Source organism: Tachypleus tridentatus, chromosome 1 (genome assembly GCF_004210375.1).
Source record: "Tachypleus tridentatus isolate NWPU-2018 chromosome 1, ASM421037v1, whole genome shotgun sequence".
In the NCBI taxonomy this organism is placed as follows: Eukaryota; Metazoa; Arthropoda; class Merostomata; order Xiphosura; family Limulidae; genus Tachypleus; species Tachypleus tridentatus.
Window position 1 is genome coordinate 117,894,659 of NC_134825.1, and position 144,179 is coordinate 118,038,837.

The 144,179-nt window shown below is 35.0% G+C and overlaps 1 protein-coding gene and 2 long non-coding RNA genes across 6 annotated transcripts; 2 read left to right on the plus strand and 1 right to left on the minus strand.

The window, feature by feature from the left end:
• Positions 1–8,589: 8,589 nt before the first annotated feature.
• Positions 8,590–83,417, minus strand: LOC143222384 (irregular chiasm C-roughest protein-like). The gene is made up of 14 exons (XM_076448843.1): positions 82,808–83,417; positions 62,486–62,611; positions 51,972–52,163; positions 49,714–49,836; positions 47,585–47,691; positions 46,072–46,279; positions 45,432–45,546; positions 44,202–44,344; positions 39,528–39,782; positions 27,725–27,846; positions 14,252–14,426; positions 12,699–12,809; positions 11,745–11,950; positions 8,590–10,603 (listed from the first exon to the last, which is right to left on the minus strand). Exons 2-14 carry the CDS (start codon positions 62,583–62,585, stop codon positions 10,292–10,294), a joined length of 2,169 nt encoding a protein of 722 aa, XP_076304958.1. The 5' UTR covers positions 62,586–62,611; positions 82,808–83,417; the 3' UTR covers positions 8,590–10,291.
• LOC143222389 (uncharacterized) lies at positions 34,827–49,689 on the plus strand. 3 transcript variants are annotated; one of them, XR_013012223.1, is made up of 2 exons: positions 34,827–34,964; positions 39,535–39,675. It is a non-coding gene; the product is annotated as an uncharacterized LOC143222389 (long non-coding RNA). The 3 variants fall into 3 exon arrangements; XR_013012221.1 differs by lacking the exon at positions 39,535–39,675 and adding an exon at positions 49,349–49,689 and having other exon boundaries at positions 34,839–34,964; XR_013012225.1 differs by lacking the exon at positions 39,535–39,675 and adding an exon at positions 38,991–39,496 and having other exon boundaries at positions 34,839–34,964.
• LOC143222398 (uncharacterized) lies at positions 61,697–112,532 on the plus strand. Of its 2 annotated transcripts, XR_013012227.1 has the most exons (5): positions 61,717–61,819; positions 81,208–81,347; positions 102,003–102,068; positions 102,305–102,423; positions 111,428–112,532. It is a non-coding gene; the product is annotated as an uncharacterized LOC143222398 (long non-coding RNA). The 2 variants fall into 2 exon arrangements; XR_013012229.1 differs by lacking the exons at positions 81,208–81,347; positions 102,003–102,068 and having other exon boundaries at positions 61,697–61,819.
• The last annotated feature ends 31,647 nt before the right edge of the window (positions 112,533–144,179 follow it).

Sequence of the window (144,179 nt, forward strand, 5' to 3'; positions counted from 1 at the left end):
GTCACTGCAGTTCGACAGCTGCAGCTCGCACAGGGCACCCTGTTTAGTTTGATAATGACCTGCTTCTAGCAACACTTGTGCTGTAACTGTTGAAGAATTAGTCCAGAAACTCAATTCATCTCTTTCCGCTATCTGTCGACATTTGCAACAACTTGGTAGAGTTTGAAAGTTGGACTAAAGGGCACCACATGAGTTGTCAGTGGTAATCTGAGAGAACAAGTGGACATTTGCCACCTCTTCATTATCCTGAACTTTAATCTTCGTTTTAAACCATCTAGTGACTGGAGATGATAAATGAGTACTCCCTCAAAATGTTAATCTTCGTTTTAAACCATCTAGTGACTGGAGATGATAAATGAGTACTCCCTCAAAATGTTAATCTTCGTTTTAAACCATCTAGTGACTGGAGATGATAAATGAGTACTCCCTCAAAATGTTAATCTTCGTTTTAAACCATCTAGTGACTGGAGATGATAAATGAGTACTCCCTCAAAATGTTAATCTTCGTTTTAAACCATCTAGTGACTGGAGATGATAAATGAGTACTCCCTCAAAATGTTAATCTTCGTTTTAAACCATCTAGTGACTGGAGATGATAAATGAGTACTCCCTCAAAATGTTAATCTTCGTTTTAAACCATCTAGTGACTGGAGATGATAAATGAGTACTCCTCAAAATGTTAATCTTCGTTTTAAACCATCTAGTGACTGGAGATGATAAATGAGTACTCCCTCAAAATGTTAATCTTCGTTTTAAACCATCTAGTGACTGGAGATGATAAATGAGTACTCCCTCAAAATGTTAATCTTCGTTTTAAACCATCTAGTGACTGGAGATGATAAATGAGTACTCCCTCAAAATGTTAATCTTCGTTTTAAACCATCTAGTGACTGGAGATGATAAATGAGTACTCCCTCAAAATGTTAAGCGCTGCCAACAGTGGGTTAGCGCAGGAGAACCAGTTATACCACAGCCAAAAGCGAAATTTTACACTGGAGATTCTGACAGCAACTGGATCGACTGAACACTGCATTAAAATACAGAGAAATCTGCTTTGACGAGTTATTTCCACCATGACAACGCACGTCCTCACACTGCTAGGATCACTTCTAGAAATATTGAAAAGCTCAGCTAGGAGAAACTTCCCCATCCTTCTTATTCTCCTAATTTTACTCCTAGAGATCACCGTCTTTTCAGAATAATGCAACATTATCTGTATGAAGAACAGTTTACTTCTACGGATAAGTTACAAATAGCCTTGGTATCCTTTTTGCTTCAAGACCACCTGATTTTTATGAGAGTAGTAATGAAAATCTTTTGAGACTGTTATTGTAAGTGATGGAAAAATACATAAGTGATGAAAGTTGAGTTCTTTTTTCTCCTTATAGATTTTAGTGTTACAAACGACATTACTTATGGGATGACCTGACATGAAAGTTTTTGTTTGTTTGATTTGAATTTCGCGCAAAGCTTGCACGAGGATTATCCCCGCTAGCCGCCCTTAATGAGCAGTGTAATGCTAGGCAGTTAGTCATCCACCACCCACCGCCAACTCTTGAGCTACTCTTTTACCAAATAATAATAGGATTGATCGTAGCATTATAAAGCCCCCAACTAAAAGGGGCGAACATGTTTGGTGTGACAAGAATTTGAACTTGTGACTCTTACTTTACGAGTCAGGCACTCTAATGATGTGGCCGTGTTGAGCCTATGTATGGAAGTAGGCGCTCTAATCACGTGGCCGTGCCGGGCCTATGTATGGAAGTAGGTGCTCTAATCACGTGGCCGTGCCGGGCCTATGTATGGAAGTAGGTGCTCTAATCACGTGGCCGTGCCGGGCCTATGTATGGAAGTAGGCGCTCTAATCACGTGACCGTGCCGGGCCTATGTATGGAAGTAGGCGCTCTAATCACGTGGCCGTGCCGGGCCTATGTATGGAAGTAGGCGCTCTAATCACGTGGCCGTGCTGGGCCTATGTATGGAAGTAGGCGCTCTAATCACGTGGCCGTGCTGGGTCTATGTATGGAAGTAGGATCTTTATTTTAATTCATTTCCTTAGTATCATTCTCAATTGCCTTTAGATAACAAAATGTTTTAATTCGCCCAAGATGTTATCCTTTAACACAACTATAATTCTCACCTCGATCTCAGTTTGAAATCATTTAAATTTAGAATTTATCTCATGGACTTAGATCGCAAGGCTTTCAAACTGCGAAACTTTCTTTATGGACTTTGAAGCAGTTTAAGTATTAAATATATCAGCCACTTACTATTATTTTTGTGCATCCTTAAATAGTGGGCAGGTACCAGAGGATTGGATGTCATCTGATGTTGCTTCTCTTTTCAATAGATGTGATAAAAATTGTCCAAGTAATTATAAACCCATTAGTCTTGCATCTGTTATGGGAAGAGTTTCGGAATGTCTGTTAAAATATCTTTGTAAAGTCATTTAAGAAAATTTATAATTTTATTTGACAGTCAAATGGTTTGAATAAAGAAAAATCTTGCATTCCCAATTTTTGGACCAAGGTAAGAGTGAGGATTTTTTGTGTTTGGAGTTTTAGATTAATTATATAAAGAAGTGACCCCGCATGGCCAGCTGGGTTGAGGCGTTTGACTCGTAATCTGAGGGTTGCGGGTTCGAATCCCTGTCGCACCAAACGTGCTCGCCCTTTCAGCCGTGGGGGCGTTATTATGTGACGGTCAATCTCACTATTCGTTGGTAAAAGAGTAGCCCAAGAGTTGGCGGTGGGTGGTGAGGTCTAGCTGCCTTCCCTCTAGCGTTACTCTGCTAAATTATGGACGGATACCGCAGATAGCCCTCGAGTAGCTTTATGCGAAATTCAAACAAAACCAATCCTCTCAGTGTTCGTAATTGCATAGAAAATGTTTAAGAGAAAACAAAGGTTAAATATTGCATCACAAAGTTTTGAGTGTTGCGTTGGAAATAATTTTACAAAATGGGGATTAAAACGTTTTTATATTCTACTTGAGATGAATGTTTTTAGTTAAGTTTAAATATTAACATGAACCTTTTACAAAATTTGTAACTTTATTACCGTATGACGTAGCAGTTCTATATCAAGAAATAAGTGCATGCAACTTTAATATATGTATAATGAATTAGTTGTTTAAAAAAAAAAAAAGAATGAAGATGGACTAATACATCATAGGTCACAGCCAAATTACACAGTGAACTAAACAAACTAATAAAAAAAGTAATTTGTCATTAGGAGATATTAGAGGGCGCTTTTGACCCAGGTTTTGTAATTATTATTTTTTAAATTCGGGACTGATATACGAAAAGGCTTTTATTTTATGAAATTTCAACGTTCATTAAAGAACTGTCAGCTCGAATGTAATAAAATAACCGTGTTTCAAGGATGTATAATATATTGGAACCTGAATATAGACCCTCACTCTTTAGAAAACTTTAAGAGAATTCATTAAGATTCGTCTTGATTTATGAACATAAGATCATTAAGACATGATTATGATTTTTTGTTCGTTTGAGGAACTAAAGAAACTAAGTACATATTTTTAATATTTCTTGGCAAACTATTAGACTAAGAAGCGGATTAACTTTTATTAGTTTTTAGTAAATTAGAAAGAGTTAAGGCTTTTAATGATTGTTCAAGTCCACTGTTTTTAAAAATTAACCTATTTTAATCATGGCGATGGCTTTAGATAAGCTTTCCTTTGAACATCGAATCTCAGATTACAATAGAAATACTTTAAGTTATTCATTAAAATGAATTAAATCTAGAAGAAGTCATTTTAGAACATTGTTTTTACTTGTTGTATACTTCGGAAGAAGTGATGATGAATTATTGCAAATATATAACAAGTAATTTTTTAAAACTATTCGTTCAACAAACGTTTTCAATTTTCAGTTTTTATAGTAAGTGTTCAGATTTTTCTCCAGAGCAAAAACTATTCATTGAAAAGCAAATTTAATATAACCAGTTAATAACTTCCGGAAAAATGAAGAAATCGTTTCACCTTTTGAATTTAAATTTATGTTTTAATTCTAGATTGGGTGTTTCGTCGTCATAAACAAAATATAATAATAGATATAGTTAGGTAACTTGAGAAACTCTTAAATAACAAACTGTACGGCGTAAACTGTGAGAAATAGAAAGTAAGTAAATACATTATATTTCACTAGATTGTCCTGACACCTTCAGGCGACTGACGTACAACGGTTTGAAAGATGACAAATGTGAGCTGATGTTTAAACTGAAAAGTAAAACGGAACAATGAGTTTAAAACGTTAACGCGTTAAAAACTTTGAAAATCATAAAAGTAACATGTATTTGGTATCCTAGAACGGCGGGTATGGGTATTAACACTTTTATTGATAAAGTTTAGTTTATTTTAAATTTCGCGCAAAGCTACACGAGAGCTATCTACGCTATCCGTCCCTAATTTAGTAGTGTAAGACTAGAGGGAAGGCAGCTAGTCACCACCATCTACCGCCAACTCTTGGGCTACTTTTTTTTTACCAAAGAATAGCGGGATTGAACGTCATATTATAACACCCCCACGGCTGAAAGGGCAAGCATGTTTAGGGTTCGGGGATTTGAACCCCCAACCCTCAGAATACGAGTCGAGTGCCTTAATCACCTGGCCATGCCGGGCCTTATTGATAAGGAGAGAACAACGTTTCAACCTTCCTAGGTCATCTTTAGGTTAACAAAGGTTTCTCGTCACCAAGAAATATAAATTTTGTTATTCAAAGTATGTTTATTTGTCGGTATTGCAATCAAATAAAAATATATATAAATATATTTTTTGAACACGGAAGTCAATAGTACGGATCAAATGAAATATTGGAAGCAACTGATTCTATTGATTATTTTATTGGGCTAAACACGCTTTTTTAAAAGATACAGAAATATGCACGGTTATTGGTTGATTTATGGATCATATTAAATTCTCCCTGGTTTATCTGATGATAGTATTACTATCATGACTCAAGTTTCTCTGAGCTTTTTTTCCAGGTTTATACCGGTTTCTGTTACGTACAAATTATTATAGGAGTGATAATCTATTCGATAAATTACATTGCTTGTCCAGTTGTTGTTACATTTGTTATTAAATAAATTAGATAGTTTTATTATAAGCTTTATGTTAACATTTACGTTATAGTTCTATGGGTTGGGAGATTTTATTAGACATTATTATTAAATTGCAATGTTTGGATAGTGAGGTATGGTACAGGATATAATAGTCCTACGGTGAGGTTTATATTTTATCTCGTTATTCACTCTGTTAAGGATATGTTTAACCATATCGTGTTGGTAGTTGGTGTGTTTGTTTTTTGAATTTCGCCCAAAACTACACGAAGGCTATCTGCGCTAGCAGTTCCTAATTTTGGAGTATAAAAATAGAAGGAAGGCAGCTAGTCATCACCACCCACCGCCAACTCTTGGGCTACTCTTTCACCAAGGCATAGTGGGATTGATCATAATTTATAAGCCCCCACGGCTGAAAGGGCGAGCATGTTTGTTATGACGGGGATTTGAACCCGCGACCCTCGGATTACGAGTCAAGTGTCTTAACCACCTGGTCATGCCGGGCCTTTCAGTAATAAATGAATATTAGTTTTGGGTTACTAAAACATTAAGAACTTAAAGTGAATTACCTTCTTCTCTTTAGTAGTGAGTTTAATAGCAGAACAGCTCGTTAAAATTATTTGGAAAGGTTTTACATTGCTAGAGCCTATAAATCCAACAAATATGTCACCGACACAGCTCAACCGAAATGACGGTGTATGCTGTGCTGTATTGAACGGTTTTTGCTCCAATTAACAGGAACAGAAGAAACGCACTTACTTATACTAATGCCTTCAGTCTGATTGAAAATCCTTATGAATGATGTCCTTAGTTCGAGACTGACTAAAGTGACACAAGTGAATGAACGTTTTCACAAACTTCCTGTTTGAAATGATTCTCGCGCGACTTTTGTCACTCCTGCACAAGTACAGCTATAAATAAAGAATGCGTCTGATTCCTGCACAAGTACTGCCATTAATAAAGAATGTGCATGATTCCTGCCCTTGTAATGGTATATATATATAAGTAATCTACATTATTCCTGCACTGGCATAGCTTCAAATAAAAACGTAATTGATTCCTGCATAGGTTATCTTGCAAATAAAGAATCGACATGATTCCTGCACGGGCACAGCTTCAAATAAAAATGTACTTGATTCCTGCACGGGCACAGCTTCAAATAAAAATGTACTTGATTCCTGCACAGGTTATCTTATGAATAAATATTCGACATGATTCCTGTACGGGTGTACATTGGGACTGAGAATTATGTATAAATCTACTAAAAGTACAGTTTTCAGAAAGTTAGGGTACTGTTGATGAGGTATTGGGAAAGTCTTACTCACTGCACTTTTTAAAAAGTGAATCTAACATAAACAAACAAACAATATTAGAAATAATTGTTCTAGGCCTTTTATTCAGTTTAATCAAAGTTACGTAATGTTAACATCTCTATTAATACTGTATCCATAGCTCTTTTCCTTCAATACGTTTTATGCAACAACTCACTCACTCTCTCTGGTATTTGGGTATATTTATGTGTATACCCAGGAGGGTCAGGTACTTTTCCAGAACGCTAATAGTTTGTATGTTTTTGAATTTCGCGCTAAGCTACACGAGGGTTATCTGCGCTAGCCGTCCCTAATTTGGCAGTGTGAGACTAGAGGGAAAGTAGCTAGTTATAACCACCCACCGCCACCTCTTAGAGTATTCTTTTACCAGCGAAAAGTGGGATTGACCGTGACATTATAACGCCCATACGGTTGAAAAGGAAGCATGTTCGGTGTGAGGCGGATTCGAAACCGTGACCCTCAGATTACGAATCAGGTGCCCTAACCATCTGGTCATGCCGGGCTCACCCAAATCATCGAATCAAATTTAGTGTAAAGGTAAGATTTGTTTTATGAGTTATTTACCAATTTTTCTAAGCGCGTTTTTTTCCAACATGTTCCCGAGCGTCAATTGTGGTACTCAAGCTATGCTGTTGGTTTAAATTTAAACTCATATTTGTACTTTGAATCATTATGTGGCTGTGACGTGAAGATGCCAAGTCAACAGAGTAAAAATAGTGTATATATATTTTACGTTCATCAAACCCGAACTTATGTCATATAAGCTGTTATTCAAAATATAACGACACTTTGAAGTCTTCGCATTAATTAAAGGCGTTTGATTTCTGTTGCTTATTATTCATTTGATTCAGTTTCCTATGGTATGTGTATTTTATGTAAATAATATAAATACTTACTGTGAAACGTACAAGACCTTTCATACTTTAATTTCACTTTTATTATTAACTATCCGACTACCCGTGGCGCCAGCGCATTAGATCACCGTGTGACGTATTCATGACATCATATCTACACCCTGAGAATGGAGAAAAACAAAGTTCTCCGTGACGGGAAACGCAGATGAAACGGGAAAATCGTGAACCAATTGCAAATCTGTATGCACGCATGATACGAAAAATTTGCGAAGTTTGCGTCGCACATCGCGTAGTAAAACGTTTTTCCAATATCATATAAGCAAGATTTCCATTGTAGTATGATATATATCTGTCAGTATGGATGCCAGAGTGTATGATGTTTTTATGTGTGTGTGTGTGTTACGCGTTATTACTGTGATATATGGAATATTCATTATATGTTACTCAACTTGTGATAACATTTGAGCAGTCTATAAAATTATATTTGATAATGTAGTAGATAGTCAACTTAAGAGATACCGTATTTAATAAAATTAAAGCAAAATTATATGGATTAATTCTAGATGTCACTGTTACATCTAAACACAGAAAGTGTATAAATTGTTTGACAAATTTTTTATGCTAAATTTAAGTTTGGTTTCCTACCTCTCTCGAGAATTTGTTGTGTGTATATCGAAATACTTCCCTGAACCTTCAGTAAAATATTAAAATTCGCTGTGTAATTGAGAAGTGGATAATTAAGATTTTTATGTAACGCTTGGGTGACTTTCTAAACGTCCTAAATTGTGCTTTTGTCGATATATCATGAGATTTTGTCTATTGTTGGTTTAAAACGAAAGCAATTTCACACTTTAATTAGTTTTAATAAGAAGATCTAAGAATTATACATAATCTAAACGAACCGAAAAATTAGCTGTAATGTTTCATTCAGTGGAATCTCCAAATTATTGTGCATGCTATGGAAATAACCGAATGCCATCTGACAACTTAAACGCGTAATCCACAACACCATTGTTATTAAAGTTCATTAACGTTTTAAATAAAATTCAACGTATGACCTGAGTGGTCATTAGATGGGCCAACGGTGAATTTACAAACTTTCAAACAGCGGCAAATGTGAAGGCTTATAATGCTAAAATCCAGGTTTTGATACCTATGACTGATACAGTACAAATAGCCAATTGTACGCTTAACTAGAAACAGGTAAATCTAAAATTTGAGATTCGATTCTCCGCGCTAGACAGAGCGCAAATAAATTATTACGTAGCTTCGTGCTGAAACAGTAGCAACATTACCTATATGATAACTGAAAACTACACTATTCTAAGTGGAAACATTCCAGTTTTAATGAAACATAAAGCCATGCATCTACAAAGTATTTTCATTAAAATATAAATACACTTCATAGAAACATTTCACAAATGTCATTTAGGCAACTTCATAGAGTATATAACAACAGATGTACGTTCATTTGTATTATTTATAACTCCATCTTCACTGAGTTTAAAGGTTTGATACTGTTTCTCGCAAAAGTAAAATAAAAACAAAACAAAACACGTGGTTTCGGTTATATTAAACTGTTTTTTTTCTTCAATATTTAAAAATCACGTTTTACAGCATAATATTGATTAAGGAACTGAATATTAAAGCACAGTTGTTGTTTTTTTTTAACATAGTTACTAAGATATAGCTCATCCGTCACTTTACATAAGTGTCATCAGACGTATCTAGCATACACAGAAACGTTTAAATGCAACATCCATTGATCTGCTAAGTTGGATTGTCACGTGCATGAGGTTCACATCTTAAATCAAATAGATAATCGTGTCATCAGATTCTTATGCTGGAGTAAAAATCCTTTTCAGTCAAAGGGACACCTGCTTGGTTCACAGATACACACAAATGATTTAAATAACAGTAAACGTTACCCTACATATACTAAAGGGTGAAATTTAAGGATAAGAAACACCCTTCTCACGTAGAATATAATTTATGTAAGTACAGCAGTCTTAAGACTTTGTCTTCCTGGAACAGAGTTTACGCTTTGTAGGACGTAAACGTAATCCACGAGTACATTCGCGTATATCTATGAAAGATAAAAGTAAGAAATAAACAAGTAGTGTTAGAGATAGAATTTGCAGTCTCTTCCATAAAAGAACACTTATATCTACCTCTCTTAACTGTGATTCATGAAATGCCACGTTCAATTAGTTAACATATGTTTCACCGAACAACCGATTTTACGCTGAGTTTTGAATGAAACTGACAGTTCTGTTTATTACAACAGATTAATTCATACCTTACGATCCTCTCAGGTCGGAATCTATTCTTGAACGACTTACTTTGTTTCTGATGTATAAATAGTTTTCATCCCATTGTATTTTACTCTACAGAGGCTTACAAAAATTTAATTGAGTTCCCTGAGGATCTAGTTCTTATCTGAACAGTTTGGAATAATTTCTCTAGGAAATGATAAGAAAACGTTTCGCTTATGTCTCGTGACTTGAATTAATAACCTTCCAATTACTGTATCAAAGTCACAGTCTAGTATTTGATATTATAAAGCAAACAACAAATATTCTATTTTAAATAACAAGGTATATTTGATAATTACTCGAGGAAACCTACTATAATAATTTATTAATAATTACTTTGTTATTAAATCACGTACCATAAGTTGTAGAAATATACTGTCAACCATATCTTTCACCAAATGTTTGATATCCATTGGCGTTTATATCAATAATATACAGTTAAAAAACATATTATAATGTATTTATCGATTTTGTTTTATCTAAGCGTTATCTTATTGTAACTTCATATCCAAAACAGTTTTTTTTTTGTTTCACAAGTCGTTTATCATGAACATCCTTCAAACACAGGGGAGACTTATTTTAAAGGTGTTTTCGCATTTCAGAGGAAAAGACGCTCTATATGCGCTTCGAGGCCGACTAATCACCAAGACGTCCGAGATGCAAAACACTTTGAAGTTTGTGGTTCAAACTTGTAAGGAAATATTTTCCTTTCGTCACACATGTGTCGCCACCGTCGAGGACTTGACTTGAGCCGAATTAGGATTTGCTGTGACATAATGCTTCTGTGGAAAGGTGTTACTAAAAAGGTGACCTCTGTTATTTAAATAAACACCATGAGGAGGAGGGAGGGTCGAATGAGGATTTCGAAGGTAAGGGTTCGCATAACCTGCATGGAAATGAGGATCCATTTCTTCCAGGTACTGCGAAGAGCGTTGAAATCTGGCTAGCTGTTGTAGAGAAGAAGGTGGCGTGTATTCTTTAGTGTAGTCGACATAAGGGACGTAACCGTTACTAGCTGGGGTTTCCTGTATCAATATAAAGATCACAAAGTAAAACATCTTATTTAATTCGATATTTTTTAAAGAAAGCAGTTTGCTTTTTAAGTATGTCGTATTATAAAAACGTCTTCTATGTAAGTACTTAATACTAAACGTGTCAAATGTTGAATTAAGCCTAGTTATTAAACTCATGAAAGTCATACTGAGTGAAACCCTCAATAACAAAAAGTGCTAGCCGAATCTGTATTATCGAACGAAGAACTACTAATCTCAAGTAAACAGAGCGTGAAGAATCTATCTTTATTATTTATTGGTGGAAAAACAACTTATTGTTGCTACAATTAAATTCTTTGTGGTTGTGTGGAAGTCACAGAATTACTTAAACAAAGAACAAATTAACGAAACGTTACAGACTATTCTCCACAGAAAGGGCATCATAATACTGACTAATTAATTTGTTCAGTTTTCGATCATTGTAACACATTTCGGTTAAGAAAAAAACAAAGTAAAATCCAGCTTTTCATATTGTTATTCACTGTTGGCTTCCAATAACATTAGAAAAACGTAATTGGCTTACAAACAGCAAGAAAGTAATTAAATTGGTTTATTTTCTTTGAGATTTTAGCATTCTTCATCTGTAAATTTATGTCTAACAAGTTTGTTTACGATATCTGCCACCTATTGATAAATTCAAGCATTTATGCTTTATTTATCTTTGGTTTGTTTAAATGTTAATTCTCTGTTTATTGTTTCAAAAAATACTTGCTAGTTGAAATACAATAACAGTTAAGAGTTTATTAGTTGACGTCATATAAAACAAAGCCGCACGTAATAATCTATACGAAAAAACCGATTGGAAAATATTTATATCTTTAACAAGTATCAAGAGTACAAAACTTTAGTGTTAATACACATACTTTTTCCACAAAATATTGTTTTTACGAACCATCAGAACAAAATATCCAAAAGACGTCGCTAATCATTGTCTTCTAATGTACTTTAAATGATTAAATATTTTATTAAATGTTAATGGTGTTAACATTTCTGTCCTTTAAAATATCTCTGGAAAACTAAAACAAATCTAGTTTAAAAATATTGATTTCAATAAGTAGAAACGACTAGTGTAAAATGTATATATTTTATATTATTTAATAAATTTGACTTTCACCAAAACAGGAATAAAGACTGAATCCGAGTTTTCAGCTGGAAATGTGTACAAGTCGTTTGCTTCTGCTCTGCTGACGTCACTGGTGACGTCCCATCCAAGATCGTTCTCATTGGGTAATGACGACGTATTGCGGATCTGAAGTTTGAGCTCGTAATCTCTAGACGTATTGGACTCTTTTTCGTTATTTCTTGTTTGAAATTTTCCAACTTTTGAATAAAAAATAAAGAAAGAATTAGTTTCATTAAAGATCAACAATTTTTTATTTTAACTTGAACAATTTGTATTTGCCACATTGCTACGAGGACCATCTACTGATATTCCTAGATTTGAGCTAGTGACCATCAGGAGCGTTTACCGCTCATGTTAAGAAAGAACTTAACACATTCACACAGCTTAAAGTGCGGGGAATATTTCTTGATGTTTCACAAATTCGAAACTAATCCGCCAGCTCCAAAATCGAGTTCTACCACAGGGCTAATCTGCATCTTGTAACCTCGTTATAAGTAATGTTTCTGAAACTAAAAAAACTCCTTACATATTTAATAAATGAAAGTTTCTGAAACTAAAATAATTCTTTATTCACTGAATGAATGAAAAATTTTGAAATTAGAAGAGCTCATTATACGTAGAATACATGAAAATGTCTGAAACTTGTGTAACTCCTTATAAAATGAATAAATGAAAAATTTTAAAACTATAATAACTCTTTACACACTGAATAAATGAAAACTTCAAAACGTAGAATAATTCTTTAGATATTGAATAAATGGAAGAAAACAATTCTGAAAGTCTGACTTTTCTATAGATACAAACAAGTTACTACTTGTAAATTAATTACGGTGTATTTAGGAACACAGAAAATTCTTACCCATGGGGATTAAAAATATGCAAGACTGAACCCAAATATATTTCCTTTTTTGCTACGTCAAAATATGAGGCAAGGAAAGAACTTACTTTTAGTAGCTGATCGTTTCCTGACACAAAGAATTGTTACAGCTGTGACTGATGCTACAAAAACGATTCCTCCAATCGATCCAGCAATTATGATTAGAATTGGCATACTTTCTGAAAATATTTTTATCAAAGTATATGCTAGATAAAACGTGTCAGATTTTGCAAATTAATTAAGATTACTGTCACTGAGAGTCATTTACTTATTTTTAATTTAAATTATGCTTCTTTGTTTCAAAAATCTGATAAAATTTGTGGATCGCAATTAACCTGTTCACTGCCGTGGACGAGATAACTCGTCCAAGCCGATTGTTAACATAGTGCCACAGACGAGTTAATTCGTTCTCATACATACCTAACTTCAACGCTAGATGTCAAAACCATACATGACCGACTTACAAATTGTTTCACTTTCGATCCAAAATGGTTTCACGAAAAAGTTACAAAATGAAGACGCATTAGAGTTGTATTGTAGCAGCTGAAATACTTGGCAGTCAACAGGTTAATTTGATTTCTTAATTGTTGTTATTATAATCCTAAATTATCGAATTAATCAAAGCTGACGATCCTTCTGAAAATACATTCGGTAACACAGATATATATCAGTTATTTTACAATGTTCAGAAGCAAGCTACCATGACAAATACATGGATGCTGAAATAAAATCCAAATGACGTTTCTAAAGGTCAACTACTTAGTTGAAAATAGGAACAGTGCATCTTTAACAAAAGCCAAAATTAAAAACAATTTCATCTTCAGAACTATATATTTCAACATAAATCATGTGTAAAGTTGCTTTCAAGACCAAACTCTATTGGGCCCAGTACATCGTGCAATATAACAATTGCTTTTGTTAAATTAAAAATACTTTACTCAGTTCCATAAAGCCCCGGCTTGGCCAGGTGGGTTAAGGCGTTCGATTCGTAATCCGAGGGTCGCGGGTTCGAATCCCCGTCGTACCAAACATACTCGCCCTGTCAGCTGTGGGGGTGTTATAATGTGACGGTTAATTCTACTATTCGTTGGTGAAAAAGTAGCCCAAGAGTTGGCGGTGGGTGGTGATGACTAACTCTGCCTTCCCTCTAGTCTTAAACTGCTAAATTATGGACGACTAGCGCAGATAGCCCTCGTGCAGCTTTGCGCGAAATTCGAAAAAAATTAACAGTTCCACAGTTTGAGATTTTTACTCTGCAGAAATGTTTGTTACAAGATGTAAGCTATAGAAATAATTTTGAGTTATAACAGAATATCTTTGATTATAACATTTTGTAATGCATATTAGTTTCCAATAGTTACAAATGTTCAAGTTACCCCGCTGGTACAAAGTTAAGTCTACGGATTTGCAGCGCTAAAATTAGGGGCTCGATTCTCCTCGGTGGATTCAGCAGATAGCCTGAAGTGGCTTTGCTATAAGAAAACACACACACATAAATGTTCAAACAAAGTATTCTATAAACAAGCGTCAGCGAAAAATGTGATTCATAGTTTTCACCACGACTTTTATGTGTCACTATGTTTTTAATATATATGATGATAAAATACATTAAAAACCTAACCTTGTCTTTTCAAATGAATTAGAACACTGTCATGGCCGTATTCGTTCCACACAGAACAGTTATAGAGACCAAAGTCTTCGCTCTGAGCTTTGTGGATCATCAAAAGGTTTCTCATTCCATTTTCCATGTGCTGTTCAATTATTTCGTAACCACGAGAGTTGTCAATATCTAAAACCTGTAAAAGAGAATTAAAAAACATTGCCGTTGAATAAAAACGTTAATCTATAAAAAAATTAATTTTGTAATTTCACACTTTATATTCAAAAATATATTACCGCCATGTTTATATTAAAATAACTGATTTCTGTTTTATTGTGTAACCCTTTACATAAATTACTATTTACTGCTGTAGACAAGAATAATCAGTCACAATGCTCAACAGTAATTACTGACAGATTTAGGCCCGTCATGACCGGGTGGTTAAGGCACTCGACTCGTAATCTTAGAGTCGCTGGTTCGAGTCCCCTTCACAACAAACATGTTCGCCCTGTCAGCCATGGGGGCGTTATAATGTAGCGGTCAGTCCCATTATTCGTTGGTAAAAGAGTATTCCAAGAGTTGGCGGTGGGCGGGGATGACTAGCTGTCTTCCGTCTAGTCTTACATAACTAAATTAAGGACGGCTGGCGCAGATAGCCCTCGTTTAGCTTTGCGCAAAATCCAAAACATATAAGCTTATAATTCCTGTTGAAAGAAAGCACGAATCTAAATATGAGTAATATAAGAAGTAATCTAAATAATATATATATATATATATAATTTACAAATTACCTCGAAGTAACTGTCTCAGCTTTTTATCATATTATTTTATCACTTGCTTAGTTCAAGAAGGAAAATTGTTAGATATTAAAGACAATTGTTAGGTGAAAATACTTACAAGGTCGGTATAACGAATATGTATCCTAATGTTGAACTTAGGGAAAAGTTTCTTTCCCTCAGAAAGTAAATAATTTAAGTAATTACACCCGAAAGAGTGTAGGGTAATATCTCGTGCTATCTAAAGAAACAAAACTCATCTTATAATATGAAACCGAACGAGTATTCTAACGCATTTTAAACCATAATAAACCTAATATCATTCAATGACATAACATGTGTTAAATGTTTCTTTTCTATGTGCCTATTTTTAAAATTAGGTTAGACGTAAAGCTGATTGAAAACACCGCTAAAAATGTAATATTAAGTTTAATTTACATAAGTAATAGATTAGAAGTAAAAGACATTTAGAGTAGAGGACACCATTGTTATTATCATTGTTTTTGCATCAAGTGATCAAGCGATGCAAAAATTTTCAAAATTGATATATCTTAATTTTCTTTTTAAAAACTACAATTTTCTTTTATCGCATTTCGTTCAAACAAGCGCAGATAGTCCTCGTGCAACTTTGCGCGAAATTCAAAGCGTACCAAACCAATCGGGCCTGGCATGGCCAAGCGTGTTAAGGCGTTCGACTCGTAATCCGAGGGTCAAGGGTTCGAATCCTGATCGCACTAAACATGCTCGCTCTTTCAGCCGTGGGGGCGTTATAATGCGACATTCAATCCCACTATGCGTTGGTAAAAAATTAGTCCAAGAGTTGACGGTGGGTGGTGATGACTAGCTGCCTTCCCTCTACTTTTACACTGCTAAATCAGGGACGGCTACCACAGATAGCCCTCGTGCAGCTTTGCGCGAAATTCAAAACAAATAAACATGGTTTCCATCACATTTACAACATGAATACATTTTAAAAATATCTGATTTTGGAAAAAATGTTATTTTTGAGTTTTTATTTTAATGCAATTGTGATCCTTTTATATAATCATACCCAAACAATAGGTTAAAATTATTAAACTTTTACCAAAATTATTTGCTCTAGCAGCCCCTAATAAAGCAGTGTAAGACTAGAGGGAAGGCAGCTAATCATCACCACCCACCTCCAACTCTTGGGGTGGGCTATCCTTTTTCCAGCAAAAAGTTGGATTGACCGTCATATTATAACGCCCTCACAACTGAATGGTTAACATGTTTGGAGTTATGGGGATTCGAACCCGCGACCCTCAGATTACAAGTCGCGTGCCTCAGCCTCCTGGCCATGCCGGGCCGACATTATGTGTATTTATCAAGTTTGGATGAACTGAATAAAAATAACCGGGTTTCTGATTATCTGTCAACCGCTCCTTGTAAAAAACAACAACAAAAAACCCGTTTTCTTAGAACATCAAAATATTCATAAACATACCATGGTTTGAATTAAATAAACATATTTTCGATGAGTTTTAATTTGTTCTGTTCTGTAGATAGATTAGGATGTTTTAATATTGGTTTTAATTATTAATTAATTTTAATTATTATTTATTCTTAGTTTGTCATTGTCATTTAATGTTGTTATTGCATTGTCACTATTTTTTGAGCTATTAGAAATTTTATTAATTTCCTATAGAGGATTAATCGTTTTATTATATGTATGTATATAAATATATATACATATTTTACCTATGGTAAATCTTGTAAAGCTACCTATGAACCTTCTTAATTTTAAACTACTGGTTAGAGGGAAGGTAGCCAGTTAGCATCGTCCTCCACCGACTATTAACATCAAGTGGTTAACTGTTGCTCTTATAACGCACCAACAGATTACACGCAAGGAATTATTCATGTTATCGCACAAATTCGAGATCGACTCACCAACTCTGAAATCCAAAGCTTTACCCCAAGGCCAAACCACGCTCTTAAAGGGTTAATCATGACGCTTCGTAAGAAAATTCTGCGCATTCTTATGCAATGATGTGTCACCGAAGACGATAGATGTGGCTCTTCGGAGATATGTTTTAACACTCACATTGTTTGTTCATGATAGTGCCACTAAGAATGGAGTTACAGCCAGAAGATGCTGTCAGTTCTTTTCGACGACACATATTCGTTGAGTGAAGTAGCAAAGCTGAGATCACGCCATCTGACTGCCAACTTTCCAAACCATTATGAATGTAAATCATAAACATTCAAAATTATTTTTTCCTTACAGAACAGAACCGCCAGTATACAAGTTTTTCTCAAAACACATTAATTGCTGAATAGTTGAAATGTGAACAAAAATTACCTTGCTCATCAGGTGTGTAGTTGTTACATTGTGAAGAACTGGTGTATTTGAATGTGTGTGACACACGAAGGGACGATATTCTATATAAGCCATGAGGAACAGTTACTGTAAATAGTGTTTTGCTGGCGGACTTATAAGATGTTAGAAAGTTTGTTTGCAGTTTTGCTCATTTATCAGAACCTTAAACCTTCGCAAAGGGTTCAGAAAATAAAACATGAGCTTGAGTAACTATCAGTCAGTTACTGACATCAATAATGCAAGACGACGTTCCTGTAAGATACAACAAACACACCAATAAGGTACGACAACACCAAGTCACATAAGTAAGCTACAGCTGCGTTTCCAAGAAACAAAAGAATGTTTTTTTTTCATTTTTTTACTTTTGAATTTCGCACAAAGCTACACTAGGACTATCTGTGCTAGCCGTCCCTAATTTAGCAGTGTAAGTCTAGAGGGAAGTCAGCTAGTCATCACCATCCACCGCAAACTCTTGGGCTACCCTTTTACCAACGAATAGTGGGATTGATCGTCACGTTATAACGCCCCCACGGCTGAAAGGGCGAGCATGTTTGGTGCGACCGAGATTCGAACCCGCGGATTTCGAGTCGAACGCTTTAACCCACCTGTCCATGTCGGGCCTCCAAAAGAATAAAGACCATGATGTTGTATCGCTTTGCCCCCTAGTGACTCAGCGGTATGTCTGCGGACTTACAACACTAAAAACCTGGTTTCGATACCCGTGGTGGGCAGAGCACAGATAGCTCATTGTGTAGCTTTGTGCTTAATTCAAAAAACAAAAAAACATGTATCGCTTTTTTTAGCTTATCAACGAATATAACTGGTGCTTAAACATGTACGTCTGTGCACTTGTTTTGTTAGTCATAGAAACATGGAACTGATGTCTACGGACAGTAGATAGTTTATAGAAGTGTTTCAAAATGTTTGATATGAAGCATCTTTCGCTGTTTGACTGAGTAGAAGCAATAATGAAACAACATATTTTTTAGTTTATTTGGAATTTTCTAAAAGGCTACAAGAGAACCACGTGAGCTACCCGTTCGTAATTTAACAGTGAAATAAGAGATGGAAGGCAGCTAGTCTTTACCACCCACCGCCAACTCTTAGTGTAATCTTTGACGAAAGAAAAGTTGGATTTATCATTACATTATACGGCCCCCAATTATGTAAAGAACGAGAATTTTTTTTTTGGAAAGGGATTTGAACCCGACACTCACAAACTGCGAATTAAGACCCATAATCACCTGGACATTTCAGTCTCTCGTTTCTAAAAAAAATATTTATTACGAAACGCGTTGTGCTATTGCATATTAAGAGTAGAAAACACTGATCAAACAGATTATTTTCATCAACAGTTACAATCATCAGGGCTCGTCACAATAAACTGGTAATCCAGTCATCAATCTCTGATGGAGGTAGCTCTGAAACTAGCTATTTCAAGTGACTTATAAATACTTTGCATTTTATTCCACAAAAACAAATAAACATCGGTTTTATTTTTAAATCTTAATACAACGTTTCCATGTAGCTTCAATTGATGCTCAGTACTTTAATTTATCTTGTAACGCATGAATATTCCATGATTTGAAATTTCTACAAATCATTCTGTACGTGGATTTTATGCTAAGAAACCGAAGTCCTCCTATTTTAATATAACCTTCAGAAAGGAGTTAAAATTTGATTATTAACAATAATGAGTTCATAGTGATTTGGTGTTTTAAGGAAATTTAGTATACTTTGAAGAACTAAATACATGTTTGATCTCTAAAGAGTTTCGAATATTTATAACGATATGATGTTTTTCTCTTCTGAGTTTCATATTGATGGAAAACATTTTGTTATATATTAGTCACATAAGCTAGAAAAGATCTATCTTAACATCAAGTAAATAATTGGCTTGTTCTAAATTTCTAGAAAAGCTACACGAGGTCTATCTGCGCTAGCCGTTCCTTATTTAGCAGTGTAAGACTAGAGGGAAGGCAGCTAGTCATCACCACCCACTGTCAACTCTTGGACTACTCTTTTACCAACGAATAGTGAGATTGAATGTCGCATTATAACGCCATCACGGCTGAAAGGGGGAGCATGTTTAATGCGACAAGGATTCGAACCGGCGCCCCTCAGATTATGAGTCGAACGCCTTAACCCACCTGGCCATGCTGGGTCTCCAAAGAAATGCGTCTGATTTGTTATTTTTAAAGTCAACCCATGATTGTTGTGGGGAAGGGGGGGTTGTATGAGGGAAATATGTCAACCAGAGATTTCCGTTCACCAGGACTTCATTAATATAAATATTCACGAGAACCAGAAAGTGCGTACAAGAAGTAAGGATTTATATGTATGAAAAAAAACTTGTTGATTAAAAAAATCAGCGACTAGAGACGCGAATGGATTGTGAAAGATATAATAACCAAAGTAAGTTTTTTAGGGAAAAGAGTATTTTAAGAAAAAAACAAGTCTGGAGTCTTTTTCCACACTAACATCTGCGTTAAATATTGACTAACTGCCTTCTGATTTACTAAGAAATTGATCCATCGGTCACCAGAAAGGAAAGTATGCCCATGAATTAACTTTCCATTTGGAATGAGAAGAACATGGCGGCGTATTTTCAGAAGTCATCAATATTATTTGCATCTTTTCTTGAAGTTTCTTTGGATTCGTACTTGGGGGGTTGGGGGTGTCAGATTGGGACTGATTTTCCTTATGACTTGGTCTTCTTGAGCCAAACATTTCTTTTAGTTTGTCTGCTTTTCACTAATTGTAACTGGGTGTTACTCTTTGATGAATTTGCATCCTGCCTAGAGGCAAAGGGTCACAATTTCTTATCGTTCGTGATACTGGAATAGTCGTTCGAAAGCACCGACCTCATGTGACATGAATAGATACAGCACGGATTTAACTTATAACAAACTAACTAATGTTCAAAATAACTTAAAACCTTGTTACATTGACAAAAATAAATGTTAAGCCTTCTCATTCGAACAAACAAATAAAATACTTTCATTGGCTTGGGTTTTTTTTTTTGAATTTCGCGCAAAACTACACGAGGGCTATTTGCGCTAGCCGTCCCTTATTTAGCAGTGTAAGACTGGAGGGAAGGCAGATAGTCATCACCACCCACCGCCAATTCTTGGACTACTCTTTTAGCAACGAATAGTGGGATTGATCGTTACATTATAACGTACCTACAGCTGAAAGGGCGAGCGCGTTTGGTGTAACAGAGATTTGAACCAGCGATCCTCGGATTACTAGTCGAGTGCCTTAACAACCTGGTCATGCAGGGCCCACATAGTTTGAAAATCTTCAACGACACTAATAATAGGGCCTGGCATGGCCAAGCGCGTAAGGCGTGCGACTCGTAATCCGAGGGTCGCGGGTTCGCGCTAAACATGCTCGCCCTTCCAGCCGTGGGGGCGTATAATGTGACGGTCAATCCCATTATTCGTTGGTAAAAGAGTAGCCCAAGAGTTGGCGGTGGGTGGTGATGACTAGCTGCCTTCCCTCTAGTCTTACACTGCTAAATTAGGGACGGCTAGCACAGATAGCCCTCGAGTAGCTTTGTGCGAAATTCCAAAAACAAACAAACAAACAAACAAACACTAATAATAAGAAAAAACACAGTACCTGTCTTTACATTAAACAACAACGTAGGCTTTCTTTGACTATAGGTAAATTAACTTTAGTTTACATCAAGGTAATATTATTATCAAACAGTACTTAGAATAAATAATTCTTTTAGAGAACAAAATAATGAGTCATTGTAATTTCACGCTTTATAGAAAGCGGAAAATAATTCAAATACTTCACATTTTCTAAGTTTAACAATGAAAAAAATCCAAAGTAATTTTAAGAATAAATTTTGCTTATAAAGTGAGAAATATTGTTAATACTTGTTTAGGTTCATCATAAGATATGTGTATATCATTGCTAGCACCAATTTAGGTTCATCTTGAGATATGTGTATATCATTTTTAACACTGATTTAGGTTCATCATAAAATATGTGTATGAAATTGCGATTATTTGTAATTTCCATTAATTACAATCAAACTTGCATTAGAAATTGCAAACCAATATTGGTAAAAATAATACTTATAATAATAGAGTATTTAACGTTTAGGCAACATTGCCATGACAACTAGTTAACTTTAAATAATAATTTTAAAATTAAACTAATTAAGAATATCTAGTTATTTCGATTCCCGACAGAGGGACGTCGTCTGTGATTGACCCGTCTATTCTATGAACCAAAAGCTCATTGCTCGCGTTCTTTACCGCAAGAAAACTCACTCACTACTTTGAAGCTGTTAGTGCGTTATAATAGTGACAGTCAACTCTCAGTGTTCGGTCTGAATAAAGTAGTACAAAAAGTTCGTGGAGGCTGTTGTTGATTACCTGTCTTTACTCTAGTCTACAAGTTGAAAACTGAAGACGCTATGATCAGACAATCTGTTGCATAGGTTTACAAAATAGTTAGAAAATAAACAAATAGATCAAATCCTGGAATTACACCGTTATTATTAGAGAGAACCAAGGGCCTTAAATGAGTGCGGAGTGCATTTTTCGGCAACATGCCACGATAAAATAATGTAATGATATAGTAATAACTTTTCCATTGCAAATCAATGCTCCAGTTCTTGAAATTAGCTCAGTTTTCGTGTGAATTTCAAGTAATAAAGATAATAGTCTTTCATTTGGAACTATTATACTATTTTCTATTAATATCATACAAAGATTGTATTATATATTGTAATTAATTAAATGAAATTTTTACCATGTTTGACTGAAGTTATAACTTATAATTAGTTGAAGAATTGATGGTTTCATATTACAAGCACTGAAATCGATCAATCAAAATTAATTAATTTATCAAGGTGTTACATGAAAAATTCTTAAAAATCAAGTATATATATACATATAACATTTAAATACGTATGAACACTGTAGTATTGTGCAAAAGTGTTGGGACAAAGTCAACTATTAGATATCAGGCTATTTTCAAAGAGGATAATAAAAGTTAAGTCACAGGTGAAACATTAAATTTTAATTGATATCCATATTTAGTACAATTGAAACTCAGTGAAAGTGCTTGAATTCAGCAAACAGTTAATAATTTGTGTCCCTCTTTTGGTTTAATAACAGCAGACAGTCTTTCAGACATTGTTGGAACATGTTTAATCAAAGCGTCCTTTGAGGTTTTACTCCAAATGTCTCTAACACACTACCATAAAGTTTTATTAGAAGTAATGTTTGATTTGTCAAGTATTTTCATCTATGAAATGCCAGATCTGCTTAATTGGGTTGAGGTTAGGGGTCTGTGGGGGCCATTACATCAGTTCAATGATTCCAGCAACTAGCATCTTAATTAATTAATGTCTGCGTAAGTTGGATGAATGTTTGGAGTCATTATCTTCTTGGAAGTAGATTCCTTCGCCAAAATACGCAAACCACTGGACATTGTGGATCAATATTTGATAGTACTTGTACTGGTCCATTATTCCATCAATTTTGCAAATACCTCATCTCCTGTTGCCTCAGGAGAAAAACACCCTCAAGCTGTTACCTTCTCTCACCCATGCTTCGTGGTAGGTGCTATGCATTAAGGTAGGTAGTTACAACAGAAAGTGTTCATACCCCTTCTTCCCGAGTGGTTTTTTGCTCATAACTTAAAAAGTATGACGATTAGGCTAATAGAAGTATAGTGTATTATAAATATTATACTAACACACATCTACATAAGTTTTATGTAAATTAAACGACAAATAAACTGTTTATAAACAAATAACCAAAAATAGGAGGAGCAGAAAGTGTTCGTACAGTTCAGAACGTGTGAAAAAACTAATATTCCCGTAAAAATTTTGTTTAGTTTGGTGAATAAACTACATTATACCATTCCAAAACTAGACACTGGGTTCATAATTATTGGAATTTAGCCAACAAAAAATGTACTTCCGGCAATTTAGCGCCGTCTCCGTCATTATCTGCTTGGTCATCATGGCGAACAAAAACCAACTGTCCAGTGATTTAAACAACCGAATTATTGTAAAATAAAGTCTCGCGTGTCTCTTTCCGGTATTGCTACACAACTTAATGTGCCGAAATCTACTGTTCAAAGCATAATTGCCAAGTTTAAGCTCACAGGATCAATTGCTAACCTCCCTCGTTCCGAACGCCCCACCAAAATTCCAGAGAGAACCAAGAGGAAGGTTCTTGGAGAAGTTAGTATGAACCCTCGTTTAACACGTAATGACATACATAAACTGGTAAGGGAAACTATGGTTGAAGTTAGCACTTCTACAGTTACAAACATGTTACGCTCTTCTGGGTTCAAAGCATGCCGTCCTCGCATAGCTCCATATTTAAAGCCTGTTCATTTAGAAGCACGATTGAGGTATGCAAGAAAGCATGTAGATAAACCATTTACCTATTGGAAGAGTATTCTTTGGTCAGACGAGACTAAAATCGAGCTTTTCAGCCATAATGATGTTCGCTATATTTTCCGTAAGAAGGGGAAACAAAATCTTCCAAAGAACACCGTCCCTACACTTAAACACGGAGGTGGCTCGATCATGCTATGGGGTTCCTTTAGCTCTTCTGGTGTAGGCAGCCTTCACCGCGCCAACGGAATCATGAAAAAAGAAGAGTACGTTGATATATTAGGCACTTATATCAAGAATGATGCTCGGAACTTGCGGCTTGGGCGTCGTTGGATCTTCCAGCACGACAATGACCCTAAGCACACATCGAAATATGTGCAATCCTGGTTACAGAGGAACCATATAAGCGTTCTGGAGTGGCCATTGCAGTCACTCGATTTCAACCCAATTGAAAACGTTTGGCATGAGTTGAAGACCAGTGTTCATCAGCGTAATCCGAAAAACTTTCAAGAATTGGAGGCCTTTCGTGAAGAAAAATGAAAGAAAATACCAGTGGAGTACTGTCATATGATCATGGAGGGCTATGAGGAGAGATTGCACCAAGTAATTCACCTGAAAGGCTACACAACTGACCATTAAAGTAGACGCACGAACACTTTCTGCCCTCCTATGTTTGGTTATTTGTTTATAAACAGTTTATTTTTCGTTTAATTTATATAAAAATTTATGTAGATGTGTGTTAGTATAATATTTATAATATAATGTACTTTCATTATCCTAATCGTGATACTTTTTAAGTTATGAGGAAAAAAACTACTCATGACGCAGGGGTATGAACACTTTTTGCGTAACTATATTTTTTACATTTCATCAGCCTGACGCACAACTTGCACTTTGAACGAAAAATTTCGAACTTGGACTCATCCGTCCATAATGCTATTTTCCAATTATCAACAATATTTCTCTTTGCATTTTTTAAGCAAATTTGAGTATGTTGAGAAGATTTGTAGATCACAGTAAAGGTTCATAACTTCCACTTTACAAAACATTACATTCTAGTTGATTTTCTTGATACAGTAGGCCTGGACACTTTTCTATCATTTGGTACACGCAATCACGCTTGAGATCAGTGGTAGTCTTCTTTCTATCTCAAAGGCTTCGTAAACGAAAATACTTAACACAAGTATCATTGGATGTTTGTGTTCTGTCTATTTTGCTATTTTCAAATTTGCATGTCTGGTTTGTTTGTTTTGAATTTCGAACAAAGCTACTCGAGGGTTATCTGTGCTAGCCGCCCCTAATAAAGCAGTGTAAGACTAGAGGGAAGGCAGCTAGTCATCACCACCCACCGCCAACTCTTGAGCTACTCTTTTGCCAACGCATAGTGGGATTGACCATCACATTATAACCGTCACTTAACAGAGTTTAGGAAACGTTTCAGGTCTTTAGCAGTTTGTCCACCCAGCATCTCGTAAAACATTTATGAAACTTTCTGCTGTAGTAATAATTCCATACAAGTTTGGGGCAGTTGCATAAAAACAAAACTTAATATATGGTGTTAAACACTGTTTTTATCAAGGTTTATTTATGGAATGCTATTAAATGGATTTCTTCTTGCATATACCGGTACCATACGCAAGCTCCTTGCTAGCTTCTTTCTATATAGTTAATTAAGAGACTGCATGGAAGACCATAACAGTTATTTTCGACCCTAAATTTGATCAGCATGTTCAGTGAAGCAGAATCCTTATAACATGCTCTTGGTAAAAGTATATGGGAATTATAAGGAATGTTAAATATTTTCATCCTAGTTCATTCAGTTGTCAACAGGGGTCAGTCAAGCATTATAAAGGAGTTGCAATTTATATTCTGTAATGACATGGAATAATTAACCAAATAACATGGAAAGAATAACAAACTATTCTATTGTCCTAATATTTTTGTACAGTACTGTGTGTTTTTAAATTGTAGGTGAAAACCGTTTCAAACAGCAAAATTAATTAACCTAAGTAAACTTAGAATTAATTTAAAATTATAGTTTTGCTATAAACATTAATTTGTCCTGATTTTACAGATGAATAATTTCAAATATTTTTTACACTTTGGGGTTGTTATCTTACTAATAATAATAATAGAGGATTTGTTTTTAATTTCGCATAAAGCTACACGAGGGCTATCTGCGCTAGCCGTCCCTAATTTAGCAGAGGAAAGACAGCTAGTCATTACCACCCACCGCCAACTCTTGGGCTACTCTTTTACCAACGAATAGTGGGATTGACTATTACGTTATAATCCCTCGCACCACTGAAATAGCGAGAATGTTTGGTGTGACGAGATTCGAACCCGCGACCCTAGGATTATGATTCGAGTGCCTTAACCATCTGTCCTAATGATAGAGGGGAATCGATTAGAGAATTACCAAGACAGATGTCACTGTTCCAGTTTAAACGACTGAATGCATTTCCTCTTAACCACCTGCAACAGACAAACGGCAGAATGATATTGATAATTCATCATAATTACCATTAAGGTATGAAAAATAGTAATAAGCCAGGTAATAAGAAGTTATTATCGAATTAAGAAAATAACGTGACATCTTAATGACAATTGAAAACGAAAGTGTGATTTTATTGAGATCTCTGATACAGTAAATATTAGGTGGTTTAATCTAGTTAAAAATATTTTAAAATGATAACTTGTTGTTGTTGTTTTGAATTAAGCACAAAGCTACACAATGAGCTATCTGTGCTCTGCCCACCATGGGTATCGAAACCCGATTTTTAGCGTTGTAAGTCCTCATATGTACCGCTGAGCCACTGGGGTGTTGCTGTATGTGAAATGCGTGACAAGTGGATACTGTTATTACGTCTAAACATCAGCTTCTATTACATTTAATTGTAGTTTTATAATTTTTTTGTATAATATTTGTTTTATAATATGTGGTTAATAGCAGAGTAAAAGATGACTATTTTCCATGTTCTGACTGTAATCAGAACGGACATAAATATATCTAATTTGTTTACAACGTTTTCTTCAAAAATTACAATATTATATTTTTAGGAAAGACAATGTGTGTATATTTTCTCTATTATGAAATACGTAACACTTTTGTTTTCTGTTTCTTCCAAATTAAAATATGCCCGGTATGGCTGGGTGGTTAAGGTACTCGGCTCGTAACCTGAAGATCGCGGGTTTGAATCCCCGTCGCACTAAACATGTTCGCTCTCTCAGCCGTGGGGGCGTTATAATGTTAGGATCAATCCCATTATTCTTTGGTAAAAGAGTAGCCCAAGAGTTGGCGGTTGGTGGTGATGACTAGCTGCCTTCCCACTAGTCCTACACTGCTAAATTATGGACGTCAGCGCATGTAGCCCTCGTGTAGCTTTGCGCGGAATTTAGAACAAACAAACAAAAAAAATTAAAATGTTATGTTCTTTTTCAAATATTTCGTCGTCTTTAAATATTCTTAATGTGTTATTTGCACGAAGCTCTACCTAGGAACAGGAAGGGGAATTTAAATATTATTATAATTTCCCGTCTGTCACCCTGACATATGACATCGATATGCGTTTCTAGTTATAAATTTGTTGTGTTATTATTCTTTTGAAAATACTCTTCTGTAAGATTTATAAAAAATTATATTTACATAAATATCTCACACTAAAATTAAAACATAGATACACGCACACACATGCATATTCATGTATATACTTCGATGAATCTAATCTTTCAAGTAGCGTTGTCGATTTTTAGTAACGACTTAGCTAGCAGCAGTAAAAAGAAAATATTTATATTTTGGAACGTTACAGTAACATGAGCGAAATTAAATTACTTGACGTGGTTTATAATTAACAACATTTTGTTCATCCGAATATCGGTTGTTTATTATCACTTCTATTAGCATTTAATGGACTAATGTACACTTATTCCTACTATTATTAGGTGATAAGAATTATCAGAAAGGCTATTCAGTCTCGTATTTATCAAAGACATATCCGTACCTTTGAATTTCTAGTCCAGACTACGCGAGAAGGCTTGGGCACAGATGTTATAATACACTCTATTTGTACAGTATCACCTTTTTTACCGAACTGGTTTTTTTTTGCTGTAATAACAGGAGGTCCTGTAAAGTAACCAATAATACATCAGTATTTATTGTATGTGAAAAAACAAACAAACAGTATCAGTGTTTTGCAAGTACATACAATATTAATAACAAAATTATCTTACATTAATAATTGTCACAAAATAACTGAACATAAGAAGGAGATAGAAAAACCAAGAAACCGGGCATGCTCTGTATAAATTCATATTGTTCGCTCAGTCATAGCTTGAATGTATTTCACTTTCTTATAACCGGACGACCAACAAAAGTAAGAGCCTGTATCGAACCCGCTATTTCAACAGTCCTTGATACATGCTAGTAGGCTCAGCATGGCCAAGCGTGTTAAGGCGTTTGACTCGTAATCCGAGGGTTGCAGGTTCGAATCCCCCGTACCACCAAACATGCTTGCCCTTTCAGCCGTGTTGGGGCGTTACAATGAGACGGTCAATCCCACTATTCGTTGGTAAAAGAGTAGCCCAAGAGTTGGCGGTGGGTGGTGATGACTAGCTGCCTTCCCTTTAGTCTTACACTGCTAAATTAGAGACGGCTAGCGCAGATAGCCCTCGAGTAATTTTGCGCGAAATTCAAAAACAAACAAACACATGCTAGTGCAGTTCGCAGACGTTTCTGTGAGGGGAAACCGTTTTTAACGTCCTTCTGTGGAAACATCTCAAGAAACGGGAAATAAAATAAAAGTGGTTGAAAAAATTGGCAAACGTACAAACGTACAGTCTGCCTAGAAATAACCGTATTCTGATTTCCTCTCTTCCATTTGGCTGACTTAGTATGGATGTTACGCCGAGAGCAAAGAACCAACAAGTTCAAAGACATGGAATGTCGCCGAGAAAACGAATATATATATAAACACACTCCAGTATGTAGGTTATATAGTATTTTTAGCTTGAAACCACAAGAACGTGCATAATATTTAACTTAATGTATTTGTTTTTGTATATTTTACGTGTAAACAGTGTACAATAAGAGAATAAATAACTTCAAATCTCAAACGACAAACTTTGAGACACGTGTTTATCATACTTACAGATCGATTTCCTAAAGTTATGGGGTGAATCTTCATTATTATTTGTTTCTTTGAAGAAAATCGTTTCGAGAAATTACGCTTTGCTGCTGCTATATATATGTTATGTATATGACGAAACATTTTTTAAAAAATTATCATAAATATATGTTCGATGTTTGTTTGTTTGTTTTGAATTTTACGCTATTTGTGCTAGCCGTCCCTAATTTAGCAGTGTAAGACTAGAGGGAAGGCAGCTAGTCATCACCACCCACCGCCAACTCATGGGTTACTCTTTTACCAACGAATAGTGGGATTGACCGTCACATTATAACGCCCCCACGGCTAGGAGAGCGAACGTGTTTGGTGCGACCGGGATTCGAACCCGCGACCCTCGAATTACGAGTCGAACGCCTTATTAATTATATACGAGTTTTGATATTTATTTCATACTACTACGGACTTCAGGGGAGTCTTGGCAAGGTTTTTTTTTTTTGTGAAAGCAATGGCGAGGATTCAATCCTGGATCTTCATAATAGAAAAGTCGGCGTGTTACTTACTTCTATGAGGCTCCCACATTAAAGTTCACTCAACTATTTGAGCTATCAAGAATAGTAACCAGAATGAGTCAAGTAACTATTTGAATCTTTTTTACGAAAGGTGTCCAGAATGAATCAACTAATTGTTTGAGTCTTTTAAGAAAGGTGTCCAGAATGAGTCAACTAACTATATGAGTCTTTTAAGAAAGGTGTCCAGAATGAGTCAAGTAACTGTTTGATTATTTTATGGAGGGCAACCAAAAATGAGTAAACTAATTATTTGAATCTTTTAAGAAATGTGTCGAGAATGAGTCTGCTAACTATTTGAGTCTTTTAAGAATAGTAACCAGAATGAGTTTATTTCTATGCCATGTTGACTAAGTACATTGTTAAGGTTAGTAAACGTGAACAAACAGTAAATATGAATTTGCGATAATAGTGTAAAAAGACAACAACAAAAACGAATAACTATAAAAAATGTTCTACAATAAAAAAAAACAACAACAAATATTAAATGCGTTGTCTCCATCTTGAGGTTCTTGTAGCCGTCTTCTCTGACACATGATTAGCTCTTTGAATATTTCTACTCTAAGTTCGCGAGGACCCGGATGGAATTTAAACACATTAAAACAACTAATAATAGAATACCAAAATATCGTTCCATTAATTTATGGCTTACCCAACATTTGTCTCATAGATTCTTAAGTACCTAGTGGATATTACCATTTGCAGGTTAAAAGTAATCTTACGTTAACAACAGTTTGTGGACATTATAAAATAAACCGCTATAATCTCTCAAGGTTAAGGCTAAATGTATTCACTAAAGTGCCAACCTTTGAAACGATAAATATGTTCCCAAAGCATTAAAAATATTGAAACTCTTAAAGAATGAATTCAACTGCAATCCTATTAATAATAAAACTCGCAACATCTTGCATCAAAATAATTTACTTTAGGAAGATAAATGCTGACTGTAACAAAAAGGGTTAGATAGTGGCTAACCCTAAACACCATTATTTGGTAACTGTACTGAAACATTTCGGAGTTAACACAGTTAACAGTTAAAACAGTTCTCTACACACCAGAATTAGGCTTGAAAGTGTTGAAGGTACCTTTGTAAGATTATAAAAGAATTTCACAATTAAATAATCACCTGAACTTGTAACATCTTGTAAAATAATTTACAATGTAATAAAAGTAACTGATTCTCAGGCATGATGGTTTACAATACATGTAACTCAAGTAATATAGGTTTACAATACATGTAACTCAAATAATGTAGATTTCTAAGATATGTAACTCAAATAATGTAAGTTTCTAAGACATGTAACTCAAATAATGTAAGTTACTAAGACATGTAACTCAAATAACATAAGTTTACAATACATGTAACTCAAACAATGTAGATTTCTAAGACATATCACTCAAATAACGTAAGTTTCCAATACATGTAACTCAAGTAATATAGGTTTACAATACATGTAACTCAAGTAATATAGGTTTACAATACATGTAACTCAAATAATGTAGATTTCTAAGATATGTAACTTAAATAATGTAATATAAATAACATAAGGTTCAAGTAATATAGGTTTACAATACATGTAACTCAAAATAATTTCTAAGACATAACTCAAATAATGATTTCTAAGATAACTCAAATAACATAAGTTTACAATACTCAAATGTAATATCACTCAAAAAACATAAGTTTCCAATACATGTAACTCAAGTAATATAGGTTTACAATACATGTAACTCAAATAATGTAGATTTCTAAGATATGTAACTCAAATAATGTAAGTTTCTAAGACATGTAACTCAAATAACATAAGTTTACAATACATGTAACTCAAACAATATAGGTTTCTAAGACATATCACTCAAATAACGTAAGTTTCCAATACATGTAACTCAAGTAATATAGGTTTACAATACATGTAACTCAAGTAATATAGGTTTACAATACATGTAACTCAAATAATGTAGATTTCTAAGATATGTAACTCAAATAATGTAAGTTTCTAAGACATATAACTCAAATAACATAAGTTTACAATACATAACATAAGTTTACAATACATGTAACTCAAAAATGTAGATTTCTAAGACATGTAACTCAAATAATGTAAGTTTCTAAGACATGTAACTCAAATAACATAAGTTTACAATACATGTAACTTAAACAATGTAGGTTTCTAAGACATATCACTCAAAAAACATAAGTTTCCAATACATGTAACTCAAGTAATATAGGTTTACAATACATGTAACTCAAATAATGTAGATTTCTAAGATATGTAACTCAAATAATGTAAGTTTCTAAGACATGTAACTCAAATAATGTAAGTTACTAAGACATGTAACTCAAATAACATAAGTTTACAATGCATGTAACTCAAACAATGTAGGTTTCTAAGACATATCACTCAAATAACGTAAGTTTCCAATACATGTAACTCAAGTAATATAGGTTTACAATACATGTAACTCAAGTAATATAGGTTTACAATACATGTAACTCAAATAATGTAGATTTCTAAGATATGTAACTCAAATAATGAAGTTTCTAAGACATGTAACTCAAATAACATAAGTTTACAATACATGTTCAAGTAATCAATACATGAACTCAAATAATGTAGATTTCTAAGACATGTAACTCAAATAACATAAGTTTACAATACATGTAACTCAAACAATGTAGGTTTCTAAGACATATCACTCAAAAAACATAAGTTTCTAATACATGTAACTCAAGTAATATAGGTTTATAATACATGTAACTCAAGTAATATAGGTTTATAATACATGTAACTCAAGTAATATAGGTTTATAATACATGTAACTCAAGTAATATAGGTTTATAATACATGTAACTCAAGTAATATAGAGTTACAGTTCATAGATACTAGTAAATATCTCATCTCTAAATGAAACAATCCTAAAGTGTAAAGGAGGACTTCACAAACAGAATATTTTCTAGAACGAACAAGATTTATTACACAGAAAACAGAAAAAAAAAACATTGATACAACCCTCTTATTCACTGAACAATTAATGAAAAACATAAACACAAAAATTTCAGATACTCAACCATTGGCATAGGTCATAAAGTCAGACAACACAACATGATTGTTATTAGCACGCATCAACCACTTTAAGATACATTATAATATAAATATATAGGTGGTCACTTAGATGGCTAACAATTACAATTATAATTATAATAATTGTTATTCCATTGTCATGGATCCCGGTCGCACCAAACATGCTCGCCCTTTCAGTCGCGGGTGCGTTATAATGTGACGGTCAATCCCATTATTCGTTGGTAAAAGAGTAGCCCAAGAGTTGGCGGTGGGCGGTGATGACTAGCTGCCTTCCCTCTAGTCTTACATTGCTAAATTAGAGATGGCTAGCGCAGATATCCCGCGAGTAGCTTTGCACGAAATTCAAAACAAACAAACACACAATCCATTGTCACGAACGTAACATAAACACTGCATGTGATATGTATAAGTTTAAAAAAACAAACAATGTGATAATTCAAACTGGGGAAAATCTAAAAGAATCAATCGTAACGTTTTTATCTTGAAAAACTAGATGGGTAGAGAAAATATTTTTCTTTTTAAATATAAATCTTACTTATTCACAAAGATGTATGTGCCTATGATAATTTATACGAATATTCTACTGAGATAACAATAGACCATTCACAGTTTAGTGACAACAGCTGGCTGTGACTGCGCTAACTTATGTGTAATTTGTTGCTTTTTTAAATATACAGACGTTCCCTGGAAGGATGTAAATAATCTTCATCCACTTGACAACTACGTGCGTTAATGGCATTTGTGTGTGTATGTGTGTTTTAATTTATCAAAGCCACTTCGGGCTATCTGCTGAGTCCATCGAGAGGAATCGAGCCCCTGATTTTAGCGTTTGTTTGTTTTTGAATTTCGCACAAAACTACTCGAGGGCTATCTGTGCTAGCCGTCCTTAATTTAACAGTGTAAGACTAGAGGGAAGGCAGCTAGTCATCACCACCCACCGCCAACTCTTGGGCTACTCTTTTACCAACGAATAGTGGGATTGATCGTTACATTATAACGCCCTCACGGCTGAAAGGGCGAGCATGTTTGGCGCGACGGGGATGCGAACCCGCGACCCTCAGATTACGAGTCGCACGCCTTAACACGCTTGACCATGCCGGGCCGATTTTAGCGCTGTAAACACGTAGACTTACCGCTGTACTAGCGGGGAATAACGGTATTTGAAACCAGAATAATGTCTTTTATAATGTTGTTTTAAATAGTCAGTTGTTATTAGCTTGCAACTATAAAAACGAAATCCAAAGGAAGTGAAATTCTTGATTGCTTGTTTAAAGTTAAGGACAAAGCTATACAATAGTTTATCTGTGTTCTGCTCACCACGGGCATCGAAATCCGGTTTCTAGTGTTGTAAGCTGTGCCATGAGAAGGAAAGTGCAACAAATGGTGTGCAACATTTTAATGAATTCGTATTTTATAAGTATACATTTTTCTTTGAGACGTTGTTTGGTACAAAACAGAAACTGTGTAACGGAAATATTTGACGAATGTATTACATCAATAAATTTAAATAATAATATGTTTACAACCATCTTTGAAACAGCTCTGCATTGTCAGGTGGTTAAGGTACTCGGCTCGTAATCTGAGGGGCACAGGTTCGAATCCCTGTCGCACCAAACATGCTTGACCTTTCAGCAGTGGGGGTATCTATTTCAACAGTCCTTGACACATGCTAGTAGGCCCAGCATGGCCAAGCGTGTTAAGGCGTTCGACTCGTAATCCGAGGGTCGCGGGTTCGAATTCCGGTAGCACCAATCATGCTTGCCCTTTCAGCCGTGTGGGGGCGCTATAATGTGACGGTCAGTCCCACTATTTGTTGGTAAAAGAGTAGCCCGAGAATTGGTGGTGGATGGTGATGACTAGCGTAGATAACCCTCGTGCAATTTCGCGCATGAAAACACACGAAATTTCTAAAACTTCCTCTTAAATGTGGAAGAAATCTTGTAAGAAAGAATCCAGCGGGTATTATTTTTATATGTGGTTTAGACGATGTCTGTAATCTTGTATAAATCATTAGTAATTTCACATAGTTCCGTTACTAAAACATTCGTAGTCTTATGTGAGCAAACATGGAGAGATATAATTTGTTGATTATATTCTCTGTGATTTAACATGTTTAACTTTTTATCAGCCTAGTAAGAGTGATAACTTTGTTGTAGGATTTTTTTTATACGAATATCCATAAAATTTGGTAATCGAAACATGTTTACTTAGACTTATTGACTGTAAACATGTTTACTTAGACTTAGACTTATTGCCTGTAAAATTCTATGAAAATTTGTTTGAGAAGAGGTTTACCGTAGTTAGTTATCATTTGGTAAAAACCTGATTTCTCAGAAGGTAAGTACTGTTTGAGCTCTCTATGCTAGACGCCAAGACGAGAGTCACAAAGTCGGATGTGGAATTCTTCAATACAACTACCATCAGTATCTAGTGGATGCTATTTTGGAGCATGTGCAGTGACGTTTGGTCGTAAGTTTTTTTTTTTATTTTTGTCCCATGCATAGACAAAACAATAAAAGTTATTGTTATGTCACGTAGTGATACAGAACTAATAGGATTAGGTCAAATGAAAATAATTATTTGAACTTTGTTTTGTAGTTTCAAATTTCAGAAAACATTTGCTCTTTTGACGTCACAACTGACGTACTAATAGTTGCATGTGAGAAACATTCCGTAAAGGTCGAGATACAGTTATTTAATAACATATTAAGCACCAATGTACGTTTAATATACGAAACACATCATACTTATATATTAACAACAACAACAAGAACAATAAAACACATACATTACTTTCTATGAATATATATTACAAAAGTTCCCCGCAAATAACGTTTAAACTTTTAAAAATGTTTAGTTCTATAAAGATTATATATATATATATACACATGCACACATTTATTGTTGTATATCACGTATAAGTAGAAATAAAACAAGGATTTATAATAGCTTAGCGTTTAGCATAATATGTGTAACTACTTTTAACACTATCTGTGCTAGCCGTCCCTAATTTAGCAGTGTAAGACTAGAGGGAAGGCAGCTAGTCATCACCACCCACCGCCAACTCTTGGGTTATTCTTTTACCAACGAATAGTGGGATTTACCGTCACATTATAACGCCCCCACGGCTGAAAGGGCGAGCATGTTTGGTGCGACCGGGATTCGAACCCGCGACCCTCAGATTACGAGTCGAACACCTTAACCCACCTGGCCACGTCGGGCCAAATTAACACGTTCAATGAAATATTGGATGTCCATTTAACTGACCATTTTAGAGATGTTTTTCTTGTGCCAGAAAGAAGACCACATCGGTATACGTATTTAACGTTTAGTAGAATTTGGAAATGGAATTTTCAACGTGAATGGCAGTCTATGTGAGCATGGACCAAACCCCCATAGGATCCAGATACAACAACCCTTCAATTAATGACCAGAGGTAAGACAGTCTTGAAATGGTTACGGGCTTGACTATCACCTTAAACACCGCGCCCACATGTGGATCACATTTAGTGGCATCACATCCCGAACACCGGATCCTTCCATTCATAGTTTGGCATACTAAACATTAGGCTCACCATCAAAGCTACTTTTTTTTCAAATGAATGATTTAATAACAATTTCAAATACACATATTATGATATTTAATAGTATTTTTAACCTAAATAAATCTATTAGAAATAGTTCACTAAGCTTCTATGAAGAAGTTTTATTGAAAATTGAATGAATCTTGGTTTTAATGACGAAAATGGAACACAAACATCGAATTAAGTTATTTTATACTTAAAGTAAGTCGTTTTCAAATAATCTATTTATTATAACAAATAGTTTTTATTCGCTGTATCGTTCTTAAAATGAACTAATGGGAAATATAAGGTAGGCTCAGCGGTATGTCTGCGGCCTTATAACGCTAAAATCCAGGTTTCGATACCCGTGGGGGGCAGAGCACAGATAGCCCATCGTGTAGCTTTGTGCTTAATTCAACAACAACTATGGGAAATATATTAACAGTTTTATTTTTATTTTTATTTTACGATATGGATAAAAAATAAATAACCTATTTATTTATTCAAATACTGTCGTTTACTCCTGAAGGGCTACAGGAGAACTTTCATTTGAATAATTCTCCTTGAAGAGAAAGGCCTCACCTAATCAGTCTCACAAAAGTAAAAAGGTAATTACTTGAGACCAATAGTGAAGAAACAAACGTATCATATAAAGTTCCAAGATTCTAATTTTATAGATTTTTGTAATTCTTAGATGGGTGGATACAGTAAGACAGACTAGGTTAGGTCTATTCGCGTCATTTATTTCTTTATGTTTAGAGGAAAAACGGAATGTGTCTTGTCACAATATGCCAAAGTGTCGGTAGAGTTTTAAGAAACAATTCTGGTTAGAATATCACATTAAACGTAACGTTTCTTTCTGTTGTTCGTGGTTAATAAAAACTATATTTAAATATTATCTAAAATATTAACATCCTGAGGATGCTACATATTCCAGACAATTTCATCAACGGAAATCTTTTGTGAAAAGAAAAATTGTGAAGGATAATAAATGATATACTTCAATTACCGTAATGGAATCAGCTAATGAATATAAAAATACACTCATGTTTGAAAGAGGTTGTGTAATTGAGTGACGGAATGTAATATAGAGGGCTTGCTTAGATGTTTGAATGTATAATTTTATATTATTTATTTTATTAAATTAAATTATCTAAATTAAAGAAGCCCTACTTATACAACAACTTAAACCCAAAATAAACCAATACAAAGGAATACCTTTATACCTATATTAAAAATAATAAAATAAATAATATAAAATTATATATTCAAACATCTAAGCACGCCCTCTATATTCCAACACAACTAAAAATACACTATACATTTTTTTTGTTTTTCACCCGGCATGGCTAAGCGTGTTAAGGTGTGCGACTCGTAATCTAAGGGTCGCGGGTTCGCATCCCGGTCGCGCCAAACATGCTCGTCCTTTCAGCCGTGGGGGCGTTATAATGTGCGGTCAATCCCACTATTCGTTGGTAAAAGAGTAGCCCAAGAGTTGGCGGTGGGTGGTGATGACTAGCTGCCTCCCCTCTAGTCTTACACTACTAAATTAGGGACGGCTAGCACAGATAGCCCTCGAGTAGCTTTGTGCGAAATTCAAAAGACAAACATTTCGTAATATCCTTCAACGCTTACTTTTGTTCTTAGCAGACAACAAGATTATTTTATAATTGCTTAAGGTTGTTTTAATTAATCATAATGCTACCCATCACTTTTATATAGCTTGAGTTTTAATCCAGTAGCTCAGCGGGATGTCTGCAGACTTACAACTCTAAAATCCGGGTTTCGATACCTGTGGTGGGCAGAGCACAGATAGCCCATTGCGTAGTTTTGTGCTTAATTCCAAACAACAACAACAGTTTTAATCAAAGTTAACGATTTTAATAAATTAGGAACGTTTAATTTCTACTTTCTGTAATTTCAACATACAATACAGACAGGTTTTTAATGCATTTTAAAACTATATTAAAAATTATAAACACTGTTTCTCTTATCTTTATGTACAATACAGTTTTTTTAACTTATCAGTTGTAATAGTATTTTTAATTATCAGACAGTTTTCAATCAGATTTTAAGGAGTAATGCGCAGCCATGGGTTAGAGATTATACAGGAGACACGTGCAATTTAACAGCCTACATTTTCACTTTATAACCTCAAGTAATTTTAACTTTTCTTGTTCCTAGGTTCCGCATGATCAGCTCTTTAAAAACTGTTCGATGACAGTTTTCTAGTCCGATGAAAATGTTGTTTTCTTTTAATTAAGTACAGAGTTACAAAGTGGAGTACCTGTGTTATCCGCACCTCGGGTATCGAATCGCGGATTGTAGAGTTGTGCTGTTAGGAAGTGTCTTTGTTTGTTTGTTTTCGAATTTCGCACAAAGCTACTCGAGGGCTATCTGTGCTAGCCATCCCTAATTTAGCAGTGTAAGACTAGAGGGAAGGCAGCTAGTCATCACCACCCACCGCCAACTCTTGGACTACTCTTTTATCAACGAATAGTGGGATTGATCTCACATTATAACGCCCCCACGGCTGAAAGGGCGAGCATGTTTGGCGCGGCCAGGATGCGAACCCGCGACCCTCAGATTACGAGTCGCACGCCTTAACACGCTTGGCCATGTCGGGCGTAAGAAGTGTCACGTCACTGCAATTCAAAAGTGAAGTAATCCTAATCAAAATGTTCGTATACTTTGTGTTTACAGTAAAAAGTTTTCAATTGCAAAGTGGGAGATTTAATTTAAAAAAGAAGCTCAGCTGTCAATGTAATTTAAGACAAGAAAAAGCGCAGATGACCCTCGTGTAGCGTCGTGCGAAATTCAGAAACAAAACAAACAAGAGAGAAAAATATTTTTCAATTATTATCAAAATATTTGAACAGCAATAGTATTTATTTCTTGCTCTTGTACAATAATTATATATTTTTTATTACAGACGTTCCATTCATATCCAAGCCAAATGATGGCCCAGCATGGCCAAGTGTGTTAAGGCGTTCGACTCGTAATCCGAGGGTCGCGGGTTTGAATCCCGGTCGCACCAAACATGCTCGCCTTTTCAGCCGTGGGGACGTTATAATGTTACGGTCAATCCCACTATTCGTTGGTAAAAGAGTAGCCCAAGAGTTGGCGGTGGGCGGTGATGACTAGCTGCCTTCCCTCTAGTCTTACACTGCTAAATCAGGGACGGCTAGCGTTAGACAGCTCTCGTGTATCTTTTTGCAAAATTCGAAACAAACCAAATATAAACAAAAATGTGTATTTTGTATTTCTCTGACAAAAATAGCCGTGTACAGTAAGTTATTGTTTATTGAAACTTGCGTGTTTAACATTATACTATTTTAAATTTTTCTTCATTATATCAATTCTTTAGACACTTTGTTAAATGACAGTTTATCACTATCATGAAAGTGTGCGTTTACAGAAAACACGAAAATTGTGATCTACGGTATTAGCACGAATTCATTTATCATACCTTTCAGAAATATCTTGACCTTCTCAGTTACTTGAGGAAAACCACTGACCGTCGCCCTACATTCGAATACTCCTGAAGTCTCTGGGGTCACTTCTGGGATCACAAGGACAGGCCCAGTTCCTAAAACTGTTGTGGAATGTTCGAATGTCCAAACGATGTTTGATTTAGGGTTACTGTCTACGTCACAAGACAATGTTACTTCATCTCCAAGATCTGCGTCTATATTCTCCACTTTCCTGGTAAACATTGGTCCATCTAATCATTACAATTCAAAGAAAACAACAATAACAAAATACTTGTATTAATTACGCGTTCTATAGACACGAAAATATTATGTTGTAAGTAAATAGAGACAAAAATACCAAAACAAAGTAATCTTTAAATTATTATTCAAAACAGTACTTGTAATACTTACATGTTTAAAACAAAACTTTGTTATTAATTTATTAAACTATTTAGCGCCCTCTGTGGATTGAATTATTTTGCTATTTAAATTCAGACAAAATAGCTCCCACAAGGTGGACTCAGCAGATAGCCCGATATGGCTTTGCTATAAGAAAAACACACACACGCAGTATAGCTCATGAAAATGTTAAGTAACATAGCTTATAAATTTAAATACTGTAAATGTTCATCCATCCGTGTGGTAAATAGCTCAGTAAAAACTGCTCAGGCGGAAAAATATCGTAGAATATCTTTTTACATTTATCGGATAAAATAATTAACATCTATGTTTAAACATGTTCAACCTCTTTTAAAATAAACGTAATTACCCTTAATCAGTTTCAGACGTAAAAGCACATTGAGCGATACACAGCAAAATACTTTTGGTTAAGCGTTTGTAGCTATAAATGATTCATCCTAATTAGGCCCGGCATGGCCTAACGTTCGACTCGTAATCTCAGGTTCGTGGGTTCGCATGCTCGTCGCACCAAAGATGCTCACCTTTCCAGCCGTGGGGGCATTATAATGTTACGGTCAATCCCACTATTTGTTGGTAAAAGAGTAGCCCCAGAATTGGCGGTGGGTGGTGGTGACTAGCTGCCTTCTTTCTAGTCTTACACTGATACATTAGGGACGGCTAGCGCAGATAATCCTCGAGTAGCTTTGTGCGAAATTCAAAACAAATACCCTAATTATATCGTAAAAAATATTTTTTTTATTTTGTTTTCAAAGTCTACGTTATATCTAATGATAGAGATATTAGTTGTTTATGTATTCTATTTATGAGAATATTCTACCATTTTACGCATTCATTTCTATTAATGATTTTGGCAACACAATAGTCGATACAACATTTACGCGTGTTTAATTATAAGGTATTCTAATTTATATGTTTATGTAGTTATTTTTATCTCACTTTTATACTAGAAAACTCACAATTATTTGCTATTTAAATGGAACAGCATTCACCTGCATTAATGTTATGTTTTTATTGAAACAAAAATGTTAAAGACCTCATTAACAATAAGTTTATATTTTCATTTAAATTATATTTGCTGGATATTGTAAGTTTGTTTGTTTGTTTTGAATTTCGCGCAAAGCTACACGAGGGCTATCTGCGCTATCTGTCCCTAATTTAGCAGTGTAAGACTACAGGGAAAGCAACTAGTCATCACCGCCAACGCCAACTCTTGGGCTACTCTTTTACCAACGAATATTGGGATTGACTATCACATTATAATGGCCCCACGGCTGAAAGGGCGAGCATGTTTAGTGTGACGGGGATTCGAACCCGCGATGCACGTATTACGAGTCAAGCGCCTTAACCACCTGGCAATGCCAAGCCGATATTGTGAGATTCAACTATACAATCAGTGCTAATTATTGTATAATTTAACAAAAAATTAAATCACTGTATTTTTATTCACAGTGAATACCTCCTTAACTTGAAATCAACAAACAAACTACATGAGATATAACAGAAACTTATTATATCATTATATCCTTATTTGCAGTCACTAACTTCTCAACTTAATTCACCTGCAAACAGAACTGTTCGCTTTCTTCAAAGAAATATTATATCTGCTACGCTTGATTAATTTTGCATTAGGCCCGCTATGGCCAGGTAGGTAAGGTACTCGAATCGTAATTTGAGGGTTGCGGGTTCGAATCCTCGTCACACCAAACATGCTCGATTTTCCAGCCGTGGGGGCGTTATATGTGACGGTCAATCTCACTATTCGTTGATAAAAGATTACCACAAGAGTTTTGGCGGTGGATGTTGATGACTAGCTGCCTTTCCTGTAGTCTTAAACTGCTAAATTAGGAATGGCTAGGGGAGATAGCCTTCGTATAACGTTGTGCGAAATTAAAAAAACAAACAAATTTTGTAACATTTGCTTACAAAACTTAAAAACGTCTAAAGATACTTAATTTTAGGGGTCAACTCTTTCTCTTTACGATAGTTTTCGGATATATTCTTTTAGAAGTAACAATAATTTCGGAATTTTTTAAAGAAAAAAAATGTGTGTTTTTCGGTCCTTGTCAAATATATATATAATTTTGGGACCATATGGACACCTCTTTTTGTTAGGTAGTGATTTTAAAGGGACATTTCTTAACTTCTCTATTTCAGGGAACCGTAGAGTCTTAAAGAAATTTTGTGCAAGGTATTATTTTTACAGATGTAATACTAACCTTCTTCTTCGCCATAGTTAAACATCATTAATATTGTACATATAACAAAACCTAGACAATAGTTATCTTGAAGGTCTTAAGCCGCATCATTTGATATAGCATTCTCATATATGAATATAATACATTCTTCATTGTTTAATCAGCTACTATATTATTCCAAATATTTCTTCGGTTTATGTATTATTTATACTATCTCATTTGGATTGTGTTTGTTTGTTTGCTTGCTTTTGAATTTCGCGAAAAGCTACATGAGGTCCATGTGCGCTAGCTGTCTCTAATTTACCAGTGTAAGATTAGAGGGAAAGCAGCTTGTCATCACCACCCACGGCCAACTCTTTGACTACTCTCTTACCAACGAATAGTGGGATTAACCGTTACATTATAACGTCCTCACGGCTGAAAGGGTGAGCATGTTTGGTGTAACGGGAATTCGAACCCTTAACTCTCAAATTACGAGTCGAGCGCCTTAGTCATCTGGCCATGTGTGGCCTACTTGGATTAAAAAGCATTACTTAACTATAAAGAACTGTACTGATCGACCGCTATTTTTCAAATAGATTAAATAATTAGATATCTTGCATAATGGTTCTACAAAAAAATAAAAATAAAACGTTTTAAATATAACAATCTGTATAATTTCAGAGCTAAGATCTTAACTTTAGTTGTAAGCATTACCAAATATACAATAGTATTTTTTAACGAAAAACACTTTCATTATATGTTGTTGCTGTTGTTGTGTTTGTTTGTTTGTTTGTTTTTAGAGAAAAGCCATATTGAGATATATACTGTATGGAATTGACCCCCAGATTGTAGCGTGATCAGTCTGTAGACTTACTGCTGTGTCCCCGGGGAAACTTTAGAGAGTGATCTTAAATGTTTAGCCTCAGAAGTTTATTTTTGATTTTCTACTAATAAATGATAAATAAATTGATTGAAACATTGGGGTCACTCTGTCTGTCGACTCACACAGCTCCTGTTTAATGCTGGATGTTGTAAAGAACGGACTTATTCTAAGTACATGTTAAAATTCTTCAGCGAACCCAAATTTTCCTTTAAGACCAAAAAAATAGATAAACGCATGTTAAAATTATTTTTGAAACTCATTTAACACTTTATTACCTACCTTAAGTATTAGATTTATTTATTATAATACAACTTGCTGAGGTTTTTTCCCAGTTTTACTTTCTACAGAAATAAGACTTTAATTCATTGTGTACCTTAATCTTATGAATCCTCGTATGTTTTAAGATCAACATGAATATAAACCAAATCAGTGATCACAAATTATATATATATGTCGTATAACAGTTATGGGTCTTTATACCTTGTTTTATATATAGGTCCTATAACAATTATAGGTCTTTATACCTTGTTTTATGTATATGTCCTATAACAGTTATAGGTCTTTGTACCTTGTTTTATATATAGGTCCTATAGCAGTTATAGGCCTTTATACCTTATTTTATATATAGGTTTTATAACAATGTATTCTCAAGACGAGGTCCTATAACTGTCATTGGTTTTCATACTTTACTGTGTATATCATATCAGAGTAGATCAAACCCTGAAGCACATATACTATCTTCAGATATACTGTCTGTAGACTTATTAGTTTACTTTTACTTTTAGATCAACACAAGACAGACTGACATTCTCTAGTATGTGACCTGACAAGAGGTTAACAACGTGGCCTACTTAGTTGTATTATTTTAACAAACTATTCTCGTACGTAACCTTTTGTCCGGTCAGTCAGTAGTGAATGCCAATGTTCTTGATTTTATATTAATAATATTATATTTATCATAATAAATCAAGGAAATACACATCAGAATATTAGTGTAGTGATGTTTTAAACAATTAACACAACGTACAAAGAAGTGCCTAAACTATCTAGTACATAACCAAAATAAACGTTTGAATGTTATTGTCTGAAATTTGTACCTGGATCGTCTACAGGATGAGCTTTCAATTCGAGTGTAAGTAAATAACTTTGAATCGTCTTAAAATAATCTAAAATATATCCGAGCTTCTTACACTGAACATTCATTGTGTGAGTTGCCTTTGCAGTTCCAATGGCGTTGCTCACTTCGCAACTAATCGTGTCTCTGTTGTTCCTTCTGGTTACTCTATTCAGCACAAACACAGTTCTGTTATTCCCAACAATCTGCTCATGATTCCTGTGAAAGACGAGTTTTTGTTAATCAAACTAAAGAATTCGCTGGACGGAACCTTAATTATAAAAGATTTAATTGTGGTAACCAATCAGAGACAACCGTCCTTTAAGTCTCACGAGATTCCAGAAAAAAACATAACTATCACCAGAAAACAACAAGTTGTTATATCTGTGTGTGGAAATGTGAATTATGAAACTGCTAAGAAAGCGTGAGTACATCTCGAGCTCTTTGTCTGTAAAATAGGCCTAAATTTCGGGAGTCACTTGTCTTTTGGTTCCCAGTCAAGATTAATTGTTAGGAACTTTCCAGCCGTTAAGACGTGAAGGAAATATTTCGTAATAAAAAAATAAAGAAAGAGAGACACCACTGTTTGGTGAGATACACTACTGTGATGTGAGAGACACCACTGTGAGGTGAGAGACACCTGCTGTGAGGTGAGAGATACCTGCTGTGAGACGAAAGACACTACTGTGAGTTGAGAGACACCTGCTGTGAGGTGAGAGACACTACTGTGAGATGAGAGACACTACTATGAGGTGAGAGACACCTGCTGTGAGGTGAGAGACACTACTGTGAGATGAGAGACACTACTACGAGGTGAGAGACACTACTGTGAGGTATAAATACCACTATTTCAAGACCAAAGAAACAAAAAAGGAAAAGTGTCATGGGGAAAAAATACAAAATACAACTGAAAATTATATTTAAATCAAAAATATTAAGAAAAAACTCTTAAGCTCCAAAACTCAATGCGCTGATTTCTTCCAACTCTATAAAACCTTCTAAAAACAATAAGGCTGACTGTTGGACAACCAAGAGATATATATAGACTAGTCTACACATCCACCGCTTGTAACACAAACAATAAGGCTGACTGTTGGACAACCAAGAGATATATATAGACTAGTCTACACATCCACCGCTTGTAACACAAATAACTCCTGCTGTAAGCTTCGTCCCGCCAAAAGTGGTGCACATTATTTGTAATATTTATGTTATTTGTTTGTACGAATTTGTCAGTTTTGATCTTTATTTAAATAGCACACAATAGAAACAGTGATTTTAATAAAGCTTAAGTCATTCACCTCACCTGTACCATTTGAAGGAAACCTCCGACGGATTAGCGTCAACTTGGCACGTGAATTGAACATTGCTGTACTCTGTTATCCTGCTACTGTGTACTAAGAGATCTAACTTCGGGGCATCTGGTGAAGTGAAGAGAAAATCGAGCGAACATGAAAATAAAAAAAATATGAACCATTTTGTTTTCGTGTCTTGTAGCTTTATGTGTTCGATACAAATTATGAAAGCCAGACTTAAATAAAAGTAATTATACAAATACAATGAAATACGAATTATAGGAGCAGTTTAAACACACATTTTTAACACAAAATGAACAAGGACTCAATTGACGTCTAGTGAAATACAGCTTACAAATCATTATACAATAAACTATCAAAACTAAAATATATTTGGACACCAATATTATTTTTCTTGCGTTCTTTGTTGTTACACAATGGAATACCTGCCCAATTCGAGTAACGACTTCTGATATTTTGCAGTTCAAGTCCATAGACTTTCCGCTTAGTCGCCTAGAGGCTTTTATTTGTGAGGAATTATTCAGATGAAATCAGTTGCACTTAAATTTTGCTAGTTATGTGTACGAACAACGTGTAAGTGGAAATCGACATTTGCTTAACAACTGTAGTGAAAGAACTAAATATTCGTACATTTTACGTTGACAGTAACTGATGCCAAAGCGGGCTGTTTAAGGGCAGAGTTCTCAGATGTACAAGTGAAGATTTTCAGGTGGTCTTGTCTCGTTGGAGTAAACTTCCATGTTAAGATGGCATTTGACCTCTTGCCGTCGGTCAGTTTGTGGGTTTTATAGTTCGTATTTGTTTCCACCACCTCTCCTTCTCCATTAAGCCAAGCCAGCTGTGACGTAAAATATAATTAAAAAACAAGTGATAATTAGATTAATATACCAAGAGTGTTTAACATTGCATTTCAACTAAATCTAAGTAGTTAGTTTGTTTGAGACACTGTGCGCAAACCTACATGGAGTGTATGCGCATTTCCGTTCCCAGTTAAAATATTATGGACTAAAAAAAATAAAAGCAGTTAGCTGACAGCAAATATCTCCAAGAGTTGTTTATAGTAGGATTTGACCCTCACTCTTATAACGCACTCACGACTTCAAAGTGAAGAGCACGATATTGTGACAACAAACCATGAAACACTTGGATTCACAGTCCGAACACGCTCACTAAGAGGCTACGCATGGTGTAGATTGTATGGATAAGGCCTAGCCACTTTTCTTTTAATCAGTAACGAAATACCAGTTTGCAAACGAATTTCTATTAATAAACTCATGTATCTGATGGACGTTTGCCTTATGTCAATTATAGATACTGATCAAACGTTTAACAGTATTAGTGATATGTAATATTGTAGTGTTTTAAGTTTATAAAGTTTCGACAGCCACAGGGTTAAAAATCTAAAAATAGTTTTTACTAAAGAAACACCTTGTAGTTTTGGTCACCAGAATAACTTTATTAATGTTATGAATCGAAAAATATTATTATTATACAGTCTTATTTGCCATTAACAATTATTATTTGCTGTTAACATTTGCATCCTCTATATTTTAAGATAATGAAAACCGTGAAAAATTAACTCATTGCCAATCAAAATGGTACATATTGTTTAATATCAAAGCTAATTTAGGCTAACTGCTGTGATAACCGCGAATAACAGAAAACTATATTTTAGGGTTGTATTGTTTGTTTGTTGTTGAATTCGCACAAAGCTACTCGAGGGCTATCTGTGCTAGCCGTCCCTAATTTTGCAGTGTAAGACTAGAGGGAAGGCAGCTAGTCATCACCACCCACTGTCAACTCTTGGGCTACTCTTTTATCAACGAACAGTGAGATTGACCATCACTTTATAACGCCCCTCCTGGCTGAAAGGGCGAGCATGTTTGGTGTGACGGGGATTCGAACCCTCGATCCTCATGTCGGGCCGGGAATTGTAATGCTTTTCAAGAATTATTTAATTTAGTTTTAAGAAAACAAAATGTATAATAATTGTTAACCTCAATAAAATAACAACGTTCCAGTATAAAGTCACGTACAGTTATAGCAAAAAACATAGAAAATACACACACACACATATATATATATATTGTTTTCCACGTTGTACGATAACACGATGAATCAGTAGAAATGTTATAAATCTTACCTCTGCTGGTGGTCGACCTCCACGGACTTCACATGTCAACTCCACTGTCATGCCTGAAGTAGTCCACAGGTAATCTCCTTGAACAATGATAGGAGGTTCTGGAGGAACTGTAACAGGAAACCACCGAGTACAAAGTAAAGTAGGTAATTAACCCTCTTGTAAGATTGCAAGAGATAACATAACTCGTATCTCACTCGCACGAACTGTACGATTTCCACGTAACGAATTTATTGGATTTTTTATGGAATTTATATTTATTGTAATAGCACTATTTAAAAAAAAAGAGAGAGAAAAATTACAATAGCTAAGTTTACAATGCACAATGACGATTTTCAAAGACAATTGTCATCTGTACTCGTGTCCATCAAAAATCTAAAATGGGCTAATTAAAATAACTGGTTTTCTATAGCACGAGTTACGTAGCGTACTAAACATACAGGATATTGAGACTTACTATACCTGATAAATATGTTTTTACGTTAGGTCTAGTTCCTTGACCGTAGTATTATCGTATGTTCTACATAAATATAGAGGGACCGTGGAAATACACGCCAATGGACATTTGTAACATGTGATACACACATCAGTGCGGGTCGTACTTTGTACTGTGGTTTTAGCTGAGGATAATTCTTTTACGAGCATTCAAAAGCGATGTTAACTGTGTGTAATACATTGCAGTAAAACAGGAAATACGACCAGGAATTGATAGACTATGGTTAAGTATACTGTGAAACCGAAAGACAAGGTAGCGCTCGTGTAGCTTTGCACAAAATTCAAGGCAAGTAAACAGAACAATATGGAATCCACAACAGTAGTCTTTGAAGAAAACTCAGCTGAAAACACAGAAACGGGCATCGTTAGGTATATAATATTACTTCATTAAGTCAACTTTGACAACGTTGTAGCCAAGTCTTATGTGTTCATATTCAGTATTACGTTTGAATATAACAGTTTTATTCGAAGGAAACATAATACTTTATTAGTAATCTGGAATTTTTGAACCATTGAATAAAAAAAAGTAAAAATAGATTGTTTTATTTATTAACAGTATATTATCAAAAGTAACCTGACTGTTTACAACAGAACTGAAACTGACTAATGAAATTCATCTCACATAACTTACTTTATAATGTATTGAATGATCAGTTAAATACCCTCCCTGTTAAGATCTGTGGTCACGTGACGAAAGTTAAACAGTATTAGTACATCTATACAAAGTCGCCATGATACACTATTTACATTTTTAACACTGCTTTTAGCGATATTCAAACCAAAACAAAGTTCAGAAGAATTGCAAAGCTTATCCAAGTAATCCAAGGACCGAGAATAAACAGGTTACACACGAACACACCATCCAATAGAAATAATAAAAACACATGCATACTTAACAAACAGACATATTTAGAAGAATTCGAGGCTCACCTTGCAATACGAAAGTAACTTGAGATATGAAGAAAAACATTTAGGTAAATAAAAAACAGTAAAAGTTTAACACGTTAACACTGTGTGAAGAATTGTGTTCTTAAGAAGGCTGGTAGGGGTATTAGCGTCTAAGGGTTTTTTTACGTGCGTATTAGATATATTGTTTAATTCACGTTTGCGTATTTAATAAGAATATCTCTTCTGCTGGCGTATTCTTCATTATATCCTACGGATAAACGTCGATTTTCTAAACTTTTTGTATTTTTATTTTCACTCTAAACGTTGAGGGGGAAATCTGAAATATATTGATGAAATTCTAAAATTCTAAAATTTTATTGACAGATGAAAATATTGATTTCCAAAACGAAAGAAAAATTAAACGATACGAGAGAAAGTTCACTTTGATGTTCCTTTCCAACTGCAAGCCTTGCGATGTCAGTGGTGCCAATCTCTTTATCTATCGGCCTTTTGTGAGGAAAAGACATTTTAGGGTAGAAATTAGATGTAAAATGAATTAATATTGTATTCTATATTTCTATTTTTTTATCATTTCAATAATATAGTTATAAATATCCTGTGATGACTTCAAAACTAATGTACACGAACGCAATAAGGCTTAGCAAGAATTTGTAATAAAAAGGAAAAGGTTTATTTTTTATTTCCTTGGCGACTCTTTCTTAGTATCTTATGATAATTGTGTTACTAACCGAGGACTGTAACCACAGCAGTTGTAGATCGAACTCCTCCAATTCCTTCTACAGCACCTACTTGACACTGAAATTCCGCGTCGTCGACAAGCTGGACATTGACAATTTGTAAAGAATAGTCACCTAAACAGGAATATGTGTTTTATTTAAATATAAATCAACCGAAATTACTCTTGAAGAAAACAACAACAACAAACAAACATCATTTTTGTATTTATTTCAATAGATAAACGTTATAGTCAGAATGGTGAAAAACAAAGACCATGGTCATGTGAGTGTCAGTTTACATGTTTCAAAGGAAACAAAGGCCATGGTCATGTGAGTGCCAGTTTACATGTTTCAAAGGAAACAAAGGCCATGGTCATGTGAGTGTCAGTTTACATGTTTCAAAGGAAACAAAGGCCATGGTCATGTGAGTGCCAGTTTACATGTTTCAAAGGAAACAAAGGCCATGGTCATGTGAGTGCCAGTTTACATGTTTCAAAGGAAACAAAGGCCATGGTCATGTGAGTGCCAGTTTACATATTTCAAAGGAAACAAAGGCCATGGTCATGTGAGTGCCAGTTTACATGTTTCAAAGGAAACAAAGGCCATGGTCATGTGAGTGCCAGTTTACATGTTTCAAAGGAAACAAAGGCCATGGTCATGTGAGTGCCAGTTTACATATTTCAAAGGAAACAAAGGCCATGGTCATGTGAGTGCCAGTTTACATGTTTCAAAGGAAACAAAGGCCATGGTCATGTGAGTGCCAGTTTACATATTTCAAAGGAAACAAAGGCCATGGTCATGTGAGTGCCAGTTTACATGTTTCAAAGGAAACAAAGGCCATGGTCATGTGAGTGCCAGTTTACATGTTTCAAAGGAAACAAAGGCCATGGTCATGTGAGTGCCAGTTTACATGTGGTCATGTGAGTGCCAGTTTACATGTTTCAAAGGAAACAAAGGCCATGGTCATGTGAGTGCCAGTTTACATATTTCAAAGAAAACAAAGGCCATGGTCATGTGAGTGCCAGTTTACGTGTTTCAAAGAAAACAAAGGCCATGGTCATGCTAGCCCTTTCAGCCGTGAGAGCGTTATTATGTGACACGTAATTCCCCTATTCTTGATGACGAGAAACCCACTTGAAATAAAAATGTATCTCAGAATGGCTGGTATGGATATTAACACTTTTACTGATAAAGAGAGAACAACGTTTTGACCTTCCTTGGTCATCTTCAGGTTAAGAAAGAGAGAGTTGGAATGTGGCCATTGACGGACACATGTCTTAGGAACGAGAGTATAAACGGGTACGGGATTGTAGGGGGCGTTCTAGGTGGATGTTAGGTTATTAATAATTATAGGTATGAGGGTGTTCCTTTATATTGGTTTAACTTTGGTTTTCGTTGCTTAATAAGTCGGGCTTCTTTGATCTTGCGTCTGTTTGTATTTGTTTCCTTACTTAATCCCCTATTCGTTGGTAAAAATCAGTCCAAGAATTGTCAGTGGATGGTGATGACTAGCTACCCCAGGCCCGAGATAGCTCTACTGTAACTTTGCGCGAAATAAAAAAAACAACAAAATTATATGAGATGAAATTATTTCTACTGAATTTATTTATTTCTATGATTTCTCTAATATTTCTAACCGTTATATTATTCGGCTGAGCTAAAACAAAAATTTTCTTTCCCTCTTGTATGACGACAACGTTTTCACTTTCATTTTAATCATTTTTTAAATAAAAAATATTCTAAATTTTTAAATCTCTTCGAATGTGACCAAGGCTAACATTCAATTTTCAGTATTTTAGTATATTTCTATTATTTACACAAGTTCGCTGAATTTTAAGGAAAGCTCGGCATGGCCAGGTGGTTGAGGCACTCGACTCGTAATCTGAGGGTTGCGGATTCGAATCTCCGTCATATCAAACATGTTCGTCCTTCCAGTCGTGGGGGAGTTATAATGTTACGGTCAATCCCACTATTCGTTGGTAAAAGAGTAGCCCAAGAGTTGGCGGTGGGTGATGATGACCATCTACCTTCCCTCTAGTCTTACACTGCTAAATTAGAAACGGCTGACACAGATGGCGCTCGTGTAGCTTTGTGCGAAATTGAGAAATTGAAAAGAAATCAAACCCTGAATTTCAATAGTTCAGTTTTATGTTATATAAATATGTATAGAAAAGTAAAACAAATCCTTAAACAGATTACGTGTTAATAAAGATGTCAAGCCCTTACTGATGTACATACTTTTTTCATCTGATTGTGACGGTACATCTTACCTTCTTCATCGTTGCCAACCATTGTATACCGAGGAAATCCGATAAGCTCACGATCCGAGCCGAGACCGAATCCATCTCTTGTCCACTGTAGCATTCCTACTTTGTTCTGGACACGACAAGGAAGAAGGATATCTTCTCCTAAAATAACCATCTTATCCTTTGGTTCCCTGATAAATGTCTGTTGAGGTGAGTCTAGTTAAAACGAAGAAGAAAAAAAGAACTCGTATGCTATTAGTTTGTTAATGTACACATGTAATAGCTTTGCACCACTAATTTTCTTAAGAGTTGTTTTTGAGTTATAAATGAGTCATTCCCAAGGGATTGCCGTAAGTGTACGAGATTAATGGGCCCGGCATGGCCAAGTGTGTTAAGGCGTGCGACTCGTAATCTGAGGGTCGCGGGTTCGCATCCCCGTCGCGCCAAAATATGCTCGCCCTTTAAGCCGTAGGGGCGTTATAATGTGACGGTCAATCCCCTATTCGTTGGTAAAAGAGTAGCCCAAGAGTTGGCGGTGGGTGGTGATGACTAGCTGCCTTCCCTCTAGTCTTGCACTGCTAAATTAGGGACGGCTAGCACAGATAGCCCACGAGTAGCTATGTGCGAAATTCAAAAACAACAAAAAATAACAACGAGCATAATTATCCAAACTCAAAATTTCTTGTGACCCATATTTAAGCGAAAAGGGACATTGATAATTAGGGAAATTTTACTCTATTCGAAAATTTAAATAACACTTTTAGCAGAAGCTAATCACTTTATAGAACGTGCCTGTTAATATACGTTTGGTATGGGTCCAAAAAACAGAAAAAGTTATTTCGGAAAGGTTACACGAAATGAGGACGTTTAGCTCTATTTTTGAGATGTAGGTCGCTGGACCAGACTTGTAAATGTGAAGTAAAGCGATGTAGCAATGGAACATGCTTGAAATGATGTAGCAATGGAACATGCTTGAAATGATCCAGATGTGAATACGATGCTTGAAGTCTTGTAATTAAGTCAAACCACGGTTCAACTCAGACGAGAGAAGAACTTATTCGAAAACATCCTAATCGATTTAACATACCAGCTGAATCGCAGATTCGTTATTTGATTACTGGATTGACAGAGAAACGTAAAAAAAACGACAAATAATATTACTACCTTGAAAATGGGAGATTTGAACCATGTACAAGAAATCCATAGTTTCGCTACTGTATAAAACTAACAGCACAGTAAAGTCCAAATATGCTTTGTTTGTTTGTTTTTTGAATTTCGTGGAAAGCTACTCGAGGGCTATCTGCGCTAGTCGTCCCTAATTTACCAGTATAAGACTAGAGGGAAGGCAGTGGGGTAGCTAGTCATCACCACCCACCGCCAACTCTTGGGCTACTCTTTTAGCAACGAATAGTGGGATTGACAGTCACAATATAACTCCACCACGGCTGAAAGGGCGAGCATGTTTTGTTGCGACCGAGATTCGAACCCGCGACCCTCGGATTACGAGGTAAACGCCTTAACACGCTTGGCCATGCTGGGCCCACCAAATATGCAAGCTGAAGTTGAAGCAGATGTGACAATTCTGAAATTAAACTGTCCACTATACTACCTATTACCAATTTGTAGTTTCCGCCCAATGCAATATATACCACATTGTACTTTTATTCACTACACTCATTTAAAATATTTCGGATCGTGTGCTATAGTGAACTCTAGAAATTTGAATTTTACTAGAGGAGTAAAAAAAAACCAAAAATGCACTCGGAAACATGATGTTTTTACATGGGTCTTCGTACCTTATGGAATTGTTTAATATTAACATGCATTATTTTGAATTAAATAATTCAATAGATTATTATTGTATAAGTTCACTGCATGATATCTTTGAAATTGTTATGACCATTAAACAATTGATTCTCCTTTAACAGCTGTATGTTCATAGGGCGTGAAACATCAGTGTAATTTCTTAGAAAGGCAGATATAACACAGTAGGTATTCTCATTCAACCAGTAAGTATATTAATATATAATATAATAAGCAGGCAGTCTTCCACATTCGTAGGTTTCGCGGCCCGGCATGGCCTAGCGCGTTAAGGCGTGCGAATCGTAATCCGAGGGACGCGGGTTCGCATCCCGTCACGCCAAACATGCTCGCCCTTTCAGCCGTGGGGGCGTTATAATGTGACTGTCAATCCCACTATTCGTTGGCAAAAGAGTAGCCCAAAAGTTGGCGGTGGGTGGTGATGACTGGCTGCCTTCCCTCTAGTCTTACACTACTAATTTAGGGACGGCTAGCACAGATAGCCCTCGAGTAGCTTTGTGCGAAATTCAAAAACAAACAAACGTAAATACATTTCTTGGCAAATATATCATTGTAAGTAAAATAAAGAGGTTAAAACGTAATTCAGTTTCATAAAGGTTTTCCAGTTGAGAAATGTGTTTTTTTGAAACTCTGTTTTAAATGACGCTATAGAAAACAAGTTAATATTTCGGCTGCGCATGGTGTAATGGTTAGCGTGCTGGGCTGCGGATCTGATTGCTCAAACTCTCAGCTGTGCGATAGTTATGAATGTATTCCACTATTCAATTAAGAGTATTGTACACGCGGCAAGTGTTGCTGTTGACTGGTTTACCTCTTTGTAGTTAACAGTTATGGGCCAGAAACAGCAATGCGTAACGCCGTACGCCGTAGTCGCTACGCCTGCATGTGGAACAAGGCTCATTAGGCTTAATGTGATACGGTAGCCAGCTTTCATCAACAACAACCTTTATGTTGTTAACTAGATTAAGTAAATGAATTGTAATTATTGTTAATTTTACGCTAGGAAGACAAGAAGTGTAAACATTTAATTTGACATCTGATGCAATGCAATGTACCTAACATTTACAAACTTTGTGTGGGAATGAAACTATCATTTGTTATCAAAAGTATGTGCTATTTCTGAAACTTTGGAACACGTCAACATAAACTAATATTTCACTTCAGTGATCATGTACACAAAAGGTTTGTGCTGCATGATACATTCTTTTCCCACGCTAGAATAGCGATAAGCTTACAATCTTACAACTCTACAATTGGTGGTTCGATTTTCCGCGGTAGACACAGCATATAACTCAATTTGTCTTTCACACAAAGAAACATGGAACTTCTGAAGCCTTGAAAGTGACATAAAGAAACATAGAATTTCTAAAGTATTGAAAGTAAAACAAACTGGTTTACTGTTATCCTTTTGAATAGACATTCTGATGAATATCACTTTTAAACCACTTCATTTAGAGACGTCTTTACATTGCTATTGTAAAGGAAGAGAAATTTCCTGATTAATTATTACATATGCTCTTTATCAACAACACGGAGAAACCCAGTGAGTGAAAAAATGACATATTTGACAAACACAACCTAGACGTCTGCACAGTAGGTTTATCCATCAACATAACGAATGGACAGTCAGTGTTGCTAAATTAATATTGACAGATGATTCATTGCTAAGTTTTCATACGATCACATATCAAAACAAGCTCGTGGAAACCTTGACCTCTATCGTGAGGTGGTCGAGTTTTATTTAGAGAAATGTTACATTGATACTAACAAACTTAATATGACTGAACAGTATATCCCAAGATGCTTTATATCTTGAAGCACTGATTACTAAAAAAGGTTATCTGAAGCTATTTGTTTGTACACTTAAGATTACATGCCTTAAACTTAAGAAACCATAAGTATGGCTGAAAGTTAATTATGTACAAACTGAACACCCTCGTGTTTATGTTTTTTAACTGTAGCGTTAATAAAACAAGGTAAATTTCATGTATATGAAATTATATATATCAAATTATATATATAACGTTATATATCAAAATATCGCTTGAGGAATCGAATTTCTCGAATTTTGTGTAACGTTTTGCTTTCAAGTAGATCGCACTTCAAAGATCACTGCTTATATTCGATAAACATATTCGATTTGAATTAATATTAATTAAACGTTGTTGTTCATTCTTTCATTCAGTTTCTACAGAACGTTTTATTTCACGATGAACCAAATGGATTATAAAACATGTTTATATACTTACAGAGTTCGTTTTGTTTTCACTTTTACTTGATATAAAATGGATAATAAATATACGTTGGTTAATAGAGGAAAAATATAGCACAACAATTATGTTCGAAAACGTATTGACTCGTAAGTGCTACACACTTGTATATTGAACTTGTGTCATTTGCTCGGAATATGCGATGCTATTTACAAAGTGTTTCCTGTTATTGTGTTTCAGAAAATTATGCAGTATGTAAAAATATATTAAATGTAGGATATAAGTTAAAGCAACTTTTCAGGTAATTAGCTACAGTGTGTGCAGGAAATTAACTTTCCTGAAATTGATTGATGGACCTATTTGCGATTCATCTTCAAGGACTCTATTAGCGACAAATTCAATTAAACTTTCTTTGGAAAAGTAACAGTGGTATATCATATCAAAACACTGATGGGTCTGGTTGACGCAGGGTCACATCATACAGTGTGGCCTTTAACAGATTCCAATCATATTCATCATGCCCGATAATGTGCGACAAAATTCAGTATCGGCTGAACCATGGATCCGTGGTAACCTGCAGACTGACAGTGAAAATAACACATCTACCATACTCGAAGCGCTTATGGTGTATTTTGAATTATTCCTCGTAGAAATGCTTTATTTAGCTTGCGTGAGATATCTTCTAGTCTGCTTGGTAGGAAAAAAAATACTAGTGCAGGTGAAAATGTATTGTTCTTTAAAATGTATTGTTCTTTAAATTTACATTATATATTTTTTTATTTCAAATGAAAAAAATTGAAATTGGTTGCTTCTTAAAATTATATATATCGAATTACAGAGAGAAACAAAGTTGCCCATTTAGACGATGTGAAACTTATTATTATTGTATGTGTATATATATCTATTATATGTAACTTACGAACTAGTATAGAAAAAGGCCACTGATAAATAACACATCAACAGGGTCCAAACTGTGGCTTCATAATATTAGTTTTAATTTTTTACTGTTAGCAAATTATCACGTCGAATCATGATTGTTTTCACTTTTACAAACCTCGCTATACATTTACTGTTGTGCATATATTAACATTTTTTATTGTTTAAACTTCTACATACACTGTTTGACTTGAAATTACTTTTTTAGGTTTTGTTTTCGTTTATTTAATGTTATTTCAAGCAATACTGGGACAATTAGGTCCGGCATGGCCACGTGGGTTAAGGCGTTCGATTCGTAATCTGAGGGTCGCAGGTTCGAATCCTCCTAGCAACAAACATGCTCGCCCTTTCAGCCGCGGGTGCGTTGTAACGTTACGGTCAATCCCACTATTCGTTGGTAAAAGAGTAGCCCAAAAATTGGTGGTGGATGGTGATGACAAGCTCTAGTCTTACACTGCTAAATTAGAGACGGCTGGCACAGATGGCGCTCGTGTAGCTTTGCGCGAAATTTAAAACAGACTATTTTAAAATAATTTATTTTATTACTTTTGTAAATACTGCACACATAAAGCAGTAAAACCCAGAATAATGTTATGGTTTACTTTTAACAGATTTCTTCTTGAGCTTCAGCTATTCTAATGACGCTGAAACTACGTTATAAACAGTTGGTAATATTAGGCAAAGAATGTAATGTAGATATTATTATAATGGTCTTTATCAGAAGCAAATTTGGTTCTTTTAAACAAGTGTGCCAGCATATATCACTCAGGAAGTTTAAAACATATGATCAAAGATATAACTTGTTGGAAACATAAAATACAGTGAATTCCATTAACTGTACGATATATTGATGTTTTTTTTTCAAATATTGTGCCACTAATTTTGAATTTATGGATTGAATTTCGCGCAAAGCTACTCGCTCGAGGGCTCTCTGTGCTAGCCGTCCCGAATTTAGCAGTGTAAGACTAGAAGGAAGGCAGATAGTCATCACCATCCACCGCCAACTCTTGAGCTACTTTTTACTAACGAATAGTGGGATTGAACGTCAAATTATAACGCCCCCATGACTGAAAGGGCGAGCATGTTTGGTGTGAAGGAGATTCGAACCCGCAACCCGCGGATTACGAGTCGACCGCCTTAACACGCTTGGCCATACCGGGCTTGAAATTTTGTTTGTTCACAGATTTTGTTTGTTTGTTTTGAGATTCTTGTTTGACACAATAGTATACAGTAGCTGATAAGCACGCCCCCCGCTAGTACAGTGGTATATTTTCAAATTTACTACGCTAAAATCAGGGGTTCGATTCCCCTCGGTGGGCTCAGCAGATAGCCCGATGTGGCTCTGCTATAAGAAAACACACACAAGCTAATAAGAAAGATAATACTCCAAGATACGAAACATAAAAATATTATGCTGGTTGTTTTATGTTTCGATGCTATTATTTGAACACATGCTGTAATGAGTTATTAAGGAAAGTGCACATTATTTGTTCAGGTACATACGTTAATATAACCGCATTAATTACAGAAAGAGACAAATATATTAAAATTATTGACTTCTAACGACGACACTGCTGTGTGACACTGACGTAATTTGGACGCATGCGCAATGAAAATATTAAACCCGTAGATTAACGTAATATGCTTAATCTCAGCAGAGAAGAAATGAAGAAATATTCATATATATCTAAACAGTTATGCTTTTAAACTGTTCGATTCTAAGTAGTAAGGGTGAATCCTATTAGAAAGTCACGTGTTATTTAATAGCAAAACTACTTCATTAAACGTATTGACATCCTTTTACTGAAATATGGTTATATTTTAAATTAGTGGAAAGGCTGTTAACAAACATTATAAGAAGTAACACAGTAAAGCACAATAGTTACAAATAACACAGTAAATCACAATAACTACAAATAACACAGTAAAGCACAATAATTACAAATAACACAGTAAAGCACAATAATTACAAATAACACAGTAAAGCACAATAATTACAAATAACATAGTAAAGCACAATAATTACAAATAACACAGTAAAGCACAATAATTACAAATAACACAGTAAAGCACAATAATTACAAATAATACAGTAAAGCACAATAATTACAAATAACACAGTAAAGCACAATAATTACAAATAACACAGTAAAGCACAATAATTACAAATAACATAGTAAAGCACAATAATTACAAATAACACAGTAAAGCACAATAATTACAAAAACACAGTAAAGCACAATAACTACAAATAACACAGTAAAGCACAAAAAGTACAAATAACACAGTAAAGCACAATAATTACAAATAACACAGTAAAGCACAATAACTACAAATAACACAGTAAAGCACAATAATTACAAAAACACAGTAAAGCACAATAACTACAAATAACACAGTAAAGCACAATAACTACAAATAACACAGTAAAGCACAATAATTACAAATAATACAGTAAAGCACAATAATTACAAATAACACAGTAAAGCACAATAATTACAAATAACACAGTAAAGCACACAATAATTACAAATAACACAGTAAAGCACAATAATTACAAAAACACAGTAAAGCACAATAATACAAAATAACACAGTAAAGCACAAAAAGTTACAAATAACACAGTAAAGCACAATAATTACAAATAATACAGTAAAGCACAATAATTACAAATAACACAGTAAAGCACAATAATTACAAATAATACAGTAAAGCACAATAATTACAAATAACACAGTAAAGCACAATAATTACAAATAACATAGTAAAGCACAATAATTACAAATAACACAGTAAAGCACAATAACTACAAATAACACAGTAAAGCACAATAACTACAAATAACACAGTAAAGCAATAATAATTACAAAAAACACAGTAAAACACAATAACTACAAATAACACAGTAAAGCACAATAATTACAAATAACACAGTAAAGCACAATAATTACAAATAACATAGTAAAGCACAATAACTAGAAATAACACAGTAAAGCACAATAATTACAAAAACACAGTAAAGCACAATAACTACAAATAACACAGTAAAGAACAATAATTAAAAATAACACAGTAAAGCACAATAATTACAAATAACACAGTAAAGCACAATAATTACAAATAACACAGTAAAGCACAATAATAACAAATAACACAGTAAAGCACAATAATTACAAATAACACAGTAAAGCACAATAATTACAAATAACACAGTAAAGCACAATAACTACAAATAACACAGTAAAGCACAATAATTACAAATAACACAGTAAAGCACAATAATTACAAAAACACAGTAAAGCACAATAACTACAAATAACACAGTAAAGCACAATAATTACAAATAACACAGTAAAGCACAATAATTACAAATAATACAGTAAAGCTACAATAATTACAAATAACACAGTAAAGCCACAATAATTACAAATAACATAGTAAAGCACAATAATTACAAATAACACAGTAGCAAAGCACAATAATTACAAATAACATAGTAGCTAGCACAATAATTACAAATAACACAGTAAAGCACAATAATTACAAAAAAACACAGTAAAGCACAATAACTACAAATAACACAGTAAAGCACAAAAAAAAGCAAATAACACAGTAAAGCACAATAATTACAAATAACACAGTGAAGCACAAATAATTACAAATAACACAGTAAAGCTACACAATAATTACAAATAACACAGTAAAAGCACAATAATTACAAATAACACAGTAAAAGCACAATAATTACAAATAACACAGTAAAAGCACAATAATTACAAATAATACAGTAAAGCACAATAATTACAAATAACACAGTAAAGCACAATAATTACAAATAACACAGTAAAGCTACAATAATAATTACAAATAATATAGTAAAAGCACAATAATTACAAATAACACAGTAAAGCACAATAATTACAAATAACATAGTAAAGCCTAATAATTACAAATAACACAGTGAAAGCACAATAACTACAAATAACACAGTAAAGCACAATAATTACAAAAAACACAGTAAAGCACAATAACTTCACAAATAACACAGTAAAGCACAATAATTACAAATAACACAGTAAAGCACAATAATTACAAATAACACAGTAAAGCACAATAATTACAAATAACATAGTAAAGCACAATAATTACAAATAACACAGTAAAGCACAATAATTACAAATAACATAGTAAAGCACAATAACTAGAAATAACACAGTAAAAGCAATAATAATTACAAAACACAGTAAAGCACAATAACTACAAATAACACAGTAAAGAACAATAATTACAAATAACACAGTAAAACACAATAATTACAAATAATACAGTAAAAGCACAATAATTACAAATAACACAGTAAAGCACAATAACTACAAATAACATAGTAAAGCACAATAATTACAAATAACACAGTAAAGCACAATAATTACAAATAACACAGTAAAGCACAATAACTACAAATAACACAGTAAAGCACAATAACTACAAATAACACAGTAAAGCACAATAATTACAAATAATACAGTAAAGCACAATAATTACAAATAACACAGTAAAGCACAATAATTACAAATAACATAGTAAAGCACAATAATTACAAATAACACAGTAAAGCACAATAATTACAAATAACACAGTAAAGCACAATAATTACAAATAACACAGTAAAGCACAATAATTACAAATATCTCATCATTTGTTCTTTACAACTTCTTATGAAGGGTACCGCTGAAACCCAAAACCTAACTCACACTAAAGCTTATGAAACCTCGTAGAACGGACAGTCGCTGACTGGTGTTGAGACTTGCGAAACGTCGTCATCTACACTTGTGTCTCCACAACAGGAAGTCGCCGTCCATTCTACAAAGTTTTATCATGAATCCTCTGCCTAAACAATCTATTACAGTTAAGTTCTTCGATTATATATTCATATATTCTAATTGATTCTACGTCATGTGTTTATTGTTGTATACAGTCAAAGTATCTTTATTTTAGATACGAAACTTTGGTTAGCATAAAGAGCAAGGTCTATTTTCAGAGATATAAACTTTAAGCAGTAAGCTTATTTGTGTCTGATATTCTACGATAACCAAAAAATTCCTAATGAAAATAAATACAATTCCATTTTTTATATTAACCAATTAAAACTTTAATTATTAATGTAGGCCCGGCATGACCAAGCGCGTTAAGGCGAGCGACTCATAATACGAGGGTCGCGGGTTCGAATCCCCGTCGCGCCAAACATGCTCGCTCTTTCAGCTGTACGGAGGGGCGTTATAATGTGACGATCAATCCCACTATGCGTTGGTAAAACAGTAGCTCAAGAGTTGGCGGTGGGTGGTGATGACTAGCTGCCTTCCCTCTAGTCTTATAATGCTAAATTAGGGACGGCTAGCGCAGATAGCACTCCAGTAGCTTTGTACGAAATTAAAAAAAACAAACAAACAATACTTCTGGCTAAAAATACATTTTAGTTGTTCAACGTTGGTAGTTTCACACACTTGCTTAATGTTAATCCTGTGTTTCAAATAATTGAATTGTGAAATGAAAATGTTTTTGTTATGGTCTTACCTTCTTTCCTTTCAGCAAATACTGGAAACAATGACACAATAGTGACAAGTTGTACACCAGCCGTGAGAGCCACTTTAAGGGTTTTAGTATTAGCTACCATTATGCTTGAGTGACAGAAACACTCACCTGAAAAAAACCCACAAAAAACACTGCGTTACATGAATTGTTATGATACACACATTCATATACGAATATATAAATATACACTTAAATTATTTATAATTAAATTAATACGGTTCATTTAAAACGTATTCTCTTGTCAGTTCTGTAAACATAACATGAAATCACTTAAAACCTTCAGAGACGGAAACCGTGCATTACCTACTAAGAATAAAGACAAGTGAAACATCATCGTGAACGAGATTAGGAGACTATGATGTATCCTGTAGTCACGTGCTGAACGTGCTATATATTTCTGTACATTTCTTTGTGTTATGGAGGTATAAAGTGAAAGGGTAGAAAGAGCTACTTGATGCATTCCTTCGGACCCGGCATGGCTAGGTGGGTTAAGGCATTTGACTCGTAATCCGAGGGTCGCGGGTTCGAATCTCCGTCGCACCAAACATGCTCGCCCTTTCAGGCGTGGGGGCGTTATAATGTGACTGTCAATCCCACTCACTATTCCTTGGTAAAAGAGTAGCCCAAGAGTTGGCGGTGGGTGATGATGACTAGCTTCCTTCCCTCTAGTCTTACACTGCTAAATTAGGGACGGCTAGTGCAAATAACCCTCGTGTAGCTTTGCGCGAAATTCAAAACAAAACATTCCTATTAAATGCTAAAAGAACAGAAAGTTCCATGTACTAAACAAGTCAATCATACACCTCACAAGAATTAGTTAAACCTTTTTGTTGTACTGTTATACGTTTTTATTCAAAGACTAGCGAGGTACAAAATAGAACAGCAAAGGAAGTAAACAGGTTTGCAAATTTACGTATATGTGTTTAAAATTATTTGGAGTTATTTCATTCTGGTGTAGATCTTTTATCACAACATTTCTGAAGAGATGTTACAGAACTACGATTCCATAGGAGCATATTCTATAACATAAAATGAATAATCATTCTATGTTTAACACAAATTAACAAATTGGATCTGAGATGCTATTTGCTAAAAATACTTAACTGAATACGTTTCTTTTTAGATGTTGTTAAAATGCGGGACCTTAGGTTCTAACCTTTTACATTAGAATTAAACTTCTGATTTAAGTGTTGCATTTTTTACTAGCATATTGCTCACTTATTATTTACTTACATCGGTGTAAAAAATAATGAAATTGTTAAGCGTAACAATGAGAAAGTCATTTGATAGGTCACCTTTATAGGTCGTACATATTTATACAGCTCTGGACAAAGTTGTTTGATAGGTCACCTTTATAGCTCTTACAGGTTACATATTTATACCGCTCTGGACAAACTTGTTTGATAAGTCACCTTTATAGCTCGTACAGGTTATATATTTATACAGCACTGGACAAAGCTGTTTGATAGGTCACCTTTATAGCTCGTACAGGTTACATATTTATACAGCTCTGGACAAAGTTGTTTGATAGGTCACCTTTATAGCTCGTACAGGTTACATATTTATACAGCTCTGGACAAAGTTGTTTGATAGGTCACCTTTATAGCTCGTACAGGTTACATATTTATACAGCTCTGGACAAAGTTGTTTGATAGGTCACCTTTATAGCTCGTACAGGTTACATATTTATACAGCTCTGGACAAAGTTGTTTGATAGGTCACCTTTATAGCTCGTACAGGTTACATATTTATACAGCTCTGGACAAAGTTGTTTGATAGGTCACCTTTATAGCTCGTACAGGTTACATATTTATACAGCTCTGGACAAAGTTGTTTGATAGGTCACCTTTATAGCTCGTACAGGTTACATTTATACAGCTCTGGATATAGGTCACCTTTATAGCTCGTACAGGTTACATAATACAGCTCTGGACAAAGTTGATAGGTCACCTTTATAGCTCGTACAGGTTACATATTTATACAGCTCTGGACAAAGTCATTTGATAGGTCACCTTTATAGCTCGTACAGGTTACATATTTATACAGCTCTGGATTTTTGATAGGTCACCTTTATAGCTCGTACAGGTTACATATTTATACAGCTCTGGACAAAGTTGTTTGATAGGTCACCTTTATAGCTCGTACAGGTTACATATTTATACAGCTCTGGACAAAGTTGTTTGATAGGTCACCTTTATAGCTCGTACAGGTTACATATTTATACAGCTCTGGACAAAGTCGTTTGATAGGTCACCTTTATAGCTCGTACAGGTTACATATTTATACAGCTCTGGACAAAGTCATTTGATAGGTCACCTTTATAGCTCGTACAGGTTACATATTTATACAGCTCTGGACAAAGTTGTTTGATAGGTCACCTTTATAGCTCGTACAGGTTACATATTTATACAGCTCTGGACAAAGTTGTTTGATAGGTCACCTTTATAGCTCGTACAGGTTACATATTTATACAGCTCTGGACAAAGTTGTTTGATAGGTCACCTTTATAGCTCGTACAGGTTACATATTTATACAGCTCTGGACAAAGTTGTTTGATAGGTCACCTTTATAGCTCGTACAGGTTACATATTTATACAGCTCTGGACAAAGTTGTTTGATAGGTCACCTTTATAGCTCGTACAGGTTACATATTTATACAGCTCTGGACAAAGTTGTTTGATAGGTCACCTTTATAGCTCGTACAGGTTACATATTTATACAGCTCTGGACAAAGTTGTTTGATAGGTCACCTTTATAGCTCGTACAGGTTACATATTTATACAGCTCTGGACAAAGTTGTTTGATAGGTCACCTTTATAGCTCGTACAGGTTACATATTTATACAGCTCTGGACAAAGTTGTTTGATAGGTCACCTTTATAGCTCGTACAGGTTATATATTTATACAGCTCTGGACAAAGTTGTTTGATAGGTCACCTTTATAGCTCGTACAGGTTACATATTTATACAGCTCTGGACAAAGTTGTTTGATAGGTCACCTTTATAGCTCTTACAGGTTACATATTTGGACAAAGTTGTTTGATAGGTCACCTTTATAGCTCGTACAGGTTACATATTTATACAGCTCTGGACAAAGTTGTTTGATAGGTCACCTTTATAGCTCGTACAGGTTACATATTTATACAGCTCTGGACAAAGTTGTTTGATAGGTCACCTTTATAGCTCGTACAGGTTACATATTTATACAGCTCTGGACAAAGTTGTTTGATAGGTCACCTTTATAGCTCGTACAGGTTACATATTTATACAGCTCTGGACAAAGTCATTTGATAGGTCACCTTTATAGCTCGTACAGGTTACATATTTATACAGCTCTGGACAAAGTCATTTGATAGGTCACCTTTATAGCTCGTACAGGTTACATATTTATACAGCTCTGGACAAAGTTGTTTGATAGGTCACCTTTATAGCTCGTACAGGTTACATATTTATACAGCTCTGGACAAAGTTGTTTGATAGGTCACCTTTATAGCTCGTACAGGTTACATATTTATACAGCTCTGGACAAAGTTGTTTGATAGGTCACCTTTATAGCTCGTACAGGTTACATATTTATACAGCTCTGGACAAAGTTGTTTGATAGGTCACCTTTATAGCTCGTACAGGTTACATATTTATACAGCTCTGGACAAAGTTGTTTGATAGGTCACCTTTATAGCTCGTACAGGTTACATATTTATACAGCTCTGGACAAAGTTGTTTGATAGGTCACCTTTATAGCTCGTACAGGTTACATATTTATACAGCTCTGGACAAAGTTGTTTGATAGGTCACCTTTATAGCTCGTACAGGTTACATATTTATACAGCTCTGGACAAAGTTGTTTGATAGGTCACCTTTATAGCTCGTACAGGTTACATATTTATACAGCTCTGGACAAAGTTGTTTGATAGGTCACCTTTATAGCTCGTACAGGTTACATATTTATACAGCTCTGGACAAAGTTGTTTGATAGGTCACCTTTATAGCTCGTACAGGTTACATATTTATACAGCTCTGGACAAAGTCATTTGATAGGTCACCTTTATAGCTCGTACAGGTTACAGCTCTGGACAAAGTTGTTTGATAGGTCACCTTTATAGCTCTGGTTACATATTTATACAGCTCTGGACAAAGTTTTTGATAGGTCACCTTTATAGCTCGTACAGGTTACATATTTATACAGCTCTGGACAAAGTTGTTTGATAGGTCACCTTTATAGCTCGTACAGGTTACATATTTATACAGCTCTGGACAAAGTTGTTTGATAGGTCACCTTTATAGCTCGTACAGGTTACATATTTATACAGCTCTGGACAAAGTTGTTTGATAGGTCACCTTTATAGCTCGTACAGGTTACATATTTATACAGCTCTGGACAAAGTCATTTGATAGGTCACCTTTATAGCTCGTACAGGTTACATATTTATACAGCTCTGGACAAAGTTGTTTGATAGGTCACCTTTATAGCTCGTACAGGTTACATATTTATACAGCTCTGGACAAAGTTGTTTGATAGGTCACCTTTATAGCTCGTACAGGTTACATATTTATACAGCTCTGGACAAAGTTGTTTGATAGGTCACCTTTATAGCTCGTACAGGTTACATATTTATACAGCTCTGGACAAAGTTGTTTGATAGGTCACCTTTATAGCTCGTACAGGTTACATATTTATACAGCTCTGGACAAAGTTGTTTGATAGGTCACCTTTATAGCTCGTACAGGTTACATATTTATACAGCTCTGGACAAAGTTGTTTGATAGGTCACCTTTATAGCTCGTACAGGTTACATATTTATACAGCTCTGGACAAAGTTGTTTGATAGGTCACCTTTATAGCTCGTACAGGTTACATATTTATACAGCTCTGGACAAAGTTGTTTGATAGGTCACCTTTATAGCTCTGTACAGGTTACATATTTATACAGCTCTGGACAAAGTTGTTTGATAGGTCACCTTTATAGCTCGTACAGGTTACATATTTATACAGCTCTGGACAAAGTTGTTTGATAGGTCACCTTTATAGCTCGTACAGGTTACATATTTATACAGCTCTGGACAAAGTTGTTTGATAGGTCACCTTTATAGCTCGTACAGGTTACATATTTATACAGCTCTGGACAAAGTTGTTTGATAGGTCACCTTTATAGCTCGTACAGGTTACATATTTATACAGCTCTGGACAAAGTTGTTTGATAGGTCACCTTTATAGCTCGTACAGGTTACATATTTATACAGCTCTGGACAAAGTTGTTTGATAGGTCACCTTTATAGCTCATTACAGGTTACATATTTATACAGCTCTGGACAAAGTTGTTTGATAGGTCACCTTTATAGCTCGTACAGGTTACATATTTATACAGCTCTGGACAAAGTTGTTTGATAGGTCACCTTTATAGCTCGTACAGGTTACATATTTATACAGCTCTGGACAAAGTTGTTTGATAGGTCACCTTTATAGCTCGTACAGGTTACATATTTATACAGCTCTGGACAAAGTTGTTTGATAGGTCACCTTTATAGCTCGTACAGGTTACATATTTATACAGCTCTGGACAAAGTTGTTTGATAGGTCACCTTTATAGCTCGTACAGGTTACATATTTATACAGCTCTGGACAAAGTTGTTTGATAGGTCACCTTTATAGCTCGTACAGGTTACATATTTATACAGCTCTGGACAAAGTTGTTTGATAGGTCACCTTTATAGCTCGTACAGGTTACATATTTATACAGCTCTGGACAAAGTTGTTTGATAGGTCACCTTTATAGCTCGTACAGGTTACATATTTATACAGCTCTGGACAAAGTTGTTTGATAGGTCACCTTTATAGCTCGTACAGGTTACATATTTATACAGCTCTGGACAAAGTTGTTTGATAGGTCACCTTTATAGCTCGTACAGGTTACATATTTATACAGCTCTGGACAAAGTTGTTTGATAGGTCACCTTTATAGCTCTACAGTTACATATTTATACAGGGACAAAGTTTTGATAGGTCACCATCATTTTACATATTTATACAGCTCTGGACAAAGTTGTTTGATAGGTCACCTTTATAGCTCGTACAGGTTACATATTTATACAGCTCTGGACAAAGTTGTTTGATAGGTCACCTTTATAGCTCGTACAGGTTACATATTTATACAGCTCTGGACAAAGTTGTTTGATAGGTCACCTTTATAGCTCGTACAGGTTACATATTTATACAGCTCTGGACAAAGTTGTTTGATAGGTCACCTTTATAGCTCGTACAGGTTACATATTTATACAGCTCTGGACAAAGTTGTTTGATAGGTCACCTTTATAGCTCGTACAGGTTACATATTTATACAGCTCTGGACAAAGTTGTTTGATAGGTCACCTTTATAGCTCGTACAGGTTACATATTTATACAGCTCTGGACAAAGTTGTTTGATAGGTCACCTTTATAGCTCGTACAGGTTACATATTTATACAGCTCTGGACAAAGTTGTTTGATAGGTCACCTTTATAGCTCGTACAGGTTACATATTTATACAGCTCTGGACAAAGTTGTTTGATAGGTCACCTTTATAGCTCATACAGGTTACATATTTATACAGCTCTGGACAAAGTTGTTTGATAGGTCACCTTTATAGCTCATACAGGTTACATATTTATACAGCTCTGGACAAAGTTGTTTGATAGGTCACCTTTATAGCTCGTACAGGTTACATATTTATACAGCTCTGGACAAAGTCATTTGATAGGTCACCTTTATAGCTCGTACAGGTTACATATTTATACAGCTCTGGACAAAGTTGTTTGATAGGTCACCTTTATAGCTCGTACAGGTTACATATTTATACAGCTCTGGACAAAGTTGTTTGATAGGTCACCTTTATAGCTCGTACAGGTTACATATTTATACAGCTCTGGACAAAGTTGTTTGATAGGTCACCTTTATAGCTCGTACAGGTTACATATTTATACAGCTCTGGACAAAGTCATTTGATAGGTCACCTTTATAGCTCGTACAGGTTACAGCTCTGGATATTTATACAGCTCTGGACAAAGTTGTTTGATAGGTCACCTTTATAGCTACAGGTTACATATTTATACAGCTCGTACAGGTTACATATTTATACAGCTCTGGACAAAGTTGTTTGATAGGTCACCTTTATAGCTCGTACAGGTTACATATTTATACAGCTCTGGACAAAGTTGTTTGATAGGTCACCGTACAGGTTATAGCTCTGGACAAAGTACAGGTTACATATTTATACAGCTCTGGACAAAGTTGTTTGATAGGTCACCTTTATAGCTCGTACAGGTTACATATTTATACAGCTCTGGACAAAGTTGTTTGATAGGTCACCTTTATAGCTCGTACAGGTTACATATTTATACAGCTCTGGACAAAGTTGTTTGATAGGTCACCTTTATAGCTCGTACAGGTTACATATTTATACAGCTCTGGACAAAGTTGTTTGATAGGTCACCTTTATAGCTCGTACAGGTTACATATTTATACAGCTCTGGACAAAGTTGTTTGATAGGTCACCTTTATAGCTCGTACAGGTTACATATTTATACAGCTCTGGACAAAGTTGTTTGATAGGTCACCTTTATAGCTCGTACAGGTTACATATTTATACAGCTCTGGACAAAGTTGTTTGATAGGTCACCTTTATAGCTCGTACAGGTTACATATTTATACAGCTCTGGACAAAGTTGTTTGATAGGTCACCTTTATAGCTCGTACAGGTTACATATTTATACAGCTCTGGACAAAGTTGTTTGATAGGTCACCTTTATAGCTCGTACAGGTTACATATTTATACAGCTCTGGACAAAGTTGTTTGATAGGTCACCTTTATAGCTCGTACAGGTTACATATTTATACAGCTCTGGACAAAGTTGTTTGATAGGTCACCTTTAGAGCTCGTACAGGTTACATATTTATACAGCTCTGGACAAAGTTGTTTGATAGGTCACCTTTATAGCTCGTACAGGTTACATATTTATACAGCTCTGGACAAAGTTGTTTGATAGGTCACCTTTATAGCTCGTACAGGTTACATATTTATACAGCTCTGGACAAAGTTGTTTGATAGGTCACCTTTATAGCTCGTACAGGTTACATATTTATACAGCTCTGGACAAAGTTGTTTGATAGGTCACCTTTATAGCTCATTACAGGTTACATATTTATACAGCTCTGGACAAAGTTGTTTGATAGGTCACCTTTATAGCTCGTACAGGTTACATATTTATACAGCTCTGGACAAAGTTGTTTGATAGGTCACCTTTATAGCTCGTACAGGTTACATATTTATACAGCTCTGGACAAAGTTGTTTGATAGGTCACCTTTATAGCTCGTACAGGTTACATATTTATACAGCTCTGGACAAAGTTGTTTGATAGGTCACCTTTATAGCTCGTACAGGTTACATATTTATACAGCTCTGGACAAAGTTGTTTGATAGGTCACCTTTATAGCTCGTACAGGTTACATATTTATACAGCTCTGGACAAAGTTGTTTGATAGGTCACCTTTATAGCTCGTACAGGTTACATATTTATACAGCTCTGGACAAAGTTGTTTGATAGGTCACCTTTATAGCTCGTACAGGTTACATATTTATACAGCTCTGGACAAAGTTGTTTGATAGGTCACCTTTATAGCTCGTACAGGTTACATATTTATACAGCTCTGGACAAAGTTGTTTGATAGGTCACCTTTATAGCTCGTACAGGTTACATATTTATACAGCTCTGGACAAAGTTGTTTGATAGGTCACCTTTATAGCTCATTACAGGTTACATATTTATACAGTTCTGGACAAAGTTGTTTGATAGGTCACTTTTATAGCTCGTACAGGTTACATATTTATACAGCTCTGGACAAAGTTGTTTGATAGGTCACCTTTATAGCCTCGTACAGGTTACATATTTATACAGCTCTGGACAAAGTTGTTTGATAGGTCACCTTTATAGCTCGTACAGGTTACATATTTATACAGCTTTGGACAAAGTTGTTTGACAGGTCACCTTTATAGCTCGTACAGGTTATATATTTATATAGCTCTGGACAAAGTCTTTGATAGGTCACCTTTATAGCTCGTACAGGTTACATATTTATACAGCTCTGGACAAAGTCATTTGATAGGTCACCTTTATAGCTCGTACAGGTTACATATTTATACAGCTCTGGACAAAGTTGTTTGATAGGTCACCTTTATAGCTCGTACAGGTTACATATTTATACAGCTCTGGACAAAGTTGTTTGATAGGTCACCTTTAGATCTCGTACAGGTTACATATTTATACAGCTCTGGACAAAGTTGTTTGATAGGTCACCTTTAGAGCTCGTACAGGTTACATATTTATACAGCTCTGGACAAAGTCGTTTGATAGGTCACCTTTATAGCTCGTACAGGTTACATATTTATACAGCTCTGGACAAAGTCATTTGATAGGTCACCTTTATAGCTCGTACAGGTTATATATTTATACAGCTCTGGACAAAGTCATTTGATAGGTCACCTTTATAGCTCGTACAGGTTACATATTTATACAGTTCTGGACAAAGTTGTTTGATAGGTCACCTTTATAGCTCTTACAGGTTACATATTTATACAGCTCTGGACAAAGTTGTTTGATAGGTCACCTTTATAGCTCGTACAGGTTACATATTTATACAGCTCTGGACAAAGTTGTTTGATAGGTCACCTTTATAGCTCGTACAGGTTATATATTTATACAGCTCTGGACAAAGTCATTTGATAGGTCACCTTTATAGCTCGTACAGGTTACATATTTATACAGCTCTGGACAAAGTCATTTGATAGGTCACCTTTATAGCTCGTACAAATTACTTATTTATACAACTCTAGACAAAGTTGTTTGATAGGTCACCTTTAGAGCTCGTACAGGTTACATATTTATACAGTTTGGACAAAGTTGTTTGATAGGTCTCTTTTAGAGCTCGTACAGGTTACATATTTATACAGCTCTGGACAAAGTCGTTTGATAGGTCACCTTTAGAGCTCGTACAGGTTACATATTTACACAGCTCTGGACAAAGTTGTTTGATAGGTCACCTTTAGTGCTCGTACAGGTTACATATTTATACAGCTCTGGACAAAGTTGTTTGATAGGTCACCTTTAGAGCTCGTACAGGTTACATATTTATACAGCTCTGGACAAAGTTGTTTGATAGGTCACCGTTATAGCTCGTACAAGTTACATATTTATACAGCTCTGGACAAAGTCATTTGATAGGTCACCTTTATAGCTGGTACAGGTTACTTATTTATACAGCTCTGGACAAAGTTGTTTGATAGGTCACCTTTATAGCTCGTACAGGTTACATATTTATACAGCATTGGTCAAAGTTGTTTGATAGGTCACCTTTAGAGCTCGTACAGGTTACATATTTATACAGCTCTGGTCAAAGTTGTTTGATAGGTCACCTTTAGAGCTCGTACAGGTTACATATTTATACAGCTTGGACAAAGTTGTTTGATAGGTCACTTTTAGAGCTCGTACAGGTTACATATTTATACAGCTTTGGACAAAGTCGTTTGATAGGTCACCTTTATAGCTCGTACAGTTTACATATTTATACAGCTTTGGACAAAGTTATTTGATAGGTCACCTTTATAGCTCGTACAGGATACATATTTATACAGTTCTGGACAAAGTTGTTTGATTGGTCACCTTTATAGCTCGTACAGGTTACATATTTATTTAGCTCTAGACAAAGTCGTTTGATAGGTCACCTTTATAGCTCGTACAGGTTACATATTTATACAGCTCTGGGCAAAGTCATTTGATAGGCTACCTTTATAGCTCGTACAGGTTACATATTTATACAGCTCTGGACAAAGTCATTTGATAGGTCACCTTTATAGCTCGTACAGGTTACATATTTATACAGCTCTGGGCAAAGTCATTTGATAGGTTACCTTTATAGCTCGTACAGGTTACATATTTATACAGCTCTGGTCAAAGTCATTTGATAAGTCATTTTTATAGCTCGTACAGGTTACATATTTGTACAGCTCTGGACAAAGTTGTTTGCACGTGCTAAGTTAAACAGAATGGTGGTTACTGGAACATAGAAACGTTTGTAAATAGGCTAAGCGTTCAGTTTCCCAGCTACGTCATAACTTTGAGAGGGGCTGTAACATACGGTTTACAGTAACAAGTGGTCGACAGCTTCTGTTTAGAGTTTGACTTGGGCTGTAAATCAAAACTGATTATGGCTTAATTAGAAACTAAGGAAATGAGATGGTAAAGACAGCTCGTAATGAAAGATTTCTGCTTTTCTTCCTAGTTTTAATGGTACCAAACATGACAGACGAGGCTTGTGGGATTCAGAAACCATTAGAAAACCAAAACAACTGTTATTCGTTCGTCATTAACTGTACTGATCCCCGTGTCATTTATAAATATTTTGATGTTTCGCTTTTCCTTCATGAAATAATTTCCGTCTATGTACTTCAGTAGTTAATTCATAGTAAAATGGTTTGCTTAGGAATAACGCTTATTTCTAATGTTTTCATTATAATTTCAGATAGACAGTTGTTTTGTAAACAAAATCAAAGCTGTTGAGACTGCAACAATTTATAAAAAAACACACATATCCTTCTCTTTTCTGATATTCTACGATAACCAAAAAATTCCTAATGAAAATAAATACAATTCCATTTTTTATATTAACCAATTAAAACTTTAATTATTAATGTAGGCCCGGCATGACCAAGCGCGTTAAGGCGTGCGACTCGCAATCCGAGGGTCGCGGGTTCGTATTGCTACCACGCCAAACATGCTCGCCCTTTCAGCCGTGGAGGTGTTATAATGTTACGGTCAATCCCACTATTCGTTGGTAAAAGAGTAGCCCAAGAGTTGGCGGTGGGTGGTGATGACTAGCTGCCTTCCCTCTAGTCTTAGACTGCTAAATTAGGGACGGCTAGCACAGATAGCCCTTCGAGTAGCTTTGTGCGAAATTCCAAAACAAACAAACAAACGAAACAATACGTTCGAAAAGTATACGGAAGAGTATTCTTGAAAGACATGTCTGTGGACGGGTTGTTTTTAGGGTTACTTTCAAGACTTCGCAACTATTTTGTTGAATATCTGAACATTGCACGTTTTGACTTACTTACTGGGCTTAGAAAATTCAAATATACTGCTTTCCCTTTACAGTTATTTATCTAATGCATAAGGTTCAATCGTAACAAAAAAGACATCAAATGCTGTTTCAGAAACAAATAAAGCTTGAAGCATTAGCTATGGCACTTTAATAAATCTCACATCAGTTTTAACGACCTATAAACCCGTTTTAACGTAAAAAGATATATACAAACTTTTTAGTTAGAAGAGCTAACAATGAAACCATTTCACATCTTAAATTTAATTGGGTGATTATACAACTGAATGCGTGACGTGTTTAATAAAATTCCTAATTTCTCCTTTAAAGTAATAACGTATTTAAGAATTTTGTTCATTTATCAGGCCTTACTGAAGGCAAGAACATTTGTTATACACTAGCAGATTGTAATTAAAACATACATACACAGTTATTATTATTTAATAAATGATTTTGTAGGAATATTGTGTCATTATTCTATTCAAATCATGCACTATGTGTTTCTTATATTAAATTCTATGTCATTAATAAAGACAGGTCACAACAGAAATGATTTTGACCAGAGGTTTTTAAAGCATAATTAGTTTGTTGACAGTGCGCAGAGTGTGAAATGTAATCTAGTGAGGATATTTATTGATAAAATATTTAGATAAATGCACCACATTAAGAAATTGAAACTTAAAACAAGTAAACTACAAATACAAGCCATCGCATATAAGGTTAAGAAAATCTCATAATTTAGACTAGATAAGTTTCGTGAAAAAAACAAAACCAAAAACAAATAACATGTTTTATATACATGTTAAAACCCACAACTCAAACGAAGGTTAATTTAGAGAGGAAACTTCGTTTAATAAACTTTTCACACATCGAATTGTAAAATTTCTTTATTAACCTAATATCTCACGATTATAGCTAGTTTTCTATTTCGTGTGTTTGTGCGTTTTTTTGTAGCAAAGCCACATCTGGCTATCTGCTAAGGTCACCGAGGGTAAAGTGTGTGTGTGTGTGTGTGTTTTCTTATAGCACAGCCACAGCAGGCTATCTGCTGAGCTCACCAAGGGAAATCGAACCCTTGATTTTAGCGCTGTAAATCTGGAGACATACCGCTGTACTAGCGGGGAGCACCGAGGGGTAATTGAATCCCCTGATTTTAGCATTGTAACTACGAAGACTTACCGCTGTACTAGCGGGGAGCACCGAGGGGTAATTGAATCCCTTGATTTTAGCATTGTAACTACAAAGACTTGCCGCTGTATTAGCGGGGGGCACCGAGGGGTAATCGAAACTCCTGATTTTAGCATTGTAAATCCGTAGACTTACCGCTTCACTAGCTGGGGGCAGTTTTCTATTTTCATTTTCACATGTAATTTAAGTTGCAGAATCTTGCAATCCTTTTCAAAGTATTAATGATATCAAGTTATTGATTATGGACAAGTATTCGGTGTAAAATAAGTCTACGATTCTGTATAACTTAATATTTCACTGAAATAAAGAGAAATTTTACACTGGCAGAATTCTATCTATTTTTGATTGACGTCTACTTCAGTAGAACACCTAAGATATTTTAAACATGGACGTTAAATCCCACTATTCGTTGGTAAAAGAGTAGCCCAAGAGTTGGCGGTGGGTGGTGATGAATAGTAGCTTTCTCTCTAGTCTTACACTGCTAAATTGGGGAGGGCTAGGGGAGATAGCCCTCGAGTAACTTTGCGCGAAATTCAAAAACAAACAAATAAATAATCCACAATGCAATTATGTATCTCATGAAACGTTTGGAAAACAAATTATTCCAGGGTTATCTTATAACTGACTAACTTATCAACCGTAATAATAATAAAATACTATGAAACAGGGAAGATGTTTACTTTGAGACAAACGCGTTACATTAAGATGAAATATGGGATTTTATGAAATTTCGTATTATACTATTTTCATGTGGGAGATATAGAACATTTCTATGAAGAAAAACCGTTTAGCAATCGAAACAACAAAAACTAAAACCAATTTGAAGAAGTTGGAATGTAGAACACTGTTTTAGTCAATTGACTATTTTGAATGTATGAAGCAGCCGAAATACAAAACATTTTTAATAGTCGAAGAAGTTAAGGATGAGGCACATTGTTTATATGTTATTTTTGTATGCTTTATTTGACTTACACAAGCAGCACATTGTTTATAGGTTAATTTTGTATGCTTTATTTGACTTACACAAGCAGCACATTGTTTATAGGTTAATTTTGTATGCTTTATTTGACTTACACAAGCTCACATTGTTTATAGGTTATTTTTGTATGCTTTATTTGACTTACACTAGTGGCACATTGTTTTACTGTTATTTTTGTGTGTTTATTTGACTTAAACTAGTGGCACATTGTTTATTTTGTTTCACACCATACACTTCAACTATTTTACTTGGTTATTCCTCTGGATCAAACTATAGGATAGGTTATAAAAAGTTCACATATTCTTCTGTTTCAATTAAAACAGATCTCTGTGCGACATAACAATTTAAACAGATCTCTGTGCGACATAACAATTTAAACATATCTCTGTGTGATATAACAATTTAAACAGATCTCTTTATGACATAACAATTTAAACAGGTCTCTGTGTAACATAACAATTTAAACAAATCTCTGTATTGTATAACAATTTAAACAGATCTCTGTATGACATAACAATTTAAACAGATCTCTGTGTGAGATAATAATTTAAACAGATAACTGTGTGACATAACAATTTAAACAGATCTCTTTGTGACATAACAATTTAAACAGATCTCTGTGTGAGATAATAATTTAAACAGATAACTGTGTGACATAACAATTTAAACAGATCTCTGTGTGACATAACAATTTAAACAGATCTCTTTATGACATAACAATTTAAACAGATCTCTGTGTGACATAACAATTTAAACAGATCTCTGTGTGACATAACAATTTAAACAGATCTCTGTGCGACATAACAATTTAAACATCTCTCCGTATGATATAACAATTTAAACAGATCTCTGTGTGACATAACAATTTAAACAAATCTCTATGTGAGACAATAATTCAAACAGATCTCTGTGTGATATAATAATTTAAACAAATCTCTGTATGACATAACAATTTAAACAGATCTCTGTGTGAGATAATAATTCAAACAGATCTCTGTGTGACATAACAATTTAAACAGCTCTCCATATGATATAACAATTTAAAAAGATATCTGTATGACATAACAATTTAAACAGATCTCTGTGTGACATAACAATTTAAACAGATCTCTGTATGATTTAACAATTTAAACAGATCTCTGTGTGACATGACAATTTAAACAGATCTCTGTGTAATATAACAATTTAAACATTTCTGTATGATATAACAATATAAACATATCTCTGTATGATATAACAATTTAAACAAATATTTGTGTGATTGCAGAATTTTGACAGTTTGGAAAAATTGTAATGTTTATTATATTACATTAAAATAGTATGTTTGTTTTGAATTTCGCACAAAGCTACACGAGGGCTATCTCTGCTAGCTGTCCCTAATTTAGCAGTGTAAGACAAAAGAGAAGGCAGCTAATCATCACCACCCACCGCCAACTCTTAGGATACTCTGTTATCAACGAATAGTGGGATTGACCGCCATATAATAACGCCTTTACGGCTAAAAGGGCGAGCATGTTTCGTGTGACGGGGATTCAAACCTGCGACCCTCGGGTTAGGAGTCGAGTGCCTTAACCCACCTGGCCATGGCGGGCCGCCCTCAGCCTACGAAACACTGAGAATCAGTAATGACGAGAAAACTCACTTGCAGAGAAAAATATCCATGTAGAAACAACTGGTATGGGTTGAGTGTTTTTTTTTTTTTTTATGTAGAGTAGCGAACAACGTCATTTTCTCAACCCAAACCAGCCGTTTTTACAAAGATATTTTTAAACACTGAAGGATATTACTGGTTTTGTACCTACAAAGTATTCCCTTGTGTAATTGTTCAACTCGATGTGTTATTATTCCTTTTACGAACCAAATGTAATGAAAGGCAATATAACAAAAGTAATATGAAAAACTCTCTCTTTGTCTTTTCGAAGAGTGCCAGCAGTCTATTGAAATATATATTCCTGCGAAGTTTCACATCGTTCAACATAGTATTTTGTTGTTACAAACAAGTTTATAAAATACGAGATTCATAATTTGTCTTTTGCAATTGTATTTATACGAAATGGCACGGAATGGCCAAGCGTGTTAAGGCGGGCGACTCGTAATCTGAGGATCGCGGGTTCGCATCTCCGTCGCGCTAAACATGCTCGCCCTTTCGGCCGTGGGTGCGTTATAATGTGACGATCAATCCCACTATTCGTTGGTAAAAGAGTAGCCCAAGCGTTGGCGGTGGGTGGTGATGACTAGCTGCATTCCCTCTGGTTTTACACTGCTAAATTAGGGACGGCTAGCACAGATAGCCCTCGAGTAGCTGTGTGTGAAATTCAAAACAAATTTTTTTATACGAAATGTTTTAAGCCTAAAATTTTCGCCATTCATAAAACATTGAGATATTCTCTCGCGCGTAGAGTACGCATGCGTATTTGAAGATATAACGAGTCTTAAAACCGTATAAGTGCGTGGAGATTACGAATGAAGCGCAAACTGCTGCTAAATACGCAAGGCTTAGGATAGAACAGTACTGGGAACACACAGATTTACTTAGAATAATGTACTACACGTGTCATGTTAAAGTGACGTTTTATTACAAATATATCGTCACTCAGCCCCTCTGGTACAGCGGTAACTCTACGGATTTACAACGCTAAAATCAGGGGTTCGATTCCCTTCGATTGACTCAGTAGATAGCCCAATGTGGCTTTGCTATAAAAAAAAACACACCCACACCCACTGAGAATAACTGTGAAAAAAAAATTGAACAAACTATATTAATAAAACAAATCTCTTAACATCTATTTTCTCCTACAACACTACAATCAGGGGTTCGATTCTCCTCGGTGGACTTAACAGACAGCCCGATGTGGCTTTGGTATAAGAAAGCACAAACATACAAGTATTGCCATATTAATTTTTTGTTTTCGAATAACGTTGTTCAGATACGTTTTTCCTTATCAGAGAAACCTTCATGTTGAAGCGGAGAATGTATTAATGAGATAATGAACACAAACGTTTCGGATCACGTTGACAGGCACTACTTAACTGAATATCTTCACGTGTATCTCTACACGGACAGTTTGTTTTATTACTTACACCTTTGATTCGAAAAGAAAACTTTGAGACGTGTTATATTGGTTACTGAACTGTCTGTCATCTGTCTACAGAAGTGTTATCTACTTTTAGGATATAAAGATCAGGATAAAATACATTTATCTTGTTTCTTTGTCTGTTTTTGAATTTCGCGCAAAACTACACAAGGGTTATCTGTGTTAGCCGTCCCTAATTTAAAAGTGTAAGGCTAGAGGTAAGACAGCTAGTTATCACCAACAACCGCCAGCTCTTGGGCTACTCTTTTACCAACGAATAGTGAAACTGACCTTCTCATTATAACGCCTCAGCGGCTGAAAGAGCAAGCCCGTTTTGGGCTACGGGGATTTGAACTCTCCACCCTCATATTACGAGTCAAGTGCCTTAAACAACTGGCAATGCAGGGCCATATTTATCTTGAGATAATATATACGTATAAGCTTTTTTCAGAAAGAATATGTTTCCTTTCTGTTAAATTTTCACGATTAGAATTAAATCGGGCCAGGTGGTTAAGGCATTCGACTCGCAATCCGAGGGTTGCGGGTTTGAATCCCCGTCACACCAAACATGTTTGCCCTTTCAGTTATGGGGGCGTTATAATAGTTCGGTCAATCCGACTATTTGTTGGTAAAAGAGTAGCCCCAGAGTTGGCGGTGGGTGGTGATGACTAGCTGGCTTCCTTGTCATCTTACACTGCAAAATTAGGGACGGCTAGCACAGATAGACCTCGAGTAGTTCTGCGCGAAATTAAAAACAACACAAAAAAACAAACACACGTTATATAATAAATAAAAGGTAGAGCACGTGATGTTAAAATGATTTCGAAAACACGAATTAGCAAGTCACGTGTCAATTACAATCAATATAAAGTTGATGAAAATTGTTCGCTTTTGGGAAAATATTTACTAGTCTTTTCCGACATAAAATGTTCATGTACACTTGTCGTGAAGATGTGGTCTGATCGGAGACTTATAATTTCCTAGACAGGGATGTTCATTGCACTAATTGGCATTGTAAAGCAAAGAAATGTGGATCTGTTTGGGAAACCAGGAACATCCATGTAAGGACCTGTAACAAGTCGTGTTCCTGTAGTGCAAAATAAAAATGCAGCGTATTTTAATAGGTGAAAATCTACGAACGTAAAAGCTGAGAAGTAAAATCGTTCTTTTGCAGAAGGCTGAAGTGCAAAACATAATTAAAAAGGATTTCCGTTTGGTAACGAGACCAATAGTGTATTGGCTTATTTACCAAAATAACGATTGCAGACATATTTTGCGTTCAACCGTCGCATTTGTTAAGCAACTGAAAAGTAAAACGGGTATTCCTGCTATTCCACAGGAAAGGAAAACGTAACGGCGGTGTTGCAGGACAAACTGACCATGGAGCCTTTTGAATCACAATATTTCTTCGTAGTTATTGTCATTACACATTGTGATGATCGAACATGGCGACATAGACTGTAGCGACGAAGTGAAACGGTAAAACCTTTATCATATAACGTTTCATATTAATGGCAAATAAAGGTTTTTAATTGAATTTTATTTTGGTATATTTACGTTATTTTCAAATTAATACTATCTATATTATCTATGGAACAAATAATTTATTTCGAATTATATAAATATTAAAAAAATTATAATGACGTAGGAAAATGCCAATGTCAGGAAATCAACAAGTTCAAGTTTAGATGAATAGGAACTCAGAACTATAACTTATTCTTTAGATTCTAGTAAAATTACAGCGTTCCTTAATGATAGTGTATTGTGTTGCATTATACAGTAGTGCTGTGTTTGATTGAAAGTTTCATAATTCTTAAATGTTTGTTTGTTTGTTTTGAATTTCACACAATCTGCGCTAGCCCTCCCTAATTTAACAGTGTAAGACTAGAGGGAAGGCAGCTAGTCATCACCACCCACCGCCAACTCTTGAGCTACTCTTTTACCAACGAATAGTGGGGATTAACCGTAACATTATAACGCCCTCACGGCTGAAAGGGCGAGCATGTTTGGTGCGATGGGGATGCGAATCCGTAACCCTCAGATTACGAGTCGCACGCCTTAACACACTTGGCCATGCCGGGCCCAATTCTTAAATAATTATGTGTTTATTTAAGAAAACACACAAAATATGAAGTGTGTATGCACATCTTATTCGTTCAAACATATATTCCCTTTTCTAAGACATTCCAGACCTATTTACATATAATGTTCATTACATATTTCACAAATTATAAGCGAAACACCAACTGTTCTGTCATTAATGATATTTTAAAGGTTTCTTGTTATAATTTTCTAAAATCTGAAGCACAATACGTTCGTTTACAATAATGAATTTAATAATTCATTGGAATTTTCATCATATAACATATATATTATTATTATATAATATAATTATAATATTATTATTACTATGATTTCAGTACCACGTTTCGATTTTAGATAAACATTTGATGTAACTTAAATGTTTATGTTTACATATCAGGATGGATTACCCTTTGAAACATTAAAAAAAAACAGTTATTGTAAACAATTATCTATGAATCAATTGGGATCCACGCGGAACAAAAATATTATACGAGAACGAAGTAAGATAAACGTTACGTCCTCAGCCATGTTTCTATATAATAGATAAATAGGCAGATTAATACACAGTTATACGTAAGCCTATCATTGTTGTGATAGGATACTGTTTTTTCTTTTCTATCTATGGGTGATATAACAAATCGTTAGAATGACAAAGAAATATATGTGACAGATATTAATGTTTAGTACGAAAGAAAAATAGTTCATAAGATTAAATCCGAAAATGCGACATTATTAAAACACTTGTGCTTTTTGAGGATGGTATAAGAAAAGATAAGCCAAATCGTAGGTTATGGAGTACTTGATGGTATCTTAAATAAATTCACTGTTAAGGTGAAGCATTTTGAAAGCCTTACCTAGAAAATAAAATCATTCCGTTGAAATGTTTTCCGTTATGATGTAGGTCCTACAGAGACACAATGTCTGCTTGTCTTTCATTATGGCAATAATTATTCGTGTGCGCTTTCACAGCTCTCAAACAGTCACCACTAACGGTTGAAAGAGCGCACTAAACTTGGCTATCTATACTCCTACATTTCCTGCGGTCACATCTGGCTCCTGCATGATCCGACAGAGATCACAAGACGTCCCAAATGCGTTCTGCTCGAGGCTCGGGAGCTTCTGTCGATCCACGTGTTTGAAAGTAAGAGATTTTTTGATGTTGACACGTGGTTCCCAGCGGGTAAATCAGCTCTTAATTTCAACCTAATTTCGTCGACGATGACGAACAAGGATAATCAATGATAATCTAAGGTTTTGGGGCAAGAGTATGGGTAACAAGAACACATCTAAGACTTTGAATAAAAATCAAATATTCATTATTTCTGATAATGTGCGCTTTCACGAAACAAAATAACGAATTGACTTTCAAAATGTTTCACACGACATTCTATTGAAGTTTATTAATATCTTTGGAGTTACTTCAGTCTCTAGAGGAGACAGATGCGCTTCTGAGTAAGAGGGTTCTGTCTGAGTTCAGGCTGAGTGGGTGAGTCGATTTATTGCCAGGGGAGGAAACACGTGTTTTAGATAAAGAAACTGAGAAGAATACTGAAAATATTTAAATTCACTGATGAACGAGACTGACCTATAGATGTCTGTTTAAAACTGTGGAACTCACAATGGTAAACTGCTAAGAAACTAAAGTCATGTGCTTATTAAAAGCTTGTTATTTTGACATGTTTGTGCCAACCTTTCTTGTTGAGCTTTTGTTTGTCTTAAACCGAAATATTTATTACACACTGAAGACATACGTATACAATATTATCTACTCAAAGATAATTGAATACGTTGCTAGAATATCGGGATAAAACAGTTTTTTGTCTTTGAGTTATAAATGGTTTAAGAAACGTTTTTTTAATAAATGTAACACTGATAACAAATGAATGAATAGTAAGAAAAATAAAAACAAATCCATTCAAGGATTTATCTAAATATTACAATATCAATATACAAAAATAACTCATAACATAAAAATTGTAAAAATTAAAAAAATATAATATGAATATTTTAAAGTTTCTAGTAGTATCCGACAGGCAACAGGATGACTCGGATCGGTTTGGTTTTGATTTTGTTTTGCATTTCGCGCCAAGTTACATGAGAACCATCTGCGCTAGCCGTTCCCTAATTTAGCAGTGTAAGACAAGAAGGAAGGAAGCAAGTCATCACCACCCAACATTAATCTTGGGCTACTCTTCTACCCTATCAACGAACAGTGGGATTGACCGTCACGTTATAACACCCCCATGGCTGACTCGGATCGTTCACCAAGTTAATATTTTAAATATTTTCTCGATAGGTCATTAGAACTTTACAATACCGTACAATGTTTTCTTTTATTACAATATCTGAGGTGACATAGTTTCAAACGAAGTATCCGCTTTTGTAGTAATTAAAGAGATTCATAAGTCTCGTGTAAACAAAATTATCATTGTATCCTAAGCTATTTTTTTGGAAACATACGGTGCTTTTTAAAGCTTAAGGACAGGTTAAAACAAGAATAACATGCCAATAATAAACAAATAATAAATATTACTGTCGGTAACTTATTGTATTAAGAACTTTTTATTGAAACACTTCATTAAAAACAACAAGAAAACCATGCAAATAAATAAATAAAAACTTTTTAAAAAGAAAGTAGATGAAGGTACGGTTAATATGGATATTTGAAAAACAAGATAGTAAGGATGGCGTGTTCACAATTTTTCACCAATAGTACAGACAAAAAGTAAACGTATTGTGATATACACAGCTATTCAATCAAAATTAAGTTTAATATTCTATTTTTGTCTTTTAGTTTGTTTGTTTTTTGAATTTCGCGCAAAGGTACTTGAAAAGGGCTATCTGTGCTAGCCGTCCCTAATTTAGCAGTGCAAGACTAGAGGGAAGGCAGCTAGTCATCACCACCCACAGCTAACTCTTGGGCTACTCTTTTACCAACGAATAGTGGGATTGATCGTAACGTTATAACGCCCCTGCGACTGAAAGGGCGAGCGTGTTTCGTGCGACCGGGATTCGAACCCGCGACCCTCGGATCACGAGTCGAACGCCTTAACCCACCTGGCCATGCCGGGCCTATTTGTCTTTTAACATTCTTCTGTGCATCTCTGATATTACTTTGGAATTATAAGAATGCCACGCCCTCTATCTTGTTTCCTTGTTATTGAAAGATTGATTGCAATAATTTCTACATTCGCTTCCTTTTTATGAAAAGTTTTTCTTTACTTGTTTGTACTGTTTATATCAAACGTGAGCATATATTTGAAACTTCTGAATTTAAAAACCATACACTGTTTACATTAATACCCGAAAAAGATATATAAACGCCACAGAAATACACGTGTTTCTCGTGTAATTGTATTTCGTGATGCATTCAAATTTTTACTTTTATTTTTTCACTTTTAAATTATTTTCTCTCTGGTTATTCTAAAAATATCTTTGTTCAACTGTGTGCTGCGTGCAAACATAATTGAAGAGCATCTCTTAAAACTACACTTAAATCGTTAGCTACTGCACTGGATGCTCGTGTATTTTGGTTGTGGATTACTATATATAACTTGAGGTCTTTATACATATATCAACTGAGTAGTTTTTATTTTAAGGGTGTACCAAAGTGTTAAAAAAATACGGGGTACGTTTCTGTTGTTTATCATGTATGAACAGTTTGGGAGAAAGTGGGAAAACATTATGTAAATTATATCATATACTATTACTATGCTACTTAAAACATATCTTAAGTTCTTAATGAGGTACAATTATAAAATCATATTAAACGAATATACTTGGATTTTATGTCATACAAATAGTATGCATTTTGAGACGGCGTGAAAAGTATCGAACGCATTCCAGATGGTTAGGGCGGTCGAATACTAATCTGATTCGAGCCCACAATCCCTGTCACACCAAACATGATCGCTCTTTTAACCGTGGGGACGTTATAACGTGACGGTCGATCCCACTATTTTTTGGTAAAAGAGTAGCCCAAGAGTTAACAGTGGGTGGTGATGACTAGCTTCCTTCCCTCTAGTCTTACACTTCTAAATTAGGGACGGCTAGCACAGATAGTTGTTGTGTAGCTTTGGCGCGAAATTAAAAACAAACATTGAACTCTGTTAATGATGCAAAAATTCAACTTGTCTTTCAAAAATATGAATCTAAGTACAGTCATGCTAACGAATGAACGATTCCTATTAAATATATATATGTTCATCTGTATCTTTCAACATTATGCATGGACATAATTGCACATTAGACCAAAAGGTTCGAATTCGGTTTGAAATTAAACATATTTCACAAACATTAAGAAATTAAGCTCGACTTACCTTTCGAATAGAAAATAAAACAAACTAAACAGGTTGTCAAACTTCTATACGCTGCCAGTGATATCTGTATGATATATTAATTCAAGCAATATTTGCATTATCATGATTGTAATGTTCAATTTGTTACTGTTTTACAGGTAGAAATCACACACTAAATAAGTTAGTTGTGTTTTAGAAGGCAAGCAGGACCTTAATGTTTTTATGTTTGCATGGTGTTCTGTATAAGACTAGGCCATCTGTTTGCGGACAGTTGCCGGTATCGAGAAATGAGAAATCGAGATATTTTGACTCGGATTACTCAAGTATTAGAAATGTAAATAATAACATATACTTAAATTCTATAACTTATTTGTGATGTGTTTATTATCCTTGATAAAAGCTAGTTGGATGCCAATGACATATTTTATTGAAAGTTAATCGTCAAAAGACGGTAGTTGTTCTATATCGACAATTATTATACACCATCGGTTGTTCTATATTGTTGTTATTAAGTAAGTGCACCAACAGCAAAAAAAAGGTAGGCTATGATTTGACCAATATTATTCTGGTTTGTATATGTTGAAATAAGGTATGATTTTGGTATAAACTTTCTTGAAACATATTTATTCAGACAGTTTCTCTGTACTTACTGTAGTCACGCTCTAGCACGTGCCAGAACTTATAGGGTGTCAAACTGTTCGGTTGTTCAGAAATGGTATAAAGCAAATGACCATTTGCAGAACGGTGGGGCACACCCAGTATACTCTATCAAGAATCCTGAAACGTTCTTCCAGGAAAGACGGGCCCGGAATGACCCAGAGTTTGAGGCACTCGACTCATAATCCGAGGGTCGAGGGTTCGAATCCCCGTCGCATCAAATTGTTTGCCCTTTCAGCCGTGAGGGTGTTATAATGCGACGGTCAATCCAACTATTCATTGGTAAAAGAGTAGCCTAAGAGTTGGCGATGGGTGGTGATGACCAGCTGCCTGTCCTCTAGTCTTACACTGGTAAATTAAGGACGACTAACGCAGATGCCTTTTGTGTAGCTTTGCGCGAATTTGAAAACCAAATAAAGAACCTAACCAGAAAAGTCAAGTGGCAAAGCGCCGAAAAAAATGCCTCAAGTGGTTACTGTTTTACGACAGGAATGGCATAAATACAGAAGAGCAGTGAATAAGATTTAAATTAAAGTCATATTGCAAGAGCGACTTGCGAACTGACATTAAACAAAATTCATTTTTTTATGTAGCTAAAACGGCATGTCAGATTACAGCTAGGACAACGGCAACCTGTTATCTTTTCACATGAGTTCTGTTTCCAGCCTTTTGAAGCTGACGACAGGATTCTTGATTGTCGTCTGCCTGAAGAATAGATGAGCGAACACTGCTTTTCCTGTAAAGATCACACAGGAGGTGGTGCAGTATAAGTTTGGGCAGCTATGCATAAGGGCAGAAAAAATTACTTTTCGCATTCTCCAGTGAAACATCAGAGACACCTTCTACTGGCACCACATGTAAAAGATATTTGTGATATGTACTAGGGCAAGGTTTGGTAATAACTTTATGTTTCAAAGAAAAGTGCCACTGCCAAAATTGCGCATATTATATAAGATTGTCTTGACCAGATAGACGATACAAGATTGCCTTGGCTAGAAAATTCTTGAAACTGTAATCTTATTAAGAACGTTGGGCAGAACAGAGCCGGAAATTGCTAAACACTACCCTAAACCAGCTACCGTATCCAGGTTTTAACGCCTTCTAGTGACAAGTTGGGATTTAATAACATCAGATTACATCAAAAACTTTATTAATACACCCCATGTCTCCTTAGGGTGGTTAGTAAAGTAAAAAAATGGACCAACCAAATGCTGAATTGTACACACTTCCACACGTGTCTGATAAAATTGTTTGATATTCTAATGAACTGTTCATGATGTATATAAAACTCATCTCATTATATAAATTAAATGTGTAGACGTTTAATGCATATATCATTTCTCAGTTTGACAGCGCGAAGTATATTTGTATTTCATCTTACTAATAAAGACCTTATTTGTTACAAAATATGCAAACATTTTGGCTAAGAATGTACATCTACCTCTGTTTTACTGGAAATATGAGAAAGTATTGACAGTGGACAGAGATTTCACCAAACATTTAGCCAGTTTTATTAGAAGCAGATAATTTGATTGGTTTGAGTTTCGTGCAAAGCTACACGAGGACTATCTGTGCTAGCCGTCCCTAATTTAGCAGTGTAAGAGTAGAGGGAAGGCAGCTAGTCATCATCACACCCCACCAGTTCTTGAGTTACTTTATTATTAACGAATAGTTGGATTGATCGTACATAATAACGCCCCCATGATTCAAAGGACAAGAATGTTTGCATGGACGGAGATTCGAATCCTCGACCCTCAGATTGCGATCCGAGCTCCCTAAATCACCTGCTTATTGGACCATAAGCAGCTATACTTTCACTTTTATATGAAGAAATCATTTACACGATCTATGATTTTCACTGGCAATCAGGATAGTCATCCAACTTTACTACCAGCCACCCATATACATGTATCTACAGAATCAACTAAGCATCTATTACCTAGTTTTCTAGAAACATGCAGGAACCAATCCACATAATTTTATAAAAAGTAATCAGGCACCAGGTCACCTAGTTTACCAGAATAATTCAGGCACCGAAACATCTAGTTTACTAGAATAATTCAAGCACCGAGACATCTAGTTTACTAGAATAATTCAGGCACAGAGTCACTAAGTTTACTACAATCATTCTGGCACCAATCAACTTTGTTTTAGAAAAAGTAATCAGGCACAAACTCACCTAGTTTACTCGAATAATTTAGGAATAGAGTCACTTAGTTTACCATAATAATTCAGGCCCTAGATCACCTAGTTTACTAGAATAATTCAGACACCAGGTCACCTAGTTTACAAGAAAAATTAAGGCACCGAGTCATCTAGTTTACTAGAATTATTCAGGCACTGAGTCACATGGGTTACCAGAATTATTCAGTCACCAGGTCACCTAGTTTACCAGAATAATTCAGGCATCAAGTCATCTAGTTTAGTAGAATAGTTCAGGCATCAAGTCATGTAGTTTACTAGAATAATTGAGGCACCAAGTTACCTCGTTTACTAGAATAATTCAGGCACCAAGTCATCTAGTTTACTAGAATAATTCAGGCATCAACTCATCTAGTTTAGTAGAATAGTTCAGGCATCAAGTCATGTAGTTTACTAGAATAATTGAGGCACCAAGTTACCTCGTTTACTAGAATAATTCAGGCACCAAGTCATCTAGTTTACTAGAATAATTCAGGCATCAACTCATCTAGTTTACCAGAATAATTCAGGCATTAAGTCATCTAGTTTTGTAGAATAATTCAGGCCCGAAGTCATTTAGTTGACCAGAGAAATTCAGGCGCCATGTCATCTAGTTCAAAAGAACAATTAAGGTACCAAGTCATCTAGTTTACAAGAATAATATAGGCACCAAGTCACCTTGTTTACCAGAACAATTTAGGTAAGAAGTCACAAAGTTTACTAGGATAATTCAAGCACCAAGTCACCTAGATTTTTAGAATAATTAAAGCACCAAATCACCTAGTTTACCAGAATATTCCAAGCACCAAGTCATCTAGTTTACTAGAATAATTAAGGACCCAATTCATCTAGTTTACTAGAATAATCCCGGCGTCAAATCATCTAGTTTACGAGAATAATACAATCATCAAGTCACCTTTTTACAAGAATAATTCAGGCACTAACTCGTCTAGTTTACTTGGATGCTTTAGGTAGCAAGTCATCTGGTTTACTAGAATAATTTAGGCACCAAGTTATCTACTTTAGTAGAATAATTCAGGCATCAAGTCATTTAGTTTAGTAGAATAATTTAGGCACCAAGTCATGTAGTTTACTAGAATAACTCAGGCACTAAATCATCTAATTTACCAGAACAATTCAGGCCCCAAGTCATCTAGTTTACCAAAATAATTCAGGCACCAAGTCATCTGGTTTACTAGAATAATTCAGGCTCCAAGTCATCTAGTTTACTAGAATAATTCAGGCACCATGTCATTTTGTTTACCAGAATTACTCAGGCACATAGCCATCTAGTTTACTAGAATAATTCAGACATCTAATCACTTAGTTTAATAGAATAATTTAGGCACAAAGTCACCTAGTTTAATAGAATAATTTAGGCATCAAGTCATGTAGTTTATTAGAATATTTCAGGCACCAAGTCACCTAGTTTACTAGAATAAATGAGTCACCAAGTCACCTAGTTTACTAGAATAATTCAATCTCCACTCTATTGTTTAGTTTAGGAAAATTAATCTAATACGCCTTTACCTAGTCTTATAAGAAGCAATCGTAATTTAGTTTTTAAGCTGACTGGAAGCAACCACACAAAAATTTATCTTGTTTATTAGAACCAGGCAGTTACCTAGCTCAATGGTTAACATGTAAGAACCCATGTATTTTCAAGACAGCCGGTATGGGTATATACATTTTTATTAAAATAACGTACAGAACAACTTGTAAACCTTCTTAGGTCATCTTTAGGTCAATAAAAAGAGTTTAGAACTGACCGTTGCCGGACATATGTCTTAGGGACGAGAGTGTAAACGGGTACGGGATTGTAGGTGGCGTTGCAATAGATGTTGGGTTGGTAATTGGTATGGGTATAAAGGTGTTCCTCCATATTGGGTTAATTTTGCTCTGTTTTGTTATGTAAGTCGGGCGTCTTTGATTTAGCGTTTGTTTATATTTGTTTCCCTACTTAATATATAGGCGTTTTCTATGGTTATGTTGTGTTTATTTGATTTGCAGTGTTGAAAAACGTGTGAAGGTGTTTTTATGTTCTTTAAACCTGATTTCCATTTTTCTGCTTGTTTCTCCAATATAGAGGTCGTGGCAGTTGTTGCATTGTATTTTATAAATAATGTTGGTTGTGTGTTTGTCAGTATAGTTTTTATATGTTTATTTTTACGCTGATATCAGAAATACATTGTGTGTGGCAGTATAAGTTTGTGTAGTTGATTGTTTCTTGGAATTTATTATTCTTTGTTTGTTGTTTGTCTAGGTGTGTGCGTATAATTTTTTTCATCGGTCTTTGGTGGAAACTTGTTGATTATGATGAAGTTTTGTTTTATTTTTGTTAATTTCATCAGGTGAGCTTAGTTTTCAGTTCACTTGTGAACAGGATGTTGGGATGTATAGAGTTAAAGTGATTGAAAAAACTAAGTGTGTGTTCTGTACATGTGAATCCAGCAATTGTATTATCAACATACCTGTACCAGTATAGTGGTGGGTGTAAGGCTAAACTGATCGCTTGTGATTCAATCTGTGTCATAAAAATGGTGGCTAGAATTGATGACACGCGAATCCCCACACTTAGGACATTTATTTGTAGGTAGTTTTGGTCACTGAACATAAAGTTATTTTTGGTGGTAGTGAATTCTATAAGGGATGCTATATTGCTGGAGATGTGTATCAATGGGTTGGGGTCTTGGATATAAAGTTCTAAAGCTATCTTGCAGGCTTCAGTGGTTGGTACTTCTGTGAAGATGGAGATTACATCAAAACTGACCATTAAGGCTTTATGGTTTAGTTGATCAAGATATAGATTTAAAGTTAAAATAATCTTTGAAAAACGATGCAGCTGATATTGCATACTTAGAAAATTCCAATAATATGGAGGTTGTAGTTAAATGATTCATAGGTCGACATTATGGGTCACAGAGGACAATCTGGATTGTGAGGTTTGGGGTTGTCGTATAGTTGTGGGGTGCGTTAGTCGGTCTGGCGTAGGTAGGAATAAATGTTTTCTGAGATTGTGTTGTTTTTTTCATATGTAGTAGTATTTTGTTTAACTGGTTTTCATGTGTTTTTGTTGGATTTGTGTGTTTTGGTTTAAATTTATATGTATCTGATAAGATGTTATTTATTTTTTGAATGTATTCGTTTGTGTTCATTATAACTATAGTATTGCCTTTATCTGCTTTCAGAATTTTGATGCTGTTGTCTTGTTTTAGGTTGTTTATAGAATTAATATCTCTCCGTATGAGGTTAATTTTTCGTTTTCTATTTTGTTAAATTATGTTCATGGTTTTGCTTAAAAGTTATTTGAAAGAGTTGATTAAGATACTGTTTTGAGGTGTTTCGAGGAAATTGATGTTTTCAGCTCTATCCGGAAAGATAGGTTGTTGTTGGTTGTTGATGGAATTATTGTCAGAGTTGTCTTCCTTCTGGTGGTTGTTTTCCGTTGTTTTGTTGGTGTTTTTAGTTTGTGTAAAATGGATCACTAGTCTTCTGGCTAAGTCTTCCAGACAGATTTTCATTTCGACGGATGGAATATTTCTAGGTGTTACTGAATATTTTTAGGTGTTATTGTGAAGTTGAGTCCTTTGTTGAGTATTTGTATCTCTTCATTGTTTCATTGCTGGTCGGATCTGTTTAATTATGAGGTTGTTTGATGGTTCGTCGTGTTATCGTCCTTTATTTGATTTAAATTTTTAAACCCATACCTGCCGTCTTGAGAATACGTCTTTACGTCAAGTGGGTTTCTAGTCGTCACGAATGCAAGTACGCAGTTACACATTTTTACAAAAGCAAGATATCTAGTTTTCTAGTTTAATATGAAACAACCAAACTAACTGTTGTTCCTACATACATGGAACTATCAAATATAACGTTTACCAATTTCAGTAGAAAACCAGAAAACTCGCACATAACCAGTTTTGAACGAAAACGAGACAATTTTATGCTTATAAATAGAGCTCAGAATTAAAACTGAAAACTTTAGTTATCTTAATGAACAGAAAGTTATGCTATTTATTTCTGTATCAGTGCACAATAATCAATAATCAAAAGAGATATTTTTTTAGGGTTAAGTTCTTGTGAAACGCAATGTTTAGAGTATCTCTTTTAATAATAAATTATATATACGATAATATTCTGAAATATAAATATTAACAAACCTCTATTTCATCGTTGTCATGACTAGTGTCCTAAATGATAACTAAGCCTAATTATTAATTAGTAACTGAATCTTTTACAACTAGATACTTGACTATCACAACCGTATACTAAGTACATATCTGTATTTGAATCAAATATGTAAAACTAAAAAAACCTTTTCCAAAACTGTTCTATATTAAATAACCTAAAATGTAATACAAAAATACAAAAAACAAAACTGGTGAAGCTCCACTAAATATTCCAGTAAAGAACTTAAATTCTGGGTAGTTTTAGACGTCAATCTTATATGACTGAAATAACATTTCGATGTAGCAATTTTGGCAAACAAAACAGAAACCAAATGTTTCTCTTTTTTTTCTGTGTTCTATTTGGTAAAGAAAACGTGTATTTTTTAAACTTGAAATGTGATCTCTGTGTCAGGCATTGCCTATGAGAAAATAATACAGTAAATACACCACCTGTTCTGACACAAACACCTTGGTTTCTTCGACAGTTCGAAAGTCCTACGTCGACTTCACGCCTACTATAATTCACAAAGCGAAAATCGAAATTAGTTAATGAATGGGCGTGATTATGATTGTAATGGCAGAAGATCTGGACTCTTATTAATGTTTTCTGTTTTTTCTTTCGCTTCTGTTTAAGAACTGTTTTTTTGGATATAGTTTAATTTAGAGAAAAAGTGCTTATTAATATGAACTTCTTAGTGAAAGGAGAAAACGATTCATAATAATGTGCTAACCAAACTATTTCTCCTATATCCTATGACGACGAGGCCTTTCGTACAGTACCAGAGCTCTACAGGCTGGCTAGGGAACAAGAAACGTACAAGAGTTACGAAGTGGACTATATAAAGGCAGAAAAATTTTAAGAATTCATAAATGTTTTAAAGAGAAAACCGACCAAAACTAAAGTAAAAATATTTTAGAACTACGATATTTAAACAAATGTATTCAGTTTACAGTTAGTTATTTTGCAGAAGCAAGAGTAATCTAGTTTAATGGGAAACTAAGCAAACTAACGCTCTTTTACATGAAGCATTTAATAAAGAAATTCAGGAAAACTCATTCAGTTTACAAAATTGATTAGACACCCAATTACCTAGTTTTACAAGTAGGAGTCTAGTTAGTAATTGGTAACTGATTGTTTTACGATAGGATATTTGGCTGCTACAACATCATAGTCACCCAGATACCGAGTTTACTAGAATAATTCAGGAAACTAATGAATCAGACGTTCAAGAGTGTACTTGAATGTATTTACAGAAATTGGTTTGGTTTGAATTTCGCGCCAAACTACACGAGGACTATCTGCTCTAGCCGTCCCTAATTTAACAGTGTAAGGCTAGAGGGAAGGCTTTTTGTTTGTTTGTTTTGGAATTTTGCACAAAGCTACTCGAGGGCTATCTGTGCTAGCCGTCCCTAATTTAGCAGTGTAAGACTAGAGGGAAGGCAGCTAGTCATCATCATCCACCATCAACTCTTGGGTTACTCTTTTATCAACGCATAGTGGAATTGACCGCAACATTATAACACCCACACGGCTGAAAAGGCGAGCATGTTTGGTGCGAGCGGAATTCGAACCCCGGACCCTCGGATTACGAGTCGAACGCCTTAACACGCTTGGCCATGCCGGGCCTACTATTACTGATAAATAATATTATTTTATATCACTGATGAGCTGAGCAAGTTGAATACATTTCTGATTTTATGTGTTTTGATCTAATTAAGAAGGCCTGGCATGGCCTAGCGCGTTAAGGCGTGCGCTTCGTAATCTGAGGGTCGCGGGTTCGCGCCCGAGTCGAGCCAAAAATGCTTGCCATCCCAGCCGTGGGGGCGTTATAATGTGACGATCAATCCCACTATTCGTTGGTAAAAGAGTAGCCCAAGAGCTGGCGGTGGGTGGTGATGACTAGCTGCCTTCCCTCTAGTCTTACACTGCTAAATTAGGGACGGCTAGCACAGATTGCTCTCGAGTAGCTTTGTGCGAAATTCCAAAACAAACAAAACAAACTAATTAAGAAAAAAAAACATAGTTTTAACTATATCGTATGTTTTAAGATGTTATACGTCTTTTATGCCTATATTTCTAAATATAGCCACGGTCCACTTACTATTTTGACTGTTGTTATTGTGGGTTTGTGGTGGAAACCATACCATATTTTTTTATTATTTTATTCCTGTCGGCCCGGCATGGCCAAGTGGTTAAGGGACTCGACTCGTAATCCGTAGGTCGCGGGTTCGAATCTCCGTCACACCAAACATGCTCGCACTATCAGCCGTGGGAGCGTTTTAAGTGACGTTCAATCCCACTATTTGTTGGTAAAAGAGTATCCCAAGAGTTGGAGGTGGGTGGTGATGACTAGCTGCCTTCCCTCTAGTCTTACACTGCTAAATTAGGAACGGTTAGCACAGATAGCCCTCGTGTAGCTTTGCGCGAAATTCAAAACAAACATCAACCATTGTTGCTGTTTTTTCTTCAGAGTATTTTATATTTCTCAAGTAGCTTATGGCTTAGAGTAATCCAGATGGCGTTAGGGTACTGTATACTATAATAAACTATAGAAAGTGACGGGAACGTATGACGAAACACACGGTAATATTAACTGTTAATAATTAAAAAGTGCTGTCTTATTCAAACACGTTCCACATGTACACGGTGAAAATGTTGTATGTGTTTTGAAGACGGCTGGTATGGGTATTAAAACTTTAGTTATAGTCAAGTACAGAACAATGTCTCGACGTTCTCAGGTCATCTTCAAGTTCATCACGAATGTTGACTGTTAATGCTAAAAGAAATTCCATCTTAGTCAAACATGTTTCACCGAACCATCTCATTTAGCATTTCAGACATGTTCTTCAGTAACAAGACATCTGGAACACCGAAATAAATATTTACTTGTGTAAGTTCTCATGTATGGCTATTCTCAAGAAGATGTTCCACAAGATGATTCTTATGATGTGTCGAACCACTTGTTATGTGTAAGGGTAAAATATGACAAAGTATATTTCTTGTTTGTCTGATGTTGTCATAAACATTGACCTATGTAACTAGAACCATTAAAGAAACTATGAGAAGTTCTAGTGAAAAACATAAGCCTTTTAGAGATCATGCCAACTACTTATATTTACGTAACCAAATAACCAGGACATAACTTTGAGTGTATATGTGTAATACAAAGTTTGAGAACACTACATCAGAATGACTTTGGAAGTCATCATGCCAATCGTGTGTGTCTGTTTCATTCTATATCAGCTTGAAGTGACGGTTGAACGGATTTGTCGTTGAAACGTATTGTGTATATATCTATATGTATATATACGTGAGTTGTTGAAAGTGAAGGTGTCTTTCTGTATATCCTTAGACTTCAAGTTTATTACCGTTCCTCTATTTTCTAGAGTCACTAAACACAGAATATTATAGACTTGTAAATACTAAATCCTGTATTTAAACACATCTTTATAATTTAAGTATATGAATTTTTTTTCTTCGATATAGGCTGTTAGATACCAAAAGCAATCAATTTTCGGTGACATCACACTGCCTGCAATACATCAAACTATATCACAATGTAGATATGATACATCCGCTCCACGCGAAATTACACGTGCTGTGGTTCGTAAGTTAATTACTAATTTGCTTATATAAAATCATTTTAATATAATAAACCCAACCATGTATATACACATATATATACATGAATATACATACCTGTATTATCTTCTAATTAAATGTGGTGTTCTTTCATATCAAGTACAGATGCGTTGATCTGCTTAAAGTTAATTTCTTTTATATTTTCGTGCTTACCGTATAAGGTTGTGATTATTCATTAAACACACCTATTTTGATTATTCATCTTAATTTGCTGTAGACAGCGGACTTTTCTTTCAGCATTTTGATGAGAAGAAAAATATAAACGTCATGTGATATTATGTCACCTGCTGGTACAGTGGTAAGTTTACTGATTTACAACCCTAAAATCAGCGGTTCGTTTCCCGACAGTGGATTCAGCAGGTCGTTCAATGTGGCTTTGCTTTAAGAAAACACATATGTGATATTATATAATAACATCTGTCTAAACTTTCAGCATGTATGTATATCCATATTCGAATAAACTTCTAGTTTAGATAAAGCTGGGAAAACCCCTTTTGAATTTAAGTTACCCGTTATATCCACAAATACATTTTGGTTTATCGACCAAATCGCTAAAACCGACAAAGCAATTCTATTCCCATCAGTATTATTAAATGCAATTTAAATTCAAACGGCCCGGCATGGCCAGGTGCTCAGGGCACTCGATTCGTAATAGGAATGTCGCTGGTTCGAATCCCTGTCGCATCAAACACGCTCGCCCTTTCAGCCGTGGGGCATTATAATGTGATGGTCACTCACGTTATTCGTTGGTAAAAGAGTAGCCCAAGAGTTGGCGGTGGGTGTTGATGACTAGCTGCCTTCCTTCTAGTCTTACACTGCTAAATTAGGGACGGCTAGCGCAGATAGCCCTCGTGTAGCTTTGCGCGAAATTCAAAACAAAAACAATGAAATTCAAAAGTAACAAAACTGTTTACTGAACCTACGCGAGTACCAATTATTCAAGCGGTTTATTCTGTTTCCAAACGTGTTAAAACTCTCTGTAATTACGAACTGAATGCTAGAGACAGAAAGGTCAATATACAAGAGGAGTAAGGTCACGTCAGTGTTTACGTCATTCCCCTAGTTACTTGTAGATTATATCATAAAACCACCGAAATGTGAAATTAGTTCAATTGTTTTCTCTCGTTTACATTCTTACGAATCTGAAGCTTTCCACTTCTGTTTCAACTTTGCCACGAAAGTCAATTCACTCGAGTTTAAAGGGGACACATGACCATTGATGAAACTCCGGTTCCAGTGGCACAGCCGGATGAGAATGATTGGGCCATACGAATGTACCATGAACTTCTGTCTTCTCGTAGTCTTACAAAAGCTACTCTGGAACTTTATTGTTGTGACAATGCGCAGATTTAACATAACGCAGTAAGAGAAACGTAAGTTTTTCCTTGTTCCAGATTAGATTTGTTACTTTGTTTCCTTGAAGTAGCTTATAACTATCATTACTGGTGAAAAACTTCGTCAATGCGATACATAAAGGTTACGACTCCTTCTGTGAATGACAAAAGTGACCACTCACGAGATACCGCATGTCACGCTGGGAAAATAATAAGTTTCTTTGATTTTTTTTTTTTTAATTTCGCGCAAAGCTACACAGGGCTATCTGCGCTAGCCGTCTCTATTTTAGCAGTGTAAGACTAGAAGGAAGGTAGCTAGTCATCGACCCTCACCGTAAACTCTTGGGTTACTCTTTTACCAACGAATAGTGGGATTGACCGTAACACTATAACGCCCTCACAGCTGAAAGGTCGAGTGTGTTTTGTGTGAGGGGGATTCGAACCCGCGACCTTCGGATTATGAGTTGAAAGCCTCCACCACCTGGACATGCCGGGCTAGGCCTTGTTTACTTCGAATTCTTATGTAATACTACTTATAGTAATTTCTACTTAGGTAAATATTTCGTTCTTACTGTAATAATATGCGCATATTTGCATAACGAGTAAAAGAAAAGAGACATAAGAAACATTATATATTAGTTTCGTAATAATTAATTAATTAATTAATTTAAAAGAAAAACTTCGGTTTAGGACTTATAAATAACCACACTCTGATATACAACATAGTATTGGTACAATGTGAGTAAATACACTGGAGACTTGACAAGGGCTTGCTGTGATAAATAACAGTTTGTTTTTGAATTTCTTGCAAAATTAGGCTTAAGTACGACAATCAAGTAGTTTCTAAACTGCATTTGTTAAATAAAAAAAATGAATTTAATTCGTTTTACGATCTCGCTACAAATCGAATTTATAGTATTAAAAACACGTTACACTAAAAAATCTAAATTAAAAGTTTGTTTTATTTTATACTATTTTATACTATTTATACTATTATTAGTCTCTAATTTTACTAAATTTAGTTAATCTTTGTTATTCAACTCTAATTTCCTGAGATTGTAGTTTTGAATTAAGCACAAAGCTACACGAGGGGTATCGAAACCCGAATTTTAGCGTTGTAGGTCCGCAGATATACCTCTGAGCCACTGGAGGGGGGGCATTTCCTGAGGTAAAAATAAAAAAATCAAATAACATTAAAAAATCCACATTTAGCTTTCTTACAACTTTTCTTTTAAATCAGCTCCGTTCCCCAGTGGCACAGTGGTATGTCTGCGGACTTATACACTAAAAACCGGGTTTTGATACCCGTGGTGGGCAGAGCACAGATAGCCCATTGAGTAGCCTTGTGCTTAATTCAAAACAACCACAACATCCTCCCAGTGGCACAGCAGTATGTCTGCGGACTTATACACTGAAAACCGGGTTTCGATACCCGTGGTGGGCAGAGCACAGATAGCCCATTGTGTAGCTTTGTGCTTAATTCAAAACAAACAAACAATTAAATCAGCTCCCTCTATTTCAAGAATTACAATACTAAAATATAAATGGGCAGAATACGAGCAGTCACAAGTGGTTGAGATGGATTTGTCATTTAAAAATGACTTGCATCACACTGGATTTATTATGCAGAAGCTGATCCACAGGAATGAACCTTTGAGACCTTGTCAAAATATTTTTTCTGTTTTTTACACGTAATTAATCATATACTGATTAATTAATTAATGTTCAGTGGCTTAAAAACAGCCCCTTTCTGTTACAGCGGTATGTCTCTTGATTTACAATGCTAAAATCAGGGGTTCGATTCTCCTCAGTGGGCCCAACAGATAGCCCGCTGTGGCTTTGCTACAAGGAAACACACTTTAAGAGTAATTGTAAAAAAAAAATCCACTTTATATTTGTTTTACCTTTAAGCCTTAAAGTACGAAGTATGGTTATCAAAACTATGACAGCTTACGTATTACTGGCATATTTGAAACAAAGTTTCAATGATATTCAATAACAAAAATTGGTAGGTATGGAAAACAGGTTCAAAAACATAGGCATGAACATAAAGGTGAAGACTGAAGTTAATAATGAAGCAAAAATTAAACGTAGCTTTGATCTGAAAGTAAAACAAATACATAAAACATTAGTACTAATGTTTTAATTTTGAAACTTGTTTATTTATGAGTATCAGGGAAAGCATATGAAGCAAAAATAAAATGTTATAACGTGACGGTCAGTTCTACTATTCGTTGGTAAAAGAGTAACCCAATAGTTGGCGAAGGATGGTGATGACCTGCTGCCTTCCTCTAGTCTTATACTGCTAAATTAGGGATGGCTAGCGCAGATAGCCCTCATGTTGCTTTGCGCGAAACTCAAAACAAACCCAACTCTTCCTATACATTTATAAAGATCTTTGATTCATTTATATATAATCCAACACAGTAGGCCAAAGAACGCCCTGTTTGCCCTTTCCCCAAAAATGTTTTGATCCAAAAAACGATACATATCAGTAAGTTGTTATATATACATTTAAATGTGATTGGCTAAAGACGAGAAAAACAACAACACAAACATGTTTACTTTGATTATTTAGTAACATTTTACAGAAATTATTTAATTAGCACCTATTTCATACAGAATTATTGACTTACATGTACAGGCGTCCAAGATATTTTCTTAGAAAGACGTACATGATGCGTTTTTTTATAGCAAAGCTTCATTGGGATATTTACTGTGTCAATCGAGGGAGGGATCGAATCTCTGATTATAACGTTGTATATCATAGGAATCACCGTTGTACCACCGGGAACAAGACATATTGGTAAACAGAGTACACTCAACATTACATAAGTCAAGCAGACAGTGTTTCAAATGCATGTTTACGAACAAAAAATCACACTTATATTTAAAGCGTTTTTAGTTTATTTGTAGCTAATCGCATAGGTAAGGAATAGTCTAGCTTTATTTGCGACCACCACGGGTATCGAAAAACCCAGACGTTAACAATATAATTCACCGAAAATCAGGCAACAAAGGAGTCATATAGATTACGTAGTGGTGTTAATAATTAATAATGGTGTATGGTTAAACGTAAACCTTACTATGCTTGACATTGAACTTTATATCCGGTCAGAGGTTAAAAGTCAAATAAACCTTGTGAGGATATTTAACATAATTAATGTTATTGATTCTCACCATATATCCCTGATTTACTTATTGAGCATTCTGGAACGCATATGACTTAGGCCTAGAAATCTATAAAGTGACGAACCTTTCTGGAATGCAGATTATAGGTTAGCGAATTTTCTAGAAACGAGATTTCAAGAGAAGATGTAATGACAACTCACGTAAAAAGCTTGTACAGTCTTAATGTGAATAGAGTTCTCTAACAAATTCCTACTAAGAATCCCACTCACAACAAACATGTTCACCCCTTCAACCGTGGGGGCGTTATAATGTTACAGTCAATCCCATTATTCGTTAGTAAAAGAGTAGCCCAAAAGCTGGCGGTGGGTGGTGATGGTTAGCTACCTTCCCTCTAGTCTTACACTGTTAAATTAGGGACGACTAGCGCAGATAACCCTCGTGTAGCTATACGCGAAATTCAAAACAAACCAGACTTTTTACTGTGTAAGTATTTTTAGATTAATAGCTACGTAAATATTGTCGCAGTAAAATTGTTCTTATTGTGACTTAATAAATTTGGAGATAATTATTGTTGTAAATTGGCTCAGTTGTGTTTATTGGTTTCACGATCGGTAATATATTTGAATCTTAATCAGTTAAAAACAGCTCTGAGAACAACACATCGACGAACATACAAAGTACCTTCATTGTGTTTCTATTTGGTAAGTAAGGATTCTTTAATTATAATTACATATTTATTTTAAATAAATTAAACTTTTTTAACACGTTATATTTTGCTGCATTTTCCTTTATATAGAAATAAATAATAAAATGTACAATTATTACATTGGAAGAACTGGAATTTTTATTTATTCTTCAAGCAGATCAGCGTGGAATCGAACCCTGCATTTGAATGTTGTCTTACTAATGTTCAGTTTTTGTGTGTGTTTTCTTATAGCAAAACCACATCGGACTATCTACTGAGCTTAGCGAGAGGAATCGAACCCCTGATTTTAGTGTTGTAAATCGGGAGACATACCGCTGTACTAGGTGTGGCCCGGAGGGTAGACAGCACTAGTAGGAAAACTTATTATTGTTATGATATAAACCTATTTTTTTAAAGAAAGAAGAATACTTGAGTTGGACATTTGTTGGTTGCACTGTATCTACTTTTCCGTCTAATTTATTTATACAGAAAATATCCTAAAGTTTTGACAACCTGCCAACAATAAATTGCTAATTAAAGTTTATTGAAAATGTTTAATTCATAAAGCTGCTTTTACGGATCGTCTGGAACTAATGCATTGAATAAAGAACAGCTGTTATTTTGACAACTGTTACACGTTTATTGCTTACCTAGAGCGATATTAATTTTAATGACATGAAAAGTGCAAGCACATTGTATTCCCAGGTGATAACCATCAAGAAACTTCAAAAATTAAGAGTGAAACATCACAACATCTTGTAAGATAATAAAGCTCCAAGTTGAATTGTTAAAACAACTTTGTTTCTTGTTGCTTTAGTGTTGTAATTGGGAGCATTTCTTCCACTTGTCTTATACATATGTGATATGTGTGTGTGTGCTTCTATAGATAAAACAAATTATCTACATAGTGATTGCAAGTAGTTAACTTATAATTCGCAAACTATTAATGAACATAAAATTAATTTCTTATTATAAATCGCAAACTATTATTAAACATAAAATTAATTTCGTTATCTAAATTGCAAACTATTATTGAACATAAAATTAATTTCTTATTATAATTCGCAAATTATTAATTAATATAAAAATTATTTTTATTATCAATCGAAAAATATTAAAGAACATAAAATTAATTTATTTTTATAATTCACAAACCATTAATTAGGGATTCCATTCCCCTCGGTGGACTCAGCAGATATCCCAATATGGCTTTGCTATGAGAAAACATAAACACACGTAAAATTTATTTATTTTTGTAATTTGCAAACTATGAATGAAGTTAAAATCAATTTCTTAGTGTAATTCGTAAAATATTAATGAACACAAAATTAATTTATTCTTAAATCTGAATCATGACAATTCAAGATTTGAAAACAAAACGTCAACTACAACACAATTGTTTAGGGACAGTATAATTATAATTACAACACAATTGTTTAGTGACAGTATAATTATAATTACAACACAATTGTTTAGTGACAGTATAATTATAATTACTACACAATTGTTTAGGGATAGTATAATTATAATTACAACACAATTGTTTAGGGATAGTATAATTATAATTACTACACACTTGTTTAGGGACAGTATAATTATAATTACTACACAATTGTTTAGGGACAGTATAATTATAATTACTACACAATTGTTTAGGGACAGTATAATTATAATTACTACACAATTGTTTAGGGACAGTATAATTATAATTACTACACAATTTTTTAGGGACAGAATAATTATAATTACTACACAATTTTTTAGGGACAGTACAATTATAATTACTACACAATTGTTTAGGGACAGTACAATTATAATTACTACACAATTGTTTAGGGATAGTATAGTTATAATTACTACACAGATGTTTAGGGATAGTATAGTTATAATTACTACACAGATGTTTAGGGATAGTATAGTTATAATTACTACACAGATGTTTAGGATAGTATAATTATAATTCTCAGAGTACTAGTATCTCCTTAATAGTGACAATGTATCTCTAGAGACCAACACAGTGTATATATATCTACGTGGAGTTTTAAGGACTTCCCACTCCTTTTGTTTATTTATGTAATTTCGCGCAAAGCTACACGAAGGTTATCTACGCTAGCCGACCCTAGAGGGAAGGCAGCTAGTTTTCACCACCCACCGCCAAGTCTTGGGCTACTCCTTCACAAACAAATATTGGGACTGACGTTATATCATCAACACAGCTAAAGGAGAGGACAGGTTTGGTGTATTGGGGAATCGAACTCAGAATATGAGTGAAGCGCTCATAACCACTTACTTGGTCAAGCTAGATCCGCTCATTACAAACACATTTTTTGTTTATCATGTGACTCCATTCCTGAAGTTATTTTCATAAGTGTATCGAGTAAAATTCTGGACAGTCCCTCAATTCTAAAATTGGCTGTTGTAGGTGGCAGCAGTGGTTATACTAACACGGTTGAGGTGACACGTGGCACATTATTCATAGCACAATTTTTAATATGCATTGGGATATTTGATATTTTATTTCATCTTGTGATCACCAGCGCTGTTCGTTGATGCAAATGTGCAGCTGCACAAAGTTGAATACGAGTCATCAGTTCTTATCACATTATTAAAGATTAATATGTCAAATAAGTCAACACGTCAACTGCATCAGATGGTAGTATATATCTAGCTATATTCGTATCCGTCATGTTTAACAAATGCTACGTATTAAAATTTACCTCGGACGAATCTACAATTTATTATGTAACGTACGTTACATATAATTATTATTCTAAATAGCCGGAAGTATTATTTGTATTTAGTATTTAAGTAAATTATAATATATATTAAATTTATGGTATTTGTTAATAAGATTAATCCACACACTTTACTTTTTTAACACAAATATACTTTAATATACAAAAGAAAAACAATACAATCTATAATAACTGTTATTACTAATAGTTACTACAAATACTGGTTTATGTATAAGGGTTTTTCAAACTTATTGACAACAATGATTCTTATATCTGGTCTAGAACTGAATATTCTATCCATGATCCAGGTCCATAACGAGTAAATTAATTCCAAGTTGATATTGTTACACCTCGATTAAGCTATATTGTTACACCTCGATTAAGCTATTTTGTTGCACCTCGCTTAAGCTATATTGTTACACCTCGATTAAGCTATATTGTTACACCTCGTTGAAACTATATTGTTACACCTCGCTTAAGCTATATTGTTACACCTCGCTTAAGCTATTTTGTTTCACCTCGTTTAAGCTATCTTGTTACACTTCGCTTAAGCTATATTGTTGCACCTAGCTTAAGCTATATTGTTGCACCTCGCTTAAGCTATATTGTTGCACCTCAATTAAGGTATATTGTTACACCTCGTTGAAACTATATTGTTACACCTCGCTTAAGCTATATTGTTACACCTCGCTTAAGCTATTTTGTTTCACCTCGTTTAAGCTATCTTGTTACACTTCGCTTAAGCTATATTGTTGCACCTAGCTTAAGCTATATTGTTGCACATCGCTTAAGCTATATTGCTACACCTCGTTTAAGCTATATTGTTACACCTCGCTTATGCTATATTGTTGCACCTCGCTTAAGCTATATTGTTGCACCTCGCTTTTGCTATATTGTTACACCTCGTTTATGCTATATTGTTGCACCTTGCTTTTGCTATATTGTTACATCTCGCTCGCTTGCTATATTGCTACATCTCGTTTAAGCTATATTGTTGCACCTCGTTTAAGCTATATTGTTACATTTCGCTTAAGCTATATTGTTACACCTCGCTTAAGCTATATTGTTACACCTCGCTTAAGCTATATTGTTACACCTCGCTTAAGCTATATTGTTACATCTTGATTAAGCTATTTTGTTGCACCTCGCTTAAGCTATATTGTTACACCTCGCTTAAGCTATATTGTTACACCTCGCTTAAGCTATATTGTTACACCTCGATTAAGCTATATTGTTACACCTCGATTAAGCTATTTTGTTGCACCTTGCTTAAGCTATATTGTTACACCTCGATTAAGCTATATTGTTACACCTCGTTTATGCTATATTGTTGCACCTCGCTTAAGCTATATTGTTGCACCTCGCTTTTGCTATATTGTTACATCTCGCTTAAGATATATTGCTACACCTCGTTTAAGCTATATTGTTGCACCTCGTTTAAGCTATATTGTTACATTTCGCTTAAGCTATATTGTTACGCCTCGCTTAAGCTATATTGTTACACCTCGCTTAAGCTATATTGTTACACCTCGCTTAAGCTATATTGTTACATCTCGATTAAGCTATTTTGTTGCACCTCGCTTAAGCTATATTGTTACACCTCGCTTAAGCTATATTGTTACACCTCGATTAAGCTATATTGTTACACCTCGATTAAGCTATTTTGTTGCACCTCGCTTAAGCTATATTGTTACACCTCGATTAAGCTATATTGTTACACCTCGTTGAAACTATATTGTTACACCTCGCTTAAGCTATATTGTTACACCTCGCTTAAGCTATTTTGTTTCACCTCGTTTAAGCTATCTTGTTACACTTCGCTTAAGCTATATTGTTGCACCTAGTTTAAGCTATATTGTTGCACCTCGCTTAAGCTATATTGTTGCACCTCGATTAAGGTATATTGTTACACCTCGTTGAAACTATTGTTACACCTCGCTTAAGCTATATTGTTACACCTCGCTTAAGCTATTTTGTTTCACCTCGTTTAAGCTATCTTGTTACACTTCGCTTAAGCTATATTGTTGCACCTAGATTAAGCTATATTGTTGCACCTCGCTTAAGCTATATTGTTGCACCTCGCTTAAGCTATATTGTTACACCTCGCTTATGCTATATTGTTGCACCTCGCTTAAGCTATATTGTTGCACCTCGCTTTTGCTATATTGTTACACCTCGCTTAAGCTATATTGCTACACCTCGTTTAAGCTATATTGTTGCACCTCGTTTAAGCTATATTGTTACATTTCGCTTAAGCTATATTGTTACGCCTCGCTTAAGCTATATTGTTACACCTCGCTTAAGCTATATTGTTACACCTCGCTTAAGCTATATTGTTACACCTCGATTAAGCTATTTTGTTGCACCTCGCTTAAGCTATATTGTTACACCTCGCTTAAGCTATATTGTTACACCTCGCTTAAGCTATATTGTTACACCTCGCTTAAGCTATATTGTTACATTTCGATTAAGCTATTTTGTTGCACCTCGCTTAAGCTATATTGTTACACCTCGATTAAGCTATTTTGTTGCACCTCGCTAAAGCTATATTGTTACACCTCGCTTAAGCTATATTGTTACACCTCGATTAAGCTATATTGTTACACCTCGCTTAAGCTATATTGATGCACCTCGTTGAAACTATATTGTTACACCTCGCTTAAGCTATATTGTTACACCTCGATTAAGCTATATTGTTACACCTCGCTTAAGCTATATTGTTGCACCTCGTTGAAACTATATTGTTACACCTCGCTTAAGCTATATTGTTACACCTCGTTTAAGCTATATTGTTACACCTCGCTTAAGCTATATTGTTACACCTCGTTTAAGCTATATTGTTACACCTCGCTTAAGCTATATTGTTACACCTTGCTCAAGCTAGATAGATTGACTGGCCTCATACCAATACAATATGACTTTATCCAGTGAAGATATTCAATGTACTCGTAGAAATAACAATGTCCGAAAATAATTTACTGAATTTGTAAACCTATAAACCATAAACCTATAAATCTATAAACCTATAAACCATAAACCTATAAATCTATAAACATATAAGCCATAAACCTATAAACATATAAACCATAAGCCTATAAACCTATAAACATATAAACCATAAGCCTATGAACTTATAAACCTATAAACATATAAACCATAAGCCTATGAACTTATAAACCTATAAACGTTCTTTGTCATATTCTGTATTTTTCCGATTAATAGGCAATAATAACAATTATAGCTACCGATCCCACACCTCCAATTAATAACAATTTTCGCTACCGATCCCACACCTCCCATTAATAACAATTTTCGCTACCGATCCCACAACTCCCATTAATAACAATTTTCGCTACCGATCCCACACCTCCCATTAATAACAATTTTCGCTACCGATCCCACACCTCCCATTAATAACAATTTTCGCTACCGATCCCACACCTCCCATTAATAACAATTATAGCTACCGATCCCACAACTCCCATTAATAACAATTATAGCTACCGATCCCACACCTCCCATTATTAACAATTATAGCTACCGATCCCACACCTCCCATTAATAACAATTATAGCTACCGATCCCATAACTCCCATTAATAACAATTATAGCTACCGATCCCACACCTCCCATTAATAACAATTTTCGCTACCGATCCCACAACTCCCATCAATAGCAATTATAGCTACCGATCCCATAACTCCCATTAATAACAATTATAGCTACCGATCCCACACCTCCCATTAATAACAATTTTCGCTACCGATCCCACAACTCCCATTAATAGCAATTATAGCTACCGATCCCACACCTCCCATTAATAACAATTATAGCTACCGATCCCACAATTGCCATTAATAACAATTTTCGCTACCGATCCCACAATTGCCATTAATAACAATTTTCGCTACCGATCCGACACCTCCCATTAATAACGATTACAGCTACCGATCCCACACCTCCCATTAATAACAATTATAGCTACCGATCCCACACCTCCCATTAATAACAATTATAGTTACCGATCCCACACCTCCCATTAATAACAATTATAGCTACCGATCCCACAATTGCCATTAATATCAATTTTCGCTACCGATCCCATAACTCCCATTAATAACAATTGTAGCTACCAATCCCACACCTCCCATTAATAACAATTATAGCTACCGATCCCACAACTCCCACCAATAACATTTATAGCTACCGATCCAACACCTCCCATTAATAACAATTATAGCTACCGATCCCACAACTCCCATTAATAACAATTATAGTTACCGATCACACAACTCCCATTAATAACAATTATAGATACCGATCCCATAACTCCCATTAATAACAATTATAGCTACCGATCCCACACCTCCCATTAATAATAATTATAGCTACCGATCCCACAATTGCCATTAATAACAATTTTCGCTACCGATCCGACACCACCCATTAATAACAATTACAGCTACCGATCCCACACCGCCCATTAATAACAATTATAGCTACCGATCCCACACCTCCCATTAATAACAATTATAGTTACCGATCCCACACCTCCCATTAATAAGAATTATAGTTACCGATCCCACAATTCCCATCGACTGTAACTGATTAATAATATTTTTCTGTCTCTTAGCGCGTCGATTTATAAACATTTATAGGAGACGTTCTTGAAACTTCACTTGGCAACAATATCGTCAGTAACTGGTATTATGCCAACAGTTTTATCAGCGCATGGTTCGATCTAGAATGTTATAATACGTATAATCCACTGAGTGAGACGAGCGCAAGTGGCACACGTGTCACAGGTGCACAAAACAGCAGCTTCGTGTTGTTACGACACCAACCTTCAGCCGAAGTGAATTTTGTTCTAGACGTTGTTGTTGTTGTTTTTAAAATAAAAAAATCACAAAATATCATTATTTCTAATATGTTTTCTATTACTTTTATGTTTCTAATATGTGTTTTCCATTATTTCCATGTTTGCAACATGTATTCCATTACTTGCATGTTTCTAGTTTATTTTCCATTATTTCTATGTTTGAAACATGTTTTCCATTACTTCCATGTTTTTAGTTTATTTTCTAATAGGTCCGGCATGGCCAAGCGTGTTAAGGCATGCGACTCGTAATACTGAGGGTCGCGGGTTCGAATCCTCATCGCGCCAAACATGTTCGCCCTTTCAGCCGTGGGGGCGTTATAATGTGACAGTCAATCCCACTATTCGTTGGAAAAAGAGTAGCCCAAGAGTTGGCGGTGGGTGGTGATGACTAGCTACCTTCCCTCTAGTCTTACACTGCTAAATTAAGGACGGTTAGCGCAGATAGCCCTCGTATAGCTTTGTGCAAAATTCAAAAACAACAATTTTCTAATACTTCTGTGTTTCTAATTTCTTCTCCAATAGCCCCCAGTGGCTTAGCGATATGTCTGCAGAGCCCAGATAGTCCATTATGTATCTTTGTGGTTCATTCAAAATAACAATCTTTTCCATTTTTCTAATTTATTTTCCATTACATTTATGATTATTTCTATTATTTTACTACCGATACTTAAAAAGTAACAACATATAAAAGTGTACAGACGAGATCGAACCCTCGACCTCCTAGACGCAGAGTTTGTGCTATTTCATGTAAGCCAAGATTCAAACCTTTTCCCATATATGCAGTATTATTAAGCGGAATATCACATGTATAAGAAGGGTATATGTTTCACAAATATAAATTTTAAATACCTCAGTTGTCATATTACGTAACTTACTAAGCAGAACATAGGGATGTTTTATTTAGGTTTAAAACAAATAAGTGTAAACTCTGGAACATATCTCTGTTCACAACATCATGAACCACGTTGGTGATTAATAATAAGGTTCGCCGAGGAAGTTCGCTAGAATTCTAGTAGAACATACAATCAAAAACCACCTTAGACATCAGACTTGTTCTTGAAACATCACTCAACATTTCTATTTCACTAAGCCTTATAAAATATTGACTTTCCGATTGTTAGACAACATTAAACAATCTATTCAAACGCTCTTCGTATAATTCTTGTTGTATAAGCCTACAAAATAATCGGTTATGAATATTTCGTGCACATATCAGAAATCTATTAAAAGTTTTGCTCAGGCTATAGAACTATTTATAAGTTTATTCTTGAAAGAAAATATTTCTACCCTCTTAAAGTTTCTAATTTCTTCCCGATACCGACACTACAGATAACCTGATGTGGCTTCGTTATAAGAACCACATATACACACACACGCTGTCAACATAAGCTCTTCTAAATCATTCGAACATCAAGCCTTTTAAGGACCATTATCCTAGTGAGTAGTATTTAATTTTATCAGAGTAAACAATCAGTGTATTTATAACAGTATCGCTAGCCCTATTATTATCGATTATAGTTTTACATACTACTACAGAAAAATATTGTCTACTAATATTTTATTAAAACCTGGACAGTGGTAGTGATTGCAATATTGAGTATGTTATACGACAGCTTTAAAAGTAATTCAAGTGCAATAGATTTTTCACATGAAGAATTTCTCTGAGTTCTTCACTTTCCACCATTCAAAAAAATTTAGATCCATATGTTATTATGTTATATTCAATTACGCATGTATTATAAATTTGTATCTTTTTTTCAGAGAAATATGGCCGATGGAAGCCCATGTTGAGGAAAATGTCTCACAGAACATGGCGTCGCATAATATTATGCAGCGAGAATGAGGGACAGCACACAGATACACTGGATACATAAGATATTTGGATGGGTAGAGACTTACGGGCCACCCTGTAGGTGGTTTACTAATACGCATTAATTGGAAAATAAATTGTGCTGCTTATGGCGCATTAATTGGAAACTGCCACGTTGAGGATTCATTATTTCTCAAAGACGGTGTTCTTCATTGATTCTCGAGTTTGGTGTTGTAATTCGTCTATAAGTGACCAGCTGTGACTGTTTCAGTGAGGTATCTGACAGTAGACAATTTCCACAGTAAATGTCTTCACTCTTGTGAGAGGCGACTTATAATACCAACTTTTGTGTTTTACTGAAATTGTGATTGCGTATTTTAATATTATTTCAATACTTTTATTCATATTTGCGTCTCACAAGCATACAACAAATTCGGTTAGGTAGTTTGCACCAAAACATAACAGATATACAACGTTAAACGATGCAAAGTTGATTTACGACTATAGATACATAGTATATTTAATGTTGTTGTGAGTGGCTTCCGTTGTACTCGACGCGTGTTTAAACCGTGTTTACACGAAACTTCAGGCCCGAACTCACATGTCTAAGAAAAATAACTGTTAGGTGGCAAAAGTCAATGAAACTGTAAACTGTTGAAAAACGGGCAGCATCGAACTGAACGCATATACTAGTACGTACTTAAAATTTGCTATACACAAAAAATTTTAACACATAAATAATAAAAACTGTTAATTTAAAAACAGTAAGAGAGGTCGATTACTAAGTACAGAGACAAGTTGAATTAAACTTCAAATATAATATTTCCAATCCAAAACTAGAGACTCTAAAATACGTAAACAAACGAGGCTATATATAATGTCTATACTAATTTCTATAGCTAGAAATATCTATTTAAAATATTAAAATTTTAAATGTTCGATCAATTAACATATTTCTGAAATGTAAATATTTCTTATGTAAAATGTGCACTTTTTCTACTTTACATTTCTTAAAACTATTCGAAGGCGTTTTTAAACTAAATATGGCAAGGTTTCTTTGTTTTGGAATTTCGCACAAAACTGCTCGAGGGCTGTCTGTGCTCGCCGTCCCTAATTTAGCAGTGTAAGACTAGAGGGAAGGCAGCTAGTCATCACCACCTACCGCCAACTCTTGGGCTATTATTTTACCAACGAATAGTAGGATTGACCGTCACATTATAACGCCCCCACGGCTGAAAGGGCAAGCATGTTTGGGGCGACGGGGATGCGAACCCGCGACCCTCAGATTACGAGTCGCACGCCTTAACACGCTTGGCCATGCCGGGCCAAATATGGCTAGGATCGTATCGTTTGAACGAATCAAATAAATTTTGACATAAAGTGCCTTTATTATGTGACGTTTAAAAGGGCGGTGGGTTTCTAAACTGAAATTTGACAAGCATTGTTTGGTATTTTCACTGCTTTTGCTCATGCGAATTTACGTTCGATTTTATTTTAATTCTGCCCGGTATGGCCAGGTGGTTAAGGTCACTCGTCTCGTAATCCGAGGGTCGCGGACTCGAATCCCCGTCGCACCAAACATGCTCGTTCTTTCAGCCGTCGAGGCGTTATTATGTCACGGTCAATCCCATTATTCGTTGGTAAAATAATAGCCCAAGAGTCGGCGGTGGGTAGTGATGACTAGCTGCCTTCCCTCTAGTCTTACACTGCTAAATTAGGGACGGCGAGCACAGATAGCCCTCGAGCAGCTTTGTGCGAAATTCCAAAACAAAACAAGCGTGTAGTCTTTAGACCATGACGAGTTTATTCGCTGGGTTTGTGATTTTGTAATAGTATAAAAAACTTTGCAAAACAAGACCATGAATATTTTTAACGCAAATAAAATCTTTAATTCCAAACCATAGTAGTTCAAATGAAATCACGTGTTTTGCTTAACATCAAGAATAAATTTCATTTACAAATTGAATCGATTGAAATCTAAACACATCAGATTGGTTTGTTTGTTTATGAGTTTCGCGCAATGTGACTCGAGGACTATCTGCGCTAGCCGTCCGTACTTTAGCAGTATAAAACTAGAGGGAATGCAGCTAATCATCACCACCCACCGCCAACTCTTGGGCTACTCTTTTACCAACGAATAGTGGGATTGACCGTCACATTATAACGATCCCACGGCAGCAAAGACGAACATGTTTAGTGTGACGGGGATTCGAACCTGTGACCCTCGGATTACGAGTCTAGTACCTTAACCCACCTGGCCATGCCGGGCCCATCCGTTTAGTTATCCACTCGCCACGAACCAAGCAGTAAAGAGAATCCGTTATAAATGGCTAGTATATATCAAATTATTTTGTTTTCTGTATGGCGAAGGAGATAAATGGTCATGATGGTAGTGTATCGAATACACACGTGCTCTGAAAGGCCACTTAACAATCACCGGAGTCGACGTAATCCAATCACATCCGTCGAGTTTCATTTTCATATCTTCTAGTCATTGTCTACTGATGTAACTTAGTAATCGCTTCCGGGAATTTGAATTTCAGTGTAGTTGATTAAACATCAGTGAGTTAGTAGTTTCTAGTAATTAAATATAGATGGTTAATAGCACTTTATACAAACAATTGTATTCGCTATTTCACTGACGTGACGCTGCAGATACTTGACAAATACAGCGTGTTAGAAGTGATATATATTGTGCATTCTAACCATTCGACTGTATGATGCCACTAGAATTATACACCACTGCCCTATCACATATCGTGAGGGTGTGTAGCGAAACAGGAAACACTCGAACAGTCATACTCGAGCCAGAAATGGCCCGGCACAAATAGGTGATTAGAGCACTCGATTCGTAATCTGAGGGTCTCGGGTTTGAACCCTCGTCGCTCCAAACATGCTCGCCCTTTCAGCCATTGGGGCGTTATAACGTGATGGTCAATCTCACTATGCGTTAGTAAAAGAGTAGCCTAAGAGTTGGCGGTGGGTGATGACGACTAGCTGCTTTCCCTCTAGTCTTACACTGCCAAAATTATGGATGGATGGCTAGCGCAGATAGTGCTCGTGTAGTTTTGCGCGAATTTTTTAAAGAAACAAACAAAAAGTGAAGCAGAATTATGACTATAGTTGTCCTTTTTAACATTTAGTGATTGGATACACCAAGAAGAAAGTAGTTCCTGTAAACTTAGAAATTCCTCAATAGACCATGCATGAAGTGATTCACAAAGATACCATTCTGTTCTTGTCCTCAATAGACCATACATGAAGTAATTCACAATGATACCATTCTGTTCTTGTCCTCAATAGACCATGCATGAAGTAATTCACAATGATACCATTCTGTTCTTGTCCTCAATAGACCATGCATGAAGTGATTCACAAAGATGCCATTCTGTTCTTGAAAGGAAAAGAAACGTGAACTACAAGCAGCTACGAGGAAACACAGAATATTTAACAGAAGTAGATTCGATGGTGTGTTGTACTTAAGCCATCTTTAAGTAATGCGTATGTTGCTACTGACAACGACAGTGGCAAAGATAGAAAGATTATAAGAGATGTACTTAAACAACATTCAAGAAGTGGGTGACTGACAATTGTGATGGTAAAGGTGCAGAGTTTATAAAGGAAATTTGTTCTTTGACTTTATGGTTGTTTATTTATAATGGTTTGTTTTGAATTTGCGCAAAGCTACTAGCAGGCTATCTGCGCAGGCCGTCTCAAACGTTATTTAGTGGTGTAAGACTAGAGGGAAGGCAGCTAGTCATCACCATCCACCGCCAACTTTTGAGCTACTCTTTTACCGACGAATAGTGGGATTGACAGTAACATTCTAACATCCCCACGGCTGAAAGAGCAAGCATATTTGGTGCGATGGGGATTCGAACCCGTGATTTTCGGATTACCAGTCGAATTCCGTAATGCCGGGCCTAATTATAATGGGAAATTTGAGCCTAAAAGGTAGGAATAATGAAACTCTATTTCAGCTAACTATCAGATGAACGTATGGACACAAGTTGTACGAAGTGAAGGTCTTAACGTTGTAATCAGCTAGGTCTTGCTAGTATGTGCTCAATCTATTGATCTCATGAAAGTTGAATGTTCACTCACTCTCGTGTCATGGTGGATCTAATACATCTTTATTTGAAATACGTATAAGTAAAGCGATAAATCATACGTTATATCTTTAGCGATATTTGCATCTAAAATAAATTCTGGAAACGATGTCATGGTTTAGAAATGTATCGTAACCTTATGTGTAAGCACGCTCTAGCAAAGATAGAGTGCAGCATGTTCTTTGAATAACTAAGCCTAAGTTTCATTATATATTTAGAAAATTCATACTGTGGTCATTTTGGAAAACCATCTGGTCAATAGTTATTGTATACGAATAGATAATAAACCGTTTTTGATGTAACATTTCTAAATGTTATCAAATTCCTTGTGCAAAAATTCGTAACTGCTGAGTATAGTATGGTTACATTTACAAAGCTTGCAAGTTAAAAGAAATTATCCGGGCTATATAATGCGATAAAACAAAGCATTGTTTATCATGGTACTGATACCAGTAAACGGGTATGTCCCTTTAAAAGTATTCAAACGATCACCGAATATTTCTATATATGGCGTTGTGCAAACTTCTTATAACTCTGTTTCGAAATGTTAAGTTAAAACCTCGGTGTATTCACAACATTTATCTTTATTTGTCTTTAAGCACAGAGTTACACAACAGGGTTTTTGTCTTCTGCCTTCAACAATTATCGAAATCCACTTTTTTTCGTTATAATCCCACAGAGTTACCGTCGTGTCACGAGAGATTGTTCGTGACGCACGCTGTAATTATAGTATATTACTGGATGTAAAGTTATGTTTTACGTATTCTGCCTTTTAAAAGGCAGTGTGCATTAAAACAAAACTTTGAAATATTTTATAAAGGGTAAATATACCATAATTTCACCACGTGTGATTTGACTGTTTGTCATATGCTAGAGAAATAAAATAAACTGTCAGATTTGAAAATATTTATTTCGTATGTACTTTAAATAATAATAGAAATATTGGGAAAAAAAACCAAAAACTTTTGCTTTACTGAAGACGGAATATTCCGCTACCCAATATCAAGAAACACTGGGTATATAAATACAAATATTGAGGGATTTTGTTTGTTAGTTTTGGTTAAAATCACACAGGCTGTCTGTGTTCTATCTATCAGGGGAAATGGAACATTATGTTTCTTTGTTGTAAGCCCATAAACTTATAGTTGATCCATAGAAGGATTAAACAAGTATTATGTTCTCAAACCATTGGAATTTTTTGGAGTTTAAACGTTTCTGTCGTTAAAAGTCCGCAGACTTCACTTTGTGCCACTAGGGAGCCAACCGTTCATTAGTATTAATTGTTTGTTTTTGTTTTGTGTTTTTTTATTTCGCACAAAGCTACTCGAGGGCTATTTGTGCGAGCTGTCCCTAATTTAGTAGTGTAAGACTAGAGGGAAGGCAGCTAGTCATCACCACCCACCGCCAACTCTTGGGCTACTCTTTTACCAATGAATAGTTATAATGTGACGGCCAATCTCATTATTCGTTGGTAAAAGAGTAACCCAAGAGTTGGCGGTGGGTGGTGATGACTAGCCGCCTTCCCTCTAGTCGTACACTGCTAAATTAGGGACGGCTAGCACAGATAGCCCACAAGTAGCTTTGTGCGAATTTAAAACAAACAAACAGTTATTAATATATATTAATCATGTTATTGATATAATATATTTATTTGTAATAAATATTTATCAAAACAAACATTTATTCATAAAGACACCAATGATACTTCTAAAACTATATAAGCTACGGTAATTCTTTCAAAAAATGATATAAAACTTAAACAAATATTTTTTTTTACTTTGAAAGGAAAGAAATAAAATATATTTATCGAAACTTTCATTGAGAAGCTATTTATAGTATCAGGAGTGTATGGCAGTTTCATTCAGTTCTATTTATAGTATCAGGAGTGTATGGCAGTTTCATTCAGTTCTATTTATAGTATCAGGAGTGTATGGCAGTTTCATTCAGTTCTATTTATAGTATCAGGAGTGTATGGCAGTTTCATTCAGTTTTATTTATAGTATCAGGAGTGTATGGCAGTTTCATTCAGTTCTATTTATAGTATCAGGAGTGTATGGCAGTTTCATTCAGTTCTATTTATAGTATCAGGAGTGTATGGCAGTTTCATTCAGTTCTATTTATAGTATCAGGAGTGTGTGGCAGTTTCATTCAGTTCTATTTATAGTATCAGGAGTGTATGGCAGTTTCATTCAGTTCTATTTATAGTATCAGGAGTGTATGGCAGTTTCATTCAGTTCTATTTATAGTATCAGGAGTGTATGGCAGTTTCATTCAGTTCTATTTATAGTATCAGGAGTGTATGGCAGTTTCATTCAGTTCTATTTATAGTATCAGGAGTGTATGGCAGTTTCATTCAGTTCTATTTATAGTATCAGGAGTCTATGGCAGTTTCATTCCGTTCTATTTATAGTATCAGGAGTGTATGGCAGTTTCATTCAGTTCTATTTATAGTATCAGGAGTGTATGGCAGTTTCATTCAGTTCTATTTATAGTATCAGGAGTGTATGGCAGTTTCATTCAGTTCTTAATCTCTAATGAGAAAAACTTTGAAATTCTCAGCTTAGGAATAGCTTATAAGATGTATTTTGTTTTAAGTGTGAAATTCATGAGCTACACAGCTGAATTTATTTTTTTATATCACTCCTGTCTCGATTGAGCCATTAGTTTCACTAGTCACGAACGCTCGATCAATTTATTCATGTATACAGCTGAAAAGGGTTTTCGTATCTCGTGTAGATGAACGTAGTCGGTATTAATTGTTATACAAGTAGTGAAAAACTTTTCAAGAGCAAACTAGGTTGTAGGGATGGCATTTCCATCTTCATAACATCATAGTACAGATGTACAGTGTAGTATAATATTGGATTGGTTTGTTTTGAATTTCGCGCAAAGCTACACGAGGGCTATCTGCATTGGTCGTTCCTAATGTAGCAGTGTAAGACTAGAGGAGAGGCAGCTAGTCATCACCACTCACCTCCAACTCTTGGGCTACTCTTTTACCAACGAATAGTGGGATTGACCGTCACTTTATAACGCCCTCAAGCTGAAAGGGCAAGCATGTTTGGTGTGATAAGGATTCGAACCCGCGACTCTCAGATTATGAGTCGAGTGCCTGAACCACCTGGCCATGCCGGGCCAGTGGAATGTTAACAAATCTATATAACATACATTAAAGTCAGCAGTGGAATGTTAACAAACCTATATAACATACATTAAAGTCAGTTGTGATTGAAGTGTTATATGTGTATGGGCAGTGTAAGTGCCATCCATACATTTATTGTTTTTCAAACCTTGACATTAGTCACCCAACATTTAATTCAATGGTTTTTATTTATTTTTTTGCTTGCTCTGTTTATGCAGAGTTTCAAGAGACAACGAACTTCTAGCTTCAATATTTATCTCTTATCTAATACTAACTAGCAATTTTTGTTTTAACCTGTATTTAAGTTTTTTAACGGAGCACCAAATGTCTGTAATACATTCAAAGCGTAGTTATAACGTCGTTTGCACTAGAATTATGACTTTTATAAAAACTACTAATAGCTAGTAATAATAATTATAAAAGCGGATCCTATGTTGAAACTAATTCACTTATTTCGGTTTTCGAGTTGTCATGTAATAAAAATAAGCAAAGGAGAAACAGAACAAAACATTCATATTTTTTTCTATGATCGCTACAAACATATCCAGAACTTCTGACTCAGTCAGTACAATGATATTGTTATAAGTGAGCAGGTGATCACAATGTAACATTGTGATTTCCATTGAGAAGATACTCAAAATACCATATGGACGAGCAATCAGGTAGTTAAAGCACTCGACTAGTAATTCCAGGGTCGCGTGTTCGAGTCCCTGTCACATCAAACACGTTCGCCTTTTCAGCCGTGGGGACGTTATAATATGACGGCAAATCACACTATTCAGTGGTAAAAGAGTATTCGCGGTAGTGATGACTAGCTGCCTTTCCTCTAGTCTTACACTACTAAATTATGGGCGGTTATCGCAGATAGCTCTCTTGTAACTATGCGCGAATTTGAAAAAAACAAACACGCCGAACTATCTGTATAGAGATTATGCTGCTTCATTACGCATGCGAAAGTAATTGTTTATGTATATTCATTGCAATATGTACAAAACTAAACTTACGTTGGTAAGTTACTATATTTTTCAGTGATAACAGAATTCTTCAGTTACTTGAAACATAAAGATACTAGTTTGTGTTTCGTGGTTACATTTTTGTAACATATTAATTTATATCTTTAATGAAACACCTTTATTGTGTTTCCCCACATTTTCCTTGTTTGAAGTTAGCCACAAAGCTACACCAAGGGCTATTTGCGCTCTGCTCACCACGAGTATCGAAACTTGGTTTCTATCATTGCAAGTCTACAGATACGCCACTGCGCCACCACATTGTCTTATTATATTCTAGGGTTAATTTAAACATAAAAATATTCGTTTTTATTATTACATTTAATCTACATTTTGATGTTTTGTTATGTCTATTTCATCTCTGGTTCACTTCTTTCCTTGTGAATAATACACGTTAACTGGTTTGCTATTTAAAAAATGACTATTTCTGTGTATATATTATTTCATATTATTTAGTTAAAATATTTGAATTCATTCCTAACTGACACGGAATAGCCAGGTAGTTAAGGCACTCGACTGGTAATCAGAGATTCGTAGGTTCGAATTTCCGTCATACCTAACATGCTCACCCTCTCAGCCCAGGGGGCGTTACAATGTGACGGTCAATCCCGCTATTTATTGATAAAAGAGTAGCCCAAAACTTGGCGGTGGGTGGTGAGGACTAGCTGCCTTCCCTCTAGTTTACTCTGGTAAATTAGGGACGGATAGCGTAGGTTGCTCTCCTGTAGCTTTGCGCGAAAATTAAACCAAACATGCTCGCCCTTTCAGCAGTAGGGGCGTTATAATGTGACAGTCAATCCCACTATTCGTTGGTAAAAGAGTAGCCCAAGACTTGGCAAGGGGTGGTGATGACTAGCTGTCTTCCCTCTAGTCTCACACTGCTAAATTAGGGACGGCTCGCACAGATGGCGCTCGTGTAGCTTTGTGCGAAATTCAAAACTCATTCCTACTTCGTGAATTTACAAATTTTTTCTGTTGTTTTGTTTAAGCCGTTTATTCTACTATCGTATTCTAAATACTCAGAACTATTTTGAATTGGATAGTTTTCGCAAGTGATTAAATAGTTTATTTAGTCATATAATGTACGTTTCTCGAAAGCAAGTCACAGTTTTTCTCACATAATCATGAGTGTTCATTGTCTTTCGAAATAAATAAAACAAAACAGGAGAATCAGGCACATTTTAAGTTTTTAATGTAACTTTGGCGAAACCCAGTTTCGTTCATGCAACACAAAGTTACGAAGGTTGAAACGTTGTTCTGTACTTTATTTTAATAAAAGTTTTAATACGTATACCAACCGTCTTGAGATATGAGTAGTCATTGGTTTGGTCTTAGCGCAAATTTTGTTTACCAGTTGAAGCCAAAATTATGTTAGTGTCGCCATCTCTTGCCAAGTTACTGAAATAACCAATTAAAGCGGTTACTTGAGTAAGTAAGCACATTATAGTAATATAATAATAAGTAGACCAACAACGACTTATAGGCACAAGGAGATTGGTTATTGATAGTGGAATATACGAGGGCTGTTCAAAAAATACGCGGACTGTTTGAATTGCGCGGCTCCAGTTGGTTCCAGGGGAATCCGCTTGATGTCGCTAGGTTCGCACAGATCAGCTGATTACGATTCCATTTCCCGATTGCAGATATCTTCATTTGTGTGTTAGCTACGCGGTTTTAAGTGAAGTGCGATTTTTTCGTTTGGCGGATTTCAGAATGAATGACCTGAAGGAGCAACGACTTGCTGTGAAATTTTGTGTTAAACTTGGAACATCTGCGACTGAAACTTTTGGTATGCTTAACACGGCTTACGGTGATGTTGCTATGAAGCGTACGGCATGTTTAAAGTGGCATGAACGTTTTAAGGATGGTCGACAGTCCATTGAAGATGATAAGCGTCCTGGACGTCCTTTCACGTCAACTGACGACCCACACGTCGACAAAATCAACACCCTGGTGCGGGCAAATCGACGTCTGACTGTCAGGGAGCTTGCTGAAGAGTGTGGGATATCAGTTGGATCTTGTTACGAGATTTTGACCGAAAAATTGAAGTTGCACCGCGTTGCTGCGAAATTCAGCCCTCAGAACTCGTGCGTTTTTGGCCAAACACTCGATCACTGTTCTTCCCCCCCCCCTACTCACCTGACCTTGCTCCTTGCGATTTTTCCTTGTTCCCCAAACTCAAAAGACCCTTAAAAGGAAGAAGATTTGAAACGATTCCCGAGATTAAGGCAAATGCGACGAAGGAGCTGGAGGACATTACAAAAGAAGCGTGCCAGGACTGTTTCAACAAGTGGAAACACCGTTGGGATAAGTGTGTGCGTTGGGGAGGAAAGTACTTTGAAGGGGTCCCAGACCTGTAACTTCTAAATACAGTACATTTTGTTTTATGACGTCTGTCCGCGTATTTTTTGAACAGACCTCGTAATAGAGGTTTAAACAGAAAATGTAGTGCGCTCGACTAACAATAAATTTTTCATTACACTTACAAACCATTTTTTATCTAAGAGTTATAATAAAGTCATTATTAAAGCTCCGAATACCGAAAAACAAGTTCACAAAATACTGCGAAAATAATTCAATTAAAATAAAACACATATGCCAAAAATAGTAACATGTAATTTAGGGCAGTTACAAGTTTATTTCGAAACAAACTTTTGAAAAACTATTATTTAAACTTAAGCCTTTTAGATGTCATCTTATTTATTCCTTATAAGAGATATGAATTATTAGTTGGTTGTTGTATTGTAATGAAAGTATTATATATAGAACTTTTTCTATATAATAATTTGGTATGTTTTATAGTTTCTCAAGAATTACGAGCTTTTGCTAATTTAGGCTTCAAACATAAATTTTAATTACAGAAACTAATCGTTTTAGTGGATTATTTATTCTGTTCTGTGGAAACAGTAGAAATACAATAAACTTGTATCTTAAGAAACAATACGGGACTTCACCAATAAAACTTATTTTGTTGAAGTAACTGATTTACCGAGAATTATTAATTAGTAATTTTGGTCTTTTCTGATGAACTCTACAATAAATATACTTCCCTTGTTGTTACGCACAAAGCTACACAACAGCCAACTCTTCTAGGCCTAACAAGAGTATCGAATCTCAATTTTTAATGTATAAACCTTCAGCCCTGAGATATCAATCAAAAGGGCTTCTAATACAAATACTAAAGCAATGATAAATGTCCTACACAAGTAAAATAAACTAAAACAAACTAGGGAATACACCTGGACTTGATTAAGGTGGCTACTAGTTACCTGCTATTGTACTCCAGTCAAAACAGCTATGGAATGATTCGAGTTTTCAGTGTTCCAAAAAAGAAAATACACATTTATTACTATTACTGAGTAATATTAATACCAGTTTGTCTACAAGATAAATACAAGGTGAGCTGTTGTATGATGTAAGTTACACATTTCGGTATTGTTTAAAAGTTAAGGAAACGGTTTGTAATCAATGAGAACTTTGAACAACAGTAGCTCACGACAAAAGATCCAGAGGCAATGAAACATACTATGAATAAAACACAAATGTTTAGACAGTTCCATGACGTGAAGAGCAATGTATTAAAAAGAAGCAAGTTCTCACACAGTGGAGACAAATATCTCGGAATGTAGTTAGAAGGATGAGCAATCACTTTGATATTACCAATAGAGTAGGCAGCAAAATTGGATAACGTGTACCCGTGATGACAATCTGCATCACTAATAAAGTAAGCTGTGGACTTGGGTAAAGTATACCATTGATAACAATCTACATCACTAATAAAGTAGGCTGTGGACTTGGGTAAAGTATACCATTGATAACAATCTACATCACTAATAAAGTAGGCTGTGGACTTGGGTAAAGTATACCATTGATGACAATCTACATCACTAATAAAGTAGGCTGTGGAATTAGGTAAAGTATACCATTGATGACAATCTACATCACTAATAAAGTGGAGAACAGGCTTGGATAACGTCACTGATGAGAATATATGTCACCAATAAAGTGGGTTGTGGGCTTGGATATTTTTAATGACAATCTACATCACCAAAAGTGTAGGAAGCGGACTTGGATATCGTATACCACTGATGACAATATATATTACCAATACAATAGGCAACAGGCTTGGATAACGTATACCACTGATGACAATATATATTACCAATACAATAGGCAACAGGCTTGGATAACGTATACTACTGATGACAATCCAAATCACCAATACAGTAGGCAACAGGCTTGGAGAACGTATACTACTGATGACAATCCAAATCACTAATACAGTAAACAACAGGCTTAGATAACGTATACTACTGATGACAATCCAAATCACCAATACAGTAGGCAACAGGCTTGGATAACGTATACAACTGATGACAATCCAAATCACCAGTACAATAGGCAACAGGCTTGGATAACGTATACTACTGATGACAATCCAAATCACTAATACAGTAAACAACAGGCTTAGATAACGTATACTACTGATGGCAATCCAAATCACCAGTACAAATGGCAACAGGCTTGGATAACGTATACTACTGATGGCAATCCAAATCACCAGTACAATAGGCAACAGGCTTGGATAACGTATACTACTGATGACAATCCAAATCACCAATACAGTAGGCAACAGGCTTAGATAACGTATACAACTGATGGCAATCCAAATCACCAGTACAATAGGCAACAAGCTAGCATAAAGTATACTACTGATGGCAATCCAAATCACCAGTACAATAGGCAACAGGCTTGGATAACGTATACTACTGATGGCAATCCAAATCACCAGTACAATAGGCAACAGGCTTGGATAACGTATACTACTGATGGCAATCCAAATTACCAGTACAATATGCAACAGGCATGGATACTGAATACTACTGATGGCAATCCAAATCACCAGTTCAATAGGCAACAGGCTAGGATAAAGTATACTAGTGATGGCAATCCAAATCACCAGTACAATAGGCAACAGGTTAGGATAACGTATACTAGTGATGGCAATCCAAAGCACCAGTACAATAAGCAACAGGCTAGGATAACGTATACTACTGATGGCAAACCAAATCACAAATACAGTAGGCAACAGGTTAGGATAAAGTATACTACTGGTGGCAATCCAAATCACAAGTACAATAGACATCAGGCATGGATAACGTATACTACTGATGGCAATCCAAATCACCAATACAATAGGCAACTGGCTTGAATAAAGTATATCTGATGGAATGACTGCCATATGTCTGATTTTATACCGATTTTTTTAAGTTTAAGTTTAATTTATATAGAAATATACATAACTTATGCTAATCTACATTGCGAAATTTCTGCCTATTCAGTAAAATTGTAGAAGATTTTCGAGTGTAAGAATCAACACTACATGTTTGTACGTAAACATTGGTGTATTGTTTATATTGTTGCAAGAGCTGGAGTTTTGAGAAACATATAAATATAATCAGGACAACGCCTCAAGATATAATATACATTATTGGTTTCAAATATATATCATTGGTTTCAGATAACTATAACAGAACTTATAACTGGGATTAATGCTTAGTAATCACGAACTTCAGATATTTGACCAGGAATTTTTGTATAGTTCAAACTTTACAAACCACATCGGAAATGTTTACGAAAACATTTAATAACTTCAGTGGTGGAAAACTCGAAGTGTAACCGGCGAAGAATAAAAGAACATAGAGCTAGTTAGCTCCCTGATAAGTGAATTGTATCTACATGAACTCGAAATTAATTTGTTTATCGTGAACCCTCGATAAGGTATTAGGGAAATTCCAGACCAGATAGAAGGCTTAGTATTATTTGCAATAACCGTTATTGTAAATTGTATTAATGTTTGTATATTAAACTGTGCGTAATCAATCTTATTGTTATAAATTTGACCCATATCAACATCTATTTAAATGTTAAATCTGAAATGTTATTTAACTTAGTTTCAGGCTGTTTGAAATTACAACACGTTAAGTAATAAATTAGAGGTTCATCCTGGATAAATTGTAATATGTAACATAATGTCATCTGTGACAATCTTTGTCAAAAGATAGCTCATCTTCAGAGGTTTTAACAATCATAAACGACACGTGAAAGGATTTGTTTTTCTCAGATGTTTCAGTACCCTGTTTTAAAGGAACATTTGAGGAACGGCTCAGATCAAACATCGAAAGCTACGAAAGGATTTGTAGCCATATTGACCTCTCTATGGCAAACCCTGATACTTTCAACATATATTATACAGGGTTGGAGTTTTAAGGCATTAGTTTGCGTCACGCAGTTATATTTGATCAACCATTCCTCTAATTGGTGACAATGTGTTTCTACGATTCTAGATTTATTAGCAAATTTCTAGAAGTAAAGGGCATCTATCTAACGATCACATTTGAATTAAATTAAACACGTGGAGGGTGCTCTTGACAGCACGCGATTCGCCTCCAAGCAGTCACGATGACGTGGAAACAGTTCTGATGATGTAATGTTCCATATTATCAATCAATCAATCATTTCAAGTTTGTCACATCCATGCATGTTCTGCATTAGCATCTTATAAAATCATTCTTTAAACTATTTCCTGATCACGTATTGAGGAGTATTGTCCCCCGCTGGCACAGTGGTACGTCTATTGACCTTTACTTATAGAAACCTAGTTTCGATACCTGCTGTAGGCAGAGCAAGATAGCTCGTAGTGTAGCTTTAAACTTAATAACAATCGACAACAAACTATTGAGCTGTAAAACTTGTACTACCACAGGAGGTTTTGTTAAAAGGAACTCAAACGGGAAAAGTTTGATAAAACCAATGCCAGGTCACTCCATTATATTGAGACAAAAACAAACTTGTAGAATCATTTACATTATAAAATAACAGTTACTGTGTCTTGTCGCGTTTAGAGTAGGTACTTATATCTGTTTTATTAATGAACCCACGTTCGGCATGGCCAGGTAGGTTAAGGCGCTAGACTCGTACTGTGAGGGTCGCGGGTTGGAATCCCTTTTGCACCAAACATGCTTGCTCTCGCAGCCGTGGGGGCATCATAAGGTGGCGGTCAAAGACAGTTGGTAAAAGAGTAGCCCAAGAGTTGGCGGTGGGTGGTGATGACTAGCTGCCTTTCCTCTAGTCTCACGCTGCTAAATTAGGAACGACTAGCGCAGATAGCCCTTGAGTAGATTTGCGCGAAATTCAGAAACAGACAAACAATTAACCAACTTGATATTTAAATATGTTAATTTTGTTTTTTTTTAGAAATATTCATTAACAATTACTTCTTAATAGTTTTGAATTATAACTGACTGGTTTTTCTTAATTTAATAATTGTTTGTTCTGTACCATTGAAAATCGTAGTGTTTCTACTTGCAATACGTACATGAATGTTATTAGACATGTCTTGTGAAATTCAAGTCTTTAGCTCCAGGGACTGGAATCAATAGTTACCATTATGGAATATTAATCCATAAGCTGTTGATCTATGTTGTACAGTTATTACAATAATGTACCTAGAAGTAAAAGAGTGATTTATTCTAATATAATGTGAATACCTTTCTTATATCTCTAAGGGTTTTTACAGATGAAAAAGGTTTCGTTGTTATGTACGTCCATTAACTCGGTTTGTGAGCATGTTCAATATGGAGAATTGGTAGATTTATTAACTTCTAGGTTTTTATATTTTTATTAGTAGGTTAATCGTGGATTATTGTATTCTGTAGTGCAAGTAAGGACAACAATAATAGTTTAAAAGATAATCCATACGATTCTCGATCACTTAATTTGATATATTTTAATATATTAATATTTTCGTGTTCAATTTTCACTCAGGTAAATTATGTCTTGGATAAATCATACTAGTTCGTGTCTTAAGCCAGGGCCCGACATGGCCAAGTGTTTTAAGACGTTCGACTTGTAATCAAAGGTTCGCAGGTCCTAATCTCCGTCATATCATACGTGCTCTCCCTTTCAGCCGTAGGGATGTTATAACATGAAGATCAATTTCACTATTCGTTGGTAAAAGAGTAGCCCAAGAGTTGACGTTGGGTGGTACTAATTAGATACCTTCCCTCTGGTCTTACATTGCTAAATTAGGGACGGCTAGCGCAAATACCTCCAATGTAGCTTTGCGCGAAATTAAAAAAAAAAAATTGAAATAAAAATATGACACCAAAACTTATGTTCGTTTATATTAAATTAAATATTATAATATTCTTATTGCCTCGATAGATGGCACTAGTAAAGAAAACCTAAAGTTTTTTTTTTTTTTTTAAACTTTCGTTTTTCATGGAAACGAGGCTTGGATTTACATGACTAACGTATGTTGTTTTTGGTTTTTGTTTTCGACTGAAAAGCAACCTGAAGCAAAACATAAAGTAACTGAATTTGAAATTCTTGTTTTTTATACCTTAAAATCGTTTGATACTTTTGTTGATTTTATCCGGAGAGAAAACACTAGATCCTTGATTCCACTTATGCAAATTAATAGTGTCTGGGAATTTTCATGTAGCGTTTGCTTACATAAAAGGTTATTTTATGTTTAACAAAAAAGTGTTCTTAGTGTTTATATTTTAAACATTTTTCTATTATATATAACGATTACAAAGACAGTTGCAACCACTTTGCAAAAACCCTACCTTTTTAAACATCATTTTGTAGAAGTACATTATTATATGTATTCGTAAATATACGTTTATAACATATTTATCATACTAACAGCCAAAAAACAAAATATAGAATTTGTTTTGTCCAATTTCGGGCAAACCTACTCAAGGGCTATCTGCGCTAGCCGTCCCTAGCTTAGCAGTGTAACACTAGAGGAATGGCAGCTAGTCATCACCACCCACCGCCAACTATTGGGCTACTCTTTTTACCAACGAATAGTGGGATTGACCGTCACATTATAACGTCCCCACGGCTGAAAAGGCGAGCATGTTTGGTGTGATGAGCTTTCGAACTCGCGACTCTTGAATTACGAGTCGAGTGTTTTATCCATCTGGCTAAGGAAGTAATAATCTAATAATTAGATTTGTTTATTTTATCAATTTTATTTCAAATATAATCTTAATAAAACCTTAATTAAATATCCTTTTGGTATCTTTTCAAAGTAAACAAATGTAAAACACTTTCGTTAAAAATATTTATTTACCAAAGTTAATAACGAAGTAATACTAAGTATCTTCCTGCATATATGTAAAGTAACATTTAACTATATTGAATATTCCAAAGACAAATCGAGGGCAAAGTGAACACAACATATTTATAGAAATAATTATAAAAATATATATATGTATGTAACATTTCAGTAAGAAATGCCAAATTCAGTAGACAACCATGTCAGCATTTTGAAACAGAGTAAAACTGGTCACTTTTCTTAGTTTTTGTCAGATTTTTATAATAGCCTAGATGATTGGTTTAGTTTGTTCTGAATTTCGCGCAAAGCTACTAGAGGGTTATCTGCATTAGCCATCCCTAATTTAGTAGCGTAAGACCAGAGGGAAGGCAGCTAGTTCTCACCATCCATCACCAACTCTTGGATTACTCTTTTACCAACGAATAGTGGGATTAACCTTAACATTATAACGCCATTACGGCTGTAAAATGCGAGCCTAGAAGAGCTTCACGTATCGCAAATAGATAACATAAGAAAATATTATTAGAAATGCCCTTAAGTCTTTATGATTGTTTTTTTTTTATACATTTTACCTTTAAGAAAAATAAAGCAAAGTTTTTAACAATATTCTTAAAACTAATCGCGAGACAAACGAGACAAATGTGGAAGTTTAGAATATTGTTTAATAGGAAAAATAGTAAGCCTAAACCCGTTGAATTATGAGATAAAGAAACACTCCTATTAGCTGTGGTTCGAAAGTATCACCCAATCAGAAACATGCATGAAACTATTTAAATATTACCTTCAACTCATATAAAGAACGAAATAAAGTTTGCTAGTTTTTACTTTGTTTGCATTATATAAAAAGAAAACTGAAAGATAAACTGGTTTATCTCCCCTTTCGTGCAGTTTAAGTCACTTCCGGTTATTCTATTCCATCACCACTTTGTCAGTTAGTAACCTTAAGAAAAAAAAAACACGTAAATTTGTATAGTAAACGTATATATTTCTTCGTCTTGAATGTAACACTCTAATAATTAGAAATGATTTTAACACATTGAGCAACACATAACTTAACAAAATTTATTAAATTCAACCACTTATTGAGATTCCAAATTTTTGTACCTTAAATTTACTGAAACAGACAGTAGCTGTGATTGGTTGGTGTTTTCAGGCAAATATCAACTTGTTAAGATCACGTTTTCCACTTTCCATCAGTTATAGAAGACGTATAAGGTCAAAATCATAGAGCATTAGCAGATATTTAGTAAAGCACGAAAAAAACCAAAATATTTATTTGTTCCGGAATTTCGCACAAAGCTACACGAGGGCTATCTGCGCTAGCCGTCCCTAATTTAGCAGTGTAAGACTAGAGGGAAGGCAGCTAGTCATCACCACCCACCGCCAACTCTTGGGCTACTTTTTTACCAACGAATAGTGGGATAGACCGTCGAATTATAACTCCCCACGGCTAAAGGGCGAGCAGGTTTGGTGTGACCGGGATTCGAACCCGCGACCCTCGGATTACGAGTCAAGTGACGACATAGAATATAATGACGTGATCAGGTTAATTTTAATATAATGTACGTAGTTCTTTTTAGAAGCTGAATTCGTGCTTTCTGGTCAGCACTAAATGTGCGTCTCATGTAAGTAATACTTCAATCCGCATTCTGTACACTGTTTAATATGTAGATAAATACAGATATTTATTATAAAATCCATATGTAGATATGTGTGTGTCTTATTTTAATGAGTTCTTATTTGTTTGATTAAAGTTAAGCACAAAGCCACAAAACGGGCTATCTGTGCTCTGCCCATCACGAATATCGAAACCAAGTTTCTTGTTCCAGACATACCGCTGTACCACTAGGAGGCTTCATAAGTCCTATAATATTTTCTAATTTATTTATTTAAGCTAACTTAACTTATCCTAGCGGATGCTCTACTGTTGAAAGAAGTCATATTGCAATCAGTTAGCTTAATCCGGTCTTTAATGGCAGATCTGGATTTAGCTTAATTATTTAGTTCACCACATATCACACCGTGTGAATAAGGTTATGTGTTTCACACATAGTTGAGCTAGTTAAACTAGATTTAATGTGGACCTAGCTAAAGCAATTAAGCAATTTTTTGAAGGTAAATGGCTCCCACTGGCACAGCGGTAAGTCTACGAACTTAAAGCGCTACAAACCGGGTTTAGATACCCGTCGTGGGCAGAGCATAGATCGCTTTTTGTGTGGGGTTTTGCTTTAGTATTGACAACTAAAACGTTTGTTGGTAAAGATGTCTCGTTAATGGTAAGCAATGTATACAAAAATGATTCACTTTTGAGAAGAGTTATATTCTAAAATAATGTAACTGTTCAGGAATCTAATAAATAATACTTATTACTTATGTAATACAACTCATTTACTAGGCTTGATTGAATGTTGTAAAAGATGTTTAACGTATCCCATACTTGATAGATTGATCGGGCATGTTACTAGGACCTGTGATACAATACTAGATCATATTTCATCTTAAATAATAATAACAGCTTTAAATCAGTGTTATCTATACTGTGCAATAAATTGAAATAAGTATTGTTCTATTGTAGTTCTTTTATCGTGGTATTCATCACTCACGCATGTCAGTTTAGTATGATAATGGAACCCGATGTTAACTGTTTTGAAGAAAAACAAACTCTATTACAACAGCATTGTGGGGTTATATTAACTGGCAAGAACGTATATGCACACACTGGGCATTATAACCTCTTCTAAAATAATTTTTTTAACATTTGTACTCCACTATCAGCACAGAACAGTAGTTTTACAGACCCCTACTAGTGTATATTTTTCACAATTAAAGCGCTACGGGTCATCCAAGTCGTGTTTTCGTCTTTGCTGTTCTTTTTGTTGTTTTGAATTAAGCACAAAGCTACACAATGGGCTATCTGTGCTCTACCCACAACGGGTATCGAAACCCGGTTTTTAGCGTTATAAGTCTGCAGACATACTGCTGTGCCACTAGAGGGCTTCGTCTTTGCATCTAACACATTTATCGTTGTTTCTCAGTTCGTTGTTATTTCTTTCGAATTTTATCATCAGTTGTTCACAACTGAACAACACAAAGGAATCGACAAGTCTGACGTTATCTGTCGTCTATTTCACTTTTCAAACTGCCCGAAAACACTTTTCCTTCGGTCAGTTTCAGCGGTTGGATGACATAATTTTTTTATCAAATAGCAAATGTTGTTTTCCCTTTCGATTGCAACTGTCAATAAACTGATACTAAATGACTTGAAATGATAGTAAACGGAACTTGTATATCCCTAAATATAAACAACTAAACATTTTATACTATAAAAACATAGATACAGAATGTTTGTGAAGTGGCATGTTGATCACACTATATTTATGTTATTCTAAGCCTCACGAAAGTCACTTTACATAATTAAAGATTAGCTCAAGGGTAACTGGAGACTTGCCAAAAATTATACTGTAAAAAAATTATGTCTTTTGTTTTTACCATGACTGAGTTTGATAAATAGACCAGAAACAAATTTGATACTGTGAAAACAATTTTTATTTCAAGCAAACAACAGTTAGAATAAACGAAACGTGGTATTTATAGTACTATTACTGTATAGAATTAATTGTGTTAAATTTAACTGGTTAATGTTTAATTTACTTGAAAAGTAACTTATGACTCAGGTTATTCTGGACTAAGGAAACTTGCATTATGTATTGATAACAACAGTGCCAATCTTTTCAATATTTTTATTTGTCTGGAATTTCGCGCAAAGCTATACGCGGTATATTTGCGCTAGCCGTCCTACTTTATCAATGTAAGACAAGAGGGAAGGTATCTAATTATTACCACCCAACGCCAACTCTTGGGCTACTCTTTTACCAACGAATAGTGAAATTGATCTTCATGTTATAACATCCCTACGGCTGAAAGGGAGAGCACGTATGATGTGACGGGGATTAGGACCCGTGACCTTCAGATTACGAGTCGAGTGCCTTAACTACGTGGCCATGTCGGGCTTTCTCTTCAGTGAAAAATTAAACACGGTATATTGTACACCAGGGGCATCACCTGACTTTCCATTAAAAAATATCCGTGTCTATTTCTACAGTGCGCACCATATTATTACTCAACTTTTGTTTTACGAATATCTTTAAAAAATATGTGTTTGATTTAAATAAAACTTATATAGATGAACTATCATATTACCACAAACAAGTTATAAAATTGTGATTAAAATCTATTAAAAGTAAGAAACTTGTAAGAGTTTTTTTTCAAAATGTCATGAACCACAAAGTGCCAAATTACTACGGAAGTATAAAACATTAACATAGCAGGCGTTGTAGGTAGTAATAAAGAAAACTGATAGATTAATCTTTAATAATCAAAAGAAGAACATAGAAACCACTTAATAGAGAATAAATAGAAGATAAATAAATAATGTATTGATATAACAACTGTTTTTTACATGACTTTGATGAGCCTGTCTTCGTAGAATGTGTTTCTACACTGGGTTATAATGGATATTGTGTTTATTCAGAAGTTTAAAAACTGTGTCCAAATACACCTTAAAACACATTAGAATCACAATAATGGAAGCTTTTTTGTTTGCTTAGTGATTTGAATAATATATTTGATTTTAAAAAACATAGCATATAAACGACAGAGCCGGATAAAGAAGTTGAAATGTGGATATTATATGTTCAAATTGTGAGCACGTGGCTACAGGATAAACATAAGAGGCCTCCTTACAGACAAAAGACTAAATTAAAGTTTCAGATGATTATATTCCAGGATGGCAAGGCAAATTAGGATTGTATTCAATTCTAAGTCCACCAAAACTTCTCGAAGCTCAACGTTTTCTACGTTAAGACAAATCTCATCAGTAAGAGATGAATACCAGAGTACCCAATTTATTCACTTCGATACATTACTAGCATGCTGAATATTCTATTAAAACAAAGTTTCCAGTAAGTAGATGTGCCAGAATAAGGAAATTCAAGTTAGACTTTGTAGCTTTGAGAGAAATTCAAAACACACCAAACCAATCTCCTGAATAATACCACATTATTTCTGGTTGAGGCCCCACATGACCAAGCGTGTTAAGGCGTTCGACTCGTAATCCGAGGGTCGCGGGTGCGAATCCAGGTGGCACCAAACATGTTCGCCCTTTCAGCCCTGTGGGCATTATAAAGTGATGGTCAATCCCACTATTCGTTGGTAAAAGAGTAGCCCAAGAGTTGGCAGTGGGTGGTGATGACTAGCTCCCTTCCCTCCAGTCTTACACTGCTAAATTAGGGACGGTTAGCGCAGATAGCCCTCGTGAAGCTTTGCGCGAAATTCAAAAAACAAAACAAATAAATGTTCCAAGTGGCTGAGATTTTCCTAAGAATTAATAAGGGATAGGATGATGTTCATAGACGTCATGTTCATCACACGTTTTATACGTTATATTCCCTTTGTAGTAAATTATAGAAAATACGTACAGTATTTTACTGGAAGGAAACCAATATTATTTGATATAATCCATGGATTATCGTGCTTTGTAGGTACATCATATTTAATATGAAATGACAATAACAGTTATGGAAGAAACTAACCCTAATTTCAAGACTTTTATACAATTACAAAATATCAAGATTAAGGATCTATTACCCCAAATTTTACCCCAAATATGAAGAAAAATTAATATTTCTTTAGGTTTCAAATTTACTTGAAATTGAACGAAAATCGCAGTTAGTTGGTCTGCATACTGTAATGAAATACCAGACTAAAAGCTTCTTCGTATTTGTATTTGAATATTAAAATTGTAAAACTTTTAGAGCCCCCCTAGAGGCTCAGCGGTATGTCTGCGGGCTTACAACGCTAAAAACCGGGTTTTGATACCCGTGGTGTGCAGAGCACAGATAACCCATTGTGTAGCTTTGTGCTTAATTCAAAACAACAACAAAACCTTTCAAAAAACAAAATTACAATTTACCATGAAAAAAGAGACAGGTTGAATTATGACAAATGCTAGCATACAGTGTTTATCAAATGTAAAAAGAATGTAATACGATAGCTCATTTACTTATAGTATATACATTTACATCTTTATCCCATGAGGCTATTTCAGACGTTTTATATTTGTAACAGTCAACTTATGTTTAGATAATAGCTGGACATCGAGTACAGTACATATATTTGCATTGCATCCAAACCATCTGTGATCTCAAACAAACATGTACAGATATATGAGTTATAATGTAACATGATCAAAATTATTGTTGCATGGGTCCATTAATTCTAAGTAAACGGTACTGAGGTTATTAGTGAATGCTTTTGCGTTCGGCACGCTGAAGAAGCTTGTTAAGGCGTGCGACTCGTAATCTGAGGGTCGCGGGTTTGCATCCCGGTCGCGCCAAACATGCTCGCCCTTTCAGCCGTGGGGCGTTATAATGTGACGGTTAATCCTACTATTCGTAGTCCAAGAGTAGTCCAAGAGTTGGCGGTGGGTGGTGATGACTAGCTGCCTTCCCTCTAGTCTTACACTGCTAAATTAGGGACGGCTAGCAGAGATAGCCCTCGAGTAGCTTTGTGCGAAATTCAAAAAAACAAATAATGTATTTTACGTAACAAGATAGTACCAATTCTAATTGTTTGTAAGTTAAATAAAAATATGTATTCTCAATACTAAGTATATTTTATGTGGCAAAGTGTCTGAGCTTGCAGATTCTATACATAATTATGACACGATGTTAATTTGATTTTTGATTTTAACGTAATATTAAAAGTGTTATGTTTGGACCAGTCCATTTAGGTGATACCTAATTCAATGTAGACTTATTTAAAATGTATATAAATCTAAAAACAGATGCAAGGTGTGGAAATATGTAATATTAATAACTCTCTCGGAAAAATTCGTAATGCATAAAAGGGAAAATAAAAATACTGTCAATAATCCCATAAAATCTTCTCAAATAGGTTTAAACTCTGGTGATTAATGTATTTCAGCAGTGAAAACCTATAGCAGTATTTGAACCTCACAATGCTATAATATTGGAATTATATTGTATTTCACAAGCCATTATATACTTTGTAATTCAAAGTCAGTCAAGGTTATTACATACAGGTTTTTAAACGACATGTAATTTTATCGAAGTAATTGGACTGTTGAGTATCTTATTAAATAAAGTAACTGATTAGAATGCGTTAAAACCCTAACAATGGAAATACTTTGATTTTAGCGTTACATGTTATTATAATAAGAAATTTGATTATGCAAATAATATAATTGTAAACATGAAATGCATATAGACAAACAATGATACGGATGTATAACCATTTCACCAAATTTCTTTGAGTGAAACTATTGTTACTTATGATCATACTGCACAACAATTTTTGTGAAAAGTTTCGCTTCCTGAAAAGTTTTTGCTGATTGTGACAGGTACCTGGTGGGTCTGCACAAATATAGTTTTGGTTTTGCTTCATCACGTAGGAACTCTGAGAAATAGACAGTTAACTGTTTACCGGCAATAACGTATTTAATTGCGTTTATGTTTCTAATACGCTATTAAGTTCAACATAATTAAAAGCGTTTTGCTCCTGATTTTCGTTTGTATTCAATGTCCTGTGCATCACGTTGCAGTGTCCAACAGTGGTCAGCAAGCATTGACGGATTCTAGTTGTCCTGATATCGTTTTTCCACTGTAGCAAAACTGAAGATTTCGATGAAACTGTACGTGATGGGCAGATTTGGATGTGATTTTCATGATTAGCAGCCAAAAATCTATAAGGAACACCCAACAGTGTTCAAGAAGCAAAAACGTTGTTGTAGAGTGCAATTTGTCTCAGACGACTCTCCATACGTTACCCATTACGATTTCAAAATAGCTGGAATATTAATTTTAATGTAGAAGTTAATTCAGTGTTAATATGTATTAAATTTATGATATATGTTGATAAAATTGACTCACGGAGTTTTCTTTGTTAACACAAATATCTTTTCATATACGAACAACAATCGAATTATAATAACAGTTATTACAAAAAGTTATTAGAGAAAATCATTTACATGCACACATTCTGTCTTCTATTTGGTTTATAACTGAATATTTTATCGACGGTCCAGGTCCACGACGAGCGAATCAATTTTATGTTGACGCATAGATACACTTCACTTGACGAGAATGCTAACTAGCTCTGTTCTTGTTTGGCCTAATGAGGTCTATAAACATACTCTTCACAGAAGAATGTAGATATCTAATGTTTTCATAGGAATACTTATAGTTTATTCACACAAGTTTGTAATGTTCGAAATATATAAACGTTCCTGGTGAAATTATGTAGTTTTCCGATTAATAAGTGTTAGTCATAATTTTAGTTTCCAATGGTTATCATACACTGACTGAAGCTGAACAACAATATTCTATTACTGTCTTTTGATGGATTGTTTTATATTCATTAGGCGAGATTCTCGAAAATTCTTTTGGCAACAATATTCGAATACACGCTAGAGCTGTCGTAAAACATATATAATTGATTCTTACGCTCATGAATCTTCTACAAATTTAGAGAACAGGCGGGACTTGCGAAATACACGTGTATAAACATAAGTTACATCCATTAAACTGAAACCAAAGTAAATATTAAAAAATAATTGTATAACAGTGAATCCGTTACATTATTTAGAGATAAAAATAATTGTTTGATATATTTTTAAATAAAATTGATTTTAAGCGAAACTAACCGATACCACAATGAGTCAGAGCAAAAAATCTGCGACAAAAGTCAAATTTAATAGTTAGCGTGTTTCTAAATATTCTGTTAACGCATGCGTAGGGTTTTGTATAACTGTTAAAATTATATAAACATGCTGAATGACATGAAATCCTTTACTTCAGTCTCGTCCTCTTAAGTCAGAAAGCAAGAAAAATAATATGAGACCATTTCAAACTTGATAGATTTTTTGTTTGTTTGTTTTTTGAATTTCGCACAAAGCTACTCGAGGGCTATTTGTGCTAGCCATCCCTAATTTAGCAGTGTAAGACTAGAGGGAAGGCAGCTAGTCATCACCACCCACCGCCAATTCTTGGACTACTCTTTTACCAACGGATAGTGGTATTGACCGTCACATTACAACGCCCCCCACGGCTGAAAGGGCGAGCATGTTTGGCGCGAAGGGGATGCGAACCCGCGACCCTCAGATTAAGAATCGCACGCCTTAACACGCTTGGCCATGCCGGGCCCAACTTGATGGAAGAGGTTAAAGTTAGAAACGTTTTGGTAAACGTATTTAAGTAATGATAATAAAATATTCATATGATATTATTATGCTGTAGAAGCTGTACAAAGTAGTTAAGTTTACCTTAAGAAGTGGAGTTTAGTTTATCATTTTATATTTAAATGAACGAAAATTTGTCATCAGTTTGTTACTGTTAACGTTTATTTAAAAGCTTTAAATATTTGAAAATATATAATAGACTCGAATTTAGGCTCTGCTGGTGTTGTAACTTTTAGAAATGATTCTAGAGATGACATGGACAAAACTGTGCGGAACTTAAAAAAAAACACCCATATTTTATAGAAGAATCAAATATACAAGCTCTATGAGAATGCTTTGTAAATAAGTTGCTAAAAGAAATTTTTGTAACAATTTACTTTGTGAGGTTTATATGTTACACTTTATGTGCATTACAAATTAATTCACTCATCAAATGTTCATAAAAAAAAAATGAAATGAACCTCCAATGTCTAGACGAATCATGCCAGGCCCGTCATGGCCAAGCGTGTTGAGGCGTTCGACTCGTATTCTGAGGGTAGCGGGTTCGAAATCTGTTCGCCCTTTTAGCCGTGGGGGAGTTATAATGTGACGGTCAATCCCACTCTTCGTTGGTAAAAGAGTAGCCCAAAAGTTGGCGGAGGGTGGTGATGACTAGCTGCCTTCCCTCTAGCCTTACACAGCTAAATTAGGGACGGCTAGCACAGATAGGTCTCGTGCAGCTTTGCGCGAAATTAAAAAAACCCAACAACAAACGAATCATGCCGTTGAAGTCAATTGTCAAGCTGTCTATCGTTTTAGTGAAGAGTGATTGGACATTTATTAGAATCGTAAATTATACTTGTAAACACTTTGCATTAACAAAACTTATATTAAATGTAAGGAACATGCTAAGCTGAACCGACACCATATAGATATGAAAGAAGAATAATTGAAATATGCCGTCACAAATTATGAAAATCAGTACATATATATCTCAGGCGCTGTAACAGTTTGGTCGTCTATTGGGTAAAGAACAAACATAGTATTTAATATATCATCATTGTGATGACAGCGACCTTCATTCCATTTTCCAGCAGGTAATGATAATAAAGATTACAATTTCAATAAATTCAGTGTATTCACAATATTATTGTTGAGTGTAAAAGGTTAGTTCAAACCTTGTTTACACTTAAGTTTGGAGAGCTTTAACAATTCATTGAAACTGATGCTAATTTTGGTAAAAAATGATTTGAAATTACACGAATTTATTTCTGTTTCCAACCAATGAAATATTGGTCAGAATATGTTTTTTGTAACTTGTCACAGCGCCAATAACACTATGTAACACATTTTGTGTTCCTGGATAGTACGTGTTATTTCTTAATTACTTATGTTGTAAAAGTACAGAAAATGACCATTATTCTCTTCAAACTTTGCTTTTGTGACCTGGATAATGAAATTTAGAAATTAACCTATTTTATATGTAAAAACGGGCAAATTTGTACATTTTCATTTACATAAGGTCTGAATAAAACAATATATGAATCAAGATTTACGTGCATTTATTCTCCTTGAATGTATCAAGATGAGCGTCAAGGATATGGACTTTTAGGGACATCCTGCAGCTCATTTTGCCGTAGTTCTTTACCAGAGCCTCAACCAGTTCTATATAATTTTCGGCCTTGTGATTTTCCAAGAAGCCCCTCTGAAATTGTAATCTGATCTTCAATGTCTACTTCCTCTTCTGATTTGCTGCTCTTTTCTGAGGATGGATGCTTTCTCTCTGGTGGAGTGGGAACAGGGAGCTCAGAGCAGTGTGGCACTGGGGCGATGGATGATGGAAGCTCCGGATACATGATAGCAGATGTATTGTTGCCACCCCGACCATGCAGAAGTAGCAATTGTTTGAGTGGTCAGTGGGTTCACGCCAAATTCCTAGAACAACGAACTTTATGGTTCTCTTCTCCCCTCTGTACCATCCTGCAAAAGATCAAAATAAAATTATTATTATGAAGAATAAATCTATTTCATCTACAACTAATGTAAGATGTTCATGCAAAATATTTTATACGTGATATTTTTTATACTATTGGAAATTTAAAAAACAACAAGTAAAAGATATTTAAATTTGAAAAGGTCTAAAATTTATATAATATAAAATATTACTATTCAAGCAAAAATTGTCCGTCTTACCTTCTAGAGTTTTTTTCCAGTGCTCTCAGGTAAAATGAGATACCCAGGGTTTGTATTGATCCATAACAGACATGCCGAAATATGTCTTGTAGGTTTCACACGTATTAACAGATGTTGTCACAGAGTACTTTTTCGTTCTTGTCTTGATACATTGGCCACATACATAGCAGAATGTGTCTGAAGAATGTTTGTAGCTTCTTGATGCCATCTCTGATAAAATCAAATAGGTCTACGTGTTCACTTGGACAGCTAGAACTGAATTGAAGTGTTGAGTGGTGAGGCCCTGTATATATATCACTATGGTAAGTTCTAGAAAATTGTAAAAGGTTTTTGAAATTTCTTGTAAGTTCTACAACATTCTAGAAATTTCTTTAAAATTATTTTAAGTTCATAAAATATTGTAGAAAGTTCTTGAAAATTCTTTTAAGTTCGAGAAAATTCTCGAATCTATCTGGAATGTTCTGGAAAATGGGTAAATTTGAAAACTGCCTTTCAGAGATAACAAAAGCAAAGTTTCAAGTGAAAAGTAGGTCTTTTCCTTTTACTTTAGGCATAAGCAATTGGAAAATAAAACTTTCCGTCCAGGAACAAGAAAAAGTAAAAATTTTGTTACAGACTGTAATTCAAGCTGTAAATGTCACCAAATACCTTTCTTATGAGGTGAATCATGTTGAGTCTAATTTATATATATGTTTATTTTCTGTCTGAAGTACTATTTGGATAGTGTTTGCTCTAAGGCTTCGATTCAGTATTATTTTAATTTTAGCTCTTGAAGTAACAATCGTTTAACACTTTTAATCTACTCGTGTATATTTCATAATTTCGATTAAAACACACACAAGCATTTTATATCAAAGTATGTTTCATATTATCAGAATCACATACAATCATTTTTGTGACTTTAGAATCAATACCTTGATTGTAATTTTATATTATTAAGTAAATTAATTGTTAGTTAGTTAGTTACCACCATTAGATTCCATCTAGGAACATAGGGCCGCAATCGCTTGCGGATTCTTCAACAAGTATTTAAGTGAGTAGGTTGTTAGCCCACTGCACCGAGCCGTCCCTAATTTAGCAGTGTAAGACTAGAAGGAAGGCAGCTAGTCATCACCACCCACCCCCAACTCTTGGGTTACTCTTTTACCGTGGGATTGACCGTAACATTATAACGCCCCCACGGCTGGGAGGGCGAGCATGTTTGGCGCGACGCGGGCGCAAACCTGCGACCCTCGGATTACGAGTCGCACGCCTTTCACGCTAGGCCATGCCGGGCCCAAGTAAATTAATAATACCTACTAAACTCATGTCTCTTGTTATTTGATTGTTAGTATATTAATGACGTATTAAATTTCAAAATTTAAATTTTCTCAACACATATTATCAAAGCTAAAGCGTTACTACCTTTCATGTTCCACTTGTATTTGGTATAATTTTAGATTAAAAGAGTTTTGTCAGAAATGTTTGATATTTGTTAAAGGGACAAAATTGTCCTAAGTTAGAGCACGGTGAACACTAGAAGGGAGATATGGAAGACAAAATGACCAACATCATATTAATATAAAGTCTGACATTTTAGCTGAGTTGCTAAGTACAGTTGAGTGACATATGATATCTACACTTTAGTTTCGGGCAAAGAAAAACCTCATATTTCCTTATGAGTTAATGACAGTTAGAACCATATAAAGCAACTAATAACCATTAGTATTACCTCATGGGGATAGTTTAATTAAGTTTACTAAATAAATCCTTCACAAATATTTACCCACATTACATTTCGAGAAATTACAGCCATATTGTTTCCTACTGTGTTAATAGAGAAGTATTGAGGCATTCTCAGTGCTATTGGTAAGAAAGTGTGCGTTAAAAGTTTGGTGTTTAGAGCTAGTTTTATGAATTAACAACCTTATCAGAGTTTTAATATTACGTATCGTAATATGTAGCATAAAGGATCTTTTAAATTACTTAACACAATTCAACATCAGTTCAATTATGATGACCCGGCATGGCCAGGTGGGTTAAGGCGTGCGACTCGTAATCTGAGGGTCACGGGTTCGCATCCCCGTCGCGCCAAACATGCTCGCCCTTTCAGCCGTGGGGGCGTTATAATGTGACGGTCAATCCCACGGTAAAAGAGTAACCCAAGAGTTGGCGGTGGGTGGTGATGACTAGCTGCCTTCCCTCTAGTCTTACACTGCTAAATTAGGGACAGCTAGGGTAGATAGCCCTCGAGTAGCTTTGTGCAAAATTCAAACAAAACAAACAAACAAATCAGCTATGATAATATTAATTGGATAATAACTTTAATATCAGAAGATAGTATCAGTTATGTATAACTACTGAAATATTTAACTACAGTAGAGATGAATTTTTAATATTACGTCTCAGTCTTTGCACTTTGGAAAATTGGTACAACATCAATATGTTAACAGCCATGGTGAGTTGTTGGGATAAGGGAGTTATTGTAAAACGTAAACTAATGATCATTATTAACACTTTGTAAACAACTTGTAGCCACTTCTAGACTCTCTTGTTTGAGTAAATAAAATTATTGCATGATAATTTTAAACATTTCTGAAAAATACAGCTAAATATGATGGATTTATTGAATATTAAGGACACCAGATACTTAATAGTCAATGACAGTTGAAAGAATCAGTTTTCAAACTATACGGATGTACTAAGTGAGTTTTGTTAGAGAAAAGGTACACGTGTTGTGTTTACCGAGGGGGATCAAACCCCTAATTTTAGTATTGTAAATCCGGAAGCTTATGGCTACCTAGTAAGTGCTTTATGAGTTCTGAGAGTCACTATTTTATCTTTAGAATATATTTATGTTGAAACAAATGTAAGACCCTTCTCGATGGATTTATTAGGTTGAACACCATAAACGTATCAAAATCAAATTGATCTTGACTTTAAAAAATACGTTTTCCACTTACTAAATAATAGAATATGAACTATCAAAATATATTTTATAATAATTTAAAAATGGATCAATATTTTATGTGTTGGTAAAAATTAGACCAGAGGAAGCAAAATTTAAATTTTTCTTCTAAGTAAACGGTTTCGTTCCAGAAGTAAATTATTCTAACAATTCTAATATGTTTATAATTTTGTTCTGAGTATTGTATTTACTGTACTAAGTTGTGTTATTATATACAAATCTTGTATGTGATAAAATCGGAAGTATATATTATGGGTTTTGTGGTGCTCCGGAAAATGGTACCTCAGCCCACAAAACCTTTAACATCTATGTAGACGTATCACTGAAATTTTAATGAATGGTTGAAGTTGAAAAATGTCATTGAACGAACTATTCATTCCAAGCCACCTTAACTAAGTGATATTATATCACATATAATAGGAAAACTTATGTGAGTATTTTTCTCAACATGTCTATAAAGTTAGGTGCTTTTCTAAAAGTGTAATGAAATGCCTGTAATGTTTAGTTAAAGCACTATATAAGACACCCGAAGTTGAAAGCCAGTCTCTCTATCCTGCCATTGAAGGAATATTCTGTATTCTAAGTGGGTTTCTCATCACCAAGAGCTGAAGATTCTATTCTGAGGTGTTTCTGAAAAATTGAAGTTTTTTACATTCTGTAAAAATATTTTTTATTCTTCCTAAAATAACTTGAAATACTAAAGAAACTAAAAACTCGAGATTTGTTTTACACGTTTTTGTCGTAAAACATATAAATACTTACCTTCTGTTTACCTCTTCGGCTTATTATATGTGTTAGTGTACATTTCGCTACCCCCCTGCTAGTACAGCGTTAAGTCTACTGATTTACAACGATAAATTTAGAGGTTCGATTCTCTTCGACGGTCTCACCAGATAGACCGATGTGGTTTTGGTATAAGAAAACACACACATATTTG

Excerpts from the sequence above, each read along its gene's own strand:
- LOC143222384 (XM_076448843.1), bottom strand. The coding sequence starts at position 62,585 with ATGGTAGCTAATACTAAAACCCTTAAAGTGGCTCTCACGGCTGGTGTA. Across the intron at positions 44,345-45,431 it reads GTTTCCTTCAAATGGTACAG|GAATCATGAGCAGATTGTTG; the intron begins GTGAGGTGAATG and ends CGTCTTTCACAG. Across the intron at positions 14,427-27,724 it reads TCTGGACTAGAAATTCAAAG|GTTTTAGATATTGACAACTC; the intron begins GTACGGATATGT and ends TCTCTTTTACAG.